The sequence below is a fragment of the Zeus faber genome, assembly GCF_960531495.2.
Source record: "Zeus faber genome assembly, chromosome: 7".
In the NCBI taxonomy this organism is placed as follows: domain Eukaryota; kingdom Metazoa; phylum Chordata; class Actinopteri; order Zeiformes; family Zeidae; genus Zeus; species Zeus faber.
In genome coordinates, this window is record NC_137203.1 from 15720321 (window position 1) to 15837820 (window position 117500).

Sequence of the window (117500 nt, forward strand, 5' to 3'; positions counted from 1 at the left end):
CTGGAGCGATGCAACACCACTCGTATCGCCCTCATCTACTCCCAAAGCAAAAGACTTCTCCAGACTTCTCCAGACTTCTCCAGTGCAATATTAGCAATTCTTTTCCTTAATCCCTTGTTTACCTCTTCTTATCTGTCGCCTTTACTTTTTTTTTTAAATCTCTTATCTGCAATTGCTTGCCACTCTACCTTTGCTTCCAGCCCATACAGACTTTTTTTCATCCCATTTCCCTTTTATGTTCCTATATATTTTTGTAGATTAAAGTTAAATTCCCTCCATGCGGCTGCACATTTTGGTGAATAAACAGATTCTCATCCAGATTATCTGCGGAGATTTAATATTTACAGTCTCAAATCAATATTCGGCCTAATAACATATTTCAAAGATGTTGGAAAAAGGCAGCCGTAGAGGAAGCACCGGAGGAGAAATTCAAACTGGAGAAAGAGGCGGGCAGCTTAAAAGGAAAGGGCGAGAAAAGGTCCTGTGTGGGAGAAAGGGAGCAAGAAGCGAAGACTGAAAATAAAAGAGAAGGGAGAGAGAGAGAGAGAGAGAGAGAGAGAGAGAGAGAGAGAGGTGGAAGATAATATGAACAATATGAATAGAAAAGGGAAAAGGTCACATTGATCACATTGGTCACAACTTGTGAACTTGCGTTCATCAATATACTAAATATATACAAATGTATAGTATAGAGAATTTGTTTGCTATAATAATTTGTGTCGATTTAAAAAAAAATATTCCACATTTTAAATATACCTCTTTTGTGTAAATGAATTATCGATTAATTTTAAACTGTAAAAATTTAATGAATTAAAAATTTGAATCACATTTTTTTTCAAGTATCAAATACGATCTCAAGGGGGGAATGCACTGTTTGTCCTACAGCGTGCCACTCAAGCTGTTAACATGAGCTGCGGCAGGTCAGCGAGACATGACAGCAGCCCACTGGGTGTGCGCCGGTGTCAATTGCTTTAATTGTGGAAGTGTGTATCTGCCCGCTTTTTCCTTTGAAGAAAGACAATTACATGAACAAAGACACACAGACATTTGCATGTACACGGTGTTTCTATCACACATATAAATTACACACACACACACACACACACACACACACACACACACACACACACCCATCAGCAGCCATTAACGTTAGTCTCCTGATTGATACATCTACACCACTGCACTTCTCCTTTAATTAAAGACCATCACTAATCTGGCTCCTCCACTTTGCTGTGTGTGTGTGTGTGTGTGTGTGTGTGCGTGTGTGTGTGTGTGTGTGTGTGTGTGTGTGTGTGTGTGTGTGTGTGTGTGTGTGTGTGTGTGTGTGTGTGTGTGTGTGTGTGTGTGTGTGTGTGTGTGCAGGACAACTGCAGCTATATATAGCGGAGTCTTATCCCCGCCATTTACATTTATTGACATCGGTTTTAAAGTCGACGGTGGAAGTGGTAAACCAGGTTTGACCTCCACTAAGAGCCCACGCAGATGACTTCCAATGCTTTTTAAAATTACATAAATAATATTGTAATAATAAATACTGTGATCCAGTGGAAAAAAAGGAGTTCAGTACAACTTGGTTAATTTGCGGTTTATATTTTCAGGCGAAAACAAAATCACAATAAGCCGCCTATAATTATAATTGAGAGGGTGCTTATCATGATTGCACACTTTAGGTAATTCCTAATTAATGTACGTAGAGAGGTAGCAGCTTGTAGAGCCGTATTACCTGTGGAACATATATATATATTTTTTTCTTTCAAATAATAAAATAGACAGGATTGTTTCGGTCGCGTTCACATCCAAATCCACTAAAAAAGGGCGGCCGCCTCCACTTCTCTAATAGAACACCAGGCCAGCTTTTTACCCTGACCTTATCCAACCCACAAAAATCAAGCAATCACGGACCATCTTCCACTTTCAATTATTACCTCTTGTTTTTAATTATCCTCAACAATCGGCCGAGCTAATTGGCTTAAATCATCGCCGTGAAGCACCGACACGAGGGCTTTAATAAATTTGGTAAATTAAAGTGGCATTCGTGATGCGGGAGCACAGGCGGAAAAGAAGAAGAGCGGGGGGAGGAGGAGGAGGAGGAGGAGGACGAGACGAGGACACAAACATGTGTGGACAGCCCTTAAGTGGGGGAGCTCTGTGCTGCGTCTGAGACGAGTGGGGGAGCGGAGGAGAGGGAGTAAGGGAGCATTTGGACATCGATCACTTTTATGTTCCCACTCTGTTTGCATATTCCAGCCCCATAAACAACAGGAGTGATGTCCGGTGTAATGCACCATAATCGAGATTTATTCAGTTAGGGGGTGAAGTGGGGAGGGAGGGGGGTTCGTCCTGAACCCTTACACATAGGAGGTTGGCGTTGCGTGCGTGTGCGTGCGTGTGTGCATGTGTGTGTGTGCCCACGTTGATTTATTGGCTTTAATTAGATCTCCAATGTAAAACAGCTCGCAGGGAAGAAAAGCTAAAGACAAGTGCCAAGGGAGGCATAAATAACAGCAAGCCCCCTTCTCTCCTTTTGTCCATCCCTCCCTCCATCAATTCTCCCTCCGTTTAACAGCCCCACCCACCACCCTCTTTCCCTCTTTCTCTTCAGCCCTATTGCCTTCCGTTTTTCCCTCCTTTCCTCTGTTTGTCATTTTCCCCTCCGCTTCACCCCCATCTCCCTGGTACGTCTTTGATCTGCTCCTCTGTCTGCTGTTGTACCCTCTACTTGACCCCCCCCCCCCTCCTCTCTCTCTCTCTCTCTACAGAGCTTTTTCATACTTTCCGTGCCCCCCCCAACCCCCACCCCCACCTCCCGCTGTCGGCTGAATGATGATGGGGGGGTAAACAGCTCATTAGGCTAAAAGGCCCACAGGAACGATCAGCGGCGTGTTCCCCGGTAGAACCTGTTACTCTCGACGCTCAGCGAGACATTTGGAACACAGCGAGATATTAATATGAGGACATATTAGACGCCGGGGGAGGAGGAGGAGGAGGAGGAGAGAGAGAGAGGAGGAGGGGGAGGGGAGGAGGAGAGAGATTGGGAGGGAGGGAGGGAGGGAGGGAGGATAGAAGAGATCTGTCATTCAGAGCAGAGGCAAGGTTGGTACTAGCGATTCTTTTGAGATTCGGTTCTAGAGGAGGGATTCTGTAAAAAAAAATAATAATAATTGTTTCGTCTGATTTGGTCGAGGGAACGTCCGGGCGAGCAAGAGAGGAGTTCCGGTGAACGAGAAGGCAGAAGAGGCGGTTTTCGGCTCTGAGTCGCGGGATCTGAGCTGCGTCGCAATTATTCGTTTCGGTGGAATGCAAAGTGGAAATCTGTCGGACTGGTCGTCAAAATGCCTTCGCCCCCCACGTTAATTTCATCCGGGATAATTATATTCAACGATTCTCTCACTCGCTCCCTCCCTTCCTCACACCCCCACTCGCCGAATCAAAACTTAAGGCTCTTTCCTCGGCTCTTTCCGTTCACAAATCAGGATTCAGACCCGGCGGACGCCTCTGTAGCTGCAGCAACTGAGCCGCAAACTAAACCTTCGACTTGGGACAACTTCCCCCGGAGCGACTCCAAACCTGTGACTCGCGGCAAAGAGTCGTTCGACATGAACGAATCGTTCGCGGGTCCTGCGCCGCCGCTGCACATTCCGCGGAGCATCTCCTGATCCTGACCTGGCTCTCATCCCCTCTGTCCCTTCCCCTGACAAGTTGATCTACGCTAAGCGATTAGGTGGAGAGGGGGGAGGACTGTAAATCCACAGCCCACGGTGGAGCAGTCACTCGGTCACTTTGAAACTGAACCCACGCTGCGTCGGCGACAACAGCCCCCCCCCGTGACTCAGTTTAGGAGGATCCAGGACGGTCGCAAAGTCTTACTTGAAACCGCACGCTTATCATCTAAATTCACATTCACCTCCTTTGCTCCGTCCCTCTCCCTGTCCCTCTCTCTCTCTCTCTGTTTCAGGGAAAAGTCAAACAAAAGATTCAAAGGATAAAATAAAGTTGGGTTCATGCAAATGAAGGCGCGGCCTCAATTTACTTTTTTCCTGTCATTGCCCTCCCCCGCCCCCAATATGAATCATCTCTGTCGCTCCCCTCTCGCGCCTTCCACCCCCCGTCCCACCCTTAACTTCTCCACCCACTCTCCCTCCCCTCCTCTCTCTCCATCAGCCCCTCCCTCTCCCCTCTCCACCCCTCGCTCCCTCCCTCCCTCCTTCTCCCGTCTTGGTCTCATCTTCTCCCCCATCTCCCTCTGCCCCCATCTCTCCCTCACCCCCCCCCCCCCCCCCCCCGCTCGCTCGCTCTCCCTCCACTTAACTCCCTTACCTTCTCCCCCTCATCCTCTCCCTCCTCTCTCTTCCTCCCTCTCTCCCCTCTTGCACTTCTCTCTCTCTCTTTCTCTAACCCACCGATGCCAACTCCCCCTCTGTCTCCCTTATCCCCCCCCCCCCCCCTCCCTCACCCCTCAAGCTGTTGCGAGTCATCGGTGCATCGTACAGTTAATATTTCAGGCTGCGGTGGGACAGGCTGCATCAAACTTCCCATCCAGCCCTTCAAGGACCGAATCAAGATGCTACAGATTTGGATCATCCCGCCTGCAGCAAAATAAAAACAGGGGTAGGAGAAGGCCCAGGTTTGTTTGCAAATGTTTCCATCTCATGCATACATGAATGCATTCATATCTATGTGGACGGCATTTCCTGTTTTGCGATGCATTCACGCATGCATGTGTGAACCCACAACAACACACGCACATGCAGGGTGCCCTTACGTGTACGTCAAACAAAAAGGCGTGGCTTTTGCTGTTTTGATTGATGAGCGCAGCATTTAGCACGCAATAAAACTGGCACATAAGTTATGAGTCGTGCGTATTAGTTTTCCACCTGTTTCCACGCTGCTCAGCACAAATATTCATAATGGATGGACTCATGATTTATGCATGCTAAGTAATAATGTATGGTCATAAATCATTAAGAATTCTAATATCACCTTTTTCTATCTCACACGCCCGCTCATTGTTATTAAATAAAACATGACTGCCCAAATGGGTCTCCATGTCTCGTGAGATGCAACAGTTTCAAATCACATTTTTGTGAAGTTTAATGTTCTATTTGTTCCCTCCATAAGGCACCTTGTACTTTTACAGTTTGTCTATGTTACTATCTACTGTGTTTGACAAAAATAATGAAATATTATGCATACATTTTAATACATTCAGTTCAGAAAAAAAACATTTCCTAATAGCATTGAAGCTGGCTTGTCTTGCCACGAAATTTGAAAATCTGATTTTCAACTCACTATTTATGAAAATCTGAAATGGCCATTGCAGGTTTACAGGTGCCATCGGAATTTTATTTGCTTTTACTTATGATTCTGAAGTTCATGTCGATTTCACAGTATTATGGCTTTAGAATAATGATAACATTGGTGTTTGGATTGGTTCCCTCTAAGCCTCCATATCACTATCCATTCGGATGCCACCGGGTACCAACTCCCGGGAAAATGATTCACGCTTGACACAGCGCGTCACAGGAAGTGCGTCAACCGATGTGCACCCATTAGCGGAAATGGCGGACGGTGGAGCCATCTTCTCCAGGTAGATCATCAACCCTTATATATAAAACAGACTCATTAATATCGGTTGAGAAACGTAAACGTTATAGTGCATTTTATCCAGAGGAACCGCAGCTCCCCCGTTTACTTGTACTTGTTTCCAGGTCAGCCGCGCCCGTTCCAATATGGTGGCGACGTTGACGTAACGCAGCCACGAACCCAAGCGGCCAACGCAGCGTCTACGTATATATGTCTATGATTGCACAAGCAAAATAAATCAAATTCAACTAAAATTTCAATTTATCTCTTCTGTGAATAAGTGTCTTTCTGCTCTCCTCTTTCCAAAGCGGTGTTGATCATTTACACAAAGTGCTCTGAGCGATCGTAGAGCGATCTGGTTGTCTTTGCGACAGCGGCACAAAAGTTGTCTATTGCCCCTTAACATTGAAAATATATTCTAGATTAATGTATAATGTATGATGTAATGTATAATGTAGATTTAGACAATATTGAACAACAATATATCATTTTATCTTCTATTGTTAATCCCTGCCTCCTAAAGCTTTAAAATGATCTTCCAATAGAAAGTAGTAATGGGAGCATTGAATAAGGCAAAGGGTTAAAAATCTGCCTGTGTATGGATTATTTTCCTCACCTTAGATGCAAAATGTAATAATAGCATGAAGAGGCGTTTTGTTTAATCTGGGGGCGCCGCAACAGGCTCATAATGTTGTAATTTCTCACACAAATCCAATGAGGCGTTCACCGTAGCGGCACATTGGAAATACAAGTCATGCACGTTGTACAAATGCTGGGTTTCTTTCATGAGCGCCGAGGCAACGATTGTGGGTCACACATCACAAGAACATACGGCGAATGATTATTTTAGGAAAGCAAACAGTAACATCCATTATCTGCACCGAAAGTATGGAGTTCATTAAGCCTCAATGGAAAGCTGTTTTGGAGTTACCAGTACGACGTAAAGGACGAAAAACAAGACTGAAGACTTTGTTGATGCAGAGTCCTTTGTGTTTACTGCGTTCCACTTTGTGGCATTAGAAGAATCATTCTGTCATTGTTTATCCACCAATTTGCTATCCGCAAACAGGGACAAAATAAGTTATCGCACTATCAGCATATTATTCTAATAGATTTAAAATATATTATGACACGGTACTGGCAGCCTGCATCAATGGATCACCAATCAAAAGAAAAAAGACTTAATGACTTAATAAAACTACGAGGAATATGCTTTGTGCCTTTATTGGAACTTAATGGTAGATGTGATTCTCCCCAAATATTCCCCTGAGACCATTCCCGCCTTGTACCGGCATTGAGTTATAAAGACTCTCAGCAGAACCATGTTTTTGTTCATCTCACTAAAATCGGGTCGACCTGGTCTCCGAGCAGTAAATTAGTCAGCTCAGCCAGGCTGCCGTTCAATAATTGAAAATAAGTCCGCTCCACTATCAATTATAGATTCAAGAGAAATGGATACACAGCGCCTATAAATATTCATTTGGGAGGAGAAAAATTAATCTACTCGACTTGACAACGTGAATTGGAATCGGTCGGCCCTTTGGCCTTGCGCCCCGTTGCCTTCTCACCCTCTAAGCGTTGACCCCCGCTGGGAGCTCTGGGCAGCGCTGGGGGCCCGGTGGCCCCGGGGCCGGGACAGTGCGAGCTCAGGGGGTTATTGAGGGTCACATTAAAGGTCCCCTTCAGGACCGTGTCCATCACGCCAGAGCTCAGCTGGAGGGGAGGGGGGGACAGGAGGCAGAGGAAAGAAAGACAGCGACAAAAACAATCGCACTTTTACAGATATACACACAGTATAAGAACACAATATATACAAATGCAAACATGTTGAATTTTCTGATAGGACTCACAACATTTAAGTTGACGATTAATAAAATAATGGTTTTTTAAACATAGATTACCAATTTAATTGTATTTTTGGTTCATTTTATGCCTCATTTTAAATGTAATTTTAAAATGAGAACAAAAGAGGAAACTTTAAAACCACAAAGAGTAATGGTGGCATGACAAATCCAGGTCCAGGAACTCAGGTATCCAGATAAGTTTGGAAAATTAAAAAGCATTTAATAAGTGGGCTAACACATAAAAAAAAATACAAAATTGATGTCTGTCTCCTGGCAGAAGAGCGATTTATTGGAAGATAAAAGTTATACTCAAATTATTCTCATAACTCATTCTATTCTCTCTCATATTTTCACACACATTCTATTTATCGCAATATTTCCAAGATTGGTTGACAATTTCCCTTATATTTCTATTGAAACATACAAGTGGAGTGGAAACTAACCATCTTACCAAGGGATCACGATGTGCTCAAATAATTGCGATTGGGCGATTATGTAACAACTTTGTGACAGCTCTGGAGAAGACATTTAAAAAAAACATTAAAATAAATAAACTTTTGAATTTGAATTTGATTAAAGAAACTATGTTTTTTTAATCTACATTTTGATGCTGTGACAAAGGGAGTTTGCACCAACGGCATGTTGTGATATTGTGATTATTTATTTTATCACACGTATTAAAGAGGAAGGCAAGGAAAAGAAAAAACAAAATGAAATAAAAAGATATATGACCCCCGGCATCACATTTATTTTAAAAAATGGTAGAAACTCTGAGTGTATTCCCTGGGCGTTGAGGGGCATTGAGGCCGCTCCGTCTGATTCAAACACATTTCGCAGACGTTCCGACAATGGCGACCATCTCTGCATTGAAATGCGGCGCAGGCGGGGCGAGAACAAAGGTGAGGGCTTGATTTAATTTGTCAGGTCATGCACAGATAAAGTTGGTGCTGTTATGTGAATGAGAGAGGGCGAGAGAGCGCGCGCACGTAAGAGAGAGAGAGAGAGAGAGAGAGAGAGAGAGAGAGAGAGCAAGAGAGCGAGAGAGAGGGTAGAGCGCCACAAAACCCCGGAGCGACTTCTCATGTAAAAAAAATAGAAAGAGACACAAGAAAAAGGTATTCATGAAAAAGCGTGGGTGCGCGCGCGCACACACACACACACACACACACATCAGTTACACTTTCTATCTTCTCCTTCTGAATCTCTCATTCTCTCCCTCACTGTTTTTTGTTTGATTTATTTCCAGACATTCTTGTTCTTTGAGGCTATAGGGCTTCGAGGTTTAGTGCTGGACCATACTGACAAAATCAAATATTGTGACAGATACCCATCATCATGATATCATATCATTTTTATCACTGTTTGTTTATATATACTGTACACCACATTCCAAATTATTATGCAAATGATATTTTTCGCGGATTTTCCTCAATAATCAATATAAATGACAGTCAGTATAATTTTCAAGTCATCAACCGTTGGGGTATAATTCGAATGTTATTGAACAAACCTCCCAATGATAACAGGATTTTTTTCAAAAACAAAAACTCAAAATGCACTGTTCCCAATTATTGTGCACAACACAGTTTCAAACCATTTTATAGGCTGTGAAGAAATGAAAATGGTCATTTGTTGAATGTGCAGCATGAGGAGGTCAAATTTACTGAAATCAAAAGCTATTTCAATCAAAAACATCTTAACAGGCCAAGTTACAGGTTTACATAGGACCCTTCTTTGATATCACCTTCACAATTCTTGCATCCATTGAACTTGTGAGTTTTTGGAGAGTTTCTGCTTGAATTTCTTTGCAGGATGTCAGAATAAAAGCCTCCCAGAGCTGCTGTTTTGATGCCAACTGCCTCCCACCCTCATAGATCTTTTGCTTGAGGATGCTCCAAAGGTTCTCAATAGGGTTGAGGTCATAGGAGGATGGGGGCCACACCATGAGTTTCTCTCCTTTTATGCCCATAGCAGCCAATGACACAGAGGTTTTCTTTGCAGCATGAGATGGTGCATTGTCATGCATGAAGATGATTTTGCTACGGAAGGCACGGTTCTTCTTTTTGTACCATGAAAGAAAGCGGTCAGTCAGAAACTCTATTTACTTTGCCGAGGTCATTTTCACACCTTCAGGGATCCTAAAGGGGCCTACCTGCTCTCTCCCCATGATTCCAGCCCAAAAAATGACTCCTTCCCACCTCCTTGCTGACGTCTCAGCCTTGTTGGGACATGGTGGCCATCCACCAACCATCCACTACTCCATCCATCTGGACCATCCAGGGTTGCACGGCACTCATAAGTAAACAAGACTGTTTGAAAATGAGTCTTCATGTATGCCCACTGCAACCGTTTCTGCTTGTGAGCATTGGTTAGGGGGGGCCCAATAGTAGGTTTATGCACAACTGCAAGCCTCTGGAGGATCCTACACCTTGAGGTTCGCGGGACTCCAGAGGCACCAGCAGCTTCAAATACCTGTTTGCTGCTTTGTAACGGCATTTTAGCAGCTGCTCTCTTAATCCGATTAATTTGTCTGGCAGAAACCTTCCTCATTATGTCTTTATCTGCACCAACCCGTCTGTGCTCTGAATCAGCCACAAATCTCCTCACAGTACGATGATCACATTTAAGTTGTCCAAGGCATTGCACTATTTGACGCTTTTCAGCAGCAGAGAGATCCTTTTTCTTTCCCATATTGCTTGAACGTTGCTTAATAATGTGGAACGTCCTTCTTGAGCAGTTTTCCTTTAATGGGGCTCACCTGACAAACTAATTATCACAGGTGTCTGAGATTTATTTCAGTGATCCAAAGAGCCCTGAGACACAATACCATCCATGAGTTTAATTGAAAAACAAAAAATTTAATGTTTATGACACTTAATCCAATTTGCATAATAATTTGGAAGGCGTGTATATGCATATCTTGTTATGTATTTTGTATTTTATTCTGTAAAGCACTTCATTGTTATTAATTCCTGTATTTAATTATTAATACAATTTTTTTGTGAAACTATACCAAAATGTTGCCAGATAATATACATTCAAGTAAATCTCCCCTCTCTCTCTCTCTTTCTCTCTCCATCCCTCCCTCTCTCTACCTTACCTCTTGCCCCCCCACCTCTCTCCCCCCCATCTCTCTCCCTCACCTCTCCCCCCACCCTCCTTCCACCTCACCCCCTCTCTCTTTATCCCTCTCTCCATCGGTATGCAGTGACGCGGCGCTAGGATTTAGCCTCCCGGGCCGGGCGGCTCAGATCTCTGTATCGATGCTGATGGGAAAGGGGCTGCAGGTTCAACTCCGGGGCGCCCTCAGGGTTGCCCGCGAGGTCGGAGGGAGGGCCCTTCGAACCCGAAACACCATCGGCATGGCAATGATGAGGGGGAGATTATGGGATGTTTCATGAGGTGAGAGGGTAGCAGCAGAGGAGGGAAGGGAGGGGTGTGCACAAGGGTGTTGATGATGTTGGTGTGTGTGTGTGTAGATTCATACACACACAAAGAAATCCACACGTGATCTGTGGATGACATGCACACTCTCTTTCCCACAACACACATGCACTAGCAGCTCCACCCGCTGAGCGACGCACCCAGGTGCAGGATTTGTTGCGATCGATACCTGCGGCTCAGGTACGCTGCAGAGGCGGCCATCTTGCAAGAACAAGACCAAGATCAAGAACTTTGTTGCTGTATAAATAAGCAAATTTATATTTAAAAGAATCTCTCTTAAACATATTCAGTTTCAGAGACTTTGACTTTGACTTTAGTCCACTACTTTTAAAGCGAATATCTGTCCTGTTTACACACCACGGTCACTCACAGTCACAATCAGAGACTACATCCATCAAACTGATGATTTCCTGCTGATTTTTTGGTTTATTTCCAAACATTAAATCACCAGCTCCACATCCTTGTAAATGACTACGACACCACCAATGCAATGTAACTGTAAGTTATATTCATGATCTCCTTGAGTGCTGATCTGTAGAAAAAAAGGTGCATTGGACACTTATTATAGTGACACCTTTTGAATATTATAAATACATATTAAATATTTAGAAACTATTATAGTCTATGTTATATCAGGGTACGAGGACTTAATACTTTTACTTAAGTAGAAATGCCAACATGGTACTTTCACTTTCAATAGAGTAATTTTGCGTGTCCTTTTACTTCTTCCACCACTGCTCGTTTTCAAACAAATTGGATAGCAAGTGCTATTTCCCTCTGTCTCTTTTTGGGCCGCCAACCATCTTGCCTCAGTTCCTTCTCTCCTCTGGCTCTCCTCCTCTTCTCCCCTCCTCCCCTCCTCCCCTCCCCACATCCCAGGGAAGTAAGAAGTACCTTTCTTGTTCAAGCAAAGCTGATTTGCTTTCATCTGCATCACAGAACGTTGCGTCTACATTTTATCTGCCACTACCTCCCTCTCTCTCTCTTCCCCCTTACTCTTTAATGACTGCTCCCTGTTTTTACACACATCTCTCTCTCTCTCTCTCTCTCTCTTAAATTAAGCCCGTCCGGTGTGCACAGTGGAGTGCATGGGGGCGGTAATTGAGCCTGGTTTCAGCTCTGTCTAGAGGCAGATACCTGGTGGAGGCTTTAAACCAGCCTCACGAGGGGCTAATGCCTCTCAAGTGGATAGCTTTATGTCAGACACACACACACACTGACCTTCAAACACAAACAGCCTCCACACACACACACACACACACACACACACACGCGCGCGCGCACGCACGCACGCACGCACACATACACACACACTTACACACTTACACACACACACACATGCGCTAATGCTTAAATAGCTGCCATTAGGTTTAACAGCCGCCTGTTTCAGAGTGCACGACGTCGGAAGCCATTTTTGACTGTTGCATTTCAGCCTTCCCCTCCCGTTACTCACCCAATTTACATTCCCCGCCTGTCTCCACTTCCCTTGCTCTTGACTCTTTTTCCCTCGCCCCCCTTTTACCCATTTCTCTCTCCCTCTAATTTCCTTTCTGTACCAGTTCACGTGCACACACAATGCTACAGACACGCCACAGGCACATAATCCAGCAATTGGACGCTTCATTTAGGGGAAACACATTCTTTCATAAAACTATTTTTGTCATTTCTGTTAACACATCCATTTCTTGTCTGTTTATTTCTGGATGTGAAATCGATACGGAGGCGTCTCTGTTGCGTTTGAAGAGAGTTGTGCTGAGTAACATAAGCTGCCGGCGTCGGGAGGATCTGCAGAAGATATTTGCAGTGAGGGCTGTAAACCTGTATTTGTGTCGAGTTGCACACAGTGGTGAGCGACTGGTGAATACACCACACACACACACACACACACACACACACACACACACACAAGTGCATAAACACACACACAGTCAATCTCCTACAACCTAAAAGTATTTTTTGGAAGAGTTTAAATAAGATAATAAGATAAGAGCAGGAGCTAAAATGAGACAGGAAATGAGGAAGAGGAGGATGATGGGAGTAAGAGGAGAGGAGAGGAGGGGAAGAAGGGAGGAGAGGAGAGAAGGAGAGGAAAGGAAGAGGAAAGTCAAGGAGAGGAGAAGGTAATTAGAGGAGAGAGGAGAGGAAGGGAAAAGGAGAAGAGGATGGAGATGCAGAAGAGGAAAGGAGGGGAAGAGAGAGGAGATAAGAGGAAAAGGAGAAGAGAATGGAAGAAAGAAGGGGTGAGGAGGAGGAGGAGAACGGAAAACAAGGGGGTGAGAGAGGAGAGGAAAGGAAGAGGAGATAAGAGGAAGAGGACAAGAGAGGAGATGGTAGGAGGAGAGGAAGAGAAGAGGACAGGAAACGGAAAAGAGAATGGGGGAAGGGAAGAGGGGAGGAGTGGAGGAGCGGAGAGGAAAGGAGAGAGGAGATAAGAGGAGAGGAAGAGTGGAAAGAAGAGAAGGGGAGAGCCGAATGATACCCCACTTCACCGGGTGCTAATGGTGGGGAATCGACACAGCAACATAACAGAGAAATTGAGCAGAAAGCAGTAAAGAGCGAGAGAAAGCAGAAAGATAATTCAGCAGGAGAGAGAGAGAGAGAGAGAGAGAGAGGGAGAGAGACAGAGAGAGAGAGAGAGGGAGAGAGACAGAGAGAGAGAGAGAGAAAAAGTTGAAAACGGCCATAAAAGACCTGGGCATTTAAAAACTGTAAAAGCGTGTGTTTTATTTTGGTTACTCAAGCTCAGCGCTCACAAAGCCAGGCAGGGTCTTAAAGTGAAGGACACACACACACACACACACACACACAAACACACAAACACACACACACACGGGATGCACGGCAAAACAATGAGCAACTGAATTCTACCTGACGGAAAGAGAAATGTGTGCATAAATAGAGACAGAGGAAATGAAAGTGGGGAGATCAGGAAATGGGACAAAAAAACAGAAAACGTTACACCTTCAAGACATGGGCGGAAGAGAGATAAATACAGTATAGGAGGAGAGACAGAGATGGAGAGAGAGAGAGAGACAGAGACAGAGAGAGATAAAATTACCCCTGTGATAAACGTGCGTCCAGGAAGTGTGTTGCGAGGCTGTAAATCACGCGGCGTGATTTGCCTCTAGTGTTCAGAGTCCACGGGGAGCGGAGCCCGCGTTGGATCTCTGCGTCATCCATCACACACCTTTACTAGCGGTCGTAAGCGGCTAAGTCCCATCGCTACAACTCTGATGAAAAACAGATTGAAATGGACGGAACACACACACACACACACACACACACACACACACACACACACGGTCTGCAGAGGGGACAGAGTGAATGAAGTGACCGGGTTTATAAGGGAGCTTTCTAGAGCCGCGCTCGTAAAGAGGTTATAAAATCCATACGTGGAAATAAGAGAACACGCCGCGTTTGCCCCCGTCACCGCGGCGATCAACAGCCGCTACGTCGGAATCGACACTACGCTCAATAACTGTAAAAGAGTCATTCCATGATATGGGTGCCATTTTGGCCTTTCTATTTTCAGAATTTTTAATCACAAATAATCAATTTGTTTGACATTTCATCATTAAATATACATGGACTTCCCAGAAAACATATATTCCCACCTCAGGCACAAAAGCCATATTTTTATCATCCATTACACATGCATTACTTGTGACGGGAGGGGAATTTTCATCCTAAAAAAGGCCGCCACACAAACAGCATACATACTAGGTTATTAACCAATAATCAACAGTAAATAACATGTCATTTTTTCATAAATATCCAGTTTTCTCTGTTATCCGTGATGGGGTGGATAGTTCATGCTTGACCCCATCAAACATTATGAAACATCAGTAATAAACAATATCGTAATCGACTATCTTTTGAATTAAGCTCCAGTGGAGGCTTAATGATGTCACGTCCTCTATATGACCTCACTTAAACAGTTCGTTCATTTCCAAAAACATTATTTATCTCAAGGAAATTGGAGGAAACAGGTTGGGCAATAGAGAACACTTTTTTTCTTTTTTTTTTTTTTTTACACAACCTGGATCAGTGAAATAGGTTCCTTTTACTTGAAGTCTCAACACTTTCACAAAACGGTCGATATTCCCTCCGAATGGTTCATGGTCAGAGAGAGAAACGAGAGAGATTCTCTAAAGATCCATTTCCACCACACTGAAGTTTAAATTGCCTCTTAGATATGGGTTGTCCGACATTTGGTGTGTATATTTTTTTCATATTTACTGTAGGTCAATGCATACGTGTTCCATTCAAGCGTGTGTGTGTGTGTGTGTGTGTGTGTTTACTTCATAAGCGCCGGGTCCCGGATTTGAGTTCTTGGGGTCTTTGAATCGATCTGCCCTGGAAGAGAATAACGCCATGTGAGGGGAGGACTTCACCACGGGGCTGTACTGGGCAGGGCCTGGAAGACACACACACACACACACACACACACACACACACACACACACACACACACACACACACACACACACACACACACACACACACACACACACAATTTATATGCAAACACATGAATACACACACACCCACATGCACTGTAAGATACATATAAACACACATCAATGTTCTCAGTACAGTCTGTTGAGGACACATGGAGGTCAGAGCTTGAAGGTGGTCGGGTCAGCGCTCCGCACCCTCCATGCACGGGGCCCTGCATGATGTCACGTGTAGTTCAATAAGGTCACCAAGCTGAGGTTAAAGCTCTAAAATAACATACCTTCACACTTAAAAGGAAAAAGAATATCAAATTGTTGCAATTAAATGTTGCCGTGCAGACACAAAATCTCTCTCTCTCTCTCTCTCTCTCTCCCTCTCTCTCTCCCTCTCTCTCTCTCTCTCCCTCCCTCTCTCTCTCTCTCTCTCTCTCCCTCTCTCTCCCTCTCTCTCTCTCTCTCTCTCTCTCTCTCTCTCTATTTTTATTTCACGAGGTGACATTTGCATTGAATGCCAGAAAATGAAACTCATTGTTGGAATGAACAAGTGGAGCCCCGGGGGCCGGTGCATTACAGAGCGCTGCTTCCATAAACCTGCTCAGAGAAAAAACCTAAAACCTGCTGCAATACGAGGCTGCCAGCTGGAAAATGAAATAGCACTAAATAATATACTCAGAGGTATTAGGGCCGTTTCCAACTTTAAAATACGTTACGATGAGATAAGATAACACTTTTTCAATCCTGGGGGGAAATGTTGAGAGATATTTTCCGATTTTTTACATTTAACTGCCTGCAAGCCAACAGGTGGGGTTCAGCGGGGTCAAACGAGCACCATGCGCTCGACGGACCCGACTGGAATCTGTTTATGATTGGGGAAAAAATTTGATTTTAGATGGAGAAACGTAAACACTCACAAATCTGTTAACATCGCAGAAACTATTACAAAAATTGTGATTCCCCTTGCCTCCACTTGTGTGTGTGTGTGTGTGTGTGTGTGTGTGTGTGTGCGTGTGCGTGTGCGTGTGCGTGTGTGTGTGTGTGTGTGTGCGCGCGCGTGTGTGTGTGTGCAGGTGGACTGAGAAGCCTGAATAGTTAAATACCTTTTCCATTAGCAGGACATCAGAAATGCTGTGAGTGCCATGAGGACAATAATGATAATGTTCCGTATAGGCCTATTCATAAATGCAAATTCAATAACAGTTCAAATGATTGTGTGCGTGTGTGTGTGTGTGTGTGTGTGTGTGTGTGTGTGTGTGTGTGTGTGTGTGTGTGTGTGTGTGTGTGTGTGTGTGTGTGTGTGTGTGTGTGTTTTGCTGAATGTTAGCGCACAAATGCAAGAAGGAGAAACACTTTTGCAAACAGTCCAAATCTATTTATATGCAAATTGGTTTTTGGTTAAACGGTTTTGGGGGGGTGGGTGGGGGGCTCGTGGGTTGAGTCCCTAGGTGAAATGGGGCTGGTCATAAATTATCCAAATAAGTCATGAATCTATCAATTTTGAAACAACATTTTTCAATAGGAGTGTAATTGGGGTAAATATTGGGTTAGGGGCCCGCAGAGATGAAGCTAATTGGAGTGGATGACGACGGTGGAAGATGGAGGGTCAATGCCAGCGGTGATCAGCTACGGGTGAGTTCAACCGAGTCGACGCCTTTTCTTCACTTACAGTACATGCACATTTAACCATTCTTCCACGCAGACATGATTTCATTTGTTATGACATTACCATAGTCGGACATTCGTTACAATTTGAGCAACATTGCACTGTGGCATCTTTCGAGAAGAACAAAAGCGGCAATGTTGCTCCATTGTTACTTGGGTTCTTTTTCGAAAGACGCCATTTTGTCTGAAAATGTAAACGAAAAGGGAAAATGGAAAGTCTGAAAGAATGTGCTCAAAAGAGTCATTAGTGGCCATACTAACGGATTGCTTAACTGGTTACTTCTTGAACATTTTTTTCTCAATTCTGAATTTTCCGTCACACATCCTTGAACCTCCATTTTCATTGTGAGAAACCCATATTTGTCCCCTATCGTTGTGATACCTGGGAGGTCGGGGTCCTGCTGCAGCAGGGACAGGCAGCGCGGAGCGGACGACAGGAAGCTGCTCTGACGCTTCCTGACTTCTCTGGTTTGGGGTCGGGAGGCGGCGGGGCCCGGAGCCTCGAAGGATTTGGTGACGTCGTAGCTGTTTGGAGGAGGGGAGTCCTGCGTGGTGGAGGGAGAGAGAGGGGAGCCACAAAGGGTTCACTTGCTTTGCATTGTTTCACGAAAATAACTTATATTTGACTGTTGCAGAAAAGTTTAAATAAACCACTTTGCTTGGATGCGTCTAAAACAGCAGATGCACCGTTGGGGTTTTCTGGTGCCAATCATCAGCTTGACTAGGCATTTCTAACCTTCCAACAGAGGTGGCAATGGCCAGTGGATATTTCTAAAAGTACTGCAGAGCAGAAGAGAACATGTTAAGTTGGTTAGAGTTCTTATAACGTTTGACTTTGACAACGTTTCTGCTGAGTGCAGCGGTTTGACGCGACAGATGCAGGAGTTCAGAGCGTGATGTATCGAAACAGAATTTGACTCCGAGTGCGTTCGAGCGAGGTTTCTCAATAAAGTTGGAATTGTAAAAAGTATTGCTTTTTTTCCCCCCAAGATTTAATATAATTAACTCTGATTTAATACACATTTCATGCTGACAGGCTGCCATTTTGAAAAGTTATAAATAAAGTGTGTCAGAGATAAAAACTGAACTGAACTTTGTTTTTCAGTTGGAGGCTTAGTTACCATTAAACTAGTTTAGCAATGAACTTTGATGTAGCTCATTTGAACCATTTGTCTCCAGAAATGATACAGCATTATATCACATCTCTTCCTTGCCTTAATGACTCTGAAATCTCTCCACCCTCATCAAAAAGCATCTCCATGGAGACAGAGCACAGCTGTATAACCTTTTCTAAAAATAACCTGGATGTACAGTATATGTAAAAGCACCTTATGTGAATCTCATTTATATAAGCCTACTCATCACAATGAACAATATTTCAACGTCAAGTTTGAATGTCACAAAAAATGAGTCATAAATTAATCCCTGAGACACGGTCAGAAATAATTCACAGAAGAATTAGGCTAAGGAATGGAGACGAAGATGAAGATATCACACCATCCGGTGAGAACCAGCTTCCAGCGGCCTACATCACTGCAGCAGAATTTGAGTTACAGTGGATTTGTCTTGTCTCGGAGGCTTTGAATAATTGATAGTCGAGGCAGAATATAGCTCCTCCAATCATTTATCGTACACACAGTGGAGCTGTCATTTAGCTCAAACTGTCACTTCCCAACTGGTTCCCCTCCTCTGACTCCTGGGTGGCCGGCTCTTTAATCACCGCTACCCCGGCCCATTAAAGTTTTCATTAGAGACGCAGTAGGAGGGAACAAGGCAACATAAAATAACATGACCATGCAGATACACAATAACACACGTACATGCTTATTAAGACACACCACACAGACATACACTGATCTGCCACAACATTAAAACCACTGACAGGTGAAGTGAATAACATTGCTCATCTCGTTCCAATGGCACCTGTCAAGGGGTGGGATATATTAGGCAGCAAGTGAACAGTCACTTCTTGAAGTTGATCTGTTGGAAGCAGGAAAAATTGGTCAAGCGTAAGGATCTGAGCGACTTTGACAATGGCCAAAACGGTGATGGCCAGACGACTGGGTCAGAGCATCTCCAAAACGACAGGTCTTGTGGGGTGTTACCGGTGCGCAGTGGTTAGTACCTACCAAAAGTGATCCAAGGAAAGACAACCAGTGAACTGGCAGGGTCATGGCGCCCGTGGGCACAATGATGCACATGGGGAGCAAAGGGAAGAAAGTCCGATCCCACAGTAGCCTGTGCGTAGACGCAGACCGGTCAGAGTGCCCATGCTGACCCCTGCCCACCAAAAAAAAGCCTGCAATGGGCATTTGAGCGTCAGAACTGGAGCATCGGTGGGATGTGCTGGAAAAACAAGCCAATCCATGCAAATTACAGCACTTAAAGGATCTGCTGCTAAGGTCTTGGTACCAGATACCACAGGACACCTTCAGGTCAGATGTTTTGGCGGTACGAGGGGGAGCTACACAATATTAGTGGTTATTAGTGGTGGTTTTAATGTTGTGGCTGATCACTGTATAGTATAGAATAGTATAGAAAAGCATAACAATGGAATAACACGATGATGAATTAAGTAATGATTGAAGGACATGGACATTTTTTTTATATGATATTCGAGGCTCATTCACACAAAGAGAAACACACACATGTGTACATACTGTATACAGTATATTGTTCTGTCCTTATTATGTCCAGCTGTCATAAATGTATCTTGAATTCAAAGCCATCTGAACATACCCACAAACAAGATTCAAGATTCAAGATGTTTATTTGTCACATACATATGCATACGAGCATACATAAATGCAGTGAAATGTCCTTGCATAGCACCCACAGATTATGCACAATAAGTACTAACTGACACAATAGCTAACTAATTAACTAACTAACTAAACAAACTGAACTAACTGATTCTTAAAACCTAATTCAGTTGGTAAATAGAATAAAATAAGAGTAAAAAGGTAATCTACTGAGTGGGAGTACGAAATAGAAACAAGAGAAATAGACTATAATGTCTGACCAGCGATGGACACTTATCACCTGGTCCCCGGGCGCATCCACGTATGCTGCCCACGGCTGTGGCCCCAGAGGAAGGACAGGCCAGGCTGTGTTAAATGCAGAGGAACCATCTCACCGGCCACCATCCAAAGCATGTGCATGTGTGTGTGTGTGTGTGCAAGCATGTGTTGTAGTGTGGTGTGTTGTGTGACAAATAAAGAGTGTTTCTCCTTCTTCCTCCTTCTTCTAATGTATATATAGATATGTGCAGTAAAGTGGCATGTGAATAAAGAGAGTTAGTGTGTGTTGAGATATACAGTACAGTTATACAACAGTACAGCACAGCAATACAGTGACAGTTCAGAATGCAGTACACAACGTATGGTACACTAAGGCAGTGGGGCCTTGGTGTGTGTCTCAGTGAGGGCCCCCTGTGAGTTCAGTGTTGACAGTCCTTATGGTTGCAGGAAGAAACTCCACCTCAGTCTCTCTGTTCTGACTTTGTGACTGTGGAGGTGCTTGCCTGACCGCATCAGCTGGAACAGTCCGTTGTTGCGGTGGTGAGGATCCTTCATCGGGCTCTGCTTCTACACCTCCTTGTGTATAAGTCCTGCAGGGAGGGGAGGGTAGTTCCAGTGGTACATTGGGGCTGAACGCACCACGCTCTGCAGGGCCTGCCTGTCCTGAGCAGTACAGTTTCCCAATCAGGCAGTGATGTTGCCTGTCAGGATGCTCTCCACTGCCCCAGAGTAGAAGGACTTGAGGATCCTCAGTGGTGAAGACGCTGCCTTGTCTTTCTCACCAGAGTGTCTGTATGTATAGTCAACGTTAAGGCATTCGGGATGTGGACTCCCAGGTACTTGAAGCTGCTCAACCTGTTGACAGAAGTCCCATTAATCACCAACGGATGCCTCCTCGGTAGTAATCCTCTCCTAAAGTCTACAATCAGCTCCTTAGTTTTGCTGACATTCATGAGGATGCTGTTGTCCTGTCCAGAGTGACAGGTCAGCCACCTCCTCAAAGTAGGCCTTTTCGTCATCATCAATGATCAGGCCCACCACAACGGTGTCGTCAGCAAACTTGATGATGGTGTTGGAGCTGGACCTGGCCACAGAGTCATGTGTGTACAGGGAGTACAGTAGGGGGCTGAGGACGCAGCCCAGAGGGGATCCTGTGATCAGGGTGAGGGTGCTGGACGTGTGCCTCCCAACTCGATACACCTGGGGCCTGGTTGTGAGGAAGTCAAGGATCCAGGCACACAGCGGAGTGTTCAGTCCTAGTTCCCACAGCTTGACAGCCAGTCTGGTGGGGACTACGTATTGAAAGCTGAACTGTAGTCAATGAACAGCAATCTCACATAGCCCCCCTTCCGTCCATCCAGGTGCGTGAGCGTGGTGTGTGCAGTACCGGGAAAATTGCATCGTCCATGAATCTGTTCGGCCAGTATGTATGGTATGGGAGGCACAGATGTAATCCTTAATCAGCCTCTCGAAGCACTTCATGAGCACCGAGGTGAGGGCCACCGGACGATAGTCATTCAAGCAGGCTGGAGAGGTGTTCTATGGCACAGGGGGGTGGACCTCTTGAAGCAGGTCGGGACCACTGACTCAGTCAGGGAGGCATTGAATATACTAGTGAGCACCGGGGCTAGCTGGTTAGCACAAGTCTTCAGTACTAGCCCAGATATGCCATCTGGGCCCGCAGCTTTCCTGGTGTTCACACGCATCAGAGCCCTTCTGACTTCATGCAGACAGAGTGCGCACTCATCTCAAGCGCGGTAACTCCAATCAGCCCGAGAGCTAGCGCTGTTGTTGCCAGCCTCAAACCACGCATAAAAGAAGTTAACTCATTGGCTAGGGAGGCGTCCACACTCTTGGCTGGGGAGCAGCTGCCCTTGTAGTTCATAATACCAACATAAAACCAACATCCTGCCGTGTCAGGACGTTGGTTTTGAACTCCACACAGCACATTATATCGACCCAATAGTGCTGTGCCAGTGTCTGCTTGCAGTGGAATATAAACGTGTTATGATGCCCATGCTGAATTCCCGGAGGAGGTAGAAAGGACGGCATGAGATGATCAGCTGTTCCAGGTTTGGCGAGCAGGAGCAGGAAAGTCTTGATGTTGTTGGGGTTACAACAGCTGCTACTGATCATGAGGCAGACGCCACCCTTGGATTTCCCAGACTCCCCCGATCTGTTGGCACGGAACATAGAGAAGGCATGGTCCGGTACCAGCAGATTCAGCCATGGCTCCGTCAGGCAGAGGACGCAAGTTCCTTGTGTCACTTTTGAATGTAATCCTCATCCGGAGGTCATCCATCTTATTTTCCAAGGACTGGACATTGGCAAGAAAGATGCTGGGCAGTGAGCAGTCATTCTGGTCTGAGTGCCGCCTCGCTTACCTGGTGTTTCCCCACCGGCCCTTCCTTGGAACAGTGACTCTTTTGATGTTATTGCCCTTGTTGATCGTGTGGGCGCGTAGAATCTCCGCTGGCCACTCTGGTAAAAAAATAAACTGGGAAAAATGTCCCGAAGTTGTTCTTTCAGGGAAATTTTTATATTCACAAGTGTATCGCAGTCGTAGGAGATCACTGCTGATGAGTTTGTGTTGGACATAGTGATGTAAAACAAAAAAAAATACTAAAATGTGCGTAATCACAGCGCGTTCGAGCAGGCGACCACAAGCAGCAAGACACATCACATACTGTAAAAACCCCTCATTCCTTCCCTTATGTGGCTCCCCTTGATTTACAGTTTCTGATCACATGCCTTGCTCTCTGTCCTGCAGATGTCCTCAGTGATTTGCTGCATCCGAAATGCCATAGCTAGCGTACTTTTTAGTTTAGCATGGGGTATTTAGTATGACATTACCACATAGGTCAGTTTGCATACTAACCTATGTGATGGGTTTGCATATGTTTGCATACTACAGTATTTGACAGGACACCAGGTTGGCATCCTGTCACATATTGTAGTATGCAAATGCTGCACACTATGCAGGCAAACGTATCCCACTATGCATTGTGAAGACAAGATGGCAGTAAAAGTTTGTAGTTTCGTCATCAACCCGAGTGTTGAAAGGACGTGGAGCGGCTGGCTCTATAACCATGTATTGTGTCCGAGAAGCCATCGTCCCACCTCCCGCATAATAAAGTACGTGGACAACAATGTTCGTACTTACTACCAAAGCACAAACATGTAGTACGTTGTACGTCATTCCGGCCGCAGCTTTTGCTTCCCATGTTCCTGTCGCCGTCTCTGCAATTACCCCTGTTTTATGCAATACTCCATGGTTGAAGTCCCCCATTTAATCTATGAGGTTGACTTGTCACCTGCTTATTTCTAAGTAAAAGTATTTTAGCTTGTGTTCTCCATTTGGGCTCTGACCAGTTCCTTGTGGTCATGGCTGTCCTACGGTCTCTAATTAGAGCTACATAAAGGAGGTATTTAGCCATAACCCATTAACTGCTAACAAATAAATATAATTAACATCCTGAGCATTACACACAGCCCTGCCCATGACACCACACGGGCTAGACAAAGCATAATAAAACCAAGCTAACACTTTATTAATCCCCAGGGTGAAATTCAAGAAATTCCTAATTACTGTGGCAAACTACTGGTACTGAGCTCCTCTCCAGGCATTATCCTAGATCATACAGACAAATTGAGACATTATATTCATATCTATAAAAATTACCACATTGTATAACATTACCTGTGGCCTCATTCTCAAAAAGTGTGTATTCATAATAAAATACAACATGACTCTGCAAATGTAGACAATATGTGCATAACATAAATGTGCATGACTTGACCTCCTTGGAAACTATGACCCACTCCTACACCCATTAGGGACAGAAATGAGCAACGACAACTTTGATGGAACGAAACTGAGGAGGCCGTTTTCGATAAGAATGTGGTTAGATGTAATACTGTAAGATAAAATGTAATTTTTTTTTTTAATTTAAATTGCCAAGTCCAAGATATTTTTATGCTCTTTTCACTGTGGGAGAGTCTTATTATATTGCCCAAAGTCTTGTGACCTTTGAGTGAAAAGTTTTGGCCCCAAAAAATAAGGCCAAAAGAATAAAAATAACAGCACAGAAGGTATAAAAAACACCCGCATCCAACAGCTTTGTTGTCCTCATACATGTACAAATATGTATACAAATTCAATTTCCCTGTCTACTTCCTGATGCATGAGGTTGCCAAAGTTTGGAAGGGCACAGCGGTCGTTCCACCTCCTTCCCTAAATCTTTCATTTCTCTCTTACTGTGCCCAGTGACAGCAGAACAGGCAGCCCGCTATTACATTTATTTTATTTTTCGACATTTGTTTTCCTCTTTCATCTACAAAAAGGCACCGGCTTAAACATGGTGACGGGGGAGTCCCCGACTGGGACAGGAATCGGCTGCGATTGGTCCATTTACACCACTTCGAACTGCATTTAGGGTGTGGGTCAGATAGAAATGCTGCTGCGCTAACGGACATGTTTTGAAGAAGTTGAACTTGAAATCCAAATATGCCCGTTAACAATTGTAAATGGTCGATAGATGTGTACATGTTGTTTTTATCTTCATCTTACTTCTCATCCCTTTCTTGACTTGCACTGTTTTTCTTGCTGTTATCACACCCTAATTTATTTTCTTTTTTTTACCTGTGCTGTCAGCATGCTGGCATGCAACATGGAGTATTTGTATGCTATTGCATCTCGGACATAGTTAGTCTGCGAGTGGAGTTCAAGTTCTCAACCTGCAATGCAACTCTTTATTAATAAATTCTTAAGAACTGCTGTGCTGTGGACGACCTGTAGGAGGACAAGAGTCAAGTTTTTTGTTCTCTTGTTTTTGTTCTCCACTGAAAGAGACCATAAGGGGAGCCCCGCGCCGAGCACAGCCGGCTCGGCTCAGATCCCTGATCACACCCAAATTTGTGATAAAGTGAAAATTTATAAAGCGTCATCCTACCTTAAAGCTAAAATGGTAATATGTTAGCAACATACAACAACAATTAACATTAATCATACATGATTCCTCACGCAGGCAGAGTAAAGTGCAGACTTCTCGGTTCTCTCGTCTCCCTCATCCTCACCTCTCACTGAGACGATCCCTCCTTCACTTTAGTGCAGTTTTCAGTACGAAGTCACAGTGAAAAGGTGTGAAGCGGTTGTTCAGAGTGTCAGAAGAGGCTATAAAAGGACGTGTGATGTGCATTTGTGAGGTGTGACAGTGCTGCTTTGGCTCATTGTTGAATAAAAGTCTCAGATGGCAAAAACTTTCTCTGAGTGGAAGGTTTTCATCATGCAGCATGGAGAGAAGAACCACCTGTAGTTCTCTGAAGGAGAGGTTAACGAGTTTTCCATTTCAGAGTGGTTGTGAGAGTGATGCAGAGTGGTGCAAAGTTATACCAAGTTACAGGTCTTACAGTACAGGTCTTAAACTAATACAGAATTAAAACAAATAGATGCATCTAAAATTGATATTTTCTGCATGTGGGGAAAAAAAGATCCGGTTTGATTATGGGCTAATTTTTACAATTTTCCGCCAAAAAGACTGTATTATAGAAATTCTAACAATATGGTTAATATTAATTCTGGTTATTAAATGGCTTCAATGGGTTCAATGGCTTTATAAATCAGATATAAGGGCGTTCACACCACCTCTATTTGGTCCGTACGACACCATTTATTTAAGAAATACATGAGAACAGTTTCATGAATGAGACCCAGGAAAAATATCTCACAATACATAACACCCAACCACACCCACACCCACACACACACACACACACACACACACACACACACACACACACACACACACACACAAACACACACACACCGATGTGATACTGTACTGAAATTGAAGAGTGATGTGTGGAGGCACGCCTTAGCACCAAGGCAGACGGTTATATCACACACTGCATTTTTTTTTTCAATTAAAAGAAGGAGCACATATTTTTTCTTGGCAATAACAAAACCTCATCCCCTACATAGTTTGTCTTGCGTTTGCTCCCGCCGAAGAAAATGCTAACTTCTAATTGTCACAAGAAAATTTGCATGGGCCAATTCCTCTCGGTTACAGATGAGCCGAAGCGCACCCTCCAGAACCAAACACTTCATAATTCTAAGAGCCGCAGTTTGGCTCGCAGCGTACCACCGCTGGTGCTCTCCAAAATGTAACTGAAGCTGAACCCTGAACTGAACAGGTACCATGAAAAACAACTTCAAATGGCAACACACAGTCAGAACAGAGGGGTCCAGGTATATCTTTTTTCTGGCCATGGAGGACCCTCTTATGGACCATTTCATCCCAAATACCATATCCTCACAAACTGTAGGTAGGACTCTTCAGAAGAACATTCACATTGATGCACCCTCGGTATTAGTTTTACCCATACCCATTACTTTAATACTCTTAAAGAGTCATCGTGATTTCTAGTGACTCCCATTACCAAATTGCCAAGATCAATAGCCGCATTGAAGCTAAAATGTCAACTAGTTAGAGAGTACAGGGACGTTTTATTTCAAAGATATCCTTTAAAGTCTATCTTTCTCTGTCTCTCTCTCTCTGGCTCTCTCTCTCTTGGACGGACAGCTTTTTTATTAACAAGTTGAATTTGAAACTTGAATTTGAAGTGATTGAAGTTGAAACTAGGGCTGTCATGATCATGAAATTTTAGTTGACAATTGCTTGTTTTCTCATCATTTCATTGCATTGTATGCCTTGTTTTAAACCTGTAATAATGGGGGTTTATTCTAAATCAGGACTAAGCTAACTACTTCATTTAAACCAGAATTCTCAAATACCTTTCTGAGACGTTGCTTAAGTTAAGATGAATTCGTTCTAGACTAGGAAGCCCTGGACCGAGGTGATGAAGGACTAGTCAGCTCCTTCTGTCTGGTCTTGGTGCTGGATTTAGACTAGATCAACCTGCTCGCCCTGGAGGCCACGTCCATTAATCCAAAAAACAAACCTGCTCTGGCCAGGTTTAATTTAAGCTTTTTATCCACTGAGAACTGCAGTAGACCAGCTCTAATCTTCCTTCTGGAAATCAAGTTTTTTTTAGAAACAAGACTAGGGACTATTTTAAACCATGACTGAGAAAAGCCATTTTAGTTCGTCCAGATTAAAAGTGTGATTTAGTCTAAGATTGGTGTCCATGGAACTCCCCCTATGTGTATATTGTTATATTCAGGCTTTTCTGTCGTTTGAAAATCCATGTATACACATACGTACTTAGATGCTGAATATCCCGTGTGGTGGTTAGAAAAACAAACATGGTCCTGTATAGGTCCTGGATACCTCCCTCCGAACCGCTTTGGTTCTTACTAATGACCGGCTCTGCATACCTGACAGCAGTCATCCTAACCACTATACTCACCATGTGCACTGACAGCTCAGACTAATGGCCCTGTACTAGTTATGAGCCACATCCTGTGTGTGTGTGTGTGTGTGTGTGTGTGTGTGTGTGTGTGTGTGTGTGTGTGTGTGTATGTGTGTGTGTGTGTGTGTGTGTGTGTGTGTGCGTGTGTGTGTGTGTGTGTGTGCGTGTGTGTGTGTGTGTGTGTGTGTGTGTGTGTGTGTGTGTGTCTTCCTTATCCCTGCCCTCATCCCCTCATTACTCTGAAAAGCTTTCCCTTTCTCCGCGCAGAGCAGAATTCTATTTCCAGAGTTGGATCTTTATCTCCATATACAACTATCTTATCTCGCGAAACAAGAAATATTATATAAGCTGATGGTATCTGTCTTGAGTGTGTGTGTGTGTGTGTGTGTATGTGTGTGTGTGTGTGCGCATGAGTGCTTACATTTTATCCACCTCTTAACACACACATGGGAACACATGTCTCAGTATTTGTAAATCAATCCTTTATCTTACTCTCATTCTCTTTTCATTTTCGACCAAAGATCAATTTGACAGTTAATAAATTGAACTTAAAACCAATTTTCCACCAAATTTCATCATTACTCTTATTCAGCTTAGTCGTCAGCAGTTGAAACAGACCATAATGTCGCCTATTGTTGGAATAACATTCAAACCTGAAATTTGGTATTTCTTTTCTCCTCCGTCTTCTTAATCCTAATCCAGAAACCAATTTGTTCTGAAAGCACAGCGGATGGCTGCTCTCGTCAGAGCTTAATGCAGTGTTAAAGTCTGAACATTATTATGTTTTATCCTGAGACGCTAATAACTATTTAGCTACAAACTGCTGTTTTGGGGTTGCATTGCCCACTAAATGCACTAAACTAAATTCAAAGTGTCGGGATTAGACGTATGCTCCCTTTTTTTAACTTTTAAGTGGTAAAAGTAATTATCTCTGGTGGTTGTGAGTCATTGTCACACCTAGTGAGTCATGGCAGCACTTTCTGGCCATCTGTCTATTTTTAAATAGGGAGGCGATGGTTGGTGTTATAAGAGCTTAATGAGGGACCAGACAGGTCTCCGGGCTAGACGGGATGAGAGGTAGGAACCATATGGGCCTCATTCTCGTCCCATTCACACTTTATAGGCAGCAGTTAGTCTCGTAATATCAATATTTGCTGACAAGCATGGTTTGCAGCTGTTTTGCTACAGCAGATTGACTTTCATGTTATTTTCCCCTTAACTTAGTTTCTAATTTCTATGTTTTGTTTATCTCTTTGCCTTTCCATATTTATTCACCCCCCCCCCCCCCCCCATACTTCAGCATCCTTACTCTGGTATGTGTTTTGTACTCAAATACTTATTTCCAGACTTTTTAGACTCGGGGGACTACTTCTATTTCCAAAACATCCTCTTCCTTTAAAACATCCTTTACCTTTTTCATCTTAACCTCCTTTTTTAACGAGTAATTTAAAAAGGGATGTTCTCTTTTTGTCTATCTTTCCCCGATTCAGACGAGAAGGTCAATAGCAATTTAATCGTTGTCCAGAAGCGAGACAGTGGCGGGCTGCACGCTAACTGTGTCAGCTCAACGCCAGGCGACAGAGAGAATAATAATCACGGACAGATAATGGTTACACGTCAAAGAAATAGTTCCGAATGTAGCTGCATTTAGAAATAGCTCTTATTTTTATGTTTTCAGTTCCATTTATCATAAAGTCGGAGCATTGTATATAACAGGATGATTTGAGTTTGCTCTATTCGTCAACTTTCCAACCAACCAATCTTTGTCCCTTCAAAGATCAGCAGAATCAAAGCCAATTTGCCTTTGGTCGACCACACGATTTAGCGATTTGTCTGGGACTGTCCCGGTTTCAAGCTGTCTCCCGAGTAAAATACGTTTCTAAAAGGTCCCAGTTTTCAACATTCACTTAGAAATTGCCCAGGTTTTCAGCGCAATTAAAATAATAATATTAAACTTTACATTTACTGACTTAACCATTCTTTATACGTGCCTGTGGCTCTACGTTATCTCATTGAACCAAACAAAAATAAGTACCGTGCATAACGGTGGACACTCATCTGTCACTGTCACCACCACCCCCTCCCCTCGCCAACAGCCTACTGAATGTGGGGTAGACTTACGGGTCCCACTTTGGGGGTTTCAAAATGTGGTCATGCTAACCATGGTTCAATTCTACATGAAGACTTCTGACAACTTTACTTCTGTACCAGAAGTGAATCCACTCACCATGCGTTACTTAAGTTACACCGCTGACGGGCCCAGATGACATACCTGGGCGAGTACTGAAGACCTGTGCTAACCAGCTAGCCACTGTGCTCACTAGGATATCCCTGACCGGGTCGTGGTCCCATTATGCGCCAAGAGGTCCACCATCATTCTCTGTGCCGAAGAACGCCTCTCCAGCCTGCTTGAATGACTACCGTCAATAGCTGATTAAGGATTAGATCTGCCCGCCCTCCCCCGCACCATTGACCCACTGCATTTCGCATTCCGGCCGAACAGATCCACGGACTACACCGTCTCCCAGGTACTGCACACCACGCTCATGCACCTGGATGGACGGAAGGGGGGCTATGTGAGATTGCTGTTCATTGACTACCATTCAGATTTCAACACCATAGTCCCCACCAGACTGGCTGTCAAACTGTGGGAGACAGGACTGAACACTATGCTGTGTGCCTGGATCCTGGACTTCCTCACAGCCAGGCCCAGGTGGTTAGGGTGGGGAGGCACACATCCAGCACGCTCACCCTGAACACAGGATCCCCCCAGGGCTGCGTCCTCAGCCCCCTACTGTACTCCCTGTACACACATGACTGTGTGGCCAGGTCCAGCTCCAACACCATCATCAAGTTTGCTGGCGACACCTTTGTGGTGGGCCTGATCACCACGCGACGAGAAGGCCTACGGTGAGGAGGTGGCTGACCTGTCACTCTGGTGTCAAGATAACAGCCTCCTCCTGAACGTCAGCAAAACTAAGGAGCTGACTGTGGACTTTAGGTGAGGATTACAACCGAGGACACAGGCACTGTTGGTGATTAATGAGATTTCTGTTGACACGGTGAGCAGCTTCAAGTACCTGGGAGTCCACATCACGCAGGACTGAATATGAACTATACATACAGACACTCTGGTGAGAAAGGCGAGGCAGCGCCTTTACCACCTCAGGCAGCTGAAGGATTTCAGAGTCTCGGTGAGGATCCTCAAGTCCTTCTGCTCTGGAGCAGTGGATAGCATCCTGACAGGCAACACCACTGCCTGGTTTGGGAACTGTACTGCTCAGGATAGGCGAGCCCTGCAGAGCGTGGTGCGTTCAGCCCCAATGTATCACTGGAACTACCCTCCCCTCCCTGCAGGACTTATACACCGGGAGGTGTAGTAGCAGAGCCTGCAGGATCATGAAGGATCGTCACCACTCAATTAACGGACTGTTCCAGTTGCTGCAGTCAGGCAAGCACCTCCGTAGTCACGCAGTGAGGACAGAGAGACTGAGATGGAGTTTCTTCCCACAAGCCATAAGGACTGTCAACGCTGAACTCACCAGGGGGCCCTATTACCCTTTTTTTACTCTTATTTCATTCTATTTACTAATTGAATTGCGTTATAGGAATCAGTGTGTTTAGTTGGTTAGTTAATTAGTTGGTTATTGACCAGTTAGTAAGTTATTGTGCATAATCTCCGGGTGCGTTGTAATGTCATTTCATTGCAAATATGTATGCTGTATGTATATGTATGGGACAAATAAACATCTTTAACCTTGAAATCTTGCCAATTGCCCTGAAATGACCTGAAAGCAGGGTAGAAATACTGGTGCGATCCAGTCTTAACCCGAGTCTTTTCCTCCTCTCGTCTCTATCTTTTTTTCAGTTCGTCCCGTCTCTTTTCTGCCTCATCCCTTCCCTCTGACGTGGCTCTTAATTCATTTGATATCCTTTTTTGTACGACACCACCTATTGTTTTCACAGCCGTGTAAAGACTTGTCTTTGTCAACACCTACAAGCTCGGCTCAGTTCGGCTTACGACAAGAATCTTTTCTGCCTGCTTGAATCGGCTATCCATCTCATCTGTCTTCCTGTCTTTTTCCTGTGAACTTTGGCAATGGGAGCCTCCTTGTTTAAACACTGATGCCCGCAGCTGGAGCCCCGCTGAACCACCGAGCGGCCAGTAGAGGGAGGGTGCACAGGAAGGTCTTGGCAGAGCAAAGGCCCGGGCTCCCTCTACATCGTGCAGAGCCCTGGCTCCCTGCCTGCCTGGCTGTCGGTCTGGCTTTTAAAACCATCACCTGCTACCAAACAGCTGTCCTCACCAAACACACACAGATGTTGTAATAAATTGGCATGAGCTCTCTCACACACACACACACACACACACACACACACACACACACACACACACACACACACACACACACACACACACACACACCCCTCATGCACACAGCTGCTGGCCATAAGTGGTTGCTTTAACACACACAGCTGGTGTTAAGATTTGGACACAGACATAAACATGTGCAGACACACCTGCCACAGCTGTCTGCCACATGTGACGATGCCAAGCAGACACAAAGTGAAAGAGAATATAGAGGTGAAGAGAGAGATAAAGTGAGAAAGAAAAGCCAGTCATGCGGACAGACCGTCTGGGAGATGGGGATGATAAACCATGTTTAAATTAGATCAATTAGATCTGGCTGAAGAATAGGGAACCCTGATAACAGTCACATCCCACCTTTAAGTGATGGAGCAGAGTTGGAGACATGTACAATTCACACAACATCAAACTGGAAGATAAATATACATTTTTTAATCTGTTTAAAAGTTTATGTCTATTCCAGTCGGGGCGCCGCAAGTTACAGGACCACACCTGTCTAGTTCACTATTCTCCTACCAAATAAATCTTGAGGTGATACGGCGTCACACACACGCACGCACGCCTCAAGACGCAGGTCGATATAAATGAAGTTTGATGGATATGACGCGTGGCCTGAGAAGCACGAATCAAACACCGGATTGAAGAGATGTGGAGCCGAAAAACCTCATTCATCAAACGTCAGAGAGGGTTCACAAAGTGAGACGGACAAATGAAGAGGCAGCGAGGATCCATCAGGGGTCTGGAATGGAGCGGGAAGAATGCACGGCGCACGTGTGCGTGTCCGCACGTGTGACTTTTTGTCTTTGAGAAAGAGTAAATGATTGGGAGGAGCTGGAACCGGGGAGCGGTGATGGAAATGTGGGTGTCATCTGCATAGTGTAGCACTTTCACGGTCGACAATGCATGGACTCTATCCCCCTCTCCCACAGAAAGGTCAGGACCTCAACAACCGTGACATAGCTGTTAAATGTTTTGTCTCCTCGGCTGAAGACCCACATCATTACCTCAATAATAATAAAGGAGGGGGAAAGAGGGATGGGGAAATGAAAGGCTCGTCCAAGTCTGGCAATTTATGGCCCGGTCCAGGGAACTCATCGCTCCGCTGCTTCACCTCTCCACTGTACTCTCCAGAATTTGACATTAACATTCCCTTTAGCTAAATTTATATTTTAGCAGTTAGAATTATATATTAGTAGTACTGCTACCATTATACAGTTTTTTTTGTTTTTGTTTTTTCCATCTCTTCTTTGACTTGCACTGTTCTGTCAACTTCTGCTGCTGTAACACATTCATTTCCCCCGGGGGTTAATTAAATGTTATCTTATATAACAGTACCATGAAATATGATTTTCAAAGAATAGCAAGAACAGCAAATAGAGAATTGCAAGTTTAATTAGTTAATTCACTCTTTTTTACAACTATAACTATTTTGTTTGTACGTTTTGTATATAACTTGCAATTTGTTTCTGTTTTTATCCATCGAGCTGTAGCACAATGGGCACAAAAAAAACAAACAAGTGGAAAGCAGGATATTATGTATTATAATCAAATTAGAAAAAAAATGTTGGCTTATTTCCATAATGTATTATTTGCAGAGGCCTTTCCTCAACTTTCCTGTCACAATAACTTCCTACAGTTTCAGGTTATTGGAAAATAGAAAGTTGAATTCCCTCTGAATTCCCTACCTCCCTCTAAATAAGCTGTCCTCAGTTTGACTTGGGCTTCGAGGTGATACACCCGTCTTTGTGGAAATCGTACGACTGTGGCATCCAAGTGGACAGTAAACTGGGTTGAGGGAGCCTCCACCTGGAGTAGCATACCTCCAGAGCTGCAAGGCAATAACGCGTGCCGCATTGCTGCCAGGTGGGGTAAATAACCCCGGAGCGAAACGCGCCGTCAAAATCTGTGAGGAAGGCTGTTGAGCCACGTTGGTATTTCACTTATTTCAATGGTTTCGACACAAAGCTCAATTCAAGGGAAGCGGTCTCGTAGCTGTTCCCCCTCCTTAGCCGTAAAAAGGAGCTGCTGCTCTGGGTTTTTATCGGCTGTTTGCGAGGACGGATTGTGTTGCACTCGACTCGTTTTACAACAGGGGGACGGCGGTGAAGAAAAGACGTCCGAGGTGTTTCGCGGCGAGGGAGTGAGGAGAGGGGGAGAACCAAAGGCGCTGAACGGAGGAGAACCTGTTTTTCGACACAGCGTATGTGATCTTTTCCTCCGAGCCACAATGCATTAGCATCCACACATCATAAACCCTAAAAGTGCTACACAGACATCTTCCCCCATCTGTGCGCCAATGCGCATTTAAGACCATTACTTTTCCCCCCGTCTCTCCCTTAATCACCCCTTGCACGTATTCACACTTTCCTCCGAGTTGTCCTTGTTCCCTGTATCTTTTCCCTTTTTTTCCTGTACCAGTAAAAACAATTATTACAATTACTATTACATCCACATGCTTATGTACCCGTATCCAGTGCATATAAGCCCACGCTTGGTGATAAGCGCAACAGAAAGTCAAATTTTAATGATTCCTTCTGTGTGTTTGTGCCGTGCGCCCTCCGTCTCCTCCCTGAGCATATAGTAGTCGCTAATGAGCCATGTTCAAATATAGCAGACAGGGAACGCACACCTTCACTCAACTCTCTGTCGCTTATCATCATTCCATCTGTCCACCTACAGTAAGCTTTAACAAACACCTGCATATTTGACGGAACCCCATGGACTGCACACGCACAAACACACACACACACACACACACACACACACACACACACACACACACACACACACACACACACACACACACACACACACACACACACACACACACACACACACACACACACACACACACACACACACACACACACACACACAAAACTAAATTGCCAAGTGAAAATGTAGAACAAGTTAGAAAAAAAGGTCGTCGGTTCTTGTTACAGTTATGGTCACTCCGGTTGTGTTTACCATTCAGTCGCTTCTCATTTCAAGTTATTTCTATTTCAAGATCAATACCCAGTGCAAGGTTGTTGTAGTCAAGAGTGGACTCTGCCTCCAGTGTCGTCTCGAAGGACCCCGGCTCGTCTCCTTCTGGACCGTTACTGACATGAGCGGCCTCAATTCCGTCTCAATTCTGTACGTTTAATTTGAATATAGTTTTAAATGAATATTGAACGCAAAAGTCGATATAGTATCTTGCATTTTTGTTAAGACTGTTTATATAGCACACAATTCGTTTCTTGCAGCAGAAAATACATTTTCTGTTTTTTGTTTTATTCATTTTCATTTTTGTAAATTGTTGAAGCCTCCTGGCAACTATAGTTGTCAAAATGCATGGATATGATCGATGGATACGAATGGATACAAATAGGTTTATATGAATGCATGGATGATGATGATGATGATGATGATGATGAAAACAATTTGAATTCTGAGAAGTCAGGAAAAAAAAGGTTTGTACAGAATTTTTCATCTATTTCTATAATTTCTATTTCCCTCTCCTTACCTCTCGTCTTCTCATCTGCTCCCTCTACATCTATCTCTCTTTACTTTCCCTTGTGCTTGTCTCCTCCCTCTCTCTCCCCTAACTCCCTCTTGCTCCTCCCTCCCCTCCCTTGCTCTCCTACCTCTTCTCCCACCCTCTATCTCTCCTACCTCCCTCTCTCTCCCTGCCCTACCTCCCCTCCCTCCCTCTCCTACCTCTTCTCCCTCCCTCTCTCTCACCCCCCCTCTTTCTCACCTACCTCCCCTCCTCCCTGCACTCCTCCCTCTCCTATCTCCCCTCCTCCCTCCACTCCATCCTCCCCTCCAACCTCCCCTCCTCCGACTCTCCTACCTCCCCTCCCTCTCTCTCCTACCTCCCACCTGTCTCTCTCTCCTACCTCCCCTCCCTCTCTCTCTCTCCTACCTCCCATCCCTCTCTCTCACATACCTACCCTCCCTCTCTCTCCTACCAACCCTCCCTCTCTCTCTCCCTCCTACCTTCCCTCCCTCTCTCTCCCCTACCTTTGCTGCCTCTCTCTCTTAGCTGATCAGAAACTAAAGGATCTAAGTGCCACACTCCCCTTAGATCCAGCCAACCATTAGACAGTTGAAAAGAGACAATGGCGGGGAAAACGCTATAATTATCGGCAAACCAAAGACACGGGGGGGGGGGGGGCCTTAATAAAGACAGCGATGCAGGAAGATCAAGGGGGCAAGAGAACTTTGGAGGAGAACAGTTAGTGACCCACGCATGATTCACCAGTCCACTGGCAATTTAGCCAAAGGGAAAAGCAGAAAAAAACAGTAGGAATGGAGGAAAGTGGCCCAGAGAGAGAAAGGCATAAGACCAGACAACGGCCCAAAATAATAATATGGTTCCTTAATAATGTGGCCACACAGGGGAATTGGCTCCATTCGGTTCACTCCCACTACTTTAATGAGGACCCGAAATGGGCACTGGGAATCTGCCGGGTTATTAAGGAGGGGACAAAGGAGGAACACTGTATTCCTTATGTGTAAGCATTGCTAGATGCATCGAACATCTCAGCTTCATTGATTTTGGACTTCACTCTGGGTCCCATTTAAACTGAAAAAAAATACCTCAGACACTAATGCCATGAATGCAGAAATGTTCCCTTTTTTAGCATTAAAACAGGTGCCTTGATATCTGTTAATGTAATAAATGAAAAGTGTTTTAATCCAGTAAGACAACTAAACAACTTAAAGGAAAACCTAAACCTAAACCTAACCTAAAACGTATTTTTCAAACATTGGGAGTCAACCTGAGTGGCCTTAAAATATTTGAAATCGATTCTGTGTTTAGAGAATACCTTACCAGCTGACCGCCACGCAATGGCACTCGACGAACAGGGTGGTCGTGATTTCCCTATTGTAACATATGATGCAGCTCTGAGCACAGCAGCGATTCTCTGAATAGTGGATCAATTTAAAAGGTTCTAATGCCAATCACTCAGGCCTGACTCCAATGATCAAAAATAGATTAATATTATACTTATATAAAACTTAAAATAACAGCTTCTGAATCATTGTGATGGTACACTGTGATGGTAGAAAACGGGGGAACGGGATCTCGCGTCTGACTTGGGCTTCAACCGGAGCATCCGAGACACGGCAGCTTCCACTTGTTTTAATGACCCGCACCCGCCCGCCTCGGGATCAAAGACACGGCTGCACACAGCACGCGGCGTACTGCCAGTGCAGCGTGTGAGCCGAGCACGGGCCACGATGCGGGCGACGGCGACGATCAAAGTGTGATACTCACCTTGTTAGCGCAGGTTTCCTGTTTCCTAGTTATTTCAGTGGGAGGAAATCACAGAACACAGATTGTTGTTTCCCCGCCCAGACTTTTTCAAGCCTTGAGAGTAAGACTTGCATTAAAGTGAGGGTTCATACTGTCATTAAATAGCAGCCAGAGGAGGAAGTAACAACGCCGGCCGGGCGCAAGCTCTGTGTTCTGGTCAGATTTATTATTTAGTGAAATGTGGGCATCAATCTGTTTAAAAATTTGGTTCAAAGAGGTGCGTGTGTGTGTGTGTGTGTGTGTGTGTGTGTGTGTGTGTGTGTGTGTGTGTGTGTGTGTGTGTGTGCGTGCGTGCGTGCGTGTGCAGGCAGAGGTGGGCGACAGGCAACATTTGAGCTTTGTTGTATATCTTCAGAAGCTGCAAAACAACAAGAAAGAAAGACATTACATCTACTGTAGGTGTAGCAACCATCCTGCCAGAGCTCAGCCATTTTACCCCGTGCAACAACACGCTTTAGCAAAGCTCAAAGTTAAATGAAAGACGACTCTGTTCTTCCGTGCGCACATGGACAGAAGAAGAGATGAACACATGTGGACTAGAGCGACTGAATGACATAGGGACAAGGGAACTCACTGCAGGTGATTTGTTTCGATTTTAGGGGCTGAGCGGTCCGAGGAGATGGCATGACGTGTCGATACAGCCGCTGGTCGCCACTGTCACTGTCGGCAGTGCTTTACTTTGAGGATTCCTCTCTCTTTCTCTCTCTCTCTCTCTCTCTCTCTCTCTCTCTCTCTCATCCCTCCATCCTTCCATCCTTCCTTTTGAGCTCCTTCAAATCTCTCCAGCTATCGCTCTGACGCCGTTGGGGTGGAATACCGAGTGGAACATGATGGGAGTGGAACCGCTTCCAAGGCCTCAGGGTGGAAGTGCCACTAAGCACAGCTCCTCATGGGGGTTCACTTTGTCATGTGCGCGCACGATAGCGGGTGCACGGCTGCGTGATGGTACTAATGGTACGAGCCACGTGTGTGTGTGTGTGTGTGTGTGTGTGAATGCAAGTACAACATGTGTATGAATGTGTGTGTGTGTGTGTGTGTGTGTTTGAGTGCATGAGATAAGGATAAAAGAGCGAGAGAATGTGTTGTCGCGGGCTGGTGTGTGTGTGTGTGTGTGTGTGTATATTTGTGTATGTGTGTGTGCGTGTGCTTGCATCCTCAAGAGGTCTCACATCATCATCTGTGACCTGACAGCTGACGGTAAAATCCATATCAAATCTATAACTCCATTTTCCTGTTTCTGTTCCTCTCCCTCATCACCAGGTCCCCTTGTCTCCCATAAACACAACACGCCATTAGCCGTCCGTGGATATATCACAAAAATGCAATGAAACACGCAGACAGAAAGTCAATATGTGACAAAACCCGAGGCAACTGACTATTTCCCTGCTCCCATAAACTTTGGGCCATTGTCTTCTCGCGTCACTTTTAAGTTGCGACTTTCGCTCGGGTGTTTGACCGCTCATCATATTGCTCCGTCCGGACCCCACCCCTCCAGAGGATGGAGAATCACGGAAATCGATGCAGCTCTCCATTTCGCTAATGTATGTAGCAAACACTCTAATTATCTAGAGCTAATCGAACAGATAATTACACATTACACACAACGCCCCCCCCCCTTCTATTTCCATTTTTGTTCTACTTCTCTTCCCTCTCACTGCTCCCTGGGATCCCCCTCCTCTCTCTCTCCCTCTCTCCCTCTCTCTCTCTCTCTCGAATGAGTCTTTACCCTGACGGTGTCACTACTTCTTAGGAGCAGCAATCTGTTTGGGCTCGGGATAAGTAATGGAGTCGCTGCTCTAACAGGAGGTCCTCCGTGCAGCAGTGTGAAGATACGCTCCCAATGCTGTTAGAGCCATCGGGTTCTCTGACAAGGGGCTGCTAACTATCCCACGGTGAATAGACCTCCCTGTAAATATCAGAGCAGCTCAATACGCTGGTTATTTATGCAAGCAATTAACCCAGGCTTGTTGTATAACCGCTTATATGCCCATTACTTATCAGTAGGCACTTTGCATATGTTGTATTTCTAAGTCACATACAGTATATGTATGTGTACTGTATAGGCTCTTCCAATAATGCCTGTGTTGTATGATTTCTCTTTTTAATTTGTTTTCTTTTGATTCCTGCCCTCTGCCAAGCACTTTGAGGCAAACTTGATTTTTCAGTGAGCTTTCTAAATAAAATCATTTTGACTTGATAAATCAAATGATTTAAAATGACATAGCTGATCCAATTAGAACAGGGCAACTTGAATACAAAGTTACTTACAGCAGAATAAACTGGGAAACTCGATAGAGAAGCCAAACGTGAGCTTTGGACCAATAATTGTGATTGAAATCGTAAATCACATTAATAATTTAAAAAAGCATAATCCAGCTAATCCTTGAATCATTTATGAGGGTGGGCTGATTATTTTTCTTCTTTGTCTGTTGTTTTTGTTATTATTGTATTAGTGCACATGTACAGACTACAATCACTACTAATATGACCAGTCAGACACACTGTGTCACTGAGTTACACACACGAGTGTTTTAATCGATGAGATATTTTGGTTATATTAACTCTGCTCCGTTGCTGAGGAATGCTCCACTCGGCTCCATAGAGTTTATGGTTATTGAATCCCTAGGGGTATTATTAAAGCCCATTTGAACTATTCATCTCTGCCCTCGGGTCGGTCCTGCTCCCAGGCGTCACGGGACCTGAAATGTCACGATAATTAACTTGTTTAATCGAACCGTCAGAGGCTGTTTAGTGTTAGCGAGTGATGAACCTAATAACCCTTTCAGACAGAGTGACCAGAAAAGTCATCTTGTGGGCTACGGAACAAAAGGATGTCGGGAGCGAAAAAAAAGAAATAATAGGCTTTAATTTTACTTTAAGGCAATTTTAGCCCAAGAGCCCTGACTTTTCTCAAGAGGCGTAAAGGAAGTATATGTAGTTCGGCACGCCGGCAAACTATGCTAGCCAGCTCTTCCCAACACCGAATAATAAACCAGAAGCCCTGATACTCATTTGAGTCATTTCCTCGCACCGTGAGTCCAGCCATCCGTCAAAAGTTCACCCCCCTCTCCCCCCCATCATCGGCAAAGATGCAAATTGAAATTGACGGAGGTGAAAACAGACAGAACCTTATTAGCGACCATCGACAGATGGACACCGCGCTCTCGAGGCCTCTCCCGCGCCGTGCGCAAGGACAGGCTCGGGCTTTTCTCTGGACGAAAGTGGAATTCCAGGGCTCCGGGGCAAAAAACGCCGCTTCCAAATTAGGTTCCACACCCATTTGCACCGGGCGAGCGAAGCGCCTACGGCTGTTCCATGACCTCTTTGACTAAAAGGTCATTATCTGGAGGTATTGGAAGGAGAGGATGGGGGAGTGTCAAAGACAGACGCAGAAGAGGAAATGAGAGGCAAAAATCAAGGAGAGAGGAAAATGGATGCCACCAGAAGACTAGATTATAGTGATGGAGGAGAAGTGGGGGAGTGTGGGGGGGGGGGGGGGGGGGGGGTGATGTGGAGTCGAGCAGGGTGGGGTCACAGGAGGGTGTTGGAGGGAAGACCGGAGAAAGGACAAGTACATTTTCTATTCTGACAGTTTTCACACCTCGACTCGCTCCTTCCTTGTCTGCCATCAAAAGCCGGCACGGTTTTTTTTCTACATGGACAAAGACGGCCACTATCACATTCTGGCCGAGCCAAACATGTAAATTCTACCATATCATGTATGACAACTAACAGGGTGGAACTGCTTGTGGTAAAGTTAGTTTACAGTTGGAGTGGGATTTTGCAAGGAGATGCACGGGAAATATTGACGCTCGCTAAATCACGACGCTTCCGTGATGAATGCACGTAATGAACGTTTGGCAATCAATAGGTTTGTAGAAGGAACTTGGGGAAACGACATCTTAAACTGAACATCACCGGGATGAAGCGATCATAAATGCTTTTGAACTTAATCAAGTCTTTGTAAGACTTTGACCTCGCCTCGACACAAATCGAGACACTGAAAAATAAAAAGGCACATCAGCCGGAGCGGAGAACAGAGAGAGATCGAAGCACAAAATATCCTTTGGGCAGACGGATAACAAGTTTCCCCGGAGTGTTTTAAAACCCGGCTAGACGGCTTCTGTCTTTGAAATTGACTTGCTACCAACCTTCATATTTCACCCTTCAGAAGCCACAGCCACAGTCATTCTTCAAACAAAAAGGTTGACCTCGTACTTTTTTTTTTTTCTTTCTTTGTCTTGAATGCCCGGAGACATACACCTCGAAAGATACAGCCGATGGCGAAGCCGCGCGTTCCCTTCCATCCTTCGTCATCCTTCCCCTGTTTTCCCTTCATGTTACGCTCCTGATTATGATTGCTTCCTGATTAGACGCTTTTAATATTCGTCGCAGTGGGATGCCGTTGTCAGGGACACGGCCAAGGCGCCGGCGGCGCGGCATGTGGCTAACTGATTTCTCGGGGCAATTTTTCATTAACTGGTTATAAAGAAGTCTCTGCGTGAGCCATTACTAGTCCCTCAGATCCCCGTCCACGCGGGATCCCGAGGGACGCCACCCAGAGAGAGGGGAAAGCATGTGAGAGATGGCAGGGGGGGAAATGAAGAGCGAGGGACGGAGAGAGAGGGGCTAGAAAGAGAGAGAGAGCGAGGGAGTAGAGATGAGGGAGGCCTACAGAGGCAGCATTAGACACACGAGGAGACAACAAGCTAGGCAGGGAGGCATGGAGCGAGGGACTCAATGAAAGGAGGAGGAAATGAAGGAGAAGATTGAAAGTGTGTGTGGGGGGGGGGGGATTTGGGAGGGAATGAAGTAAGGTGGAAAAAAAGATGGAGGGCCATGGTCATGAGAGAGAGAGAGAGAGAGAGAGAGAGAGAGAGAGAGAGAAAGAAAGAGAGAGAGAAAATGAGAAATAGAGATGATCTATCGTCTGGTGCAGACTTACTCTGTCCGTATATCCTACATATCCTGTTCATATGTCCACTCAAGATACAATTATTTGGTTATTCAATGTTATGGCATCCATTTTGCTTCAAAATGGAGTAGAAGGACCCCATAAAGGCGGTTATACAAGGTCTTAACTCATGATTTTTGTAGCCCGGGGCCAGACATGACCTTTTTCTAATAGTGGTTGCCATGCAGTAGCTTCTGGTTGCCAGGGCTGACAAAATGGTTGCCAAATTATCATCATTGTATAATAGATAGGTTGATAGATAGATGTCTTAACAGACGAGGTATAATGTGCAGGTTTACTACGAGGCAACCAGGCACAAGATGGTTGACAATGCGCCCAAATCTGGGCAACTGCTTTTATCAAGACCTAAAGCTGGACACATGGCGGACATTTTTTGACCAGCACACACCAGCATCTTATCTTCTGAACCCCTCAAAATGTTGACAAGATAGAAAAGGTCAAGAAAGCTCCACTGAAAACATCAGTTAGTCAAAGCCAAATGTACCTGATATTCAGATTCCATTAAAACCTGGGAATCTAAATAGACATTAAATGGCTTTGGGGGAACTCTGATGGTTGTGGAGCTCTCCCGCTGGCTGCATTAGCACCGGGGGAGAGCAAGAGGACGCACCGGTACGAAACCATCGATCAGGAGACAGCATGGGAGCCATTGTCATAAGTCAACAATTACCAGTATAATGAAGAGTAAATTACAGAGGCCATCAGCGCCGGAATCCCAAACAAACCGGTGTCATTTCTCTAATGAAAGTCGTTAAGAGTCACTGACGTCGGTTCGTGGTCTGCAGCAAAATGCAAAGCCAAAAACAAATTTGCTGATCGCATTAAAAAAACAGAAAAATAAAAAATACAAATTAAAAAAAAAAGAGGCTCTGTGTTTATATAACTGAATATTTATGTACATTTCAGTTGATGCTTTTATCGAAACTGCCTCACAAGCGCCGTCGAGTGCATATGTTTATACGGTGATATCCGTAGATCTAATGGACGGCGAACCAAGCAGGCCCTGCCCCAGCTTCCTGCACCCATCTGACGTGGGTGAGAATGTGGTGTAAAGCGGAGTTAATGTCGCGCTGCACCCACTAACAGTCACGGTTTCACATCCAACTCTGACACTGTTTGCAATGTTTTCTGCCGATTAGGCCGTCCAGGGGCTGGAATCCGCATCACAAGCATTGTTAGTATAATGCTGGACCCATTACTGTATTATGACTAACACACATTAGCATATTAGTCATGCACACTTTAAAGTTTGGTGGAAAGTACGAGAATTTGTTTATTATTCCTTTCTGATGGTAGGGTCACACCGCCGGCGGCGGGGCTGCAGCGTGAAGCCAAACAGCTCTCGTCTCGTGGCTTTACGGACACACCGCCAGCGACGGGGCTTCTGTGCACCTGGAGTTTGTGGGCGTGTCGGCTCAAAATCGATTGGCGCTTGTGTGTGCGCCAAACATTTCAAACCTCTCTCCTTTTCCATATTTAATATACATTATGTAGATAGATGGTACCGTGTTTTCTTGTTTTAAATTAAGTAATTTGTAATTGGCAAAATAAATAACCTTTAAAAAGAATTGAGTAAATAATCTTGCCATCCGTCCCTTAAAATAAAAAAAAATATTTGACATTTTTTGATGTTTTTCATAAAAAAATATAGGAACAATGCAGTTGTCTGAGTGTCCATTTTCCAAAGACCGGCCAGCGTTCTGTGCTGCTCATTTGCATAAAGTTGAAACCTGCCCAACTTTCCTTGTCGCCATGAAGCTGTCCCTCCCCCCGCTGTATAGGTGGCGGGCGGCCGCGGTGTGGGTGCTGGGGTGCGGGTGGGGTTGCCCAAAGTCGGAGGCGGAATCCTGAGTTAATTCTCAAAACACAGAGGTACTGGTTTATTTAAAAGTCACATAACCTATTGAGGACCAGATATGAAAGTGGCCCAATTCCAAATTGAAAAGATCAATTTCCATGTAATTTGGCTGTTCCCACTGTCATGAAAAAACAGATCTGAGTCACATATGAGAAGAAAAAAAATCGGATTTGGGCCACTTTGGCCTGCAGTGTGAACACAGCCTACTGTAAGAGACCCATCATTGAATATTTTGAGATCTGTGCTGTGATGTTTGGCCAAATATTATATTATGCTGGTTATTATCATATAGACGCCGGCGCTGTTCTGCTAATTTTGCTTGTTTTCAGCCAGCGTTGGCAAGCAAGGCTGCCACGGGCTCTTTTTGGGGGGTGGGGCAGCTCTAAGTGCCTACCACAGCTTCCTAAAATATGGATACTGGATATATCTGAGAACAAGAACCACTTAAAACAATCTCATGCTCGAACAGCATAGTATAGTAGCTTAGTAGTACAGTACAGTATGGTTAGTATACTGTATATTGGTATAGGATAGCACAGTATATTATAGTACAGGAAAGTAGAATACAGTATACTATAGTATAGGAACCCATAGCACAGAATAGTATATTACAGTATAGTTTAGAATAGTACAATATAGTATACCATAGTATAGTATGTTAAAGTATAGTATCATAGTATAAATATAAAATTACATATTGTATAATAGTAACATTATAATATAGACTACAATAGCATGCTATAGTATAGAATACTATAGTGCAGTGTACTATACTACAGTACAGGATAGTATGGGACAGTGTAGTATACTATAGTACAGAACAGTATGTCATAATATACTGTAGTTCAGAATAGTATAATATTGTACAGTATACCACAGTATACTGTATATTGTATGAAGAAGTAAAGTAAAGTACAGTATACTATAGTATGGATTTGTATAGAACAGTACAGTACACTATAGTACAGTATACTACGACAGAATAGTATTTTATAGTAAAACAGAATAGTATGGTACAGCTTTGTATAGTGAAGTACAGTATATAGCGGTAGACGTAACAGAACAGAGCAAACGTTCTAAAAGATCATTTTGGGATGTTATTTCACAGAGTTCTTGCTTTTTCACAAACATATTAGAGAAAGGTGATATATTATTTATATGTATAGACCTTATTATCTTTCCCTCTTCCTCGCTCTTCCTCTGTTCCTCTCAATCTGCATAGTTTAGAGCACTGCAGGGCCATTAGTATTGATTTACAAAGTGATTCAGCTGAAAGATAAGTTACTTAGATAACCATAGTGAGAGCAAATAAATAACTTAACGGGAATAGATAAATGTGAATATGTATTTTATGATGAATACTAAAATGCCATTGTAGTTCCTCTAGCACGCAACATTTACATAATCTGATCTTGGACGATCGAGCACTTTGTAATATCTACGTTGTTCAATTGGAAAAACTTCCCTTCAAAGGCAGAAGCAGACCTGCCAAACGTGGGAATTTTTTTTGAGTACCACAATAGTGTAACAGGGAGTCTGCGTGGCGTTTGAGAAGTCAGAATTTCTGAGCTCCCAGACAGAAATTTTAACCTGTTTTCCAACTTGTTGTACTGGAACGTGGTCAACTCAGGTGAGACGTCATTCTCAGCTCCGACTTCTTAGGTGAATGGAACGTACCATTACTGCAGCTAAAGTACTCCATCAGTTATTCACACCGTAGCCATCTCGTAACGAGGCTTCATCGTATGTGAGCTACTACGGCTTATGACGCGTTCCATTTGAACTGGGAAGTCGAAATTTCCAAGTTACCAGTCGGAAATTTCAACTGGAACGTCCCCTCAGGTCGGATTTTCGACTGTGAAAGTCGGAGGACCCTCACCAACCCCAACCTCAAAATCCAAAACGGCTGCTCCGCGCATAAACAATAAGTTAAAGAAGTATTAAAGGCTGTGACGTTAACATTTTTTTTCTTTTTATTAAATCTATTTGGTAATGAACATGTACAGGTTCATAGACCCGAGAGGAGGAGCACTCCATTCCCAAATTTGTTCTGTAGTTTGTATATGTAGTTTGCTAGTCTGTATTCCGAAAGACCAAGCACAACGAAGGAGCCGTCTATCTTGGTTTTCCGACTTGTACTGGAACGCGTTTCAACTCGAGTGCGATATCATTCCCAGCTCCGACATCCGAGGTTAATGGAACACAGCATAACTATAAAACAGTACACTAATTTATCTCATTACGATACGCTCCTTGAAATGCATCATCTCATAAAGTTACCAAACGTGTTTACCAACCAGAGATGCGCCGACTGCAATTTTCTTGGACCATCTTGGCCGATGTCTGACCTGCTGACTAATTCTGGCCGATTCTGATTTTTATTCAATTGTATGTTCATTATAAAGCATAGACTATTCAATTACTTTTTACATTGTCCTCCGATCATATTGAGTCCAACATTTCTTATCATTTGGTCACATATTTCTTCTTTACGTCAAAGACAAATACGGACTACCGCTGCAATTTTCAGTTACCACAATAGTGATGTGGCAGACGAGGGGGGTATGGTTAAGCCACGGTCTGCAGGTGACTGTACTGGCTTCTTCCCGCCGCGGCGCAGCTGTACCGGCTACAGCTGTACCGGTGTCTGGCTACACCAACCGCACCATTGAGGCCCCTTCCCCTAGTTGAGGCTCGGTTCGGAAGACTCTGTATGGACCCCATCGGGCTGTTAGACCGCACGCGGCATACGCCACCGCCTACTTAGATTACGTAATTATTCATAGTGGCAGCTGGGGGCGGCACATGCAGCATGACTTGGGCGGAATGCTCAAGTCCCTGAGGGGGGTGGTGCTCACTGCCAACTGTAAGAAGTGTGCGGTTGGGCAGAGGGAGGTACTTATCTTGGGTACCACTTTGGTGGAGGACTTGTCCGACCCCACATGGATAATAGCACCGCGAACAGTCCGAGGCCCAAAACTAAAAAAAGAAGCAAAGCAGTTCTTAGAGCTTGCAGGTTACTATAGGAGGTTCCTCTCTGACTTTTCGGAGCTGACTTGCCCTTTGTCTGATTCACCTATGAAAGTTGTGTCAGCTCCGGTCCAGTGGACGGAGAAGTGCCAGCAGGCTTTTGATAAGGTAAAATCAGCTCTCTGTGGGAAGCCAGTTCTGTGTACACCTAACTATTCTATCGCTTTCTGCTTGCAGACCAACGCGTCGGACAGAGGGCTTGGGGCAGTGTTGTCCCAGCAGGCGGAGGGCTCCGACTGGCCGGTGCCGTACATCAGTCGGAAGCTCTTTTAGCGGGAGTCCAGGTACAGCGGCGAGGAGAAGCAGGGCCTGGACATCGAGTCGGCAGGCGGGCCCCCTCCAGTACTACCTCCTGTGGTGGCCTTTCACCCTATGTTCTCGCTGCAGTGGCTCCGCCGCATGAAGGATACCAATGTGCGGATCACCCATTGCTACCTGGCTCTTCAGCCCTTTAAGTTCAAGGTGGTCCATAGGCCGGGGGCGCAGATGGTGGTGGCAGACTTCCTCTCCCGCCCTCGGGGGGGTGGGCTGGTGGCTGGACGGCTCCCCGGCCTAAGTCGGCGTTGAGGGTATAAACCACGGTCTGCAGGTGACAGCGCTGGCTTCTTCACGCCGCGGCACAGCTGTACTGGTTCCATCTAATCAGCCTCATTCGCGCTAATTGGTCAGACCCGGCTCGTAGAGCGTTCTTATTTGTTCTTTTGTCTTGCAGCGGGGATCGCGTGATCCAGGTCGCGGAAACGCCTGCAGACCAGAACGCGGCGAAGGAGATTATTCACTGATGATTCATTTTACGTTCCCATTTTGGCCAGCAAGGCTTTTTGTTTATGATTATTAATAAAAACTCTCGCCATGTGGGTGCCCCACTGCCAGAAAGACTCCATCTCCCTCCCTAAACACGTACATGTGGGTAAAGACGCCCACAAGTGAGATTGCTGATTTTGACTATATTATTGTTCACTATTCATTATGGAACAATAATATCGATCAAGCTGAAAACAGGCAGATTCCGGTCACCGGCCAATCGATCGGTGTATCTCACGTTTTATACGTTTTATAACATCCCATTTCTGTTCTTGATTATTACTCCCCTTACTTGTATTGATTGTTTTTTCCGTAATTAAAAGTACAAAATATATATATTTTTTTTGTGCAGTTTCAGCTGCATTTCATACCAGCGTATTTTGACCAAGAAATGTGTGTTTGCTAAACAAAATGCATGCAGGTTGGCAGGTCTGCAGAAACATAGTTTCTAGACAACTTTAACACTTTATTAGTATGCAGAAAAAAAGACGCTATATATTTCTAGCCACGTGTAAGGAAACATGATTTTTGAGCACGGAACCTACTTTTCCAATGTCTTACATTTACAGTGGCTCACGATATGGACATCATGGATCACCGGATTAGAAACCCCCCCCCCCCCCCAAAATTCTATTAAAAATGGGATTGTACGAGTAGACACATGGTCCCGGAAAAAGTAAAAAAAAATTAATTCAATCTGGTACAGTGGGGGCAAGATTACTTTATGAGCAATATATAATAATCCCTTAATTTATAGGGTTTTCAGCATTCCCTGTGGCAATGTCCTGATCCCCAGCAGGAAAATCAAACCTCGCACACTCAATGCAACATTCGCTGCTTTGATGAGGGTGTAGTTACACACATTAGAATACTGTTACAATTCAATTCAGTACTTGATTAGTTTCACTTTTAATAACCGTTACAGAGTAGACAAAGTGAGCATAGAATTTGAGTTCTATCCGTGAAGACACGAAAACCAATATGAGGAGATTGCAGTAACAATCTCACAAGATTTTAATCTCTGAGACAAGATTTTAATTTCTGAGACAAGAAATGCTACGTCTTTATACCCGTTGGTTACTCTTCCCTATTTCAAAATAAAAGTATGGCCTTTACCACTACGAAACAGAACTACTGCTGGATATCCAAAGAAAGTAGAATGTTGTCAATAGTGCCTTTATACACACACACCACCACCCCGCCCCCCGCCCCCCTAATTCTGAATACTTTGAAATTGTAATGAGATAATAAAGTATAAAATATTATAATTGATGAAGGAACCTCAAGAACCAAAGTTAGGCTCTATTTAGAAAACCCAGCAGGAGGAAAGGAGGCAAAAGAAAGAAAAGCGGGAGAGAAGGGACACCCAAATAAATGTAATTGCTCGAAACATAACTCTCAGTGGGTCAGATGCTACCGCTGTGATGACTTCATTTCAAAAATGGAGGAAAGTTGAGTGAGTGTTTATTTCTTCTGGAAAGATTCTTCTGGAAAGTAGATTTGGCTTTATTTTTTTGTTTTTGTGGCCAGACAACAGACAACAGCAATTTGTTAGTGCAGAAAATAGAAAAGAATGATGGCAAGGCAAGGAAAGTGAAGGAGTTGGCCTGTGCCACATACTGCAAAAACGTAGTTTAAACAAATTACAAAAAACATTATTCCCAAAAAGCTTTGGGAATAAAGACTTAACTATATTTGATGATTGATGATTTTTATTTTTGATCATTTCACTTTACATAATTTCGGAAAATAGAAGAGAACTTGTATTTGATTCTCTCTACTCTGAAAAAAAAAATTGATTTTGAGACACTTTCTTATGTGGAATGTTTTATAAGATTATACATTTTCAGAGACTTCTGTTTATACGTGTACATATATTGTTTTATGTCATTATTATCTATTTTATGGACATGACTCAAGCAAACTTATGCTGCTGTACCTCCAGGATTTGTGTTGTCTGATCTTTATTTTTTACAGAATTTTTTAAGAAATCAAGTAAAATGTTTTCTTTCTAAATGTGGTATTTTTCCCCCCTTGTTTTAAACATAGATGTTTCTGAGGCAGACAAGGACAGAGAGGTGGTGCAGAGATGGAGTCTTACTGTCGCCAGCAGCGATGCCGCCAGACGCTCTGTGGCTGATTTGAAAGCTGCCGTCTGCTGATTTTTATAAGGCTCCTCCATCTTCTTTTCCACCTGATGAGAGACACACACACGCGCATGCACGCACGCACACACACACACACACACACACACACACACACACACACACACACACACACACACACACACACACACAGAATTATTATTATGAACACACAGCACGCAGACAGACAGGCCGTCTCCCTACCAGATAGTGTCCAGGACCAGGGGCCTGCATGTCCTCGGGGCTGTGGAAGATGGAGGTGCGTTGGGCAGAGGAGCCGAAACCTCCCTTCCCGGATCGCCCACGAACGGCTTTCTTCAAACTCTCCTGGGCCAAACCGCAGTCAAACACATTGTAGGACCCCGGACCTGAATACCACAAGCAGCAGTTGCTGTTGTAATTGTTGTTGTGGGTGAAGCAAAAAACTGAGGCAAAATATAGGTTGTGAAGGAAAGGTGTTGGGTGTTTTATTACCTTCACAGTTCTTCCAAATATCAAATTTAAGTGAAATCTTAATGGAGCAGCATGAGTCTGCTGTTCTCCAACTTAAAAGATCAATGTCCCTCCCCTCTACTGCTCTCAATCAACTTCCATAAATATCACCCTCCTGTCTGATGGTTGTGGGGATAGAAGTTCTGTACAGAGAGTCATGTTATTTACACACACACACACACACCCACACACACACACACACACACACACACACACACACACACACAAAACACACACAAACATTATATATTAAAGGATGGAGATCTTAAAGTTCCTTGTGCTCCACCCGTATTGATTCCTCCCATTTTTACTAACTTTCTTCTTACTGACAACATCCCCAACATGATGTCGGGGATGTTGTAAAACTGTGAAAAATAAACCTAATGAACGTCAAATTCCTTCATAGCAGGATATATTCCCTGAGATCAATACCGTATTATCAGCCCAAGAGGCAAAGAGAAAGACAAAATTCCCCGTCAAGCTCAGCACAATGAGCAGAAACTGTGAAGGATGTTGTTTAAACTGATATTATAATCAACCCCAGAATGGAGATTGGACCTACAGTATTGAAAAAAGCCATTTGACTGTCATAGTTTAAGATTAGGGGATCGGTGGGCATGATTATGCATTCACTGGTTTTGTGTGATGGTAAAATAAAAAAGACGCGTGTGTATGCAAGTGAAGTGCAAAAGTGTTCACTTCGCCACCTTCAATGGACCCCCCCCCCCCCCCACACACACACACATTGTGTCCCTCTGACCTGGCGTGGCGTGCTTCAGGTGGTCGGGGGTGAAGCGCACGGCCGTGACGCCGAAGGGGCTTCTCTTGGCTCCGGTGGCTTTCCTCAGCAGCTCCAGGGCACAGCGCGGGTCGTTGTACGCGCCAACAGGGGGCGCCACCTCCCTCACTACACTGAACCTTTTATATAGGGAGAAGACGGAGGGGGAGAGAAATAATGTCATTTATATTCTTAGTGTACTATTACAGCTACTGTTGTTTACAATTGTGCAATATCGACTGCACTATTACTATTCATCTTTTCATATCATAAAAAAATTGTTCACATAGAACATTCTAAGGGAGAAAAAAATGCACCAACATTTTTTTTGAATCGGTGGTGTCATGAATTCAAATCAATATAAAACAACACATTTTAAATCAATTGAGAACAAAAGGGAGAAAAGCAAAACAAAATGGTGAGTGACGGCAAAATGATAATGGGAATGAAACGATAAGTACCAGCTAAAGATTCAAGATGCTATCATACATACTATGCATACTATGCTATCATAAAAAAAATGTGTGTGTGTGTGTGTGTGTATATATGTGTATATATATATATATACACACAGTACTGTGTGTGTATGTGTGTGTGTACAAAATATGTACCTGAATATATATGTAGAACAGCTATGGGTGGGATTTGCACCCCTCCTACTTCCTGTTGGGATTCTAGCTGAATAAATGGGTGTGACTCCATGATCCACTATTCAGGGAAGTGGGGGGAAATAAACACCCATTTCACTGTTGGGCTTTGAACCCTAAGTTCGAAGCCCAAGTTGAACTCTAACCCAGTTGAAGTTGAACTCCAACCCACTACCCTACCCACTGTGACATATCCACCCTGAGGATGGCGGGTTGAGCGAGAGCATGACAAGGTTACAGGACGGATGTCAAAGACGCCCCCCCATGCCAGCCATCAATTTGAAGCCGCCATTAAGACAAGGGGCAGCATGCTGAAAAACGATTAGAGGGAGTTAAAAAAAAAAAAAAAAAAAAGTTTTAGTGGTGCACAGCTGAATTATCGAGCACTTAGGAGAGAGAGGGAAGAGGGGAAGATGGGGAAGTGAAGAGGAAAAAAAGGGTTTCAACCCTCATCAGTTTCCCTAATTATGGAATCCGTTTTTACACATTACATTCACACATGCACATACGCAAGGCTAAAACATGTGATAATGAATACTCTTAGATAGATTAAAGGGTTTGGTAATTATTTTGCCAGTATTTAAGGTTTTTTCTTACGTTCTTTTTAATCCCCCGTTATATAGTATAAAGTGTTAATCAGTATTAATCATTTGTTGCCATTTTTCCTCGCACTGTCCGTACATCCCCTCCTGTGTTGTCCTTTTGGTGCGTCTAGTCTTCTTTATGTTAAACCCTGTTGAAGTTCCTTTGACCTTTTGTTTTTTATTTATACACTGAGCAACTGTTCTCCTGCAGTTTGATCTGTGAACCCATCCTTAGTTGTAAATATTTTTTTTAGTAAATAAACCGCAATTCTTTGCATTTTCTACCTGCGACTCTTGTGTCTTATATGTGGCTAGTGGTGGCGCAACGAGGCTTTCTGAAGCGTTGAAGCTTTTTGAACCTGAAAATTGGTTCACTCCTCGAAGCTACATTCACAGTGCTCCTGGGGGACATCTGCTGGTGCAATGAATGTAACACAACAAACATGACGTAATCTGAGTGATATGAACTGTGTCAACTGATTGGTGTGTATGGTGTAGAGGACAAGACTTTGCCCTTCCAAATGGTGCGTCCAGACTCTGTTTCCCCCCCATGTCAACTAGTCATGCTTGTTTATTGACTAGCATTTTTTATTTTATTTAAAAATAATTTATATATTTATATATATATATATATATATATATATATATATATACACACACACACATATATATATATATATATATACACATACATACATTTACTTTATTTATTTATACTTTAGTTATTTACACACACACACACACACACACACACACACACACACACACACACACACACACACACACACACACACACACACACACACACACACACACACACACACACACACACACACACACACACACACACACCCACCCATCAGGCACAACATTAAAACCACCACTAAAACACTAGCATCTTCTTCCATTGCTCCATGATCCAGTTCTGACGCTCACATGCCCATTGAATGCGCTTTTGGTGGTTCTGACACCTTTGTCTCATAGCAGCATTAACTTTTTCAGCTATTTGTGCGACAGTAGCTCTTCTGTGGGAACGGACCAGACGGGCTACACTTAACTCCCACCACGCATCAATGAGCCCATGGGCGCATGTGACCCTGTCACCGGTTCACCGGTTGTCCTTCCCTGGACAACTTTTGGTAGGCACTACCCACTGCATACCAGGAACACCCCACAAGAACTGTTGTTTAGGAGATGCTCTGACCCAGTCTTCTATCCATCACAATTTGGTCCTTGCCAAAGTCGCTCAGATCCTTACGCTTGACCATTTTTCCTGCTTCCAACACATCCACTTTAACAACTGACTGTTCACTTGCTGCCTCATCCATCACACCCCTTGACAGGTGCCATTGGAACGAGATGAGCAAAGTTATTCACTTCACCTGTCAGTGGTTTTGATGTTGTGGCTGATCGGTGTATATATATTGAGCTAATTTTGCATTTCTTATTATGGAGTGCAGTGGGGAGAGACCGACCATTTATGTAACCGCTTTGGCCGTCATGGTTTAGGTCGTAATTTGCCTATGAAAGCAAGCTCCAAAGCAGTGGTTCAGTGGAAATCGCTGGCAAGCTTGATACATGGATTGGAGCTTGGGTGTCAGACATAACATCACTGCCTCTGGCTCGCTCCCTCACAGAGGCAGAGCGGTAGAATTGTAGGAGACCAGGAAGAAAGCGGAGGCAGCACCAGAGGAGAAGGGAGCTGAGGCGGGTGTCAGCGGGTCTCGGGATAAAAACAAGCTAAAAAGGCCTCATTAAAAAGGCTGAATTTATAGTGCCGGACGTGCGCTGTCAGGACACTGGCCGCGTTTAAGCTACACTGATTGCACAGAGGGCGTTTTTACCCCGAAATTGCCTGAAACAAAGACAGACGTTGTGGGGCCACTTTGCATTGTGCCGGGTATGAATTTGTGAATTTATAACGGTTGTATTGCTCCCCTTTTCAGTGTCTCTTTAAAAATCATAAAATAATAATAATAATAATAATAATAATAATAATAATAATAAATATAGCTGCAGGCAGCAATACACAGGGTCCAGACTAGTCGTGTTGGGTGCCTTTTACAGTTACCTGGGTTCTCTAAAACGCAGCACAAAGTTCCAAGTTAACTTGAAGGCAGCATGGATTCCCCCTAGTCTGTCATCTCCTGGTTGCGCCTCTCGTTTCTTCAGTACTTTTTTTTTTTTTATATTGGGACTGACTTTGACGACTGGATTTTTTTTGAACAATGGCTTCTTTATTGTCTTCGATTTTCAGTAGTATTTCTGCGGGTACCATTTCACGGCTTAAATTTTTCCGACGCCACCTTGGATTTTAACCCCCTCATTGAGCCTGTGAGAGAAAAATGCTTACGATCAACTATTTTGAATGAGGACAAAGGCCTCCATCTCCAGAGAGGTTTTTTTTTTTTTTAAAACATTGTCTCTGTTTTCCCAGGAACCCCCCAACTTTATGTAAAGAGAAATGTTCTTTCTCTCTACAATGTCAATTCTACCATGGAAGAACCAGATCACATTTCGTCCTGTTTACCTTGTATGGAGATGAAGAATAACCACAGGGGAGCCTGGAGGTGCATTTGTAAGGGATTGTGATCCGCCTCTCCCAGGTCATTTACAAGTTCCTGTGAATTGACTGTTTGAGGTTGTCATCCAGGGAGACAGTTGAGGGACACAGACTTGTAAATGACTTCTGACCCAAGCCACACCCTCTGTTGTTGTGTAAAGCCCTCTTGACCAGAAATAAGATCAGACTGGTCAGAACACTGCTTTGGAGCAGTACTGAACCTCTCTCTTTATTCTGCAGAATAAATCATCTTGAACATTCTGTTTTTGTTTTCTTTTAGCGGGCAGATTAACCTCAACGATGATTGCAGAAGAATTTCTTCAACAAGTTTTACATTATTTTTTCGAGGGACGCTCAGTCAACATTTCATAGATTATTTCCCATTATTTTTTTCATTAATCCAGCAAAGTAATGTGACCACGGATTTAAAATATCAATCGAACAGATCGACTGACATCTACCAAGTAAGAAGTTATATAAATATACATGTAAATCGATAGTTTGGTCATTTCTAAAGACTATACAGGGACCCATTCAACCCTGCCCTATAGACAGGGTCCAACTGGCAATTCTCAATTGGAATTTGTACTTTTATAGTAAATAATATGATGTCATAAAGCGTCTTACTGTAAATCTCATCTTGTTCAATTTCGAACGACGTGTTCAAGTTCAAGTTCAAGTTCGAGGGGTTATTTGTCACATACATTAACATACGGTCATGTGACATATCAGTTAACCAAGACCAACTGAATATTTTGGGTCAAATTTGTTTGGCCTTTCACTAATATCTGCTCCGTATGTGGATCGATTTAGATGAAATTTAAACCATGAGATCCATGTTATAGATCGATTTAAACGACACCTTAACCGTGTTTCTAGCTTATGCCGAAGTATGTGTTTTAGATCGTTTTAGCCAGGTTCAACATTTTTCAGACTGGTGTCCTGGCACGTCAGTCTTAAAATCGCTCAACTTCTTGTCAGTTTTTCACTAGTACCTGCTCAGTATGTGGATCGTTTTGGATCAAACTTGTCGTCGTTTTGGATCAAGGTCGTTGTGACAGCCAGGTTCAAACAAGATATCAACCGTGTTTGTGTGTTATGCAAAAGTTGGTTTTCCAGATAGTTTTAGGCTTCAAAATTCCCTGAATTTTGGGTTATTTTTCCTTACAATAACAATAAGGGGCTGCCACACAATTACAATAAGGTTTTAGGTGTGTTTTAGCCCTGTGGGCTGGACCCCTAATGATAGGAAGCAATACATAGGGTCCAGTATCGACACCAATTACAAATTTTAGAGTTCCCATTGAACGTAGCATAAGTTCGTGCTGTTGCTGGTTTTTACATCAGCGTGTAGTACATCAGCAATACATCAGAGTTTTCCGAGTCCTGGTGACACGCAGAATTACTACTACAAGGCGATACACTTGTTACGTGTTATTACTTTATCCTCAATCTCAGAACACATTAGCTATCGGTCTGACGACAACGCTCTATCCTAAAAATCAGAACATGTCTACTCAGTGGAAGGAAATCACTCCGTGTGTAAATTCCTAACAACACGGTTCCATTTAAAATGGATTAAACACTGCATGTCTGCTTGCATGCACACACACACGCACACACACACACACACACACGTGTGTGTGTGCGCAAGAACAGTTTTTTATGAGCTACGATTGTTCCTGGATCATGCAGTGCGAACACAGAAGAAAAGGTCAGTTTCTCCAAAGTTTCCATTTCCTGCGGTGCAAAAACCCCTTCTGGGTTCCGGCTTCTGGGTTCTTAACTTGGGATGATGATGTCACAAAGGGGCTTGCTCCTGAAACTAATTATATAGTCTCAACGTTCTTCTACTTCCGTTAAAGTTACGGTTCGGCTTTCATGCGAACCACGAATCAATTGCAAATTTAACCACTGCAGCTGGTACTTTTTAAAGTGATAATTCCATAAATCTGGATGCAGAGTTGCAGTGAAAAGAAGAGACGAGACAGATGCGTGCTGTGTTTCACTCTGAAGTGCAATGATTGGTTCACGGTACGTCACGTTATGTTGCTGTTACATTACGCCATGTGGTGAATGAGCTGGCCGCTGCTGTGCTCCGCCACTATGCGTCTGCTCATCCGCCATATTGGAGGGGTCAAGATCCGCGAGTAAACAAAATACGGTGTATTGAGAGATGTAGACTTCTCTACAAAATCGACTGTAACTTGCTTCATTCCGAACTGATTTTGATAAATTTTGGTTTGTTATAAATGTGAGAAATTGAACATGATGCTGGAATTATATTTAGTTACTGGGGGCAGATCTAATCTAATCATCAAAAGAAGAAGCGTGCCTCATATTGCACTTTCATTTAACAATTAAGTTTTGAATATACAGTATTTTATGAATTTTAAGATTTTATTGAAACATTGGACATTTTAAATGTTGTTTTCATTTAAGACCATGGGCAAAACTACCTTGCTTTGTTTCTTTTATAGAATAAATACACCGCATTCCAAATTATTATGCAAATGATAGTCAGTATAATTTTCAAGTCATCAACCGTTGGGGTATAATTCAGATGTTATTGAACAAACCTCCCAATGATAACGGGATTTTTTTCAAAAATAAAAACTCAAAATGCACTGTTCCAAATTATTGTGCACAACACAGTTTCAAAACATTTATAGGTTGTGAAGAACTGAAAATGGTCATTTGTTGAATGTGCAGCATGAGGAGGTCATATTTACTGAAATCAAAAGCTATGTCAATCAAAAACATCTTAACAGGCCAAGTTACAGGTTAACATAGAACCCTTCTTCGATATCACCTTCACAATTCTTGCATCCATTGAACTTGTGAGTTTTTTAAGAGTTTCTGCTTGAATTTCTTCGGAGGATGTCAGAATAAAAGCCTCCCAGAGCTGCTGTTTTGATGCCAACTGCCTCCCACCCTCATTTTGCTTGAGGATGCTCCAAAGGTTCTCAATAGGGTTGAGGTCATAGGAGGATGGGGGCCACACCATGAGTTTCTCTCCTTTTATGCCCATAGCAGCCAATGACACAGAGGTTTTCTTTGCAGCATGAGATGGTGCATTGTCATGCATGAAGATGATTTTGCTACGGAAGGCACGGTTCTTCTTTTTGTACCATGAAAGAAAGCGGTCAGTCAGAAACTCTATATACTTTGCCGAGGTCATTTCCACACCTTCAGGGATCCTAAAGGGGCCTACCAGCTCTCTCCCCATGATTCCAGCCCAAAAAATGACTCCTTCCCACCTCCTTGCTGACGTTGCAGCCTTGTTGGGACGTGGTGGCCATCCACCAACCATCCACTACTCCATCCATCTGGACCATCCAGGGTTGCACGGCACTCATCAGTAAACAAGACTGTTTGAAAATGAGTCTTCATGTATTTCTGGGTCCACTGCAACCGTTTCTGCTTGTGAGCATTGGTTAGGGGGGGCCCAATAGTAGGTTTATGCACAAGTGCAAGCCTCTGGAGGATCCTACACCTTGAGGTTCGCGGGACTCCAGAGGCACCAGCAGCTTCAAATACCTGTTTGCTGCTCTGTAACGGCATTTTAGCAGCTGCTCTCTTAATCCGATTAATTTGTCTGGCAGAAACCTTCCTCATTATGTCTTTATCTGCACCAACCCGTCTGTGCTCTGAATCAGCCACAAATCTCTTCACAATCTCTTCTTAAGTTTTCGTGAAATATCTTGTGTTTTCATACCTTGTCCAAGGCATTGCACTATTTGACACTTTTCGGCAGCAGAGAGATCATTTTTCTTTCCCATGTTGCTTGAAACCTGTGGCTGCTTAATAATGTGGAACGTCCTTCTTGAGTAGTTTTCCTTTAATGGGGCTCACCTGGCAAACTAATTATCACAGGTGTCTGAGATTGATTTCAGTGATCCAAAGAGCCCTGAGACACAACACCATCCATGAGTTTAATTGAAAAACAAAAAATTAAATGTTTATGACACTTAAACCCAATTTGCATAATAATTTGGAAGGCGGTGTAGAAAGCAAAGGTAAATTTGTCTTTTGCCCCCTTTTATTTTTTTATATTTGCTGATCCGAAAAATGATCCAATCCCTGACTCAAAACCGTGATACCATCCGAACCATGAGTTTTGTGATCCGTTGCAGCCCTACTAATTTGTGTTCTAAATGAACATGGATATTGATCAAACTCGAATGACAAGACGTCTGAAATGTCCTGGTTCTAACGAGACCTCAACTATGTCTCTGTTTACTGGGAATGTCGTGTTTCGGATATTTTTAGCCCGATAGCCCGATAGCCCGAAAGCCCGATAATAATAATAATAATAATAATAATAATAATAATAATAATAATAATAATCATAATAATCATAATAATCATAATAATCATAATAATCATAATAACAATCAATACAAATTGAACTGGAAAACAAATCAGGAATATGAGGAAGGTTTACGTTTTTGGCCACTTAACAATGCGTTTTTAGAATACCCTTTGTTTATCCTACATTTATTTGTTTTTTACCAAGGGTCTCATGGAAACATGATGATTAACCTTATGAAGTGCTGGATGAAGAGGATGGGAATAGAGGCTTAGCGTGGGAAGAGAGAAAATTCTTTACAAGTTTTTTAAAATGGAAAATGACGAAATAAAAAAAATTAAAATAAAATAAAAACATCTTTGGAAGAAAGTGAATTGAATTACACAAGAAAAATGGGGAAAAACACAATCTAAAAAGTGCCGAGGAGAAGAGAGGGGTAAATAGTAGGAGGTGATGGATGGAAGAGGAGGAAGGAGAAAGGGGAGGACAAGCAGGGGAGGTGGAGAGATGTCAGGGGGGAATCTCTGCATCTTCATCCCAGTCTCATAAAGTGGTGGAATTGATGCTTTGATTCTGGGAAATTAGGAAATGGGGGAAGTAGTGGCGGTGGCGGTGGAGTGGAGTGGAGGATTCCAGCTGTTCCTCTTATCTCTTCCTTCCTTCCTCCTTCCCTCGCTCTGGTCCTCCCTCCCCCATCCCCTCCTTCCAACACATCAACAGGGTACACGCTTGTGACGGCACCAGCCTCGCAGGGACACAGCTCTGAGGAAACAATCGTTTGTATCTGCAGAGCAGAGATTGTTTGTGATGCCCGTGCACGCTCACGCACACACACACACACCCACACACACACACCCACCCACACACACACACACACACACACACACACAGAAGCTCCTCGGCAGGTGGCAGGGATGACTTCACAGGGTTGAGCAAGGCACTAACACAGCATGGGGTCATGGAAAACCAGGTCAAAGGCCTGAATCACACACACATGCACTGTGTGTCTGTGTGTCTGTGTGTCTGTGTGTCTGTTATTATACTTGTGAGGACCGCTCTCCGAATTGACAATTTTTTGGTGCACCAGCAACATGGGTCCTCACTTTGATGCTAGTATAAGAATGTGTGTGTGTGCGTGCGTGCGTGCGTGCATGCGTGCGTGCGTGTCTTAGAGTGATAATTAAGAAATCCCTCATATGTGCGTAGGTTCAGTGTAAGGGCGTTGGCATGACAACTCGAGGAGCTCAGTTGTCTCTGAGAATATTAGTTTTCATATCTTTTATCTTCCCTCCACAAAGTCCTTTAATAAAGTAATCTTCACCATCCTCTAAAGACACTGTCCACTCTCAGCACATCAATTAAACACACATCTGGCTCACTACCTTGGATCTATAAATTAATCTAAGACATTCATTTGGAAATTTCTTTCTCCTCTATGAAATGGTAAATTGAATTCCCTTTTGCCACTGTCGATCGTCATTAAAGCGATTCTTATCAGCGGGAGTATTGGATAACTGGGTGTATAGGAATGTAGCTGCAGGGGGGGTTAAGGCTAAGCTCCCTTTTTCCTGTGGCTCATTAAATCAATATTTGTGTGCATGAACAATTCCATCCCACAAACCACGATCAGGGCCTTAATGCGTAATGTAATTACACACAACCTGAAGCTGCCAATTCACTTTTGCACTTGTGTGAATAAAATGGAGCCTGGAAGTAGTACTATAGGAGACGGGGGAAGAGTTCCCCACTTTGAAATCAGAAGTAATCAACACCAACCAATGAGAAGAGAAGTCACCAAAGCGACAACCTTCAGTTGCTATATACTGTACATAATTAAAGGCTATAGCCTTTCAAACGGCAATACATAAAATCATCAGTGTTGGGTGGTCCCAGGTCCCAGAATTCAAGTTGTTGTTGTTTTATTCTTGGTCACTTACTGTAAGGTGGCTGGATATCTTTGATCCTATTATATCCTAGATATATCGACAGTTTATTGATCACAACTCGCTACGCTGGTTAATCAAATACACCACGGCTGCTGTGCACAAGAATCAGTGCATTCTTGCCAGGAAAGGCGGACCCCGCCACCAACAAGGTAAACAGCACATAGAGGCGCACATGCAATACGCTAATACGTTGAATGGCTGTTTCTCATAAAGTGCCAGCTGAATCAAATCATTCAAGCATCAAATATGGGATTTTTTTTTTTTAACAAAACAATCTTATGGATTACCACTTTCATTTAAGATTCAGGTAGCACACTAGCACAGACGTGCATCACTGCAGAGTACCTTGGAGTCAGAGAGGAAGGGAGGGCCACTGATGGAAATCCTGCCATGGGGAGTCTCAGGCTTCTCAAACTGACTTCTGATATGGTACTGCCCAGGACCTGGAACCCCCTGGGGGAGTCAAAAATAAAGGGAAACCTGGTATTCATTTGAATATGAAAAACCATCAGAATGAAAAAAAAAAAAAAAAAACACAAAAAAACGGGGAAGCACAACATGAAGAGAGAAGAAAGATGAAAGCGGTGAGAGGGAATAGACTACACATTTGAATACACTACATTTACAAATGAAATAGTTCCATAACAACATACAGTATGTGCTTATTAGGGGTGTCACGATTCTCCAAATCCACAAAGCGATTTGACTTTTGATTTTAAGGTCACGATTCGATTCCATTTTTGTTTTAAACATTTTTTTTCCAGCACTGACGGCTATGCCAGTGTTCGACTATCAGGTCTTGTTTTGTAAAGAAAAACACCTAGTTCTCAAAAGGTCACTTTTATTTGAATATAAAAAATTATAAATAATAATAAATATATTTGAATATTTAAACACACCTAGACAGTTAAGAGCTTTAGCAAAACTAGACTTTAGAATGATGAAGAATAAGTTACTTATTACACTAGTTTTAAGTTACTCGCCAAAATAAGAGCAGAAAAACGGATACTGTTTTTGCCGGAAGGGAACGCTTGTCGTAAACGGCAAATTACTACCTGCGCTCTGATCAGAGCCATCTTTTCTGCAAACAGAGCAAATAAAAACTCTAGATGTATTTAATTTACTCTTTTTCCTGCTGCTGCTCTGCTGTGGAGCAGATGGCAGATCACTCCTGAAAAAACCCTGCCCGTGTGCTCACGGTCTGGTGGCAAATACCCCGTGGCCCGGCACCGTCCACAAGCCGGTGGTTGGGAACCTGTACACTATAGGACATCGTCGGTGATGGTCAGGTTTATTTCCCACTTTCACCGCCACATCTTTGGAATTACTGGACATTCTGGTCAAAGGCACTCTCCCTTGTACACAGTGAAATGTCGGAGGAGAGGGATACTGCTGCATCTCCGCCGACTTGGCACACAATTACCGGGAATATTTCTCTCTAATGTGTGTTCACTGTGCAACAAACCGAATGAACTTATATTGAACTTTATTGTTTTGGGGGGGGTTTTTTGTAATATTTTATTCCTGCAGCCCTAGTGCCAAGGGGGCGGTGCGGTGTGCGTTGAGGGATGCTGTGCAGCGGACCCCTCCGGAACCGACCCCAGCTCAGTTGGTCCGGACCGGGAGCCACAGTCGACTCCGCGGAGGGCCCTGCACCCCCGAATGCACACTGCATTTGTTTACCGGCGGATCTTGACCGCACCAATATGGCGACCATGTCGGACAACATTACCCACAAAAATACAGGGAGAATTGCGAACCTGCATGTGATACCGTAGTTCGAAATCAAACACTCATTGAAGTCATGGCACCCCTAATGCTAATCAGAATCAGAATCAGAATAGTCTTTATTGCCAAATAAGTTTACACGAACAAGGAATTTGTCTTGGTGTTATGGGGTGTGCTTGGTGTTATGAGGTGTGCTGTGATAGTTCTACGGTGAAACAAAAGCCAGTTTACGGACTACATTTCTGAGGACACTGCTCATGGTTATGTTTAATTGAGTCCATATGTGCGGGGAATAACAGGTAAATGAGAGGCGACATTGTCCCTCAGACATGCAAACTCAGAGGCAGAAATAGGTGAGTAAGAGTTCCGCTTAAAATAACAAAACTAAAACTGATTTATGTGTGTGTTACCAAAAACTGGGAGGCTACACTATACTCAGCCTTTTGGGATTAGTTACAAACTTTAAAACATTTTTCTTGAAGCAATGTCCCTCAATCCGGAAATATACCAACTCTATTCAAATCTCGTAAAAAAAGGTTTCAGAGCGTGAACATTATTCTCCGCTTTACAAAGTTCACAAAGGTCCGGTGTAACAGAGTTGACCCTTCAAAGCGGAGAAGACACTAAAAAGGGATGTCAGTGTTTTTGCCGCTGTTGCCCGAAGAATTACAAACAGGTTAACCAATTACACATTGACCAGATGATAGCCCATGTAAATCAGCACTGCCCTTGTGGGCTGGGTTCAACTGTGTACGTCATACTACCCCACCCTCAGCACCCAGTGAAGCACACACACACACACACACACACACACACACACACACACACACACACACACACACACACACACACACACACACACACACACACAGGTTAATTAGGTGCAAGTGCGCCTTGTTGACCAGCTGACCTGCTGCAGGCTGTTTTGGGCTCAGTGAGCTGTGACCCTCAGTGTTTAAGGTGCTCCAGTGATTAGCGAAGAGAAACCTTTTATCAACGCAACTCTTTGTCCCCGTCCCCCTTTCGTTTAGTGACAGGGCCGCTGATTGTAAACGGCCACAGTAACACCATCCCTTTGTTCCAAATATCAGTTGGCAATGAACTTAAGATTTGCTCACTGTAGAAATGCATTTGCCTGAGATATTAGAGAGGGTATTAGTAGAATGGTGAAGAAACCTTGGGTTATATATATATTTTTTTTTACAAATAAATTTTTTTAACACTTTGGACAGGACATTTTTTAACACTTTGGCTGTTGCGAATAGGAGACTTCTGTGTAGGTTAAACGCACACTATGTTAAACTCTATGGGAGCTGAGCAGCCACAGGTCATTAAGGTTGGACTGTCGGCATGATCTCTGGGAAGTAAAAGTGTTTGTCCTGGGTGTCCCTGCAGCTCATAATGACCCATCTGCTGTGTGTGAGTTTGTAGGTGTGTGTGTGTGTTGTGTCAGGTATCACACTAATGATGACGGATGGGAGAGCAGCCTTAACAGTAGGGGGTCCAACCGCAGCAGGGCGCGCACACACACACACAGACACAGACACACACACAGACACACAGACACACAGACACACAGACACACACACACACACACACACACACACACACACACACACACACACAAAAGTTGATGGCTCAAAGTCACAGAGTGAATTTCAACATACGATTCTGCTTGTTTTCCTATCTATCTATCTATCTATCCATCCATCCATCCATCTATCCATCTATCTACAGTTGTGACAGAAAATATTAACAACATTCAAAAAAATGCATTCTTGAAAATTGTTCTTAATTAAAACAATTTAGGTATCAACATAAGCATTCCTTTTGCATGCAGTGGACCAAAAATAGGCTGAAAAAAAAAAAGTGATCTTTGCTGATTTCATACAGGCAAATGTCCTGGATTAGCACCTTTTACACCTTTAACAAGTTGTGAGACAGAATTGGATTTCAAGCAGGTGATTATCTTTTAATTAGTAAGTGATCATTTAACGAATTCAAATGGAGAAAAGTTCTTATTCTGCAGTTTTGTGTCACTGTGTGTGCGACCCCCGGGAACCCCAAAATAAAAGCTGGACTGTTCTGAAGTGGCCAGAAATGTACACCTGGGGAGCGATCCGAACACATTGGCAACGACATCGAAATCTGAGAACTGGAGCAGTTTGCAAAAGCAGTGGACCAAACCGCCGGTAGAGAGGTATAGGAATCTCAGGCTTTAGGAAGCACTTGGCTGGTTATTTTCTCCGTATTAAATCTAGGATGTGAATAATTATGCCAATGCTACAGTTTCTGTCGATCAACAGTGAGATAAAGAATTGTGGAGGCCAAATGCTTGTCACTTTCAACAGAAAAAGAGTTAAAAAAAAAAAAAATGTCATACTTTACCAGACAGAAGTGAAAGCTTGAACCCTGATAATTGGTTGATTTATATTTTGTTTTCAAAAAATATATACCGATATTTCATATTTTCATATATATTTTATGTTGTGCTGTACCATCATAGTTTCCCCATGGGATCAATGAAGTGATACCTTATCTTTAACCAGTAGTTTCCGCTAAAATGTATCAGCAGTGCAAGCTGCTTTGGATAAAAGTGTCTCCTGAGTGACTTAATTCCACAACAGGCTGGGCCGAGACAGTGAACGGAAAGTCCTTGAGCTCTCTCTCTCTCTCTCGCCCTCTCTCCCTCTCTCACTCTCTCGCTCTCTCGCTGTCTCAGTAAAATCCACCAAGCGGGGAAATAAAGCTTCACATGGCATTGCTGCACAGCGCTCAAGTTCATGTGCAGGTGAGTAACTCCCAGCCACTCGAGCGGCTACAACGTATTGATGCCGGAGTGTGTAGGTGTGTGTGTGTGTGTGTCTGTGTGTGTGTGTGTGTTTGTGTGTGTGTAGGGCTGTGATTAAGGCTTATCTTCTACTGCCCTCTACAGGTGGAAACGTGAATAAAAAGACCAACGAAAGACCAGAGCGGTGGAGGGAGTGGGAGGAATTTCGACTTCATTCACAATCATCGCACTTGGCTTCAGAAATTCCAACAGTATGTAAGTTGTATTTTTTTATTCTAATATCAGTATAGCATATGGTGAACAACCTGTTGCCACCTTATATATTATATACCACCTTATAGTACTAATAGAACACTAGTACTATCTTTGCATATTGTTGCTAATCCTGTTGACTTCTGTTTACATGGGTGCAAATATTTTTATTCAATTTTTACTGTTTTACCAACTTCTGCTGATTCTATATATTTCATACAGTATATCTGACTAATTCTGTTTTGTATCTCTTTGTGCTTTTTGGCTATTTGTATATATATGGCCTTGACCTTGATCCAAGTAAATGTTAATGTACCTGGCGGAATAAATTGATTCTGATGTAACACCTGAGGTTCTCCCTTTTTAAGTGTGTGATGAATTTTCAATAAAATACACACACACACACACACACACACACACACACACACACACACACACACACACACACACACACACACACACACACACACACACACACACACACACACACACACACACACACACACACACGCCACCTTCTTTTCCTCCTGCATAGCCACCAGTTCATGGTAACGAGGGATGAGCAGCTCAGACTTGCTCCTCTCTTCCTTTCGCAGGTTGACATTCTCATAGTGGGTGATCAGGGCTCTGGGAAGAAAAGGGAAATATATAAAAGAATGAACGAAGAAGAGAAATGGAGTGGAGGGGACGCGGATAGGGAAAGAAAGGATGGTGACGAGGGACTGTGACAGAGGGAGACGATTAGGGCTAAAAAGTGCATCTCTCCAATTCATCTCACTGACCTTCTAGCCTCAGGACATAGTTAATAGGGACGCAGGAGAGATACAAGTGAGTGAAGGAGGGTGAAAGGGAAGGAATAAAAAAAAAAAATTAAATGAGGAAAGGAGTCAAGCTGTAGGGAAGAGGGCAGAGTGAGAGATGTGGAGAACGCAGGTGATAAAGAAAGACAGATGGGAGAAGGAGGCAGTCGAAGAGAGGGAGCAGCGATGGAGGAGAAGAGAGAAGTCCGAAGTAAGCTCCATTGGGATGTTGATGTCTTAAGGAATGACGCTGCTCTGTAACCTTGTGAAGCATAGACGCAGTGTTGAAATAGAGCGATGTCAACACACAGCACCTTGGCTCCAAAACAGTGGTGTTCAAACTCTTTTTGCCAAGCCTCGGATTTCAGAGAAATTGACGCCCGCCCACACGTCCCAAAAAGTAAACATTTTTAAATGGCATATGCAAACTAACATAGTTTATAGTAAACCAGATCAAGTGCTAACATTCATTTGTGGCTTGTATTGCCTATTCACAGGCTTACGGGGGCAGAAAGGTACACAACTAGTGAGAAAATTATAATAATGAAACAAATAATGAAAATAAATTAAATATGAACAAATTGTATAATTTTAAACATAAACTATTATCCTATAAGATTGAGAAACTTTAAATAAACGTATTTCATTAAATAAAAAAAGAAAAGGTAATCTTCCTAAAATTCAATTTTTTTGATCTTTCCATTTATTTTAATCTTTCCAATCTTTAAATTCTTCCGTTCCCCTCCGGGGAGCTACCACAGTTTGAATATGACTGCTCCTGAGGGATCAGAGCGATATTTCACTGTGACTGGAGGGTTTCTCTGTTCAGGACACTCTTTAAAGGAAATGGAAGCGGATTATATCTTCAATATGAACTGTAATTAACGCATAACTTAACATAATGCTTTGCACCTGAAAAAGGAAATCCACTTTGTCAGTTGGAAAAACAATTGAGAAGGTGGTCAGGATTTGGGGTTAGTTATCAATAAGTCTTTAAATGTAAATCCATTCAAAAATACATAGGAAGTTAAATGAACAATAATAACATATTTCTTTAAAGCTGAATGTGACGCTTTGTGGTACCATAATAACTTTTAATTAGTATTTGTACTGCAATTGGCCTCACTGAAATCACCATATAGAAGAGCTGAATATAAAAAAAAAAAAAAAAGAAAATAACGAGCCAAGAAACACTCCCTCCCCTGAAATTGAATATTTTGAATATTGAATATATTTTATGTATTTCATATTATTTTTAAATATCATTTATATATCATTTTAATATATTATATTTTGACTGCCGAATCAGCCTTGAAAATTCAACTGGTTGAGGGAATTCAAATATTGTAAAAAGACATTTTAAACACCTTGTTTAAAATGTGCGCATATAAACACACTGGACACTGCAGATGGTTTTCTTCCTGAGACGCTGTGTGTTATAGACTCACTGATTAGGGTGATATTGTCCCGGACCTGGCCCCTCCGGCACCCTGGACTGGATCCTCTTCTCCGTCAGCTTTCCAAAGTGGATTCCTTTGTACTGTTGAGCGGAACTCTGCTCCGACTGGGGACAGAGGGAGAAGGACGGAGAAGGGATGAATGAGAAAGAGATGTGAGAGAAAGAAAGGTGGGACAGAACAAAGGCAGGGCAGGGGGAACAGGTAAGCATGATAAGATAAGAGGTGAATAATGCCAAAAAGGAAAAGAGAGAGAGAACACGACACTGAGAAAGGGAAATGGGAGGGAAAGGGAGTGAAAGAACAAGATAACCGGAGGATAAATGGCTGAACAAAAGGAGGAGAAAACGGGAGTTAATTCGTTTACACTTATCTCCCGGCCGGGCTCCGTGAAGGCCGAGCCGCATGAAATGTGAAGTTCAGTCAAATGTCAGAGTGTATCAGAGATGCGGAGACTTGGCCTCACTCTGGCCTTTCAGACGCAGCCAGCGCCCCGTGGCTTCACAAGAAAGGCCACATCTGGAAATAAGGAGCCACTTTGTCTCTATCCAGGTTTTAAACGTCTACGACTCCCTCGTGAATGTATATTTATCCGAAGAATAAATGGCAAAGAACATTTAAAAATCAAAAACAAAAAAGACTGGATGATGGCATTGCTCCACTTAAAAGTGTTATTGTTTGAATGTCCTAATAAGTAATGGAATCCAGAAAAACAGTGTGGGGACGGGATACAGAGTAACGGGTAAAGAGTCGGGATGGGTATCGTCTAGATTTTAAGGGTACTACTACTCTTACCGATACTGCTTATCAATCTGGTACTTTAACGGTTCTCTATCGGATTATGGGCTGACTTCACGCTCGCCGACGGGTTTTTGAAGATCGCCGAGCAAGGCCCCAGATCGGAGGAAAATCATAGCGCGCTCCCGTGAGCGACGAGCGTGCGGTGTGAAGCGCTCACAACGCGATCCAATTGCTCGCCGAGCGCTCATCGATGGATCACAGACGCCGGCGAGACATCAAGCAGGTTTAATATCTGGTCGTGTCGGGGTCCAGTCGGGAGCGATGCAACGAGTTACAGCCAATGAGAGCAGACACGGGGTGGGGGGGGGGGTCGAGAAGGACAGAAGGGAAGACGGCAGTGCACAGAGCAGCAGCCACACTCAACGTACCCATCTTATTTTTCTCCTCTAGTTTTTTAATATATAGATATAAAGAATTTCTTAATCTTACTGCAAGTTAGAATTGGGTTATATAAAATCTATACTGTATATATTATGATATAAAATACTTTTTCTTAATTTCTCCATAACCGTTAACAGTACCGCTAACGTCGGAGCTCATCGATACCACGGTCTTTAATAATTTAGCCCCAGGGCCCATTAAATAGGCACGCCGAGTAGTCGAATTCAGTCATTGAACAGCCAAATCAAATTCGACTGACAAAATTCTGAGTCAGGTACAGCCTACAGGTCCTATATAATTTGAATCCATATTTCAGTATTCTCAGTTGTTTCACCATTTTTCACCAACAGTTTTGTTTGAACATATGAAAAAGTGGTTGGTCAACAGGGCAACTACACCGTACGAGATGGTTGACAACGGCCCAAAACTGGCAACTGTTATTGTCGCGTCCTGCAATGTTATGAGAAAAAAGAAAATCCAAACAGGTTATTTTCAAAATCAACTATACATTTCAACTGTAGTGTGGGTTTGAATTATCCCTACGTTTGGAATCACATTACAATAATTATCAAATCAATACTTTTAGTTTTGTCTTGTTTTTCAATTCCTTACTGTTCAAAAAAATTACCAAAACTAAAATACTGATGTTAGATAAAAAAGGCTGAAACAGCGATGCCACTCGACACTAGTTTGTCACAAAGTCCTGCACTTTTTTGGGACAAATGCTCCTCGCTGCCCTGTCCTTTACGTCTACTTTGCAAGTAATTGTAGAAGAGATGTGAAGTTCTGTTTTCCTCCGAGCAGCTTTGATGAAGTAGCAAACGTAACAAATGTCGACAGAATGCAAATAGATTTCGTCATCAATGTTCAGTAACAAACACCCGACGACATTGTGCGTGACATTGACTTCAGAGGCGGAAATTGCCTATTTATGTTCAAGGACAACTTTGAATGGCAAAAAAACACGAGCATGGGGGTAAAAACATCTTCATTCAAATTTTGATCAAACGGGAATGAATAGTTATATTCATTCAATACTAAACATTCAGTCGAGGGTCAGTGCACGGGGCTGTCGGCATTGCACAAACTCAGATTACACTGTAAGAAATAATAAGAATATCGCATTTTCTTCTGCAAGCGTTAGAGCCAAAAAATACAGCAGAATCCCAACTTTTGCTCTGCCATCAAACCTCCAGAAAACTTTTTTTTTTACCGCCGTCATTTTTTTTTTCAAACCCCATCACCTTAATTTAAATTCAGTCAGATGGTGCAGAGCAGCGAGCTCTGGAGTTTATGTCTCAGTAAATGCAGAGAACCAATTGATTGGTTGGTGCCTTTTGGGAGTGATAAATAAGGTGTTATTTTGAAACTTCATTTGAATTCCAACACTCTTCTCTGTACAAAAAGCCTAATTCAAGTTCTTCTTGCACTGGGCATATGAAGTGACAATTAGGAAGTTACTTCTTTTTTATTTTATCGTTTGTTATTATTACTGCCTATTGTTTTCATGTGAGCTGCTGGGACGTTGCAATTTCCCTCTGATGATGAATAAAGTATCTAGCTATCTATCTTTCCGTCCATCTTATTTTCCAATCACTGGGAGTCAATCCAAGTGATTGATTTTCAATATTCCGTTGACCCCTGGTGATCGCAAAACATGACGCCTATATACTGGACCTTTCCTGTCATTTCTATTGAAAATAAAAGTAATCTAACAGTTAAACCTCATCATACAGAGGTGGTCCAGACCGCTTTGACAAAAATCCATCCAAAAAGAGAAGGCAATTTTCAGCTACATGAGAGTGTGTGAACTGAAGTAAAAAGGCGCAGGGATGGGGTAGAAAAAGAAAAGCCGAAAGAGACACAGGGAGTGTGTTTTAAGGAGGAGGCACAGAGAACTGAGGCACTGCTGACGCCTCTTGAATCACGGCGCTGCCTCGCACCTGGGCCTTTGTGATGACACAACCTCCGCCAAACACTCAAGGACGCTGTTGACCCTCCTCGGTCATTAAAAGATGAGAAATGTCTTAATTGAGAGCGCAGACCGGCGGCTGTGTGCATTATTTTAAGTGAATATTGTAATATGGCTTCCAGAATAATTACTAATGGATCACTTTGTTGGCATGTAAAATGGATGAGCATCGGCGTGCCTCAGACTTTTCAAAGGGGAGCCGCATTCATTAGCTATGGAAATGGGTTTGGGGCCAAATGAGGAATAGTGTGTGTGTGTGTGTGTGTGTGTGTGTGTGTGTGTGTGTGTGTGTGTGTGTGTGTGTGTGTGTGTGTGTGTGTGTGTGTGTGTGTTGGCTTTTTTCCATATATCTGGCTGCTGCTAATGGACACTGCCTCAGACAGAGTAAGTCCTCTATGTGAGGCAGAAATGAGTGCTTACACGCGTGCACTGACACACACATGGACAGTTGTATGAGAGTGTGTGTGTGAGTGTGTGTGTGTGTGTGTGTGTGGGGGGGGGGGGGGGGGGGGGGGGGGTTGTACATTATATCTGGCTGCTACAAATGGACCCTGCGACAGAGTAGGTCCTCTGTATGAACCACACACTCACACAGAAGAATGAGCGCTCACACACTCACAATCGTGTGTGTGTGTGTGTGTGTGTGTGTGTGTGTGTGTGTGTGTGTGTGTGTGTGTGTGTGTGTGTGGCCTCACCAGCAGCGGGCTGTAATAGGCCGGCCCCAAGGTTGTGTCTCGGGTCGGGGCGCGCTGTTTGCTGAGCGCACCGTGGGAATTCTCCTCGTAGCCATAGGCCTGGCCCGGGGACGGAATGGACGGGACGTCCGTCTGGAGACCCAGCCAGGGACGGTGAGACAGCGCCTGCAGCCAGCACACGGAGAGAGAGAGCTGTGAGGGAAGTGAGGTCTCGACTGATGGACCGGCCAAAAAGATAGCAGGACACCGCCTGGAGGCGTGACACCCTAGAGTGAGGGAAAGGATGATAAAGGGAAGGAAAATAAAAAACAAATGGCGGAGGATGGAGGAGGAGGAGGGAGAAAGAATGGGGAAGGAAGAGGGAGCGGACGAAGAATGGAAAGCACAGCGATCAAGGCAGAGGAGTAGCAGCGCGTAGATGTTAAAGCACCGCGTTTCAAGGACACCGGCTTTTATTCAGCGATATCATCGAACATTTAAGAAGTGTAGAAGGAACTGGCAGCAGCTCTAACATCTATTTAAAAAATGTTGTTTTGCAAAATATAATTCAGCTTGCCCAACACAAATGATCAACTCAAGGATGTGGATTTCATCTAGAAAACGGATTTTAAACCGTCTTATATCCCTCCACCCTAACTACACAAATATTCCCCAAATAAGATTGTGAATATTGGGGAGAATGTAACCATTTGCTTAAAGTTCGATTTAATGGGTCACAAGTTATCGTGGTTCGAATCAGGCGCCTCATACATCATTTACTGAGAGCAGAGGAGGCTTGTTGTGACATATTGCATGACTTAGTTTTAAGTTTGAAAACATCTTGGATCACTGTGGTATAAATACATCCGATGTTCAAATAAAAAACAACGGTGAAAGTGGACATACATTTTTTTATGTCCTTCAGGCCATTAAAGGAAATTGCAAAGAAAATAAACCAAATGAGTTTAAAACAAGTTAACCCTGTGTGGTCCATACAATGAAGAGGCCCAAGGGTCATTCAGTGCATTTACAGGCACTTAATACCCAGATTTAGCTTAACAGCTAGAGTTCAGCTAATTATGCGATTAAGGTGTTTACATGCATTTTGAATAATGTGATTACTGAAAAACCCGAGTTTAAATGGCGAGCGGCGTAATCGGGTTACTGACGGGAAGCTACGTAGTGTAAGGAAGTGACCTTTCTTGTGTCCCATCTTCTCGGACACTTTCTTGAACATGTGCCCATTTGGGTTCTTGCGCTCATCGAAATATCTCACTATATTTAGCCATCACTTTCGGACCAAAAGTGTGCATGTATACCGGCGGCTGTATATCTTAGCAAAATGAGTAAACAGGAGTGGCTCAATCTGTAAGCCAGCAGAGAGGCTCGCTGAGAACCGAGCTTACGAAGTAATGAGACGACCCACAGCTTTATAACAGTTGTTACTTGCTCTCACAGCTTCAGTCAAACGCCTACCATTTTGATGCCAATCCTCCCAGCCTGCTGCCCTAAATTGGCTGCCGTGGTTCTCTGCGTGCTACCTGCAGGGGGCAGGACTTCGTAGGCCCCAGGGCCCGGGCCCTCCGACGCCGCCTCCTCGAAACGCTTGGAGCGGTTCTGAAGACTCCGACCACCCTGGATTTTAGGCTGACAGGCGAAGAGAAAGGAGAAGGAGGAAAGGAGAGCGCAATGAAATACGATTTAAATAACATAATTTACCAGGTCCTCATTACCCTGTCCCAGTCTGGCTGTGTTTGGCTCAGTGACTGTGTTAATAATGAGGAAATTGCAATTTTCTCACCTTTGGCACCACATATGGTTCCATATGGCGCCACAAGTTCAATCATAGTTGATTCTTTTTGTATGGTGTGGTACTTGGTTGCAACAGTGGTTAGCTATCAGTCTCAATTACGGTATTCAAATATCACTTTGAACCGAGATTTGTGGCGAAAAAACTGCGAGCACTCCCCAGAGCTCTGTGTCCATCCATAGCCCTGTATGATGATTTCCTCAGCACAATAGTTTCTTCTGCCTGCAACAAATAGTGAATTGTAGGAAAACTTTATTGTGTGTGTGTGTGTGTGTGTGTGTGTGTGTGTGTGTGTGTGTGTGTGTGTGTGTGTGTGTGTGCGCGTGTAGTTCCGTCTGAGACTGATGCAAACTATCCACAATCCTGAAGAATGTGAAGAGACCTTAAATTGTGTGCAGTCATACTGTGCAGGTCCAGGCATGGATATGCTCCCACTAGACTGGGTGAACACCGAGCCTCGGTCAACCAGGGAGAGGAAGGGGGCGTAGTTATCTGAGAAGTGACACGCACGCACAAACGCACACGCGCGCACACACACACACACACACACACACACACACACACACACACACACACACACACACACACACACACACACACACACACACACACACACACACAAATCTTGAATTTCTCTCCATGGTTAAGTCTAAAATGTTATATTAATTCTGAACCTGTATGTGTAGCGGGTAAGTAAAGCAAAGGAAATAATTTGTGTTACTTTTGACAAAAACAAATATGGATAAATAAATTATCCATATGAAATTCATTACCACATGAATTCAAATGTAAGAGTTATAGAAAAAGAAAACACAAATGTTAAGGACCTGCAGATACCCTGTGTACAAATAGGCATTGACTGACTGGCGAATGGGCAATGAACATTTTTTTTTACCTGATCTTTGAACCTTATTTTGGGTGACGTTGTAGGATCCCGGTCCCACTTTGGGAGATGTGCAGCCTGCATGCAGGTCTGTGACTCTGGGAGCTCGTCCATACATTTACCTCCTAAATAGATGTTTTGTTACCGAGACATGAACTCCAGCGCTTCAGTAAAGTGGCGTCTGCCTGTTATTGTTATTGCTCGTCCGCCGTTGCTAGGAGACCACGCAGACTCACGTGACCGTTCATCCCGACATACGTTTTGTGGTTTTTTTTTTTTGTTTTTGTCTTTCATCTGCGGTAACATCTAATGTAAAGTAAGTCGACGAACTATATTACTGCTCTGTTTTCATAAGGTTTCAATAAAAAAATAAAATAAAAATTGAAAAAAAAATTGGCCATAGATTATGCCATCCTGTCATCTAGCGGTTGAACAAAGTGTTACATGTGCAATAAATAAAAGTACACGTTAGACTCAGTATTAATCAGCAGAATGTGAACGCGTCTGAACTAAAATGACAAAATTCATTTTTCAGAAATACCTCGTGGTAGTGTGAGTACTATTAAAGGTAAAATATACAACAACTTTTCCGCATTGAAATGTCTAAAAACGACTGGAGTTATGCTATGTATGTTGTTTAGCTGTGTGCCTACATCGTCCCAAATGTTTCCAACAATTTTCAAACCCAGAGAAATCCGCCATTTTCATTCGATTTTCAATGTCGGTAACGGACCGTTTCCCTGCGTCGCCTGTCATGGCGTCTATGACCTTTAACCCCTCTACTGCCTCAGCTTCCGGGACAACACGGCGACACCGGATGTAGCGTCGGAGTTCTCGACGTAACTTTTTTTATTTTATTTTTTCAAAAACTTTTTTCTACTCGACTATTGTTTGTCTTAGTCTAATATGACTCTACTGGCTATTGTTCTGTGGAGCAGGGTTATTTAGTGCCGTCCCCGTAACGCGCACATGTGACAAATGAAGACAAGGCCCATGGTCCCACGCTACACCTGACGCCATCAGACTCCGTCTTGTTTGTGATTGTTTTGATTGGAGACCTTAACCGGCAGTAGATACATATTGTACCTTTAAGTACATTTCTCCAGAACTGGAGATGCCGGTACAGCTTCTTAAAAAGGGGGTTAGGGTTTATTCATGGTTAGTATACACACATACATATATATATATATATATATATATATATATATATATGTATATGGTTAATTTTAACGTGGAGTGGACTGGGGCGACAAAGACCGTGATTAGAAGATAAATATTCATTAAGTACTGGTACAAAGTTTTAAGAACATGCACCGGGGGTCCGTTCCGGAGGAGAGCGAGAGGGAGCGAGGTGGGGAAGCGGGAGAGAGGGAAAGGAGGTGGGAGAAAAAGAGCGATATCTGGAGGCCGACTGGTTAGTCTCTGTGGTGACCTCCACCCGCAGATGTCACAACATTGACATTATCTATATATATATATATATATATATATATATATATATATATATAGTATTGCACATTGTACATAATCTCCGGGTGCGTTGCAATGTCATTTCACTATATATGGAATATATCACTAGTTATGCTGTATATTTCGCAGTATGGGTTGCTGCATACTGTGCTGTATTGCTGTTCTGTTCGGTGATACTGTATTGCTGCGGCATACTGTACTGTATGTCATCATACTCACTTTATTCACATGCACTTTACTGCACATATCTGTATATACAAATAGCTATCCCGTATACATAACTCTAGTCCCTTCTATTTTGTATCCCCACTTTGTATTCTCTTTTTGAGTCTTATTTTATTTATATTTTATTGATATTATTCTGTTCTCTAACTGCATTACGTTTTAGGAATCAGTTAGTTTCAGTTAGCTGCTAGGTGGGAATTAGGTTTAGCTATTATGTTCGGTTTAGTAACTATTGTGCATACTGTAAAGACCTTTCACGACATAAATGTATGAAAGTATGTATATGTATGTGACAAGTAAGCCTCTTGAATATTTATGTATGCTCGTATGTATATGTATGTGACAAATAAACATCTTGAATCTTCAATTAATATAACAGTACAGTATTCACATTTGGTCACTACAAAATGTTTTGAAAAAGAAGATTTGTTTTATCCACCTGTAATGTATCCATTCTATCCCGTCTATTGTGCCTTTATCCATTCTATTATTATTTATTTATTTATTTATTTATTTATTGTTTCGTGTTTTTAGCATCATCAGCCATTTGTCTGGAGCACAAATAATTCTACTGAATAAATTCCATCATTACGCCTGCGCATGGAGTCCAAAACCCCGAATGTGCTGAGTGGAAAACAGCGTCACCTGGTGATCTGGTGTGGTCCGGTCCACCGGGCCTCACGCAGGCCTCATGCGTGTTTCCGTCACGGTTTACATTTACGTGACAAGTAATTCATCTGAGCGGGGAGTGTGATTTTGCAACGAGGGAGAAAAACGTTTCATCGTCAGCGTTCATGTGCATCAGAGGAATAAATGCGAAATGGCACAAAGACAACGGGACAGGGTATCATGGTGTTGGGGATGTTCGTGCGCAACAGCAAAACAGCACTTAACATTTTATTTTATGCGATTTACTGTGTTTTTTTTCCCATTTAGAAAAATAATTTGGGAAGGGTGCGGAGAGAGTGCCACTGTACATTTTTTCGGCTTATTTTTCTGGCGTGTTGTTTGGTGGAATTTTATTTTTTTATTAATCTTGAGGTTTATTGTTACTTCTCAATAGGCTTCAACTTTCAATTAGGGTATTGTATATTGGCCACTTTTCAGATTATCCTGTCTTATTTCATATTGCCATTTTATTTTATCTTATGACTTAACTGCCTATTTTTTATGCGAGCTGCTGTGACACTGCAGTTTCTCTCCGGGGATGAATAAAGTATATGTAACTGCATATATCATCCATCCATCCATCCATCCATCCCTCCGTCCGTGGTGTCTCTTTTCCATGGGACAGAGCGCCAAAAATTTCAAGCCTATCAAACAACACCCGGGAAGAGAAGGCAGAGATGATAGCGAAGGCACAAATCCATAGCTCTGATAAACAGACAAGAGAGGAAGGGCAATGACAAGATCAGCTCATCCTGGAATGGATGCGACATTTACTCTGGAAGAAATGAAGAGGGCAATAGTAAGAACTGCACTAACATCCGCCTGGCAAGGATGACATCTGTTATGCCACGTTAAATCATTTAGGTGTTTCAGCATCTATGAAGCGGATAGGTTTTTATGATAAAGTCTGGCAAGTGGGAAAATTTGCACATTGGTTGGCAGCGATGGAAACCAGGGAAGGATCCGTCAAGTCCAATGAACTATAGGTCAAAGGATAATGGAAAGAATGAGTCCAGAAAGATTAACATTTGATATGGAAAGCAGAGGAATTCTATCACCTCATCAGAGTGGATTTAGGAGGGTTGGAGGATCCATGGACCCTGTTATGTGTCTGCAAACAGACTAAGAAAGCACCAGGTAATAAAGAATCGGTGGTGGCATTTTTTTTGTTTTGTAGAAAAGGCATTTGATATAGTTTGGAAGGAGGGATTAATGATCAAATTAAATATGATAGGAATTGTAAGTAGAACATATAATTGGAATAAAGACTTTTTTTTTTTCGATAGATTCATTCGAGCGAGAATTGGAGGGCCCCATCAGGAAGATACATGGTAGATAATGGGATTCCTCAGGGCAGTGTCATGGGCCCAGTACTCGTTTCCATTATGATAAATGATATTTTTTCGCAAGTTCAGAGAAATATTGGACAGTCATTGTTTTGTGATGATCGTGCCTTGTGGATAAGGGGAAATAATATTAATCACATAATACAAAAAAAAAAAAAAAAAAAAAAAGGCAGTTAACTTGGTTGAAAAAATGGTCATATTCATGGGGATTCTAGTTTTTAGTGGGGGGAAAAACACATTAATGTTCATTAGGAGGAGAGGTGTTGATACATAGATAAAGATATATGGACAAGGGGTAGAATAAGTTTCGATTTTTTTTTTGGTGTGTGGTTTGATGCAAAGTTAACAGGGAAAGAACATATCCACGAGATAAACTCAAAATGTAAAAAGGTATTGAATGTGCTGAGATGTTTAACATATGTTTATAATATGTAAAAAAAAAAAAAAAAAAAAAAAAATATATATATATATATCGTTTTTTTTTCTTTAGACTATGGTTGTCATGGTTATGGTTCAGCAGCAAAAACCTCATTAAAGTGCAGGCCCAAGCTTGGAGACTGAGACTCTTCAGGTCCAAGCGGGCGAAACGCCGCTGATTCTTATTATTAGAGGCAAACAGTAAATGATGAACGACTAGTTCAATCTTCAAGGGCGTTGAGAAGATCCACATCCAACAACAAAGGTACTTCTCCCAAGGGCGGCACAGTGAGAAAGCAGCCAGAGACATGACATGGAGTCAGAAAAGATTGATAGATTGATTTCTATATTCTGGAATACAAGAAAATGCAGGAATAGTACATACCGGTTTTGGAAATGTTGGAAATATACATTGGACCTTCTGGTAACTATTAGACATATACAGTTCAATATATACAGTATTAACAGATGGATCCAAGGGTCCTAATACAGGGAGCACAGGTTTTCCTTTTAGTGTAGCGGCCTTGTTAATAGATCATCAGATCATTTGTCAGTCTACGCAGTCGAGATGATGGCAATTGAACCGGCATTACATTGTATAGAAGAGTTACAAATTTGAAAACGTTGTTCTTAAATTTGTACAGATTTGTGTTCTGCATCAATGCCATTGCACTCGTGTATAACTCACAGCGGGCAGGTCATAGTTCATATACGAAACCTTGCACAGATTTTCAAAATATGAATATTCTGATAACGTTTAGGTGGGTACCAGGTCACAGAGGGGTAAAGGGCAGTGAAACTGTGGACGCGATCGCAAAAGAGGGAACGGGAACAAGGGGAGATTGTGGACATCTCACTCAGCGAATCTGAAGCCAAGGGAACGATTTAAAAAAAAAAGAAACGTCATTAAAGCGCGGGAGACAGCAAACACAGGACAACGCCTTCAATAAGGAGCGCGGCGAAAGAAATGTGCAGAGGGGGGGCCAATACCGGACTGAATGAAACACTGCACCCAATAAACAAACGTCCCTCGGGAGGAATGCGAAGCGGGGGAACGATTCGGGGAATGAATCAGGAAGATCGGAGCGGAGGAGAGGAGTCTAAAAAGTCTGAAATAAACGGGGCTGATCAAACTAATTATGTATAATTTTTATTTTTGGGGTGGGGAGAGTATAGATAACTGTGGTTCACACTCCAACAGAGTGGGCGGCGGTAGTGCACCTTAACACTGGTCGCCAGCCGCCATTAAACCAAAAAAAAAAAAAAGAACAAAACAAAGAACAACATCCGGTTCCGGTGTCACGCTGACGTCACAATTCAAGCCCCGCCCCCCCCCCCCCCCCTTACGCACAGTGTGGCCGCCTCGCCGTTTCACAGGGCGAAGCAAAGCCGTTGGTGCGGCCCGTCCCTCGCTGCGAACCGATTCACCCTGCGCCCCCGCCGCCGCCACCTCCTCCGCTGCTGCTCGGCGACGATGAAGGCTCCCAAGCTCGTCGCGCTGGCCCTCCTGGTGCTCTCCGCGGCTTGCTGCGGCGTGTCCGACGCGGCCCGGAGCAGGAAGGACTCCAGCAACCAGAACAGCTTCAGACGGGCGGCGAGCGGCATCTACCAGACCCTGAGCAACGTGTTCGGGGAGGACAACATCAGGGGGCTGTACAAGGTGGGTGCGGTGGAGTTCGGGTGTTTTCTCCTCCGTCTGCCCGGTTCGTGTCGGACGTTTTTACAGCCGAGCGGGCGGCGCAGGCGGCGCAGGCGGCGAGCCCGAGCGCAGATTCGGGGTTGCCATTTTGAAATGGAGCTCGATATCCCCCTAAATCAGCCGTCGGGGTCATTAGAGCAGAACGCGGTCGTTGTGGAAGAGCTTTCGATTCCACAGCCGCGCAATAAATAACATTAGGCGCGTTTCCATGGGTTTACCATGGGTCTGAGGGGGGCCACAGACCCCATTTGATGAGATGTAGTCACTGGGACCTTCAGCTCAAGATTTTCGTTAGATATGATTTAGTCCAAACACCCATACCTATCTATACTACAACGAACTAATTCCTCCCAGACGGATGAATAAAGTGTGCAAAACGCAAACAAATAGATGCTGTCTTGATTGCAGTGCAACTATGATCAAATCACGCATTAATAATCAATAATTGTGCTGGAAGCACCTGGAGGATCTCCTATATTAAGTTAAAATGCTTTGAACCCCTTCCTCTGAGAGGGCGCCACACTGGCCCTGACAACCACACCCTGATATTAATCTGCTGCATTTCCTCTATTCAACAAACCGGTTCTTACTTCCTCTGTTTCCCCGCCAAACGGCTTCACGACCGTAATCCTTTGACCCCAACCGGATTAGCGTCTTTTGCAAGAGATGATGAATTGCAGGAAAACACTTTTTCTAAACTATCCACAAGCCTGAAGATTTATTACATCCGAGCCTTTCACCGTGACATGTTCCGGTTTCTAGAAAATAACAGTGGAAACTGGACTTTGATAAGATTGACCCATAATTCTTCCTGATTTCACTGGCACCCCATGGCGTGTCGATTTGCCAAGTAAAGTGTGTGGTTGGGAGATGATCTGCACCAATGAGGACGCGCCTCTTTCTGCTGGACACCCAGCCAGCTTGGCAGCACAATGTTTTATCACATTGTACTCAGTGGCCATGCTCAAGTTCAAGTTCAAGAGATTATTTGCCACATACATACACATACTGTCGTACATATATGCAGTGAAATGTCATGACGCCCGGTGATAACGCACAAGCTCTATAAGCTCGAAAAATACTCAAATGTGCGTAATCGACACGCGGTGCTGGCGCAGGCGGCCGCAAGGGGCGGCGCCACAATCGCGATTCTGGGTTCTATAATTGTATATAAAATTTGATCGCTTTTTCACAAATCCCTGCTCGGTATGTGAATCTATTTGGATGAAACTTAAACAACGAGATGTTTGCCACATACCAGTTCAAATGACACCTGGACTGTGTTTGTAACTTCTTTCATTGTTGTGTTCCAGGTACTTTTAGCCCTGTTGTAGATACTCTGGCGTTGGGTGACTTAATCCACATCTGATTTGGGTCACATTTGGTCGGTTTTTCACTATGTGGATCGATTTGGGCGACATTTGAACCACAAGGTTTGTTTGTGATGTTTCGGTTCAAAGGGGAAGTCACTGTGTTCGTAACTTCTGCCATTATTCTGTCTCAAATAGCTTTAGCTTGAAAAATTCAGAGATTTCTCCCGATCAACTTCAATTAAAATCCAAACAGTACAATCACTGCATGATGGACCGCTAATGATGATGATGATGATGATGATGAAGATGATGATAATAATAATAATAATAATAATAATAATAATTATAACACTAAAAATTTAATTAGAAAATAGCGTTAGCATTAATTAAAAAAACAAAAAAAACAAACATAAAACAAGCATGTATCCACCACTTAAAATAACCCGTCCTGTAGCTACTCTGTGCAATATGTGGTCACATTACAAAATGAGACTAGACAGGGAAGTGTCTTTTGCCACAGAAGAAGATGGACCGACCCGGCTCTGAATGCTTTGAATGATCATATTTCATTTTTTGAAGGATTGCGCTGTCTTAGTGCACCATATAGAAAGCATTAGTGTAAAAGTTTTATTTTTGAATAAAGACGACTTGTTTAACTTTTAAGTGTTCTCTAATAAATAGTTGACGTACGGTTCCCTTGAAAATAAAAGATCCGGATTGCAAGGATACGCACTGTGCCATTATAATCCCCATAGTTCTGTTCCTCTAAGCAGTTGGGCCACAGTGTGGATTAGGTAGTATTCCGGTGCCACGGTAGTACCAGAGTGGAATGGGACGAACTGAAATTGGAAAGAACGATAAACACCTGCTCAATATAAGTTTACTTTACCGTAACATTGCAGGTTTCAATAGAATCATTTGTATGTTCCTGGTTGTGCCACGAAATGCTAATTAGTATCATAAAACATTGATCCGATGTAGTTCCAATCTAGTATTTTGGTGGCTTCGATAACCATAACCTGTCAAGTAGTTGTCACATAGTTGAACGTGTCACCATGAGAATAGACTAGGTTTATTATCATTACAATACAGTATTATACATTATAATGCTGTAATTTAGTACTGCATGCTCTTTTAAAGAACGTAACTGTGAAACTGACTTGCAAGCTGTGTGCAAGTCAACAACATTCCTACAGCACTCGCACACTAATGGAACATTTCTAGGGGAAACCCAGCAGGTAAAATAATGAAATGTTTTCCCACAGCCCAGCGTTGTCAGTGCTCGTCACATAAATTTGCACGTTTAGATGCACCGCACTGACTCGACTCAGTTGTTTTGTTTTATTCTGCAGTTTTTCTCCAAGGCCACCGAGCGGTTTGTCCATGGTGTGGACTCCTTCGTCGACGCCATCTGGAAGATCTGGACTGATCTGCTGGATGTGATGGGCATTGATTGTAAGTTTGTATTTTCAAGATTGTATCATTGCTATTTTTTTTGTTTTATTACCAAGTCAACACAGATGGAGGGGAAGAGATGGTGAGATCGCACAGAAGAGTGAGAGCAGAGTGGGAGCAAGGTGTTATTTTAAAGGGGAAGTCAATTTTGGTTCAATTGTTATTTATGTTATAGTTTTATATCTTTTTATTATTATTATATTATTTATTTGTTGTAAGCCAATGGTTTTTGTTTGTAATTCTGCCGCATAAACAAAAAGTGTGTGCGTGCGTGCAGGCGGTTTTCTCACTCACAATGCAACAATCCAGCTGGTATATCTTAGTTTTTAAGTGGAAAAAGAAATCCAGACTTTGTGGTGTCACAGCTCTCGAATCTCAAATGCACAAACAGGGCCGGCACAGTTTACTTTCTACATCTCTCAGATTTATGATAAAATCGTCTATCGCCGATTGACATTGGACAACTGGAGCGGAGTATATTTTGTTTCTCCTCCAGACAGTGGTGCGCGCCAGCTCCTGTGCCTGTCTTTTTACTTTAGATCTATTTCTTTTTGTTGGTTTCCAGCATGTATGAAACAAAATGTTTAAACCCGACTGAGTTAAGGGACTGTCCCGCTCGCACTGTCGGGACAATGGGGAGGCACGTCTCCCCGTTGCTTTCGGGTGCCTTTGGACTTAATTAAGTAAAAACTGGATCATTTTGTGTATATACTTTACTTGTAAATAATACAAGATTGGATTTTTGCACAAACGCCCAAGTCTGATCTCCAGGAATTGTATTGCTTTAAAAAAAAAAAACCCTTCTGATATATTATCTTCCCCTCCCTCCTCTGTTCCAATTCCGTTCTCTCCTCTCCCCGCTCCTCCGCAGCGTCCAACCTCAGCCACTACTTCAGCCCCACCTCGCTGACCAACTCTCCGGCCCGTGCTCTGCTGCTGGTGGCCGCCGTGCTGCTGGCGTACTGGTTCCTCTCGCTGTTCCTCAGCGGCTTCTTCTACCTGCTGCACTCCGTCTTCGGGCGCTTCTTCTGGCTGGCGCGCGTGGCCCTGTTCGCCCTGTCGTGCCTCTACATCCTGCAGAAGTTCGAGGGCGACCCGGAGCGCGCCGTGCTGCCGCTGTGCTTCGTCATGGCCGTGTACTTCATGACGGGGCCCGTCGGGGCCTACTGGCGCCGCGGGGCCGGCTCGCTGGAGGAGAAGATCGACCACCTGGACACGCAGGTTCGGCTCCTCAACATCCGGCTGAGTCGCGTCATAGACAGCCTGGAGCGCACGGGGGAGCAGTAGAGGAGGAGGTGGAGGAAGGTGATAGGGAGGAGAGAGGAGGAGGGGGAGGAGGGGGAGGGTTTGGGTGTTTGCTGTGAAGTTAAGATGTAGTACCAGAAACCAAATACTTGCACCCGGGCCAGTTTAACCTGCAGTATTGTCTCCTCAAAAATCTCTTTGAGGTGTTCGGAGACGGCGTTTGGAGTTTGTTTGTCATCGTCCAGATCGCCGTCTCGATTGTGATTCTACATCTTTATCACTTCAGAGGAAACTCCCAAACGGCGGCCACGAGATTTAGGTCCTGATGGAGGAGCAGGTTACGTACATGTTTGCTTCTTTTTAATCCCTGTGAATATCTTGCGGGTTATAAATCTTTCATAAATCTTTCACAATTTTGTCTTTCCCTTTTGGATACTATTTATTGTAGGACAGGGGACGGGCATACGATCCTGGGGGACGGATAGCGACACTATTTCTATATGAAATACATTAAGATCTTGAGGGGGTAATTAATAGCGCTTTTCTCCGTCCGGTAGTTAAAAGTAGTCGTACACTGTCACTATTTATTCACAGTCATCAAGTGAACATTCCATAGCAGCAGATGTCAGGGCCTCCTTTTCCTGTGTGTTATTGATAGGGCTGCCCCCAAATAGTCGACCAAACGTGAGTCGACCAGAAGAGTCTTAGTCAACCAGGTTGTTTTTTTTTTTTTTGGGGCGGTTGGTCGCAGGGGAAAAAAAAAAATCCATTCGGGCGCTGCGCCTTGTCATAATGAACCATAAAACCGAAATGGCTGGACCCGTGTATGAAACGCAGGAGGGCTTTTAATTTGAAAAGAAATTGTAACAAAAATAAATGTTCCCTACATTTATTTTGTTAAAATGCAATTAAAATGTATACATTGACAAAATAATAATAGGGCCTAACCGGTGTTAAGATTTTTCAAGGCTGGTTATTAAGTTTTGTTTTTATTTGTGATGTGTTAACAATGTTAGTTATAACATTCTTTCTCAGCCCTGGAACTCAAAATAATTTTCTGATGCCCCAAAAACAGATATTAAAATAATTAATTAACGTTATAAACGTGCAACGATTAGTCGACTAATGGCTTGAACTGACGACTAAAAGTCAACAAGGAAAACCTTGAGTCGGGGGCAGCCCTGGTATTTGATGTGTTTGTGAAAGGAATCTGGGAGGTTACATGCACATCAACTTTGTTCATACATGTAAGTGTAACTTTGGATATTATCAGTGTGTGCACGCATGTGTTTCAAGCTCTTTAAAATGGAAAGGCACTGGATGTTAGAAAGCCAATATCGCATTCTGAGAAAAGGACACAAACAAGCAAATATCTCAGGGACATCATTTTAAGATTTATCTGGGATGTGAATCGAAATCGAAATGGGTCGGAGTTCTGTGTGAAGCTCGTGTTGAGAATGTGACGTTTTGACAACGTATGTCACATGCACTGATGGGCGTGGGCTCCCACTTGACCACTTCTAGTCACTTATCTTTGCCAAAATTCATGTTTGTGCGTCGATACTTCCAAAAAACAATTGGCTGTGCTCATATTTGGCATGATCAAAGCTCCATTGAATTAAATGAAATTACAAACAATAAATCATAAAATATTGACGCTGTGATGATGAACTCCAGAATGTTAAAAGGATTTTCCATTGTACATACAAACAAATATAGTCCCTGCAAATTCACTTCACAAGTCCAGATTTTGAATATATTAAATATTCAAAATCTGGATTTGCTCAGTGAATTAGTTTTTTTTTTTTTTTTTCCAGCAACAATTTATGTGTCAAACAGAAAAAGGCTTGTACTTTTTATTAGTCTGTGCTTATGAGGTGGTTTTCGATGAGGTCAAAATTGAATTGATTGTCATAATTTCTTATTTCTTAAATCGTACATTGATTTATTTTGCTGAAGGTTTATAACTTAATTCAGGACGTTTTTGTGATTCCATCACAGTCTGCTGCCAACCGTTGAGACTTTTGTAAGCCTCTCATTTCTGCCTTTATTACCTTTTTTAATGTTTTTCACATATTGAACAATACTTTTTTTCTTTTCTTTTTGCATTTGGGGGCTGGTCCAGAGATCATATATTATATTGTTGGATGGAAACATTGTTCTTTGTTTTGTGTTTTTTTTTCACCCTGTTCTACATTTAATTGACTTCTGTTTCTCTTTGCCCATATTGGACCATATTTATCCTCTACGACGACGTGTTCCAACATCTGGCTTGTGTTGATGGTGTGAATTGCATAGAATTCAATTTTTTTTGTGTGTGCTTGTGACATTAGCGCCGTGTTATTTAATCATGTGAAGAAGTAAACTTGTTGATTTTTAGTGTGGCAGTTGTATGTATGTACTTATTTTAAGCATGAAATGCTGAAACCCTCGCAAGATTTTCAGCAAGTAGCTTAGTTTAGGAAATGCATCGTACCGTCAGTAAAATACTTTTAGACGATATATTTAACATTTAACTGTGCCCTTTACAGCCAAGTTAACTAACTGCAGCGATTACTGATTATTTGTTTCCTGTGCTGTTCTTTTTGGTCCTTTCTACTTTTTTCAGTCCAACACTGTTCCGCTGTTTCAGTTCCAATGGTTTGGTCTCCCATCTCCAGGATGTGAGACAATGATTTATTTTGTCCAGTACTATGAATTTGTTTCTTTTCTTGGGGACTTAATTTCCAATTTCCACATTTGTAGGAAATTGCGATTGATAAGTTTTATTTTCATAACCACTGCAGGGCAGTATATACGTAGCTAGAGGATACTCACTACAAATACACTTTACACACTCCATTAACCAAAATGGTTTTGAACATTTAAATTAAATAGTAGTGCTATAATTCTTTTTGCATATTCAATTTTGCGCTGATGGCTTCCTGCTGTACAGTCTAGATGATCGGAACCAGCATAGAGGGCAGGTTCCCACCGCTATGAGGAGAGATTCAACCATTTCCCTTAAAGGTTTTCAAAAACTATCATTAGGATTCACGCAGCTTCAAACTACAGAAAACATCACCATGCTTGCATAACCTGGTTTGCATAGTGCACCGTCCAGTCAGTGTTTTGTTCCAGACAGGTGTGATGATCCTGTCAAGTGGTAAATTCAACTGATGCTCTTTAATTTTACCTCTCCAAGTGGTAAATTCAACTGATTCTCTTTAATTTGGCATGGAAATAGAAGTTGGTGGGATTAAAAATGCCTTTTTAACATTGATATCTTCTGAAGAGTAATAACATTTGATGCCATTCAGTCATTATTGATGGAATATTGTGTCATTTTTGAGGTAATCACTGGGTCAAGATCATTCCGGTGCCACTAAACCAGTGATTTTTATTTTATTTTTTTTATCTCTCTCAGGAACCTTGCTGAATTTTTATTTTTGTTTGTTTGTTTCCAGTGCTGTTGACTCAAAGAAACTTGAGACCAAATTGATTCTAACGAGCACCTATACCGTAGGTCCATATCAATATCAATAGTACTTACTGTTTTATGTGTTAGTCCGGCTCACCTCCAGCATTTCATGTACTTGCATATTGGCCTTGCTTACTTATACAAACATTGGTGTGAAAACTAAAGGTGAATCTGAATATATGTATTAAGAGGTGTTTATCGAAAGTGTTATAAAGATGATACATATTTCAATGCACAATGGGTTTTTGTCAACGCCCACTCGGCGCGCTTCTCTCCGACTTGGTTCTATTGCACCTCTACGTATCCTGAACGTTTCCTTCTATTGTTTTGAACTTACTCTTGAATGTGCTGTGCCAATAATCATTTGTTCTCTTTCATTGAGGGCAAGTTATTGTGTCATTGATTATTTTATTTTTATTTTTCACTCATTCTGCTTAATGAAACCGGACTTATTTGTGTATCTCGGGTTTTAAACGTTGGGGGGGCTCCACGCGGGCCTGCCTGCTGTGCGCGGAGTGTGTTCTGTGTCGGAATCTTGTGTGTGGGAGACGAGTGGTTTTGGGCAGTTATCTTGTGAAAATGAGGTCCAGATGTGAATGAATTAAAAAAAGTATCACCACATTATTTCTCGCTTGGTTTGTGTTTTAACGCCGGAAAAATCTAAATTCGATTCCCTGGTATGAACAAAAGACACAGCCTAAATCCTGTGGAATTAATAGAAGTGCCGTATCTTTTTTTGATTATAGTGTTGTAGTAAGTCATAACATGAAACTAATGAAAGCTACATAACTGATGTTAATGCAGATAAGGTGAAAAGGATTCCACTCACATAAAAAAATATTAGAAATCTGTTTATTTTCTTCACTTTAGTGTAACAAATAGAAGACGATCACGTTATTTAATATGTTAAGCTTATATAGAAGACATTAAGAGACAAATTACCTGAGTGTTAGTAGTCCTCCCAAAAAGGGTTGCATTACAATTTGTTTTAAGAAAAATATTTGCTTTTATCTCAAGTGCTCAAGCTTCTGATCTACATGGATGGAAGTACAATAAGTACGTCTGCTTGTACGTTTGAAATAGTACTACATGAGTTATTCAAACTAGGGCTGAGTCAAGATGTCATCTAGAGTCATTTGCTTCTACATCTGCATGTAAATGACTTCTATTTAATCCATTTCCTTTAACTCTGAGTGGACATGAGACTTTTAAGTTACACTATTGAATGATTAAAAGTTTGAGACAACATTGATGTATGAACAAAAATGTCATTGGAATGAATTTGTGAAAGTATCTCACCACTTTATGGTTGTCCGGTGAATTCTCTGCTGTTGCACTTCCAGCTGTTTACACGGTGAATAAACCTTAAATTTGTCATTTTCCCCCTCCGGTTAATGAGAGCATATTTTACAGTTTGTTAGAACTTAGATTGACTTTGGTAAGAGTGAGCAGCAGGTCAGGATAAACTATCCTAACTCTTTCCTTAATTATGAATAATAAGAATTGTCATTTTCTTTCAGAACGAACATTTTAGTGCTTTAGTAAAAGGATGAATTAAGAAATGTGTTGCAATTTAACGTTGTTTACTCACCTTGTAAGCGACTAGAGAATCGCACACAGTGCTCCTTTACATAAATAAAAAGTTGTTTCTCGTCTAGCTTTACTTGCTACCGACAGTTATTTACCCTGTTTCTGCCAGGTCTCCAGTAATGATCATCCTAAAATTAAAAGTGAACTCTACAATGGAGGGCTCATTATAAAGATGGCACCATCCCTTGTGCCGCTCATTATCGCCTGTGCTTAATGACGCTGGTGGAAGTGGGACTGCGACCTACATGCACGTCGTGACCTTTGACCTGTGCCCCATCCCGTCGCTCACCTCTGGGTTACCCGTAACCGGGTCCAACAACTCAGAAATCCTTCTCATGAGATCTGCAAAAATAAAAAGAGTTGCTGACGCGTCGTCCACAGAACCAGAGAGCCGCCCTTCTTCGGCTCCGGTTCGGGTGAGTTCGTCCCAACGTTGGGTTTTGGCTCCATTTTTTGTCTTAGAACCGTGCCACCACCTTAGTGTCTAATCCCGGGGTTCCGCCCGGACCCGGTCCGGACCCGTGGGCCTGACCGGGTCCCTGGTCCAGCTGGATGACGTGAACTCCGGTGTTGAAGCTGGCACACAGCAGGTTGGTGGGGTCACTGGGAGCCAGAGAGACCAGGGGTCCGGCTCCGTCCAGGGTCAGCGTCCCCAAACAGACTGGAGGGAGGGAGAGGGAGAGGGCGATCAAGTCAAGCGAGAGAGAGATTTCTGTTTTAATGCTGATTGTTTCATGGTTTATTTTATGCGGTTTCCTTGTCGGTGTGTAAGTATGTACCAGCGGTGTTCTGGTCCCAGATCTTGACGGAGCCGTCGTGGGAGGAGGTGGCCACCCTGGGGAGGCCGTTGTGAGGCGTGGGGAGGAACATGCAGCAGGCCGTGGTCTGGAGGTGCCCTCGGTACTCCACTACTTTACAGCCCGGCTGACGCAGGTCCCACAGCTACAAACACACACACACACATAGAGCAAATACAGCACACATCATGCTGATAGACACACAGGTACACAAAAGGCAGTTTAGTGACGCATGACCCGCTAACGATTCATTCACAGCAAACACATCTTTTAAATGACCCGGGAATGAGTTAGGAGTCAGTCCGGCAAAAGAGTTTGGCGAGCGTCGCAAACTAATAACTGAGGATTCAGTTCGTGGGGTCATTAAAAAAGGCCAAGGTCAAGGCTTTTGGCATAGTTCATATTTAATGTTTACACATTGTATTCCCCGAAAAATAAATAATTTGGACAGAACGAAACGATTCTTGTGAGAATTCCATTCACAACTCAAGAGCCGAACCGAGTCTGCTGACTCGTTCACCTTTCAGGAAGTGCTCCCTCGCTCAGCGTGCGTTACAAACGACTGAATCAAAACTCATCAAGAGTCTGAAAAATTATCTTTACAAAACTCTTTTTACAGAGTGAATCGTCAAGAGCCTTTCATCACTGGTATAAATGACATGTCACAACATTGAGACAAAATGCTGATGCTTTTTTTTTTTTTTTTTGGCTTATTCATTTTCACATCAAAAATATAAATTTCTCAATATTGTATAAAAACGGACAAAAGAAAAAATTACAAATGATATACAGTGAATTTAAACTTTTTTTTTGTTTGTTTTTAATAGCTCCAAACCCAGAACTCCTCTTCCTCCAGTCTCACCGTGGCCTCGCAGCCCTGGCCTCCGAAGCCGTTGCTGCTGGACACCAGGTAGTTCCCACTGGGGGAAACGTCACAGTGGGTCTGGATATACTGTTTGGCTGGAAACGTGTTGGTCACCTGCCACGTACGGCTGTCCCAGACCCTGCGTTTATACACGCATTATTGCATCCATTCACGCACGCACGCACATATACACACACACACACATTTCATCCATTCGGTCAAATATGTGCAAATCATACACAGAAATAAAAAGAACCTCTCAGCATTCCATTTGAAAGGGCTGAAGTTCCATTGCTTTAACCAATAATTACAGCACAACTGAGTTACTTTGACAAAAATGTGTGGATTATTTTTTTAAATAAGAAAAAAAGGTAAATAAGGACAACATTTAGAACCTAAAAATATCAACTATCATCAGGAAAATGCTCATGGGGTAGCGTAAAATGTGTGTGCTGAAGGGGCTAAAACTAACCTTGACGCTGACCAGGTCCATTTAATAACAAGTACAGCAAGCTGAAAACTTGGATCTATTCTGTGTTAGTTTGCTGAGTTTAACCTTTCCAGTCTGATGAAGATGGAGTGCAGTGTCGTGGGTAATTCTTTCTCTACCTGATGGTTTTATCCTCTGAAGTCTGCACCACAGAAGAGCTGGCCGGGACCCAGCACACATGAGTCACCTGGAGAAACGGCACGGAGAGAACGAAACAATGGTGGAATGACCAGCGACTTATCAATGTTTTTTGTTTGGTTTCGCTTTCCAAATTAGGTGCAGACACGCGCACACACACACACACACACACACACACACACACACACACACACACACACACATAGTGCTTCTTACCAGGTTTCTGGAGATGTTATGTCTATGTTCACACTCCCCGGACTCTATGTCCCACAGACACATCCAGTTGTCCCGGGAACCGCTGCACAGCTTCCTCCCATCTGCACAGGACCAAACCACAAAAATAATGATGCGGTGTGTGTGTGTGTGTGTGTGTGTGTGTGCGCGCGCGCGCGTGCGTGCGCGTGCGTGTCTGCACATACCAGGGCCGACAGCCAGTCCGTTGACCACCAGCTCATGTCCACAGAACTCCTGGATGGGTTCGTCTCCCTGGTTCAGGTCCCACATCAGAACGCTCTTGTCCCGCGAAGCGCTGAAGATCCAGGTGCTGCCGGGGTAGCACAGGACCTGGGAGAGAGGAGAGGAAAGGAGATTGGATACGGAAATATATTTAATAACTCTTATTTAATAAACAACGGTGAGCAACCCCGTTCCTCCACAAATATACAGTAGTGGACAAAATACCATAAACACCCAGAAGCAAATGAACATCGGGGACCTAATAAGCAGTAGGAGCACACATTGAGGCACTGCAGCATTCTTCAAGGTGTAATTGTGATTTAAGTACTAATTACATAAATGTAAACTCCTTTTTTTTGTGCGGCCATTATTTTGTCCACATCCTGTTTCCATACACACACAGTGATGACGTTACCTTGGTAACCTCTCGGTTGTGACCCTGGAAGGACTGGCACATCCGGCCCTGTTTCCAGTCATACACCACCACAGCCTGCATGGTGTCATACACACACATAGAAAACAAGAACACATTAGATGTATTATTACTATTCTACATAATAGGATATTTAATTTGTATCTGGACTTTGTGTTTTGTATTTTTTATTTTTTTTTGTCAGATCACCTAGACGAATACCAGAACCACTTGATGTATTTTAACATTGATTCAGGTGTTTGTATGCCGACTCTCCGTCTTAAAAGTTTTCGTCCACTATCTTGGAAGTTTTTAATTACTTGAGTGGTGGCTTGTTTTCCCTACCTGGTCGCTGCCTCCGGACACACACAGGTCTGAGCTGAGGTTGGTGACGGTGTTGATGGATCCTTGATGAGCTGGTTCATACTGCACCACCTGACTGTCACACGTGTTGTCCAGCTCGCTGCCCTGGGACGCCCTGCAAAGGGACGCCACCAGCGGAAGCACAGGGGTGAACCAATCCACAGATGTCTGTATTATGTCTAGATTTACTATTTATTCAATACATACTCATGTTTGTTATTTAAAGGCATACATGACAATTAAAACTCTTCACCAAGTTGCTATGCTACAGATATTCGCCAGTTAATGGAGAAGTTAATGAATACTGCCATAATGCTTTATTTCTTATTGAGCAGATACATTTTTGGCTGAGCTGATTATTCCGCTTGTCTCAAAACAGGTTCTTGTCCATGCTGCCGCCTTCAAATAAGAGAATTCTTATAAGCACTAATTCAAAAAATCCCATTCATTTTGGTAGCATTTTCGATGGACACAGGTCCAGCAGACATTAACAAAACGTAATAAGTTAAACTTATATATAATAATACCCAAATAATAACCTTGCATATTCACGGTGTTCAGGAAGTGGAGCGCGCTTTCCTTACCTGTACAGGTCAGATCTCTTTCTGAACTTGCTCTGTAGTTTCCCCATGTCGGCCTTGGAAGCCTGGGTGCACAGAGGGAAATCACACCAAATACAGTGTTTATTTGGGATGGTTACAGATCTGCATCAAGTGAAGATGGTGCAGAAGATGGAGATGATGCATTGGTCTGACTTCCAGAACTACAATGAAAAGGTTTTGTAACATACAGTCGGCCAAAGAGGAAGAGGTTAGGGACTCAACGCCAATTGACCAGTAATAATAATAATAATAATAAATATAGCTGCAGGCAGCAATGCACAGGGTCAATGTAGGTCGCGGCGATTGCACCAATGCGAAAACAAGCCTCAAACTCGCGAACATTTCACAACTTCACCCCTGCTTTTTTCGTTGAAAAAGTCATCAAAATCCAGAAAAATCTGAAATATAAATTTGTGTTTTAATAATCTAACCCGAGATAAGCCTACGCTGTCCCTGTAAGAGCTTAAGTCGTCCCTTGATGACGCGAACTCTCTCCCGCGAACTCTCTGCTGCGTTAGACAGCGGGAGGAGTGACCAAGGCAGCCGTGGTGGGGATCTCTCTTTTGCGACCCTACACGGGGCATTTGCGTGCTAACGGGTGTGCGACCAGACCAGACTTTGATTAAGTACACACCCCCGAACCCCAGCCGTTGCGGGGCGCCGCAGACCTCCACGCAGATCCTGGAACGCAGCATCACCTGCTGCTGTCTCCCGTCTCGACCCAACGCAGATCCTGCGCGGAGACCCCCCCCCACCCCCAGAGCCATACTCTGCACATATATACCATATTGGATGATGATGTCACAAAGCGCTCTGCTCCACAACTCTCCACCAGCCCCGGTCCCTTCGCGCTGCTGCTTTCGGTACCTCGGCTCCAGAAACTTTACTAACTACTCCTACTGATATGGTCCGATGTGGATCGAACTTAGACCACAGCATGTGTGGACTGCCCTCCACACAAATCGTATTCATTGGTGTCCGTGGTTTCGTCGGTTTCTGGGCGCCCGACACTATGACCGGTGATAATGGGTAGAAGAATAAGAATCAGAACAAAAATAGGGGCAATAATAACGGTATTTAATAATGATTACATCATATACAATAACTATATAACTACACAGTAATTATAACAACCCCACTATATTCATCATCATTTATATTTATACCCAGTTAATACTTGCATACTTGCCAGTCAGCCCACCATAGCCTTTTGGTAATTTACCTTTATCTAGTGCGTAAAGCACAACTTGTGTAATCGACTTTTTTTTTACTGAGCATTCTTTTTTTTTGTGCGATTCGTCTGTCCGCACTACAATGCACCAACCCTTACCGATACACATTTCTTGCAACTGAAAATGAGACAGATTCCGATTCTGAACGATGCCAAATCTACATGGGCAATAAAAGTATCTGTCAGTTTTCTCACTTCGAAAGCAAAAGCTGGCATTGTTTATTTATCATAGTTTGATCAAATCCAGCCCATACACGCGAACGCACACCGTGCAAAGAACGTCCAAACTGCGGGCAACAGCAGCATTTGAAATAATACACAATGAGGTTAATATCTAAATGGGTTGTGATTAAGATGAATGCTGTTGTTGTCCCGGCTCTTGCGTAATTATCCAAAACGCGTTAGCGTCACACCGTGCGTGCGGGTCGGCCCGGGCCAGCGTGCGCCGCGAGATCTGGGACGTGCGAGTGCGCCCCCGCCCTTGCCCGCAAAATAATTGGCAGGAAAGGGAAGGTCAAAATCCTATTAGAGCGGCATCATTAATGTCACAAGGAATTAGTGACACACGCACGCACGCACGCACGCACACACACACACACACACACTCCTGCTAGTCCTGCCGCCTGTTAGCGGGCTGTCCTTACACAAATGAGCCAGTTAGAATAGTTTATTTGCAATAAATACGAAAGAAAACACGCGGCGCCCCCCGTCATCGCCAGCCCAAGTCTTCCTACCTGTCACCGGCAGGGGGCGTGGTCGCGGGGATGCTAACGCTGATTAGCTGGCATGCTAACTAATCTCGCTTTATCTTTCATGCCACGGGAGCCGGGTGAAGAAAAGGCGGCGCGGCGCGCGGCCCGAGGGCGTCGGCCCCGGCGGCGTCATGGTCCGGCGGCCGGCGTCCGTGCGGGAGCTGCCATGGGCGCGGGGATCCCGTTCGGCTCGGCCCGAAGACGGAGCGGAGGACGACGGGCGCCTCCTCTCCTTAGCGACGCGTCGCGGTAACCAGGCGAGTGGATGGGGCCACGTGACGAGCCCAACCGGACGCGCCGAGGCGGACGTCGCCTTCAAGGTAAAAGTTGCCCCCCCCCCCCCCCCCCCCCCCCGTGCGCCCATCGCTCGTCGATCACAATTTGTTCAAGTCGTCCCCCGTCGACTCGTGACACGTGTGTCATTGTCGAGAAAACACAGGATCGACCAGGAAACATATTTTAATGAGTTACGAGACGATTCTTCTTTATAGTTGGATTGACGTGAGGAATGCACGCCACGGCTGAAAGCTTTTAAGAAAAAACGAACTATGCAGAAGCAGTATAAAAACAAACATGGGTAATGTCCGAAAACACGGACTATTTTTTTGTTGTCGCCGGTTTTTGTGCATTTTCTTTTTCATTGTTTTACAGCTACGTCACGTTGATTACGCAACAAACAAAAAATCACGAAGAAAACCCCAAACCCCCAATTTTGGGCCCCAACGGGATGTAGTTGAAAAGCCCCCGTCCCCAGTGACCCGAACATATATTACTGTATAATTGCCCATGCAAACACTGAACCACGGGGTGGGAGTTAGAAGCCGTGATTTATGCACAAATAAAATCAAAATACAAAGTAAAGGCCAATGGACTGTTAAGATTAGTATTATTTGCTGATTTACAAGCTGATCTTATGAGCTGTACCTACATTATTTTCAATCAATACTTTTCTTAACCCCATTCCCTTTTTTTTTTTTTTTTTTTTTAGTGATCATATTTAAATCACAAGATCATGAATTTGTACTCCTCAAAAAGGGCCTATGTGTGAACTGCAGCCTTTGGAAAGAAAAAAAAGTGTGGATCACAACTTTAATCAAGGGCACGGGGGCGGTTTGAATGTTGGACCTGTTGCTGTGTAAGCCCCCCAGAGAGAAATGTGGTTGACCTCCATTTCAGACACAGGTTGACACGACTCCCCACGCACCCTCCAAATCTGGAACGATTCATCCGTATCCCAGGACGCCGAGCGTTTATTCTAGCGACATTGTGTTTCAGGCTCTTCTTAAAAATTCTATTGTTCCTTGTCTTATGTCTTTTATTCGGTATCTGAGTGAATATTCGACGGTGACCGGGATATGACGGAGACAGGTGGAATGTAACACAGTTCCGAAGTCCAATTCAAACCATTTATAGCCACGAGTGCATTGTATGCGGCGTGAATTGAGCATCTGTTCCCATTCCGCGTCTAATTGGGCCACTTTGCTGGGTTACAATTAACACTGTTCAATACTTCTGTGAGATGACCTGAATTTTATACGTTCTGGTTCTGGTAGTTGCTGTTGAGGCAGTGGGTAAAAACTTCACAGGGTTTATCAGTCAGGGTCATGGCCACAAAAAGTGTAATAATAATTTGTAATTTGTATTACGTTCCATTGCATTTCCACTCAGGGTAATGACAAAGCCTTGAGTAAGACTTCCATTTCAATCTGGAGTCTTATCTATAATGTTCAAGTTCAAGAGATTATTTGTCACATACATATACATACGGTCATACATATATGCAGTGAAATGTCATGACACCCGGTGATTACGCACAATAAGCTCTATAAATACTAAAAAATACCAAAATGTGCGTAATCGACACGAGGTGCTCGCGCAGGCAGCCACAAGGGGAGGCGCCACAATCGCGATTCTGGGTCCTATAATTATATAATAGAATTAATTGACTGTGTTGTATTAAATATACATTTAAATCCTCCTAAAAGTAATTTTAAATAGCATTACATTATATGTTACAATGAAGGAAGCAATCATCAATAATAAGTTGGGACCTATGCAGCAATTCTCATAATGGCGAACTCCGGATGGCAAAGCAGAGAAGTGCAGCGCAGACAAATGATTTGTGATTTGAGTCAATATTGTAGATATTGACTCAGAGGGGAAACTGTTAGGCATTACATAATTTATTACTATCTTACAACCGGCGGCGGCCTTTTAGTTGCACCACATCGCCTCTCTTGAAACCCGGGATCTGAGACTTCAGACCCGCTATCTGCTTCAGACCTGAATGAGGAATTTAGTTTGTGGTTGTGGGAGCTGAGCTCATAACTTTCTCTTCCTGTACGGACCAAACAGGCGATGGCCTGCGTCGGAGGCCTATTTTGGGCACAGCGGCAAAATGGCAAAGTATTTGGTTCTGCTATCAGCGGTGCCGCATCCTGTCCTTCCTCCGTGCAGAACAATATCATTTTGATGTGAAATGGTACAAGGGTACAAGATTAACTTAAAGTGGTAATCCACAACATTGTCTGTGTTTGGTGGATGACACTACAAAACTGCAATGGTGCCCCCCCACCCCCTACATCTGGGTTTACCCTCGTCAGATTATTTTCTCCATAGTTTGCATTCTTCTTATCGCCTGATTTGTTTGTTTTTGTTTTCGTGGTGACTTGAGGTGGCGGGGATAATTTTGTCCTTATTTGTGAGTGTTCTTCCTTATCGACAGTTTTCCGCAAATAGCTACGCTGGTTTATCAAATTCACAGCGGTTGTCTTGCACCTCTTGTGCATGCACGATCAGTGTATTCTTGCCGGGAAAGGCGGACCCACGACCAACACTGGGTTAGGGTTAGGGTTAGGGTTGTGGTTAAGCAGCATATACTGCAGAGGAGCACATGCATAACACAAATACATTGTATAGCTGCTTTCTTTTAAATGCCAGTAGGGGGAAAAAAAAGTATAAAATATCTGATTTTTTAAACTAAATAATCTCATGGATTACCACTTAAACTGATAAAAAAAAATCACAAGTAATGATTCAATTGATAGCAGGTTGGAATTTTTACACCGACAACTTTGGATGCTCTGGCTTTTACTATTTGGTCTTGATCAAATCATAATGAATCCAGTGGCAGAAAGTAACAATGTACAAGTACTATGTTACTGTATTTAAGTACATGTTTTTCAAGTATCTGGACTTAATTGTATTCATCCATTTATTGATTTTTGGAGATTTTGGACGGTTACTTACTTCTACCTAGTTTATTTTTAACAATACATTTTTATATGTATATACTTTTAAAGGAAGCCAAAGCAAGAGGAACCAATCCACTGAACCAATCCTATTGTGTAGTTCCATATTATAATGTCTGTCAGGGAACTGGGTGTGACAAGTATGTTTAACGTTAATGCAAATACTTATATACTTAAAATATAAGTAAATGTCTCAATGTGGTGTTGAGGAGCTGGAGCGGGTTGTCTAGTAATCGGAAGGTTGCCGGTTCGATCCCCGGCTTCTCCTGGTAGTGTGCTGATGTGTCCTTGAGCAAGGCACTTAACCCCCTAACTGCTCCCCGGGCACCGCTATATGGCAGCCCACTGCTCCCAGGTACGTCAGTTACTGGGATGGGTAAAATGGAGAGAAATTGACATTGTTCACAATTATTTCAATCTAATATTATATTTGTTGATAACTTTTTATAGTGGCGATCCATTCATAATAAATCCATCTTTATATGATATTATGTTATTTGCAACTCAATAGAATTGTGTGACTGGAAGCTGATGTTTTTCTTCCGGCTTATAACAAATCCATTTTGATATATATGTTACTATCATGTAATTATAATAAAAAAATATATATAGCTGCAGACAACAATATGCGGGGTCCAGGGTAGTGGGCGCTTTGTTAAAGTTCAATGTACGAGTGTGCTTTGGCTCTCTGTTGTCTGTGTCTGCGGTGTGTGTTGTGACTGCAGAAGTTGATTCGTTCCGGCCTGGTTACAGTGTAAGTCTATGATCGGTAGGGTTTTGAGGCTGTGGGTGGGTTTCCTACCACGCAACTAACTATCATGGCCTGAAGTAGGTCTGCATGATTATGGATAAAATTATAATCATGATTATTTTATTCAATATTGTGATCACAAATATTTATCACAATTACTCATCCATTTTGACAAACACAATTATTTTATTGCACTTTGTAAATCAACATAAAACTGCCTTCACAATTATAATGTATTTTATAAACCTATAAATAAATCAACTAAAATGTACAAATCTTTGAATCAAAATAGGACATTCTTCACATGAATTCAATCTTCTTAGGGGTATATATAAATTCTATATTATATATAAATACACATACTATCATGTGACCTGTGAGAGCCGTCATTTACACATGTGCCAGCGTTGAGCCGATGCCAAAAAATACAGTTGTTTTTTTTTTACAACATTATTCCACAATAACGTACCGATCCGTATCAAACTTGAACGGCGGCGTGTCAGAACTGCCCCGAATACACGTTTCCCTCGCCTGGTCTGTGAGTACAGCGGATCCATGAGATCCATAGACTACTGACGTCAGATTTTCATTAACAAAAACATTAGGGCTCCCGCCCCTTCGAGGCTGGACCCCCAATAATAATAATAATAATAATAATAATAATAATAATAATAATAATAATAATAATAGATATATAATCGCATATCTCACCGTTTGTCCCATTCAAATACTTGGGGAGCGTTTGCTTGACGTGACGTAGGGGTGTGACGTCACCGCCCAGTAAGGAGTGGATGGCCTGTAATAAAAATACATGAAGGGACCGAGCAGCGGGACAAGGCTGCCTGGGAAAAAAAAAGACGAGCTCACCCATCCCCGCTCAGCGACGGATACTCACATTTTTTTTCTCCCCCCACCCCCCCCCCTCCGTTTGATTCCCGATCTCTCCCGTTTTTTGTTCATCTTGGGGGAAATGCTGCCTTGTGTGGACCCCTCGGCTTCCCCACCTCGACAGAGAGATAACTGTACCGCATCCCAGCCCGGCGGACCGGAGTGAGAGTCCGCCATATTCCGCCTCACCACGCCCGGGAGCCGAGCCTTTCGTTTTTCTTTTCCACAATTTGGGATTTTTCGCGTGTTGTTGTTGTTGTCGTTTTCTCTCTAGAGCCAAAACAAAAACAGCGGAGACTTAACAAAAAAAAAAAAAAAGAGGAAAAAGTCACGGATTGAAATGCTTTTGACCAGATCCGCCCGGAGGAGGGTGATGAGTATTGGAAGGATCTGTTGATCCGAGCGCGGAGGAAAAGACAACATTCCACCCGTTAAGCCTGGAAAGACGTTGAAAACTGAATAACTGTTTGGAGCTGTTCCCAGGGCCCGCGTTGAACCGGGGGGTGGGGATGGGGGGAAACAATCGCTGAAATATACATTTTCCTACATTTTTCCTCCCACCACTCCCCCCCCCGCCACCACCACCGCCACCGCCGCCAGATCCGCGCTCCGTTTGGAGCCAGAACCAGGGGCGTCCCCGCCGCGTCCCACCCCCAGAAGGCCCGGGCGAGGAGGGCGGTGTGCGCCGCTCCCTAGGCCTCGATTTCGGCAACAAATCAAAGCCCCGGACGGGCCACGGACGCATCGGAAGAGAAAGCTGAGGTTTTTCTTTTTTTAGGAACTGTAGAATGACCCTGGAGTCCATCATGGCGTGTTGCCTCAGCGAAGAGGCCAAAGAAGCCCGACGGATCAACGACGAGATCGAGCGGCAGCTCCGCCGGGACAAGCGGGACGCCCGCCGGGAGCTGAAGCTGCTGCTGCTCGGTGAGAGGTCCTGGAGGGTTCGGGGGTGTAAGGGGGGAGGGGGGCGGCGGGGGTAAGACCCCACATTCCTGCCTCGGCTACGAGGGGGGGGGGGTCTTTTTGCAGTTCACCTGAGTAAAGTTGGGAGGGAGGGAGGGAGGGGGCGAAATATGAAAATATCTTCTAAATGTTTGCTGGGCCTGGATTCCAGAGCAACAGAAAGCGCCAATCCCTTCCACCAACCGCCTGATTTGAATGACTGCAGCTGGCCATGTGTCAAGGAAACACTAGACAAAAACCGAAGCCCGACTCCCACGTTTCCATGGGTTACAACCGGAGCCGTCACGATCCTCACGTCGGCGTCTGATCGCGACTATTTGCTCGCGGATCGCGATCGTTTTGCGCGGGTCGCGATCTTTTTTTTTGGGGGGGGGGGGTGAAAATCGTCGGATTCCACAATCATTACGTTGCCGTCCAAATCCACGGGGCGGGGGTTGTACGAGCCCGTTTGAAGCCACTTTACGTGTATCCAAATAAAATGAGCGTTTTATGTTCCAATGGTCACTGTCAATACACGTCTCGTCTCCATAACATGGATGTGTATTATTACGCTGTTATAGGCGTATAGTATTTGGCATTAAAGGAACAAAGGACTGTGAAATCGTCAATCGCAGTTATTTGTGTGACAATGAATCGTCAGCTCAGGCGTCCTGACTGACAGCCCAAGGCCCAATAACGAACCCCTACAAGCCGAAAACGCCACTTATAGGCGGTATACGATTTGGTCAAAGTCTACCGTCGTTTATTGTGACTAATCGGGGGTGTTTCGCAGCTTAGCACCCAACCTTTGTAGTGGTTTTATTGACACGGGGATAAACAGGGGTGGCCAGACATGGATGGAGGGTGGCTGAATGCCGTGGCATGTTCACCCACCCGAGCCACGACTCGCATGTTCTACCGCAGCGCTGGACAACACAGGTCGGAGAGAAGGAACGCTATCGCCCATAGATTTACTGGGCCAGTAGTAGGGGACTTCCATGTTGTCTTTTTCAATATGTTGGTGCGAGGAGGTCTGGAGAAGTCAGAGAAGCGACACTGCATCTGCTCATCCTCTCTTTTGTCGGATTCTTCCATTTATATACAGTGGGAGCCTCTTATAGTGATCGCGTCTGTCAGGGGGTGAAATTGATCACTCTTAAGCGGATGATTATCGTAACCAATTTTCCTTTTCCTTTTTTCTTTATGTCTCGTGCAGATTACCATCTAATTGTATCGATGGCTCTGCGGAGCCCGGCACAGGACCCAGGGGGCTTTTTTGTTTTGTTCAATTAGGAAACGGAGGAAAATAACTACATCTCAAATAAAAACACTGTTTTTATTCAATGTTTTTTTTTTTTTTTTTTTTTTTTTTTTGAGAAACAGGAAAGGGGGATGCGGAGCGGAGCGGAGATCGTTCTCTCTCCGCTACGCATTCACGCCACCGCCCTACACCTGCCTGTTTTACGAACTATCAGTCTTAAATACATTTTAAATTTAAAATAATTGCCGGACAGGATTTAAAGTTGAATTTAAAGTGAAAATGGTATGGGCTGGTGATAGGCTGCTGTGCGAAACCCTGACGGGGCTATAGCAGCGGCAAGCCCCCAGCATAGTGCAGCATGTTGCATATGTGTGCATATGTTGTCTGGTATGAAAAGACCAAAAAAGGACCACTGTAAACGGACTACTTTATTACTTTAAGTGAATTATTTAAACAGCATTTGTAATAGGAATGACTCTGTCTCAGGCTTTTTGATCCATTTAAGCGGTTGAGCACCGTAAACATGATCATTATAAGCGGTTTCCACTGACTTTTATAATTTTCATGTTGTCTTTGCCAATTTTGTTTTTTCGTATGTTGGGCAAGATAACATACGTGAATTTAATAACAACCTCAGACAAGACTGGACACATTTGTTTAATCAGCTATTTACATGTAACTGGACAAAACAGTCAATGTCACGCCTGATCTCTGGTGCTCGTCATGCAAATAACGTGAACCAAGTCAATAACTCAAAATCAGTGCAGGATATGTGCTCACTACATCATACTCACCTGCAATCCAGTGAATTATTAAGGATTCAAAAGTTACTCAGCATCTGCTTGTGGCGTAGTTTCTAATTATTCTGCCTTTTTCATTGGGGTGGTTTGTTGTGTACGTTTGGAGTCCGCATGTCGACCAACTTAATAGTTACGGTTTGAATTTGAAGACGGGGAAACACACTGAGAGAAGCGGTGCGGTACCTCGCTCATAATGATGAACAGCTCGAGGATAAAATGCATCACTAACCAAAAACACATTGTGATGCATCACTAAATGTGCTTTAGTGAGCATTTGATTTTCGTTTGCTGAGAAAGCCGTATTTTGTATCTGGGCATGCTTAATGCATAAGTTATTGATTAATGTTGAGGAGATGCTTCATCATCCAGTACGCTTGATTCTTGTAATTCGGTTCCTGGACAAAGCCTGCATTCTACTTCCACACAAGCCACGCTCCTAGTGGCTTCCTATTTCCTGTAAAGCTCGTTGTGCGGTGTTGTCCCTGGGCATTCCGGGAATGATTTATGTTACAGAATGGGAAAACTTAAAATGGACTGTAAAATGAAGAGACATTTTCTAGGTTGTTTTATTGGATGAAGTAGTTGAGCCAACCTAACAGGCCTTCCTGCTCAGAGGGTACAAACACAGAAAATAATTTAAGTGCTCTTGCAAAAAGGCATTGATAAATGAAGCTGCTATTTGGGGTTTTTTAACAATGAGCTATGCACACACAGATAACCTTTCTAAACTTTCAACCTAATATTATTTGGTTTGCACGTGTATCTGCACAAAGTGTTGGATCGCTCAGTAATGGCTGTTGTGTTAACCCCCGGGAAGTGGTGCACGCTCCATGTGGCACCATTAACCCATATGCTATCAGAGTATTGAGGATTTTCAAGATTGCTAATTGCTTTTAGTCCTCTGGGACTGCATTCCATTAGTCTTTTCAGTTCCTCGCAATTTACACCTTTTATACCACACTTTTCTGTGTGATCCCACAAACTTGAAGGTTCTGCTTTTGTGCTGGGGATGGCATACTTTGAAGACCACGACACAAACTCAATCCCCAAAAGTTAAAACTTAGCATGTTTTAACCCACTCCCCATTTGAGCAAATCCGTTACTGTAGATGAAGTCAGGGAATTAGAGAGAGGTACCGCACGGTGCCGGTTAAATGCACAGTTTCCCGGATTTTGCTCGTGAGCAGCTTCACAGGAGGAGCACCTGGTGAGTTTCGTTCCGCAGGGCAGATGATTCGTGAATGTAGATATTCAGAGGACGCAAACCTGTGGTCATTTTAAATGCAGATGTCACCGCTCAAAATGATTTCTAGTACAAATACAGTCCCAATACAATCTTCACTCAATCCAAAAAAATGATGCTGTCATCTTACCGACTGTGTTCAACGGTTCATAAATAGTATTGTTATTGCAGTTGATGTTGCTGAGCCCCAGGGTAGAATTAATTAACCATACATCTCTAGTTTTTCAAATAACCCCATGACACAGTACTTCAGATCTTGCGGTGTGAAAAATGTTAGTTCACTTCTTTCCTTTCATCATTTATCGCACTACAACTGTGTGAGTCATCACCTGCTTCTATCTTAATTTTACGCTGATATGATACCATGGAGGCGACCGTAGCTGATAAAAAAAATGATTTATGGCCAGGCCCTACAAGGGCTGTCATAATCCATTTGAACTGATAGGTAACTGGTAGAAACACACGTAATTCATATTACAGTATATACTGTATGTTGAGACATTTGTAACATCAGCCCAAAACTCTCCAAACACTGGAATGGAATGTATTTATTATGTGTGTATTATGTGCAATCTAACGATTTTACCAAATGAATGCGATTGATAAAATAACTGCGATCGGACGATTATGTAATGATTGTGACAGCTCGGTACTTTCCACTTTTTCCCATTGCAATGGCAGTGACAATATTGATATGCAGCATCAATATATTGTATGTTTTCATATATTTTGTATGCGCTGTCTCTGATTTTTTAATTAGCTCTGAGGGCTCATGCCTTTTGACAGTTGGAACAGTTAAAAATTAATAAATGGCAGGCATGTTTCTTTCATCTACTAAATTAACAATAAGAAAAGTTTGACAGGCTGGCTGCAATCCTCAAGCGACACTGGACCTAGTTTGTGACGTCGCCCTTTCACACGGCCACCTAGACTTAGACACATAGATAAACCTAGACACACATAGACAGATAGACCCAGACACATAGACATAGACACGTGTAGACAGATATACCCAGACACATACTGTAGATAGACCTAGACACACATAGACAGATAGACCTAGACACATAGACTTAGACACATAGATAGACCTAGACACATAGGCCCAGACACAAAGATAGACCTAGAGACACATAGACAGATAGACATAGACACATAGACCCAGACACATAGATAACCTAGACACGCATAGACAGATAGACCTAGACACAGATAGACCTAGACACATGGATACACCTAGACACAGACCAAGACATACATTTATACCAAAACATATAGACCGAAACACATAGACTGAGACTCATTGTTAGACCTTGACACACATAGACAGATAGACCTAGACACATAGACTGAGACTCAATGATAGACCGAGACACATAGACTTAGACATATAGATAGACCTGGACATGCATAGACAGAGAGGCCTAGAGACATAGATAGACCAAGACTCATAGGCTTGGACATAAATATATACCTAAACATATAGACCTAGGCATATAGACCTATACATACTGTATGCAGTATATAGACAGCTATATAGACCTAGGCGTGTATTTACCCATACACACTGATAGACCTAAGCACATAGATAGGCAAAGCATGATGCTGCCCTAAAAGAAGCTGGGGCGAAACTTCTATTTTGTGAAGTTCTTTCTTCCTTTGTAGTATACTCTCTGGAAACATTGGAAGCAGATCCGTATGCTATATATATATGATATATATATATTTATTTATTTATTTATTTGTTTGTTTGTTTGTTTATATGATTTCTAATAATTCTATTTATTTATATTTCCAAAGATTTCAAATGTATCAGCAGGATAAATAAACCAATTGAGAGAGATCCATTAAAACAGCCGACAAACCAAATTCAAATTTTCCAAACACGCACAATTACCTATTATTATAACGTTAAGAAATTCTTAAAGCCAACGCTGGAACTTTGTGTTGGTTGTGGGTTACAAGACTAAACAGGGTGGGTTACAGCCACTAAATTTCCAGAAAACCAATGCATTTTAATGAGGGTGGATCCCAGGACGAGAGTTTAAATTTCTCACTTGGTACTCGCCCTATAAAAGTCTAGACACCGTGTAAAAAATAAATAAACCATGTGTTGTTCATGCCCAACCGACCTCTCGGCTATGCCACCGCAGGTACCGGAGAGAGCGGCAAGAGCACCTTCATCAAACAGATGAGGATCATCCACGGCACGGGCTACTCAGAGGAGGACAAGCGGGGCTTCACCAAGCTGGTCTACCAGAACATCTACACAGCCATGCAGTCCATGATCCGAGCCATGGAGACCCTCAAGATACCCTACAAATACGAGCACAACAAGGTACGGGCGGGGAGGTTGCAAAGCTCTCAAAGCGGTGGAGAAAGCGCCATAAAGTCGAAGCCGAGGCTGTCTGGGCGCGAGCGTCCCTCCATCGACTTATTATCTCATTCGCAGCAGTCATCCAGAATGGCTTCCTGTCCCTTTTCACTGTTTCCTGTGTCCTTAAATTACTCCGGACCCCTTCCTCGAGTCACGCTCCGAGCCTCCTCGGCCCTCTTTACGGCGCTGGACAGGGCGGCGTCCCTCTCACCCGTTGCTCCCGGGAAGTGTAACAGTGACCTTTCGGTAACGGGCCGCTCGCTGCCAGAGCGACAAGCGGCGGGGAGCGGAGTGCGTGAGGTGTCGCCTCGGCAGGGTTCTCGATAAGTCGCGCCGTTTGAAGTGACAGATGAGCGCAACCCCTTCGGCTGCCGCTCGAGCGGAAAACAAAAATGTTTTGCGCTCACGTTATGCTCATAAGGCCGCGTCCAGCGATTCAGACGGCTGCGTTCAGCAGCCAGCGGTGTGAAACAAACGACGGATGCTTTTTGTTTTTGAAACATTTGCAGACACAATGAAAGTTGAGTGAACGTTCCCATGAAATTAAAATTCAGTTAAAATGAAAGTTATTGTGTGCTGTGTGTGTATCTGCAGCTGAGCCCCTCACTATGAGGACTCCAGTTAAACAATGATATTATATCCATTGTATATTAAATATTCGATATATATTAAATATATGCTGCGATTTGGAGAGTAAAGTTGCAACAGTGAAATGCTCAACTTTTTTAAAAGCAAATGGCCTCGCAGGTTCCGATAAAAAGCCATCGACCGCGGTGCCTTCGCAATGTTTGACCAAAACATAGAAAAATAAACAATTTGTTGAGAATATATACAATTATAGCACTGACCATCATCACCTCACCATTCAATCCGTTAAATAAAAATAAAAGCTGTTTCAATAATTGATCACGAGAGTGACTTTTCCTCTCATCGTGCATTTTGACAGACGCACGTTAAATACTATAATAGGCTGTTATGCGCCGTCTACTTTTTAATTTCCCGTAAAATTATTAGTAGTCCATGAAATGATTTTGTTCAAAAGTTCCATATTTGGTCATATTTAGCTGGCATTTTTATCAGAATGGTCTTCAATGTATTTTCATTCTGTCTATGCTCCTCTGTATTCCGCCTTTCCCGGCAAAAATGCAAAGATCAGACACAATCAAAAAAGGCGAGAAAGTAGCCGAAGGGAATTTGATAAAGCAGTGTAGCTAGTTGTGATCAGTGAACTGAGAATTCAGTCTGGATTTACACTTTAAACATTTTCTTTTCACTTCCCAGTGTGAAAAAACAAGTTCACAATGCAGCAAAAAAAAAATAATAATAAAAAATCTAAAAGAGCCTGTCCCTCCGCAGCTCTGCTAATGTGTCCTGAGGGAGTTCTAAATGGGAATCTGGGGCAATAAATACGTTCACGTTTTTTGGAATAATAACAGGCCCACCAGGATCTGGGCTCCAGATATTAGGCCCACGCTTGCCTGGAGGTTTTATGGAATCACTGGAAATAGACGAGGAAGGAAATGATAAACCTGTAATAATTAGGCCTGCTTACTATACTTACACTGTCCATGTGATATTTGTTCCGGAGTCGTTTTTTTAAGACCATCAAAGTGGTTTATTGAGTCACTTCGTCACAAGCGCATCAAAAAAAAAAAAACACTCTCGTTAAGCCGAGTGTTTTTTTCCGTCTTTCCGTCTTGTTCTTCTCACAGGGTAATGCCAACATTGTGAGGGAGGTGGACGTGGAGAAGGTCAGCATGTTTCAGAATCCGTACGTCGACGCCATCAAGAGCTTATGGAACGACCCAGGCATCCAGGAGTGCTATGACAGGAGGCGGGAATACCAGCTCTCAGACTCCACCAAATAGTAAGTCCGGTCAAATCAAATCAATGAGTCCAATGAAAGAATCCAAAACGTCAACATCAAGACCAGAGGCAGCAGGTTGAGTGTCGGGTACACGGTACTCACTCAGCTCTCGTGGGTTTTTTTTAGGGTCAAATATTAAAACCTTGTGGAACATATTATTATTACAAATGTACCGGTATGTAAACTATTCTAGTCTTTTGATATTGTACAATTTTATATATATATATTATAATATAAGGGGTGTGCGTGTCTGTTATAAGATATGACAATCTGCTCTCTCTCCATATTTATTTAGATTAGTTTAAATATTTAAGTGTAAAAAAAAAACAAAAAAACGTATTTATTCCGTGTCTGCAGCTATCTGAACGCCTTGGACAGAATCGCAGAGCCGTGCTACCTTCCCACTCAGCAGGACGTGCTGAGGGTCCGGGTTCCCACCACCGGCATCATTGAGTACCCGTTCGACCTGCAGAGCGTCATATTCAGGTAGACACAGAGATGTACGCACGTTTACCGAGTAAACGGTGAAATTGTATTGCAGAGACTTTATTGCATTTTATCTACGATGTCCTAACTCGTGAGCTTGATGCATACAGTCTGGCATACAAAAGAATCACTCAGTAATAATCACAATAGAATTATATTCACATCTCTCATAATCGAATGTCGTCACTCATCATCAACGTATGCTTTCCTCATCGCAAATTACACAAACAATTCATGAGATAAATGTAAACAGTAGCACAACATAAAAATATATAGTATTCATATAGATAGAGTATTCAGCCAATATTACTTTACTTTTAAGTTTTAATATTTTTCTGCATTCAGTTATTCAGACTTGCATGTACGGTAGGTGTGTAGGCGTGGTTTACCTTTAAGAGACCATGGGAAATGTAGAGGTAGAAGAATACCAGTGGGTGGTGCTTAGTTGATTTATTTCCCTCACTACACTGTTTATTTTAAACATTTTGTCAAGAGAAAGGTAGTTGGACCTTATGGTAAACAGTAATATTAAAAATGGGTTTAATCCTTAATTGCCAGTTTATTGTAAATATTGGTTCAGCTGAATGAGACGGGACATTCGGATCCCCTTTAACTTTGTTGTTGTTGTTGTTGTTGTTGTTTTTAAACACACCGCCTGTGCCCTCTTGGCAGGATGGTGGACGTGGGAGGTCAGAGGTCAGAGAGGAGGAAGTGGATCCACTGCTTCGAGAATGTCACCTCCATCATGTTCCTGGTGGCGCTCAGCGAGTACGACCAGGTGCTGGTGGAGTCGGACAACGAGGTGCGTGCTCGGTAACGCCCGCGTCGGCTCGACCATCAAATGCACAACTTTTGAGTCGCGTTGCAACTTTGATGCGCTCCTTCAAACACGTCACGGCGCTTTAACTGCTTCCTCTGAAACCCAAATGTGCAGAATCCTTCACTGGTGGTTACGTCGCGCTCCTCTGTCCTCCGTCCTTTATCCCTTCGAGCGTGAAGGTGAAGGACTTGTCTTGATTTAAAAAGAATGGAAATGACTCACTCTCTCTCTCTCTCTCTCTGGCTCGCTTTCTCTCCGCTGAGCCCTTTTCCTCGTAAAGCACATGTAAATGATCAGCCATCTGCTTTGAATCGGCCTTCACCTCAGGCCACATCCACTTCTCCCTGGGCTCACGGTGTTTGCAAGTGTACGTGTGAGCGTGCCCGTGAGCGTGCACGCGCGTGTGTTTGTTGGACTCGGGGACGTGAGCGCCGGCAGAAAGTCCATTATGGCTTGGGTAGGTGGGCTGTTTAATAGCGGCGTACGAGAGCGGTGATTTCACGTCCTATTGCCGCCAGCTTTCAATGGATAGTTTTTTGTTTTTTTTTGCTGTTGTTTTTTTAAGCGTCGAGATGCCGTGTCGTACACTAGTCTGGGTATCGAACAGAATGGATCAATCTGTTGGTTTTGCTCACAATTAAAGATGTGCGAATGAGTGATGGGAAAAAAAGCAAATGTGCGACAAATAGTTGTAAAGTGTCACAGTGGGCCCCAAACCGGCCGTTATTTTGTCCCAGGAAATGTGGCTTTGTGTCCTAACAAATCACGCCGACAGTCTCGCAAACCACACACTGTCGGTAACCTCGGCGATCACAACGTGCAATTCGAATTCAGCTCTGCATTTTTCCGTGAAGATCGCCTTCGGAATTCCACATCATAGTGGAAAATTCCACCCCGTCACAAGGTGACTCACAGCGGGGGGGCGAGGCCACTCGTAACTCCATCCGTTAAACAGCGTGCTCCTCCGCTAAAGAGGAACATCGTGACTCCAGTAAAACGGAGCCACCTTTCAGCTGCCGAGAGCTCCACGGCAGCCAGGTGCGTTGAGGAAGACGGAACAAAGGGGAGCGAGGCGGTTGTTTTTCATCGGGCTCTCTTTACCCCCGCGGGGGTCTGCAAGGGGTCCCGTTCCCTGTCACTTAACGCGATAGGATCTGGCGAGGAAATGGATATTATCGACGCGAGAATCTGTCACATCGTAGCGGTGTCTAGTAGCTGCGCTTGTGAGGAGACGTAGGTTTGGTGCGAACGTGGTTGTTTGGCTTAATTACACATTGGAACGACGCACGAGGGAGCCATTAAAGCCTTTAAGATGAAATGGCCGCCCCGCTCGCCCTCTCCCTCTCTCTCTCTCTCTCTCTCGCTCTCTCTCTCTCTCCTCTCTCCTCCTGTTTCCTCCGACTTCTCCCTCTCTCTTTCATCCTCTCCCTCTGGTGCGGTTGAAACGTTTATTAAAACCTCCACCTAATGAGCGCAAAAGCGTCTGTTTTAATTAAGCGATTAAGTCTCTCTCTCTCTCTCTCTCTCTCTCTCTCTCTCGTTCTTTTTGTCTCTCGCTGTTAAAATACACACTCACTCAATCTCTCTCTCTCTCTCTCTCTCTCGCTCTCTCTCTCTTTCCGTAGAACCGCATGGAGGAGAGCAAGGCGCTGTTCAGGACCATCATCACGTACCCCTGGTTCCAGAACTCCTCGGTCATCCTCTTCCTCAACAAGAAGGACCTGCTGGAGGAGAAGATCATGTACTCCCACCTGGTCGACTACTTCCCCGAGTACGACGGTGAGTCAGGGCGGGGCCCGAAAACACTCCTTTGAGCCGCCAGCTCCGGAAGGAGAGTAGAAGAAAGCTTGTCGCCACAAAGCAGTGCCAACACATGGCGAGGGATCGGCGCAAATGGGGCCTTAACTGACACCCCGTGGGGTGAAAATTTGTTTTATATTTCATGTGGAAGCTCTTAATGAGCTCTATCAAGTGCTAAAAGGACATGGTCACCATACTTTAACTTTTTCAAAATATAAAAAAAAACAAAAAACATTAAAGCAGTCAAAGAAAATTGGTACAAAATAAGGCGTACGTGCACGGGAGCTTGATTCGTTCGTTTTTTATGTCTTTTTAAAATTGTAATTCACTTAAGCTCAACCTAGTTAAAAGCGTACGTGGTTCATATAGAGTATGCATTTGTTCAGGAGATAATGACAACCAATCAAAAGATTGTTTTTTGTGCTCCTGTAGAATTCTCGGTTACACCCTTGCTAACGCGACATAATAATAAATATCGCCATCAGCATGACTTCGGCGTAGAAATCGAAAAAATATGAAGATGAAATGATTCACTTTTATTTCAACAAATCCAATTGCTGCCGGGATAAAAAGAGGTTCTGGGAAAAGCCGAATCTACGCCCTGATGGGAACCCGCCCCCGAGGGGGAAAGTCCAGTGAAGTGGCTTCCTCTTTCCGAGGAACGGGGGAGAGCAGCGCCGATGAGCTTGCGGCAAATTTGAACTTGGAAACGGAGTAGTCTCGGCCTCGATTCCGGGCGATCGCAATCTGGTTCTTTCAAAGAACAAAGCCGCGGTGAATCTCAATCCCTTCGTCGGTTTTTCGGCGGGTCGTCCAGAGGAGACCCCGGGGTCACCCGCGCGCGTCTCCCGGGGAAGGTGGCGGGGAAAAAACAAAACAAAAAAAAAACCGAAAACGGAGTATATGGTGTCTCTTCCCCCACCCTGAAGGTCCCCAGAGGGATGCGCAGGCGGGCCGCGAGTTCATCCTCAAGATGTTCGTGGACCTGAACCCCGACAGCGACAAGATCATCTACTCCCACTTCACCTGCGCCACCGACACGGAGAACATCCGCTTCGTGTTTGCCGCCGTCAAAGACACCATCCTGCAGCTCAACCTGAAGGAGTACAACCTGGTGTAGCCTCCACACACACTGACTGACTTTCGTACTCTTGTGAAAGGATTATTCATATATGTAAAAAAAAATAATAATAATAAAAAAAAAAATATTATTATCTGATTAAAAGAAGTCTAATGGTTGCATAATACTAATTTATTTGCCATTTGCTGACCCCCTTGGCCCTGCAGGGGCTGGCAAAGTCAATGTTAACTTACTATTTAAGGAGACGATGAGATGATATGGAAGGGGCAGATCGGGGTTCATGATGTACAGCACACTATTCAGTTTTAAGCTTTGCGCATTGTGAAGTTCATTGTTTTGTTTTTTTGTGTGTGTGTGTGTGTGTGGGTTTTTTTTTTGTTTTTTTTTGGGGGGGGGGGGGTTTTTGGCTGCGTTTTCTTGGAGAGAAAGAAACAGGTTTGTGCACTCGGTTTTTTCGGTTTCGGGGAGGTTTTGCCCGATCGAATCCTCAGTGCTCGAAAGTACGGTGCTCCTTCCCTCCTGCCTTTTTTGTAAGAACGAGTGTAAAACAGCTCTTGATTCCCTTTGACCATCCCTTCTTTTTTAAGCGATCCATTCCGAAAGCGACGCCGCGGGCGTTTCCTCTGTTGCCCGACAGGAAGCGGTATTACAGCTTACCCCCGAATTAACGGTTTCCTCCAAAGGACTGATTGGCTGGTATCTTGATATTTTTTGGTATAAACTGTGATTTTTAAATTATTTGCCGTTGATTTTCAAACTGATTGAAGTTATCATCATTTTGTTGTATTGACTTAGATACCATCTAGGAAGCAAAGGCTAATTGACGCTTAAATCTTTATGGATCTGGCTCAGCAGAACGGTCTTCTAATTTCCTTCAAACTGCCACGACTGGCATTTTCACCGACGTCATGTTCTGAGCGACTACGTGAAGTGTTTTTGTCGAGCTCTCTCTGTGCTTTTTCCCCCGTGAGCAGAAATGCGGAGACTCGGAGGCACGGAGAGCGCTTCCCTCTGTAATGTGCCATGACAATACTGGTAGTGGTTCTCGTCTTTCTAGGGGAAGTAACAAGGTGAGCGTTAATGAAACGGTGTTTAATATCCATGTTCGACTGTGCCACGTTAACACTTTTTTTTTTTTTTTTTTTTTTAATGGTGATATGTTTATTCTATTGCCGATGCCAAACAAGTCAAGCTCCGGACTCCACTTTGCGCTGTTTAATTACTTTAGGAACTAAAAAGTATTGAGGACGGGACGGGGCGGGGCGGCCTGCAAGACCGACCGGCCGAGTTCTGCAAATTAAAAAGTGTTCACAGCAGTCGATGTATTACTCCGCCCTCCGTGCGTAGGTACTGCCCCCCACCCTCTGGCCCGCAGACTGTGGAGCCACATTCCAGCGGTGTCTTTCTAAGCGTCCGCTGCAGCCCGGCTGACTGACTGTTGTGGTTCAGGCGCTGGAAGGCGATATTAGGCGACTCCTGCAAAACACAAAGGGCCGCGTCGACGTTGAGTTTGTACCAAAGTGAGCCCTTCTCCTTTCTGATTGGCACCGGTGGTTTCCAACTCCACACACCCGGGCTATTTTGAGTATATAGATCTTTTTTGTAACTATTCCCTTAAAAAAACATAAGCCTGTAATTTACCTTTTATTGAGGCATAGTGCAATTATGAATGCTATAATCATTGTACATACATCTCTATATATATGGCAGCATCTTTGTTGGCTTTGTAATCATTACTTTTTTTGGCAGATTGAATGTGCGGTATTGGAAATATGTATCTATGTAATTGTATTGTATGTCTAATGGCTAATTCATTTTTTGGAAGAAAAAAAATGTTATTTACATCCTGGTTTTGTTTCTTTTTTTATCAGCAGAATGTACATTTTTGTGTTCTGTCAGTTTTTCTTTCTTTCTCAACAAAGAAATATTGTTCAAAATTGCATAAAGAGGAATATTATAATGGCAACAGGCAATCAATAGGTATGCCAGTATTTACAATAGCCAGTTGTTAAATTTACTTTTATATGAAAAACTGATGAGAGAATCTAACCTACAGGGCTTATCACAGTAGTCTAGTTTTTAAGCTTGTCATATAGAAAAAGTAAGTACATTTTCTGTGTTTTTTATTTTATTTAAGTAGACAGTTAATCACTAAGACTTTGTTAACTTCAAGGGTGTTAATTATAAGTATATTCATATTATTAAGTATATGCCACACATCCCATGACCTCAGACATTTCACAAACCACCTTGCACTTTGAAACGTAGCACCAGTCACAATCTATTCAATTTCACGGGCAGGTAAATGGCGTTAAATCATAATTTGCCAAAAACTGGATTTATGCTAGAAGAGTATGTGCTTATTTGAAGTGTGTTTTTATCAATTTTAACCCGGGCCGCCTATCAGTGCCCTCCCCGCACACATGTTGTGACTCGCCATTAAAGAACCTGCCCAAATTCAACATCCTAAATTCTGTGAGAATAAAAGGCTCAGCGGGGGTGAACACACGTCTGTACGCAGTGAGGCAGGCTGAGAGAAAATGCATCCGTTTGATTTTCAATTCTTAGAATATCTGGTGATATTTTAGATCATATTCATCAAATGACAACAAAGTAAAAGCGACACGTGTACATATTGCCTTATCAAATAAGGTGTGCCTCATTGCAGTCCCATGCAAACACTTTGGTTTGTATAAAAGGTATTATATTTAGTTTGTCCAATATTGTCAAATTGTCATTAAAATTGGGCAGCTGGAGGGTTGCTGTGTTTAATTTTGGGCTGGTGTGCTCCTTACGTTATTTTGTACTCAAACCATTCCCAGTTAGAAATGCGGTGTTTCTTATGCGTCATCGCCGTACACGCTTTATGAGTTATTTATAGGAGATATGGAATGACTAATGGGGAACAAAATAATGAAAAAACAATAGCACAATGTACATTTACAGAAGGCATTGAATGTGCATCATCATATTGACTTTTATGGTTTGGTCTTTGATTAATATTAACAGGGGGTTTCCTCTTGGAACATGAGCAGTGGGTACGTTTACGTAGGTTTGTGTTAATGTGCAGCTCAGTGTTACTGAGCTCTGTAGGTGCAAACAAATATATATTATGTAGAGCATGCAAGGGTTAAAAAGAATCCACCAAATCTGATATGTTTAAATTATAATCAGGACCATGATCAACTGGTTAATTATGGCATAATTAGGTTTATGTCCAAGAAGAAATTATGTTTGTGTAAATCGATGTTTGTATCCTGAAGTTTTTTTTTTTTTGCTTTACATTTAATAGATCATATGTACATGTTTTTTTAAACTACATTATACCCTGCAAACCAATTCCATTTCTCCTCAGGCCAGGGCGTTGATAGGAGACCTAAGTCAAATTATAATCCAATGCAGATGTTTGCGTGACCCCAGGTTGGGGCCGTGACCCAGTGGTTGAGAATGTCTCTCCTCAGGCTGTGTGGGGCGGAGCCGCCATGAAGTCAACTATTACTATTACTTTTTAAGGGACACTGTGGAACACAACCCTCGTCTTTTCTTACTAATTCCTCATATAGCTTAGTTTCAATTAGATTTGTCAATAAAAAAAATATTACATCAACAATCAACATCAATAAAATGTTTTGAACTATGATGTTCTGCGATATAAAGCTCATTTAGAAGTTACGTTTATAATAACTTTCCACACAGGAAATTGTTTTTCCGGGAAACAGATTGAACATACTGTGAATGCAGGAATAGTGGAAGTGGAATTTTGTTCTCTCTGCCAAAAATATTTTACATACAGTTGTAGTTCCATATGATGTTGATGAAAAAACAACACAGTTGGACCCCCCTAACTAATACATCTGTGATTAGATTCAATAATAAGATCATTAATGCTGCCTTACCACACTTTTACACCTATGGGTGTAAAATCTGACAATAAAATAACAAAATGAATAAACAATAAAAAACAATAATAGCCTGATAACGTCTGCTCGTGAAATAGTGAAAATAAACGTAAAAAGCAAAATATTATTTATTTGTTTATTTAATAACATTAGATTCCCATTGTCGACCCATTGATGGGACAAGAGCCGGAATTTAAAAAGAGAACATTAATTTGTTTGTTTGTTTATTTATTTATTTGTCTAATTATGTATTTCTTTGTTTTTATGTATTTATCCGTGTATTTATTTATTTGTTAATTAATTAAT

At 43.3% G+C, this 117500-nt stretch overlaps 4 protein-coding genes across 4 annotated transcripts; 2 read left to right on the plus strand and 2 right to left on the minus strand.

Moving 5' to 3' along the window:
• Window positions 1-7083: 7083 nt before the first annotated feature.
• stpg2 (sperm-tail PG-rich repeat containing 2) lies at window positions 7084-74852 on the minus strand (the record flags this gene model as incomplete). Its single annotated transcript, XM_080004213.1, has 13 exons — window positions 7084-7296; window positions 15173-15288; window positions 17370-17532; window positions 49821-49913; window positions 50068-50231; window positions 51116-51275; window positions 61531-61638; window positions 66472-66583; window positions 68205-68320; window positions 72063-72227; window positions 73518-73688; window positions 74234-74343; window positions 74747-74852. The coding sequence occupies 13 exons, from the start codon at window positions 74850-74852 to the stop codon at window positions 7084-7086; spliced, it is 1797 nt and encodes a 598-aa protein (XP_079860339.1).
• Window positions 74853-80231: 5379 nt separating this feature from the next.
• On the plus strand, window positions 80232-84615 carry bri3bp (bri3 binding protein; the record flags this gene model as incomplete). Its single annotated transcript, XM_080003532.1, has 3 exons — window positions 80232-80521; window positions 83226-83328; window positions 84200-84615. The coding sequence occupies exons 1-3, from the start codon at window positions 80336-80338 to the stop codon at window positions 84613-84615; spliced, it is 705 nt and encodes a 234-aa protein (XP_079859658.1). The 5' UTR covers window positions 80232-80335.
• A 4948-nt stretch (window positions 84616-89563) lies between these two features.
• Window positions 89564-93787, minus strand: wdr31 (WD repeat domain 31). Its single transcript, XM_080004045.1, has 9 exons — window positions 93729-93787; window positions 93127-93259; window positions 92785-92859; window positions 92333-92477; window positions 92130-92230; window positions 91895-91962; window positions 91283-91424; window positions 90403-90565; window positions 89564-90284 (listed from the first exon to the last, which is right to left on the minus strand). The coding sequence occupies exons 1-9, from the start codon at window positions 93773-93775 to the stop codon at window positions 90082-90084; spliced, it is 1077 nt and encodes a 358-aa protein (XP_079860171.1). The 5' UTR covers window positions 93776-93787; the 3' UTR covers window positions 89564-90081.
• Window positions 93788-100657: 6870 nt separating this feature from the next.
• On the plus strand, window positions 100658-115139 carry LOC307232808 (guanine nucleotide-binding protein G(q) subunit alpha). The gene is made up of 7 exons (XM_080003982.1): window positions 100658-101543; window positions 107018-107202; window positions 108954-109108; window positions 109466-109594; window positions 110267-110396; window positions 112040-112193; window positions 113144-115139. The coding sequence occupies exons 1-7, from the start codon at window positions 101408-101410 to the stop codon at window positions 113332-113334; spliced, it is 1080 nt and encodes a 359-aa protein (XP_079860108.1). The 5' UTR covers window positions 100658-101407; the 3' UTR covers window positions 113335-115139.
• Window positions 115140-117500: the final 2361 nt, after the last annotated feature.

What these genes read in the sequence shown, in the direction of transcription:
- wdr31 (XM_080004045.1), bottom strand. Translation starts at nt 93,775, where the DNA reads ATGGGGAAACTACAGAGCAAGTTCAGAAAGAGATCTGACCTGTACAG. An exon ending in CGGACTGGCTGTCGGCCCTG is followed by an intron (nt 92,231 to 92,332) that starts GTATGTGCAGAC and finishes GGTCCTGTGCAG; the next exon opens with ATGGGAGGAAGCTGTGCAGC. An exon ending in GCCAGGGCTGCGAGGCCACG is followed by an intron (nt 90,566 to 91,282) that starts GTGAGACTGGAG and finishes GTGTGTTTGTAG; the next exon opens with CTGTGGGACCTGCGTCAGCC.
- LOC307232808 (XM_080003982.1), top strand. Translation starts at nt 101,408, where the DNA reads ATGACCCTGGAGTCCATCATGGCGTGTTGCCTCAGCGAAGAGGCCAAA. An exon ending in GCTGAAGCTGCTGCTGCTCG is followed by an intron (nt 101,544 to 107,017) that starts GTGAGAGGTCCT and finishes ATGCCACCGCAG; the next exon opens with GTACCGGAGAGAGCGGCAAG. An exon ending in ACAAATACGAGCACAACAAG is followed by an intron (nt 107,203 to 108,953) that starts GTACGGGCGGGG and finishes TTCTTCTCACAG; the next exon opens with GGTAATGCCAACATTGTGAG.